At 36.5% G+C, this 109,815-nt stretch overlaps 11 protein-coding genes and 6 pseudogenes across 13 annotated transcripts; 7 read left to right on the forward strand and 10 right to left on the reverse strand.

Annotated features, from left to right (window-relative positions):
* Positions 1-1,091: 1,091 nt before the first annotated feature.
* LOC120157202 lies at positions 1,092-3,668 on the forward strand (annotated as a pseudogene).
* A 1,849-nt stretch (positions 3,669-5,517) lies between these two features.
* On the forward strand, positions 5,518-8,919 carry LOC120157012 (annotated as a pseudogene).
* Positions 8,920-9,635: 716 nt separating this feature from the next.
* On the forward strand, positions 9,636-12,449 carry LOC120156897 (protein PHOX1-like). Its single transcript, XM_039168163.1, is given in 5 exon segments — positions 9,636-10,273; positions 10,276-10,536; positions 10,539-11,762; positions 11,852-12,101; positions 12,271-12,449. Coding segments are annotated over 4 exon segments (2,142 nt in total). The 5' UTR covers positions 9,636-9,765; the 3' UTR covers positions 12,001-12,101; positions 12,271-12,449.
* A 903-nt stretch (positions 12,450-13,352) lies between these two features.
* Positions 13,353-16,913, forward strand: LOC120157008 (protein MEMO1-like). Of its 2 annotated transcripts, none has more exons than XM_039168273.1 (8): positions 13,353-13,637; positions 14,686-14,770; positions 14,873-14,941; positions 15,179-15,291; positions 15,531-15,642; positions 15,720-15,863; positions 16,255-16,429; positions 16,612-16,913. In XM_039168273.1, the coding sequence occupies exons 1-8, from the start codon at positions 13,586-13,588 to the stop codon at positions 16,735-16,737; spliced, it is 876 nt and encodes a 291-aa protein (XP_039024204.1). In that variant the 5' UTR covers positions 13,353-13,585; the 3' UTR covers positions 16,738-16,913. The 2 variants fall into 2 exon arrangements, with proteins under 2 accessions (XP_039024204.1, XP_039024203.1); XM_039168272.1 differs by lacking the exon at positions 13,353-13,637 and adding an exon at positions 14,012-14,154.
* A 3,656-nt stretch (positions 16,914-20,569) lies between these two features.
* LOC120156839 (glutamic acid-rich protein-like) lies at positions 20,570-22,165 on the forward strand. The gene is made up of 3 exons (XM_039168093.1): positions 20,570-20,818; positions 21,473-21,531; positions 21,624-22,165. The coding sequence occupies exons 1-3, from the start codon at positions 20,693-20,695 to the stop codon at positions 21,955-21,957; spliced, it is 519 nt and encodes a 172-aa protein (XP_039024024.1). The 5' UTR covers positions 20,570-20,692; the 3' UTR covers positions 21,958-22,165.
* Positions 22,166-35,605: 13,440 nt separating this feature from the next.
* LOC120157203 lies at positions 35,606-39,917 on the reverse strand (annotated as a pseudogene).
* A 381-nt stretch (positions 39,918-40,298) lies between these two features.
* Positions 40,299-42,733, forward strand: LOC120157205 (annotated as a pseudogene).
* Positions 42,734-43,736: 1,003 nt separating this feature from the next.
* On the reverse strand, positions 43,737-51,150 carry LOC120157030. The gene is given in 14 exon segments (XM_039168292.1): positions 43,737-44,372; positions 44,632-44,777; positions 44,780-44,891; positions 45,000-45,215; positions 45,318-46,214; positions 46,217-46,258; positions 46,349-46,474; positions 46,476-46,511; positions 46,710-46,988; positions 47,063-47,399; positions 47,401-47,780; positions 48,184-48,485; positions 48,572-49,039; positions 49,531-51,150. Coding segments are annotated over 14 exon segments (5,088 nt in total). The 5' UTR covers positions 50,930-51,150; the 3' UTR covers positions 43,737-44,024.
* Positions 51,151-56,544: 5,394 nt separating this feature from the next.
* LOC120157206 lies at positions 56,545-63,928 on the reverse strand (annotated as a pseudogene).
* Positions 63,929-64,723: 795 nt separating this feature from the next.
* Positions 64,724-66,144, reverse strand: LOC120157207. The gene is made up of 2 exons (XM_039168424.1): positions 65,957-66,144; positions 64,724-65,765 (listed from the first exon to the last, which is right to left on the reverse strand). The coding sequence occupies exons 1-2, from the start codon at positions 66,142-66,144 to the stop codon at positions 64,808-64,810; spliced, it is 1,146 nt and encodes a 381-aa protein (XP_039024355.1). The 3' UTR covers positions 64,724-64,807.
* Positions 66,145-66,583: 439 nt separating this feature from the next.
* Positions 66,584-68,168, reverse strand: LOC120157208. The gene is made up of 2 exons (XM_039168426.1): positions 68,011-68,168; positions 66,584-66,939 (listed from the first exon to the last, which is right to left on the reverse strand). Coding segments are annotated over exons 1-2 (357 nt in total). The 5' UTR covers positions 68,012-68,168.
* Positions 68,169-68,925: 757 nt separating this feature from the next.
* On the reverse strand, positions 68,926-70,242 carry LOC120157063 (60S ribosomal protein L31-like). Of its 2 annotated transcripts, none has more exons than XM_039168320.1 (3): positions 70,119-70,242; positions 69,855-69,965; positions 68,926-69,319 (listed from the first exon to the last, which is right to left on the reverse strand). In XM_039168320.1, the coding sequence occupies exons 2-3, from the start codon at positions 69,935-69,937 to the stop codon at positions 69,037-69,039; spliced, it is 366 nt and encodes a 121-aa protein (XP_039024251.1). In that variant the 5' UTR covers positions 69,938-69,965; positions 70,119-70,242; the 3' UTR covers positions 68,926-69,036. The 2 variants fall into 2 exon arrangements, with proteins under 2 accessions (XP_039024251.1, XP_039024252.1); XM_039168321.1 differs by lacking the exon at positions 70,119-70,242 and adding an exon at positions 70,071-70,088 and having other exon boundaries at positions 69,855-70,009.
* A 5,670-nt stretch (positions 70,243-75,912) lies between these two features.
* On the reverse strand, positions 75,913-80,428 carry LOC120157209 (annotated as a pseudogene).
* Positions 80,429-81,677: 1,249 nt separating this feature from the next.
* On the forward strand, positions 81,678-83,353 carry LOC120156890 (40S ribosomal protein S15a-2-like). The gene is made up of 3 exons (XM_039168157.1): positions 81,678-81,849; positions 82,273-82,433; positions 83,091-83,353. The coding sequence occupies exons 1-3, from the start codon at positions 81,720-81,722 to the stop codon at positions 83,187-83,189; spliced, it is 390 nt and encodes a 129-aa protein (XP_039024088.1). The 5' UTR covers positions 81,678-81,719; the 3' UTR covers positions 83,190-83,353.
* A 1,821-nt stretch (positions 83,354-85,174) lies between these two features.
* On the reverse strand, positions 85,175-87,702 carry LOC120157210. The gene is made up of 5 exons (XM_039168427.1): positions 87,644-87,702; positions 87,061-87,391; positions 86,875-86,914; positions 86,650-86,769; positions 85,175-86,531 (listed from the first exon to the last, which is right to left on the reverse strand). Exons 1-5 carry the CDS (start codon positions 87,700-87,702, stop codon positions 85,468-85,470), a joined length of 1,614 nt encoding a protein of 537 aa, XP_039024358.1. The 3' UTR covers positions 85,175-85,467.
* Positions 87,703-88,965: 1,263 nt separating this feature from the next.
* Positions 88,966-98,620, reverse strand: LOC120156829. The gene is made up of 3 exons (XM_039168087.1): positions 98,478-98,620; positions 98,009-98,195; positions 88,966-89,183 (listed from the first exon to the last, which is right to left on the reverse strand). The coding sequence occupies exons 2-3, from the start codon at positions 98,185-98,187 to the stop codon at positions 88,997-88,999; spliced, it is 366 nt and encodes a 121-aa protein (XP_039024018.1). The 5' UTR covers positions 98,188-98,195; positions 98,478-98,620; the 3' UTR covers positions 88,966-88,996.
* Positions 98,621-102,318: 3,698 nt separating this feature from the next.
* On the reverse strand, positions 102,319-103,854 carry LOC120156910 (1-aminocyclopropane-1-carboxylate synthase 7-like). Its single transcript, XM_039168180.1, has 3 exons — positions 103,645-103,854; positions 103,271-103,560; positions 102,319-103,174 (listed from the first exon to the last, which is right to left on the reverse strand). The coding sequence occupies exons 1-3, from the start codon at positions 103,813-103,815 to the stop codon at positions 102,319-102,321; spliced, it is 1,317 nt and encodes a 438-aa protein (XP_039024111.1). The 5' UTR covers positions 103,816-103,854.
* Positions 103,855-109,815: the final 5,961 nt, after the last annotated feature.

Consider the following 109,815-nt stretch of genomic DNA (forward strand, 5'->3'; position numbering starts at 1 on the left):
GTGTTTACGCGTGAACTTAGCGTAGGAGATAAAAGTCCAGAGTGGAATTATAGTTTGATTTAAGGGAACATTGCTAATATAAAATATTATTCGAAAATTTTAAGAGATCAGTTATCACTAAGGTAAGGCGCGCCGCAGGCCGCGCTATACTCACATGTATCCATGTCAGCATAAGACGCGTTTTAAGGGGTGCGTCTTATCTCACGTAGCGTCAAATCAACATATAACGCGGTATAAGGGGCGCGCTTTACTGCTAAGGGTGTTAGATCGGGAAATATAGTCTGACTGGTATTAGATCAGTAAATATACCGATCACCGGTAATTTTTCAGAAAAAACGCCGACTAAATCAATAAAAAAATTCAAACATAAGGTGTTTAATTTATTGAATTATCCCAAATAAAGACAAAATTATTAGTATATATAAAGTTTATAGTCTAAAACAATTATTATATCAGTCACATTAAAGGTTTGTTTTAATTTCAATCACGAAATTATCTATTGTAATATATTCTAATTAAGTAATTAATATAACTTTTAAAAGAAAAAAATTGACAATTATTTTTAAAAATGGTAGGGAGTTTTATAATATGTTTAAGAAATTAATGTAAATATAATTAAAAGACATAAGGAGCTATCAGGAAAAGATCGTTTTTGCATAGCAAAAGGTGGTGAATTAAACTGCTGCTATTTGGTGTTAACAATACCTGCATGTCAGACAATAATAAACCTCCTCCACCACCATATTCATAAAAAATAGCAGATATGTTCACCTGAAAATCACTCTCACTCGGTCTCCTCCTTCGCTATAGACATTAGTTCCTCTTCTATCGCTTTATGTCAAACCCTATCTTTACCACGTTTCTTACCAATTACCTCTCTCATTTGTCTTAACCCTTCTTAATATTACTTAAATCTCTCACCTAAGTTAATTTGCTCTCTCACACCCCTCTCCACCAACGCAAAAACTATATCTTTAACTCAACTAGTCCTTCAAAAGAAAAAGCCTGCCCGTTTCCCTTTTAACCGTGACCTCAGAATCATCATCGTCTTCATCCTAATGTTTTTTGTATTTTTTTTCAAATACGTTTTTATTGAAAAACAGATCGTAAAGAGGGTTACGTGGCGTTTCACCCCAACCATCTTTCTCAAGGCCTCCGTTCTCAATTACCGACCAACAACAACAAAAGATCAATTACCGGAAAACTCCGCTCCCAATTGGTTAAACACGGCTCTCCTCCGTTCTCAGCAGCCTCCGCAACACCATGCTCACTTCTCGGACCTTAACTCTGTCACAACCTGAAAAAAAAATAATAAATATAAGCAATTTGGTGAAACGTGAGGGTCAAATTAAAAGCTTCCAGAACTAGTAGGATAATTTTAAAGTTTAAGAAAATTCAGGGACATAACCATGAATTTTACCATTTTGCGTCGAATTATTAATAAATGCGTGAATTTGGTTTCTGTAAACCAGAAACAAATTCCAAAATATTTTCATTCCCCGCACCCCTCCTTCCAAGGCTGATTTCTCTTCGGTCCTACCAACGTTCATCGATCCGAAATTATCTTCGTATTCGTCGTCAACCGGTGAACAAAATCTTCTAAACCTCTCGTTGTGAAACGTTGTCTAAAGCCGTAGATTTAGATTCAAAGTTTTGAAGTTTTTTAACACCATCGCTGTGGAAATCATCGATTCATTGTCGATCGTTGCTCCGTTTTCGACATCTCCCGTACCATCGTGTTTCTTGTGTCGTTCCGAGTCTACCGGTGTCCTTCTTGTCTCCGTCGTCGCCGGCACGTGAGAGAGGTGAGGAAGTTAAAGTTTCCGACGTTTTAAAATCGAGCTCTCCGCCGTTCAAAATTTTGAACCGAGCTTGATAAATATCTCAAAATCCCATAAAAATTCAGAGCTAGGTCCCTGAATTTCTTTCAACTTCAAATATGTCCTACTAGTTCTGGAAACTTTTAATTTGACCCTCAAATTTCACTAAATTACTTATATTTTTTTTTCCAGGTTGGGACAAACTTCCTTAATCTTCATACTACTACAAATGCTTCCGAGTCAACCTCCGCTCCCCAAGCTCCCAACAAGTGGCTCTCCCATTCATCAGCTTCGCTTCTCCAACGTAACCACGGTGATTTCATGGACGACATGGCAGCGATGGCAGGAGGAGTTGGTAGTATCCGTGGAATCGGGAGAACCGAAAGATCAGAAGTAACAACGAGTTGAATAATAACAACAAGAGCGAAGGTGTTGCAGTGGAAAGCGGAGGGTGAGCAGGAGGAGATGGGGCTGTGAATTGGCAGAAATGCAAGGACAAGCGGAGATACTAGCCACCCTTGTACGAGCAGCTATGCCTACACACGTGGCGTGTTTTGAGGATCGCCACGCCGGTGGATCAGCTTCCGAGGATCGACGCTCAGCTGGCTTAGGCCAGGAAGTGGTGGCTAAGTACTCGGCTCAGGTGAAAAAGAGCTCAATAAGTTCATGGTATGCTCATTTAGTACCAGTACCACTGCAAACTGTTGTTTGTTGTTTCCTCTTTGGTTTCTATTTTCCTGAGAAAAATATCCATGGGCACGGTAATTCGGTAATTTACTCTATTGAACGTTTGTTTCTTTTCATTTGATGAATCGATTGGACATTTCCATAATCAATTGAAAATACTTGTGCATTCATATTTTTACATCTTTGAAGTTTGAAGTGTCATACTAAAGAATTGAACATTTTAATCTGTCTTGATAATGTAGAGGCATTATGTTCTGTGCAATGTGAATTTAAAGAACAATTGCAACAACATGTTCGGGTCCATGCCATGGAAGCAGCTATGGCTTGTTGGGAAATTGAGCAATCCTTACAGAGCTTAACAGCTACGGTCTGCATGCATATCTAGCAGATGAAGTTTGGCAAATTTCCCAAGTTGCTTGAATAATGAAGTGGGGGTTCCTTTTCTGATATAATTTGCATAATGATCTAATACTTACAAATAATGTTTTCGGCCGTGAACAGGAGTATCTCCCGGGGAAGGTACAGTTGCAACAATGTCGGAAGATGATGAAGACCAAGTAGACAGTGATGCCAATGTTTGATGCCAGTTTGGACGGTCCAGATTCAATGGGATTGGCCTTCTGGTCGCAACAGAGAGTGAAAGGTCTTTGATGGAGCTCGGAGACAGGAACTGAAACAGGTAATCAATCCATCCACGAAATATATTGATTTTGTAGTGATTTCCTTGTGAGAAATAAGGTTACAAAGGTGTAGGATCCTTAAAGGAGAAGGGCGGAAACTTTCTGGACACCAGTTCAGTTTTAAAAGCCTGGTGGCAGTCACACTCCAAGTGGCCATACCCGACTGTAAGTTGTAGGTGATCATCATGGTAAAGGCTGAACTCCAAGCTTGATTTATGTACCAATTATTCCTAAATATCTGCCTAACAAATTGCAGGAGGAAGATAAGGCAAGGTTGGTTCAGGAAACGGGTTTACAATTAAAACAGACAACAATTGGTTCATCAATCAGAGGAAGAGGAACTGGCACAGCAATCCATCGACTTCAACCGTCTCCAAGAGCAAATGGAGAAAGTAAGGCGAATCTTCTTGGTAATTTAGCATAGTTGACAACTTTTACAAGTAATGCAGCAGGAGAAAACATTGGTGATCGGTTCATGTAAAAGGAAGACAATCCAGATCAATCACAGCATCATATATCTTCAACGATAAACCCAACTTCATTGAAATTACAGCAAGGTAGGCTTTTAAATCGAACTGATGAGGGGTTCAACCTGAGAAATGGGCAAACACAGAGAAAGAGGTTAAACTCTTGAATAGCATCATAGTATTTGGTTAGAAGAATCTTGAATAGCATCAAAGTATTTGGTTTTCAAACATTGTTAGTGGGGACCAATGTAACATTTTTAACGATTTAATTAAAAAAAATCCATGCAATTAGAAGTCTGTGTCCACAAATAATTTGTAGTGCCCCTGACTATAAAATATGTTGAAGAATAAAAAGGCGGGAAGACGAAGATGCAGAAAAGCCGGTAGAAGCGGAAATTGTGGAGCCTTGGAATCCAAAAACTAAAACATGGGGGGAACAGTGGCTGGTCCTAGTCCCTTTTCCTCGGGCAACGAGCTCCTCATACGCGTTTATTGGGTCCATTCCATTTCCCCCTTTCCTTGACTTTTGTACCACATTTTCACATTCATGCAAACAAATCCCTCTCTTTGAAATGAAAAATCAATATGCAGCATTGTTACGTTAATGTTAAACTATTAATATATTTTCCTCTTATTTATGATATAATTTTATACATCAAATTTTAATTATCAAATAATGTAAATATTATCTTAATTTGTTTATATTTATCAAAACATTTTCGTTTATGATTTTATATGAAAATCATAAAACAAAAATTATAAACATGATTAATATATTGATAAATAAATCATTAGAGCATGTATAGGAAGATAAATTTATATTTTTTATAAACTTATTTTTTAGTTGAAAAAATAGAATTAATAATAATAATAATAATAATAATATTAATAATAAAATTGAATCAATTATAGATGAAATTATTTTGACGTTACACTTTACTTATAATATTCCCGAGCAAATAATTATGATTTTATATTATAATCTTTAATAACACCTATCAATTTATCCTAAATTTTTCTTAAATTTTATTTATGGTTTTTATAGGGTTTTGTTATAATTTTCTCTCTTTTATTTGATCATTGGTTTTTTTTTTCTTTTTTATCTTTGTGACTAATGACGACATTAATCTTAGTGTTGATCGCCGACCATCGATATTAATTATTTTTTATAATTTATATTTGTTTTTTTAATATATTTACCTTTATGACACATTTTCAATTGTTTGACCGTTATTTTAATTTATTTTTTTCTCAATGTTGGATTTGATATCACCACGACTGATCAAGATGACAAATATTTGTTATCATGTTGATATTCCCTACTTTATTCTATCGAATTAGATTTGATACGTGATTTGCGTTCGTGAATAGTTTTTTCACGTCGTTCAACTCTGATTTACGGTTTGTCGATTGTCTCTCAATAGTTTGATTTTCTTTTGTGGTTCGTTTATTGATGCAATCAGATATATTTGTATCTACATTTTATTCGAATTTATTTAGTTAGGTTTTTAATACTTTTCTTATATGATCCAATCTTAATTTACCGTTGTAATTATAAACTTTCATTGTAATTTAATTTAATTTTTAATAAAACTAGTTAGTCCTGTTTTGTAAAAAAAAAAGAGAATGAATCAGATTATTACGATGTTTTCCGAGATTGAATTATTAAAGTTATTATGGACAAGCAAAATTAAATATACAATTGGGACATATGAATACACGAGGGTATTTCTGTCTCGAGACCTTTTTTCAAATACAATGAAGGATGACAGTACAATTACAAAGTGGTAAATCTGTAAAAATTTCTGCCGTTGTTATTTGTAATTGTGAAGTATCTAATGTTTTTCATCTCGCTTTCAACACTTGTTTACTACTTCCTACACCACATTCCTTAATTCCCTCTTCATTTTTCAGTCGCTCTCCGTTAATAATTTCTCTCTGTTTTTGAGTAAGAACGGTGATGAATTTATCTTGGAATTCACTGCCATTTTCTCTTGTGATGATCTTTCTCTTCCTCTTAACTTCCTCAACATTCTCCCATGGAGTTTCTATTTCTGTTTCTTTCTCTCCCCCACCCCTCGTACAACTAGCTTCAGGTACTTCACTTGTTCTCTTCTCTATCTGCTGCCCTGTCTTGTTCTCCTGCATTCTTGTCTGGTTTCTAAGGGGGGAAAATTACTACAAATAACACATGCATGACGTTATTAAGCAATGGGGCTGAAAAGAGAATGGATGTGACTGCTATCTTGACGTTCATTTTCAGGGAAAGCAAATGGGACCGAGGCAAAGACTGCGGTGGAGTTTTCACGGGGGAAAACTCGGAGGTCAGCGGTGGAGGTACCGATTGGTGAACCACTGCCGCCATTGGAGGTTCCTACTTCTTCATCCCTTGTTTTGGCTGCTCAAAGGACTTACAGAAAAGATCCTCTTAACGGGTTCAAGAGATACGCGGGAGGATGGAGTATTAGGGAGCGCCATTACTGGGCTGTAAGTTCACCGAAACCCCAGAGTCAAGATGAATCATTTTGATGATTGGTTTTTTTTTAACTTTCATCTTTTCGGACATCATCATGCTTCATGCCAGTTACTCATGTCCAGTTATTTTCCACTTGCCTGCTTATGATTACTGTTGGACCCTTGATACTGGTTCAAAGTCTGGTGATTTTACATATAGGTCCTTTAGTATGTGTGATTTTGACACGTGGGGTATTCTTGCTTATCAAACATTCTGGTTAGTGTTTATAGCTAATAAATAGTCCAATTAGATTATTTGAGAATTGGAAAATTCACTATTTAGCAACACTGCGCAATGCATTTATAATTTCTATATATAGCAAGCAAGATTTATACCTGTAATTAGTGTTACCAAACACTTACGGCTAATAAATTTATTGGCATAAAATCACCCTAAGAAAGACAATTATCATGCATCTGGTTTCTGTTATCAGTTTAAGTGATTAGCTAGGATGCACGGGCAGGAAAGTCCCTCTTACCGGTGTCGAAACTGTGTCCAACATGGTCGCTTTGCGACACAGCAAAAATATCATCAACTGATCTGACATAGGCACGGACACGTAATCAGTTTGGTCCTTTAAAGATCCTTTTCTTTGTACTTGGTTTTAGCTCTTGTTTTGCGCTAAGGTTTTTTGAATACTTTTTTTATCCATTTTCACGTCATAGCAGTTGAATTATATGTAATTGACTATATTGCAGGCTTTAAGTATCAGTTTAAGATTTATGTCCTGGCTAATCATTTCCAATTTTGTTTAAGTGCAGTCCGTTGCTTATACTGCAGTTCCCCTATTTGCAATTGCTGCAATCTGGTTTGTTGGCTTTGGGCTCTGCTTATTGCTCATTTTAATCATTTATTTCTGGGGTAAAAGGCGGTCGTACGGATATTCCCGAATTGCTTATGCAACCTCTCTCATGTTCCTCGTGTTGTTTGCAGTTGCTGCAATGTAAATGCGTCTTTCTCTCCTCTCATCTTCATGTTGAATATTACTGGCATACTTGTTCACAGGTCTTAATGCTTTGTTCTTTGGTTTCAGGCTCGGTTGCATTGTCTTGTATGTTGGCCAGGAGAGGTTTCATAGTAGTACTAGTAAAACATTACAGTATGTTGTGAATCAAGCAGACATGACTGTAGGGAAACTAAAGGATGTGTCTGACTCTCTTGCAACAGCTAAGCAGGTTGGAGTCGATAAAGTTTTTATACCTTCTAATGTCCAAACCGATATCGACGAGATAGGAACAAAAATTAATTCTTCTGCAGGCGCTCTAGCCGACAAACGGTGGATAATTCGGATGATATTCGAGATCTTCTAGATTCTGTGTAAGTGAAGGATTTTGAAATTTACCTGTTTAAGAAAAGCTTTGTTCATTAAATCTGTATTTCAATGCTGTTACAGGAGAGTGGCTCTTATTGTAATAGCTGCTATCATGCTTCTATTGACATTTCTTGGATTCTGTAAGTTCCTATGGTTTGGAATTTCTTCTCCCCCACAAAATAATTAGAAAGCTTGTTAGTTAATTTATCTATGCAAATCTTCTTTTTGTTTCAGTATTTTCGATTTTCGGGATGCAGCTTCTTGTTTACATGTAAGTTAACGATGTGCGAAATGAAACTTTGTTCTCCAGTGTTTTCGAACGTGGATCTTTCTGAACAAAAGGGTTTTAATGCTATATTTGTTTCAGTCTGGTGATATTAGGATGGTTGCTTGTCACTGGAACATTCATTCTCTGCAGTACATTCCTTGTTCTCCATAAGTAAGTTCCATCATGTTTGATCTATGATTTCCGTGACTCGCTTCTTCCGATTTCAACACCCGAGTGATGTTTTGTTTGATGTGCTAGTGTGGCAGCAGATACTTGTGTTGCAATGCACGAATGGGTCCAAAACCCCACTGCTCATACAGCTTTAGACGACATACTGCCTTGTGTCGACAATGCTACAACCCACGAAACATTGATGAAAAGCAGGGAAGTTACTTCTCAGCTCGTTGAAGTGATTAACCAGGTCATAACCAATGTTTCCAACATTAATTTTTCACCCAACTTTCCAACCATGTACTTCAATCAATCCGGTCCTTTGGTACCAGTACTCTGCAATCCGTTTTTCGCTGACCTTACCGAGCGAATTTGCACTCCTGGTGAAGTGAATGCAGATAATGCAACCATGGTAATTTAATTCATCCAACCCTGCAACATCAGTGCATTATTCACCTAGGAAGTTTTTGTATTTTAATGGAAGATATTATGGTTCACTGCAGGTATGGAGGAACTATGTCTGTCAGGTTTCTGCAACCGGAATATGCACAACGACTGGACGAATAACGCCGGCCTTCTATGACCAAATGACAGCAGTCGTAAACGTGGGCTCGGCATTGTACAATTATGCTCCATTCCTGGTTCAGTTACAAGACTGCACATTTGTGAGGGAAACTTTTACAGGCGTTTATGTAGAACACTGCCCCAGTCTACGCCGATATAGCAGATTGGTTTATATAGGGCTGGTAATGGTCTCAACTGCAGTTATGCTTTCTTTAATCTTCTGGGTAATATACGGCCGAGAGAGACGCCATCGCCTTTACACAAAACAGATAACTGAGGGTCCTGAAGCAGACAAAGACTCTTGAAAAAAAAAGGTTTCCCTCGAATGTGTTCTAATACAATGGCAGATAGATTTCACGTGTGGAATTTGTATGTTGTAACGTTAAAGATTTGCATAATCAGATGAAAAGATTTGTATTGGGGGAAATTCTTTTTTGGTATATTTGCTTTGCCACGATGTTTGGCTTCGCGTTTTTTTCCCCCCAGAAAAAAAACGAGTCCACGTTAAATAATCCATTGAAGATAAATTATAGACAAAGCGAAAGGATGTTGAAAATTGGAGGGTTAGACATTGCAGAAGAGATGTTTGAACAATGAAGTAAAGCATTAATGCATGTTTTTGTAGCTATTAAATAAGAAATCAAGCTTAGCTAAATTTGAATCCAACTTCCTTGCTTCTTTATCAACGTAAGCTTGACGATGTCGAGCAGACAGAAATCAGCCAAAAAAACAAAAATCAGTCAACATTAATAACTAACATCATATTGAGTATAGCGTCAATTAGTTAGTCTGTTAGAACGAGACATTAGATCTTTTAAATAATGTCAGGAGTTGAAATTTTTATATTTACAAATAGAACAAATTAAATTAGGATGGTTACTTTCATCTTTGTACCCAATCAAAATTAATTAATTAATAAATTAAATATGTATTTTTATATTAAAAAAATCATATTTTGAACATGGAGTTAGATTTTCCAACATGAGTTGTGAGGACACCTATTGTTTTTGACCGATTTCTTTGATTTTTCATGATTTTTTCGTCTTCTTGAATAATATGGGCTTCGTAGACTGAAGGTTCAGTCCAAATTGAAAACAAAAAACAGATTAAAAATGAATAATAATAAGAATTTACTGTGATTTCAATTTCCCTTCAGCCATCCATAGAACACCCATCAGCGGAATATAGAATATTCGTCCCGAAAAATTACTGTTATTATTCTCATAGTCAGTTTGTTTTTCTTTGTTAATCTTGGTTTTGGGATCCCCTCAATCCTAGAAAATGGGGAAGCCGACGGGGAAGAAGAAGTTTCAAGAAACAAGCAAGAAAGTCATAGAATCCAACAAGCAAAACAAGGGCGCCGCCGCCGCCGATCGAGCTTCCAAAGCCTTCGACGAGGACACGGTGATCTTCATCAACATGTCTCAAGAGCTCAAAGAAGAAGGTAACAGGTTTTTCCAGAAACGCGACCACGAAGGCGCGATGTTAAAGTACGAAAAAGCCCTTAACCTTCTCCCTAAGAATCATATTGATGTCGCTTATTTGCGCAGTAACATGGCTGCCTGTTATATGCAATTGGGTATCGGGGAGTACCCTCGCGCCATCAATGAATGTAATTTGGCTTTAGAGGTTTCTCCAAAATACAGCAAAGCTTTGTTGAGAAGAGCTAGATGTTATGAAGCTTTGAATAGATTGGACTTGGCTTATAAGGATGTTTATAATGTTTTAACTATTGAACCCAATAACTCGTCTGCTTTGGAGGTTTTAGACAGCGTTAAAAAGGCTATGGATGAAAGGGTATTACTGTTAACGAAAATGAACTTGGTTTGTTTGATATTTTGCCTTCTGGGGCTACACGGTTGCGGAAAGTGGTGAAAGAGAAGTTGAAGAAGAAGAAGACAAATGAAGGAAAGAATGTTGAGATAAACAAAAAGACTGTCTATAAGGTTACAGAAGAGAAGGCGGTGGAGGATAAGGCCGTTGTGGAGGAGAAGGTTAGTCTTACCAATGAGGTCAAGGATGAAGAGGTTGTTGTGAAGGCTGTTGAGGAAGAAAGTCAATTACAAAGACGGTGAAGTTGGTGTTGGGGGAGGATATTAGGTGGGCGCAATTACCTTTGAATTGTACTATTAATTTGGTGAGGGATATCATTCGAGATAGGTTTCCGGGGCTGCAGGGTGTTCTTGTGAAATACATGGATCCAGAGGGTGATTTGATTACAATGACTTCAACAGATGATCTTAGGCTAGCTGAATCAGTTGGTGGTGTATCAGGAGGATCCCTTAGGTTCTATATTGTTGAAGTTAGTCCAGACCGGGAACCAGCTTATGAAGGAGTAAGTAAAGAGGACGTGGTCAAAAGTGAAGCGAAATTGAATGATGATGTTGAGAATGGTGAAGCTATAAAGGGAACATGCATGGAGGATTGGATTGTCCAGTTTGCACTACTTTTTAAGAACCACGTTGGGTTTGATTCTGATTCGTACTTGGATCTTCATGAACTTGGGATGAAATTATATTCGGAAGCAATGGCAGATTCTGTGACGAGTGAAGACGCACAGGAGCTGTTTGAAATCTCTGCAGATAAGTTCCAGGAGATGGCCGCTCTGGCATTGTTCAACTGGGGAAATGTTCACATGTCCAGGGCAAGGAAGCATGTCAGCATAACAGAAGATGGTTCAAGGGATTCTATGATAGGCCAAGTTAAGATTGCGTATGAGTGGGCACAAAAAGAATATGTATTGGCAGCAAAGAGTTATGAGGAAACATTGAAAATTAAACCAGATTTTCATGAAGGTCTTCTTGCATTGGGGCTGCAGCAGTTTGAGCAAGCAAAACTCTGTTGGTACCATGCAATTGCTTGCAAGATTGATTTAGAGAGTGGGCTTTCGGAGGACGTCTTGAAGCTTTATAACAAGGCAGAGGACAGTATGGAGAAGGGCATGCAGATTTGGGAGGAAACGGAGGAGCGACGGCTAAATGGACTCTCCAAATTTGATGAGTATAGGACCCAGTTTCAGAAAATGGGGCTAGATAGGCTGTTTAAAGATGTTTCCCCTGAAGATGCTGCTGAGCAGGCTGCAAACATGAGTTCACAGATATACCTGTTATGGGGCACCTTACTTTATGAGCGTTCTGTTGTGGAATACAAGATTGGATTGCCAACTTGGGAAGATTGTTTGGAGGTTGCAGTTGAGAAATTTGAACTTGCTGGAGCTTCTCCAACAGATCTAGCTGTTATGATTAAGAATCACTGTTCGAACCAGAACGCATCTGAAGGTATCTACAAAGAATCCTCGGTAAATTTCAATTGTCCCCTCTCTAGGAAAAATTGTTTATGAGGAAACTTTGTCCCAATTTTCTTGCAGGTTTAGGATTTAAAATTGACGAGATTATACAGGCATGGAATGAGATGTATGATGTAAAAAGGTGGCAGGTTGGTGTTCCATTGTTCCGACTAGAGCCATTGTTCCGTCGCAGGGCTCCAAAGCTTCTTTCTATCTTGGAGCATCTTTAAATTTTCTGTTGATTGGGCGTTCTTTTGGGGGGCATTAGGCAAGTGCACCAGTTCTGTTTAATTCATTTTCCAAGATCAATGTTTGTGTGCTACTAAGATAGGTAAAACTTATTACTCAGCTTCTTTTCTCAGCAATTTCCACGACTTATAACTGAAGTCATAATTTGGTTCTAAAGCTTGTGGCCATTTATCTTGCTTGCTTTATGATTTCTTTCAGTCCATGTTTGATGAAAGATGACTTATGGTGTTCGATGTTATGTGTCATTGCAGGTCTTACGTTTTGTCCATGGACTGTTTTTGTCTGGCTCGTTCTTTGGTATGGCTGCAAAGAACAAAAGCTCGTGAACTTTTTAGTTTGATACAGTTTGTGATTGGGCATGAAGCCTGGTTCAGTCATTCATTTTGTCAATTTTTGGGGGGATTATTATTTCTTCTTTCACGCTGCGATTTGCAAAGTGATATATGATTTGATTGGTTCATCATATAATAATTGTTGGTTGTGATCTGTAAAATCATATATGTTATCATTTGTTGTAAATTTATATTTGTTTGTAGCTTGTGGAACATTTTGGTATTCACATTATAATACCAATCTTACTACTTTGTTTTCGTGTCTCTTATATTTCGGATTTTATTTCATCCAGGTGTGGGATTTGATTCAGAGAATATTTTTGTACTTACATATTTATATAATTTTGAAAGTTGAAAAATATTATAATTAAATTAACAAAAATAAAATAGAGGAAAATGAAACAAAACAATGATGGGTTTTTCCAACAACTATAAAATTTTAATTTTTATGAATAATGCAACAAAACGTGTTAACCGTTGAATTATATGAACTAGACAATATTTATCGTTTTATTTTATTATTTATTTTGAAAATATTAAAAAATTGAAGAAAAAGAAAATCATTATATACCATCCAAGAAATTATATTATACTTTACTACATCTTAAAATGATAAATTATTAGTAATATGTTTTGAATAAACTTTATCCTTTAATAATTATCTCTCGTAAATTGAGATATAGTTTACATACGCAAAATGGAATTATATTAATGAAATTAAATTTATTTTAAATAATATATATTTTTATATGTGTCAGGGTTAATACTTAAACACACATAATAATATTATATTAACATGTAAACGCATGTCAATTAAAATTATCAATGACAAATATTAATTGTTAATTAGTTAACACTTTTTTATAGATAATTTTAATTAAAATTAAAACGTTAATATTAAAATGTTAAAAAATATAGGAATTAAAATGATAATTCTGTATATCATCAAATATTATATCCAAAAAGAAAAAACAAAAACAAGAGGACCATGAGGAGCAACGCGGCTGAAACATAGAGTAACAATTCCAGGAGCAGGTTAAGTTAACCTGTTGAAGTCTCTCCTTACACTTGGCATCGATTCCCAGAATCAGTAGAGTAAAGACCAGAGAGATTGCTTTTTGAACCAGAAATTTGTATCCTTGTTCGTCTTTCCTTTTACGATCGCTAAAGCGTTTCTGAGTCTGATCCCAAATTTCCACCGAAAGATTAGATTAGGGCTTTCACTCGATTCTCAATGGAAAGAATCAGAAGAGCTTCTCATGCAGGATCTTGGTACACTGATAACCGTAAGTCCTTTAATGCTGTTTTGCTTCCTCCAAACCCTTAACGATTCTAGTAACTAATTCCGATTCATGTTTTTTGCTTACCTTTGTGCGAATTACTACTCGAGGCAAAAAAATCGTTTATTTCGAGAAAATTAATCAATGTGGATTGAGGAGCTAAGCTAAGTAATTTCGAAGAGTCAATTAAGATAGTTTTGTTTCTGGAATGAATTAGTATTCTGTTAAGTAAAGCTGGAAGAAATTAAATTTGTTTAATTGTTTCAAGTGTTGAATTTGTAATTCCACTGAACTAATCTTCTGAAGTTGAAAACATTGATGGTTTTAACTTGTACTGGAAGGCTTTAGGTAATTCGTTATTCGTGCCTTAGGTGTAGCTAATTACATCTGTAATTCAAACTTCTAAGAATCAGAAGAGCTGATCCCAAATTTCCACCGAAAGATTAGATTAGGGCTTTCACTCGATTCTCGATGGAAAGAATCAGAAGAGCTTCTCATGCAGGATCTTGGTACACTGATAACCGTAAGTTCTTTAATGCTGTTTTGGTTCCTCCAAACCCTTAACGATTCTAGTAACTAATTCCGATTCATGCTTTTTGCTTACCTTTGTGCGAATTATCTACTCGAGGCAAAAAAAATCATTTATTTCGAGAAAATTAATCAATTAATCAATGTGGATTGAGGAGCTAAGCTAAGTAATTTCGAAGAGTCAATTAAGATAGTGTTGTTTCTGGAATGAATTAGTATTCTGTTAAGTAAAGCTGGAAGAAATTAAATTCGTTTAATTGTTTCAAGTGTTGAATTTGTAATTCCACTGAACTAATCTTCTGAAGTTGAAAACATTGATGGTTTTAACTTGTACTGGAAGGCTTAGGTAATTCATTATCCGTGCCTTAGGTGTAGCTAATTACATCTGTAATTCAAACTTCTAAGAAAACAACATAATGGTTGTTGTTTTTTTAATTTTGAGAAATTAATCAATAAAATAGCTTAGAAATGCCGTAACTTTTACATTATATACTCACACATTTATATTTATTTACAATTTTCTCAGCAAAAGAATTAGCGGAAGAGCTTGATGGATGGCTTATGGAGGCTGGCTTGCCTAAATCTTCTGATGTAAGAGGTGTAATTGCTCCGTAAGTTGATCTGTCACCTCGTTGTTTGTTTCTTTCATAGCATTACTTAAAGTTTTAATGCATTCTCTTATCTCTGGTTTGATTGTGGCTTGGGAAATTCAGGCATGCAGGCTATTCGTATTCAGGACGTGCTGCTGCTTATGCTTTTGGAAATATAGACCCAACAAACATGTGCCCTTTTATTATACTTCTCCTCTTTGATTGCTATAGTTTAATATCATATAATGTATCTCAATTCCCAGGAAGCATGCTTATTTTTTTAATCATTAATCATATTTTGAGCCAAATTTTGTTCAGATGTTTGCTCTGGCTATGTGAAGGTCATGATATTTGAACTAAAACTAATTACTTTATCTGCTTCATTTATTGCTAAAACTGACTGATATGTGAGAAAATTTATAAGTGCAGTTCTCGTGTATTCCTTCTCGGTCCATCTCACCATTATTACACTCCAAAATGTGCTCTGTCAACTGCTACGGTGTACAAAACACCAATAGGGGACTTACCTATTGATCTGGAAGGTGAAGTAATGTCCATTTACATTGAGATAAATATTGTTTTTCTTCTTGTCATATCAGAATAGCTTTGTTGACAAGTCCAGTAAAATGTCTTATATATTTTATTGAGATGATCAACTGGTGTTTCTGGTCTTGGTAATTCTTTTCCCTTGATGAATGTCTTGTGATTTTCTTTTCAAATCCCTAAGCCTCTCTCGTCCTCCATAAAAAACTTAAGTAGAGTCATCTGTTTCATCTTTCAGTCATCGAGGAGCTGACAGCTACCGGAAAATTTGAATCAATGAATCTTCGAGTTGATGAGGCTGAGCATAGTATGGAAATGCACTTGCCTTATCTTGCAAAAGTATTTGAGGGGTAATTTTTAAACACGTATTAAGTAATGCTCCACACTTGGTTCTAGTTGAAGCTGATTTTGGGTGATGGTGATATAGGCATCCAGTGAAAGTTGTACCGATTTTGGTTGGTGCTCTTAGTGCTGAAAATGAAGCGATGTATGGAAAATTGCTGGCCAAATATATAGATGATCCTCAAAATTTCTTCTCCGTGTCATCAGATTTTTGCCACTGGGGTTCTCGGTATATTGGATTCAGTCTCTGCTTCCTCTAAAATCTCACCTGTTTTGTTTGGTATAAATGTCATCTTTGTTGTGAATGATGCATAAGTTGTCTTTGTATGCATACTGTAATGTAGACTGTTATATTATCCCGGTCATAGGAAATTTTACGTTTACTTTCAAACACCACTCGTTCAGCTGGTTCATAGATGGTTTTATTTTCTCTATACCCATATAAGAACAAATACATTATTTTCCTTTAAAGAAATTTTGTTGTTCAATGGTTTTATCCTGATTCTATTATACAATGTGAACCCGCAAAGCTTATGCAATGTTCAGATGAATATCGACTGAAATTGATTATGGTTTTTACGTTGTGGCACAAATGTTTACCTTTTCTACATTGATGCCAGGTTTAATTACATGCACTATGACAAGAAGTACGGTGCCATACATAAATCAATTGAAGCCTTAGACAAGATGGGCATGGATATAATAGAAACAGGAGATGCAGATGCATTCAAGGAATATCTGTCGGAGTATGACAACACTATCTGTGGGCGTCATCCAATCAGTGTTTTCCTTCATGTAAGTGCCACAATAAGCTTTCTTCAAAGCTATGTTTCCCTTCTTCTTTTTTTAATAAAAAGGAAACATTCGTGATTCATCCCTTTAAAAAACTATCCATTAGCCTAATAGCAGAATGGTTATTTTAGTTTCCTGATTTTCATTTTTTTATGGCCATGCTTATCTTTGAATATATATTTCAGATGCTAAGGAACAGTACAACAAGAATAAAGATCAAATTCCTCCGATACGAGCAATCTAGTAAGTGCAAAACAACAAGAGACAGTAGTGTGAGTTATGCATCTGCAGCAGCAAAGGTGGATGATTGAATAAGTGAAAAAAATAAATAAAATACTCCCTCGGGTGAGAACTTCTGGCAATCCCAACTCATTTGATTTAATCTGTAATATATAACTTAATGTTTTACTTTTACTTGCCCATAGATTGAAACTAATAATGCTACTTTTGTGTCTACAAATGCCATGCTTTATGTTTTACTCTGCCATTCGAGCCTAATAACCATTGTTTGCTCTCAAATGGAGCCTCATAAAACTACCGGCATTTATGTTTTACTTTCCCGTTCAATATAGTGAAATCAAGATGTTTACAACACTAGGACAGATGACATATTGACATTCCTTCAAAGCTTCTTCGTCGCAGTTTGCAAATCTTAGCCACAACGTCGTGGTATATAGTTAATATGGACCCAACGTCATGGTATATAGTTAATATGGACCCAACGCCATGGTATATATATATATATATATGAGTATATATATTCACTTGATTTTGCAATCAACTTCGAGCAAGGTGCTTGCAGTCGCAGGTTCATTTTCAACTTTGAGTATATATATGGTAATTTTAAATTTTCACGGGTGATTGTCCTCACCTACCCCTTGGTCCATCCCTGACATTATCCCAATATCCCTATTCGAAAGGTACCAAGAAACGTGTTGAACTTTCATTAACCACTTTGGAATTTTAGTGAATAACTGCAGAAAAATTCATGTCTCCACCCACTGTGGCAACATATCTTGCTTTTCACCCTCAACACAATAATATAGTCGCTATTGGCATGGAGGATTCTACAGCTCATATATACAATGTTTGTCTAGACGAGGTTTATTTTATTTATTTGTTGAAGGACTAATGTCTTCATCTTGAAGAACTAAATAGAACTCATAGATGTTCATATTCTTTGCTATTGATGGTCAAGAGCAAGCTTAAGGGTCAGAGAATCAGTGGCCTTGCCTCTTCCCATCTCCTGAATATACTTGTTTCTTCTGGAGTTGATGTCTTACCAGGCTTGTTATAGCTTGATATGATAAAATTTTGTATCTTGTTGATATTACATATCATTGTGTGGGGCTTGAGTAATTGAGAAAGGAAGAATGGTTGTTTCTTGCAAACTCCAGCAGGAAGGACAACGACAGCAGGGTCAGACACCCAGTCCCAGATCCAGTTTCAGCAGATGGACTGAGAGGATAGGGGGCAATTATCCTATAAAAATTTTAAATTATTATATATTTTATTTTTTTATATTTTCTATTCATAATCATATGCGCTCTTAAAATTTTATAAGTAATCCTTTTAAAATTATTCGTCTCTTAAAATAAAATCATACGTAGTTTTCAGTAGGGGTGTGCAAATTTGGGTACCCGAATCTTTGGGTAATTGATTTCTCGGCCCGTGTCCCGACCCAGATATTGCGGGTACCCGAATACCTGGGTTGTTTTTCAAATTATTAATTAAAAACACACACAAAAATTAAAATGTTCAAAACTTCGAATTACATAGTCCAACAACCAAACATAATTAAAAAATGTTAGTCCAACATCCAAACATAATTAAAAAATGTCATGTTAGAATCATAGTTCATTTTTAAATATGGGTGACCATAATAGAATCAAAACGTAATGTTAGGTATAATTTTGAAAAAAAATAATAATCAAGTGACCAAAACATAAATTAGATAATATATTAGAAGGGTTTATATTTCTTTGATTCAGTGAGAGGAGGTATTTAGGGTCGGTTGATTATAAAATCAAATTGCAAAATGGTAGTGGAATGGGTTAAGAATGGAACTTTGTGTCGTGATCTCTATGCCTTTATTGTCAGGGATATAGCGGTTAAGCTTAAAGAATTGGAGGGTGTTATTAGATGGGTTGCTAGGACAACCAATATAGAGGCTGATGGGTTGGCTAAGTCCAGTATTGGCTAATTTCAATGTGTTTTAGGGGTATTTTATTTTGGGTTCTTAGGATTGTTTGTAAGGGTTTTATCTTGATGTTGTAAATCTTATGTATCTTTTATTAATGAAGTATAAGTCACTCTTTTCCTCCTTCCTCTGAGTTCCTTAATCATGAAGGAGATTTTTAATTAGGCCTTCAATTCCTATAAAAAAATAATATATAAGTGACCAAAGAGGTAGTTTACCCTAAATAATAATCGAGTGACCAAAACATAAATTAGATAATATATAAGTGACCAAATAGGCAGTTTGCTCTAAATAATAATCAAGTGACCAAAATATAAATTAGATAATATATAAATGACCAAATATATAATTTACCTTAAAAAAATCACTAACCGGGTACTCGGTTAACTAGGAAATGTTCCATTGGTAGCCATAAAATTGGAATCTCGTGTCTTTTCAGTTGGCCATAGGAGAACCATCGGCATCAATCTCTCATTCAATATTTTGATAGGCAGTTGGTATACATCAGTTTTATGGATGAAACGGCGGGCATATTCGGTGCCTCATCTCTTCAATTACAGCGCCAGATAAATCACACTGCTTACGTGCCGTCCGATGTCAGGTACTTAAAGTGACTGGTTTTGTCAATTCACTAGATGTGCATGTCCATGGTCTTGATTCACAGAAAACCTGATGCCCATTCGATCATAAAAAAACATATCTAAGCTGCAAATATCCTCGTTTCCCATGGCAATGATAAGCACGTCAACAAATTTTCAGTTACAATAGAACATTAAAAAAATTCGACATATATTACTAAAAAAATCTCTGACTGTACGAACAAAACTCTCAATAAATCGATATTATATTCTGGAGACGGTGCGATACCTGATCTACTTATGTTACAGTGAAGAAGAATTCCCTCCCAAACCACATTAGTGATGAACAAGTAATATTGTTTTTAATTTTATTATTTATTAAATTTAAAACCTTTTTAGGTCAAATTAACGTATCAGTAATAAATAAACTCATCTGCTGGGTAAATTTAGGCATTGGGCCTCAAACTAAACCAACAAAAGGAACATTTTTAGGGTGTGTTTGGTTGGGGGAATGTAAGATTCCCATGGGAATGAAATTCATATTCTCCCGTTTGGTTGGCCGGGAATGTTATTCACGGTAATCTTACATTATCAATAGTGGATTTTTTGGGGTATATTACAGGGAATGTCATTACCTCCATCTCCTTAGGTATTGTTGGATTACTGGCGTTTTGGACTAAAATGCCCTTAATTTTCTCTCTAAAAAATATCCTTATTTTGTCATTGAATAATAAAAATTCTACGAATGTTAAATTATAAATTTATCCTTAAACTATTTTAGATTTACAAAAAAAATCTATAATTAAAATTTTATATAAAGTTCATGAGTTAAAATAAAATTTTACCCTTTTATTAAACCTTTTTATATTTTTAATTTTGTAAAAAAATGTATATAAATTTTATGAATTTAATTTTTTTAAAGAAAATATATAAATATTTTCCAATTTGTTAAAAAAACAAATATATAATAAGGACAATTTGGTCAAATATACGTTACAATAATATTTTATTCCTTTAACCAAACACGCTAATCTTACCTTCCTGCTAAACCAACCAAACAAAAAATACAACATTCTCAGTAATCATATTCTCTGATAATCTTTTATTTCCACTGGTAATCTTACGTTCTGTTAACCAAACACATTCTTAAGAAAGAAAATGTAATAAATGTTCAAAATATTATGGTAAAAGGCATATCACCTTAACTAAGTCAACGGCAATAATCTCGTTTTATGATCAAAATCCACGGATAAAGATAGATCAAAGAAATCGGACGGCCTCAGTTTTAGCTGTCATGCTTAACTCCACGACCGACTAGTTTCTTTATCACTGGCATCAAGCACTCTTTCTCGACTCATGTGCTCGTGGATGCTAGTAATATATCTCCAAAGCCCTAACATAAAACCCCCAAATTCCAAAAACCTAGTTCAATCTTTAACTCTCTGTCTTCAATTGGGGTTCCTTTCTTTATAGGCTCAGTCACACGATATGTCGGAAGTCACTCAAATGGAAAGCTTGACCGGAAACGATGTGTTATTGGGCTTCGCACTACAAGCTATGGTTGTCGAGATTGCCATTGTTGTTACAAAGTCGATCGCTTGGTTGTTCACGATGGTATAATTTTCTTTTATCTTTGCTAGTTAATTTAACCCCACTTGGGAAGTTGCTATTTAATTTTTGCGGTTAATAGTTTTGAATGATGGTTGCTTTTATTCCCTTTAAGGACTTATTTATTATTCCTTGAATTTATTTGGAAATTGACAACTTTGATATGATAATTTGATTGCATTGTTCTAGAAATTAGAAGTGTTCAAGTTTCAGGTTCAATGCTGTTTTTGTTTCTTATCTGTTTGAAACTAGGGATTTTGTTACTTTGCCTAATAGGTTGTCTAAAAGTTTATAGTAGGATGTTAAGGAAGAATTTGTTTAGGATGTTTATAGAGAGTTTTTGGAAGCATTGGTTCATTTAATATGGAAGTTAATGCAATCAAGAGCGAACTGCTACATTTTAAGATTTTAGAACAATATCACTGTGTTGATTGTCATTTTTTGTGTGTGTGTGTGTTTTGGTGCAAGAATGTTCGTTTGTTTTTCATCTGGTCTAAACATTTATTATTTGTGAGTTGTATGGCAATGAGTAATTTCATTTTCCCGTTCTTAAAGTTGTCCCTTGATGTGATAATATGCGTGTTTATTACACATTGCTCACAAACTGCGCCTGGAAGAAATCTGGTTTTCTTCTCAGCAAGTGTTTGATGTTTTTTCCAGATGGGAACTCTGCCTAGTGGAATTGATATCCACTTGAAAGAGTCTGAAACAAATGGAGGGTTAGTTGGATTCTTTTTCATCTTTCCTAACTTGTGCTTGTTCTTTTTTTCTTGTTCGTGGGATGGGAAAATTGACTAATTTGCTTTTGCAGGTTTCCACTTGCTCAGCTTCTTTCAGTGAGAAAACCTAGTCCTGAGAACAAGGATGCCAGTGACACCGAGGATGATGATGAAGATGACGAGGAAGAAGCAGTGGATGATCAAGATGAAGATGCAAGCGAGGACGAGGAGAATGCTTCTGGTGAAGATGAAGGAGATCCCGAAGATGAACCCGAGGCCAATGGGGAAGGTGGCAGTGGAGATGAGGATGATGATGATGACGGTGGTGATGATGACGATGATGACGACAACGATGATGGCGAAGAAGAGGAGGAAGAAGAGGAAGAGGAGGAAGAGCTTCAGCCACCGGCTAAAAAGCAAAAGTGAACTTCAATCTCTTGTTCTAGTAATTTATTGTCTTGCTGAGGTTAGAGGTATGGTGTAGTTGGAAGTTAGAATGGGCCGATTCAAGTTACAGACTAAGGGTGTCTGTCTGCATTAGAGTAGAGAACATTGTGACATTTCTGGAAATCAGACTTGTTTGATATTTCTTAACATACAGTTCTAGCATCATTATATAATCTCTTTTGCGCCATTCTTCAGGATTACATTTATGCATCACCACCTTAAAAATGACACTCCTATCTGGTTGCTTCTAATCATGCTCCGATTCCAACGGAGGCTTGGTAATTTCGGATGACTACGTAACGTTTTTCAGGAAAAATAGGGTGGAGGGATGAAAGGAAGAAGACTCTGCCTGATCTTTGACCAACTAAATTCATTCGGGGAGGAAGTCCCTACTGATCTTTTTCTTCTGTCGGCAGCTGCTGCTTGTAGTCTTAATATTTTTTAGGGTAAAATACACATTGAGTACCTAAACTATTAGTTTTGATCAGTTTTAGTACTTAAACTTTCAATTTTTTCAAAACATACCTAAAGTTTTTTTGTTGCATTTTAATACCCCACCGTTAAGTTTTGAAAAAAATGAAAGTCTAGATACTAAAACACGTTTAGTTAAGTTCCAAAAAAAATTAAAAAATTAGTATTAAAATGGATCAAAACTAATAGTTTAGGTACTAAAAGCGTTAAGTTTTTAATAACGGGATATTAAAATGAAACAAAAAGTAAACTTTAGTTATGATTTGAAAAAAATAAAAGTTTAGATACTAAAACAGATTGAAATTGATAGTTTAAGTACTAAATGCGTACTTTATCCCATCTTTCATGCGGTTAGTAAAGTTGCTTATGCATCTAAAGTTTATGATACCCTTTTTAAGAGAATTATGCAAAGCTAGCAATAAAGAACAAAAGGAAAAGAAAAAGCCTTTATGCTTTTGGTTTGATTCCTTGATAACCGTGCATATTTGTACTTTGAATGTTTTTCTTGTATTAGTTGGCAGAATTTTCTCGATTTCGACTAGTGTTGCTCGGTGAAAATCAGCCATGTTGGGCTGAACCTGTAACACTTAATCGTATGATTTGGACATGACTGGTTTCCAACTAAAGAATCAGATATAAAATAGTGAGAGGTGAAGAAAACACTTTTCCTGTTACCAATGTTTCATTATATACTGAAATCTTCATTGCAACTAAAACAAATGTGTTCCAAATTCCTACAGCAGGAGCTCTAAGCCTCAAATCTAATTTCAAGGGGAGGAACCCCATAGTACCTCTGCAACAATGGAAGCTTTCTCTGCCTCAGAAACAGAGGCTTCTCTGATTCTCCTCAAAATCTCTAATTTAGATTCTATTTTCTCCTTTTTACTTAACACTTCTCCTGGTTCTAATTGCACTGCAAATCTTGCAACACAACCTTCAAATGGACAATTCCCCTCATAACCCTCTTCCTTGTCCCTTTTTGGATCTGATTTTGAATCGTCTTCGTTAGTAGTTCCATTTTCATCCACACTGGCTTGCTTTTCTAATCTCTGAAATATAACCAGTTTCTCAACCAACTCTGCTTCAAGCATTGCTTCAATGGCTTCTCTTCTACCATAATACGAGATTCCAAGTATGCAATCTATGGCTCCAGCTTGAATCGCCACATTTTCTGAGCTTAAAAGGCTTATAATTCTTGGGATTTCTTTGTGTGCTTCTAATTCATCAACCAAAGGGATTCTAATAAACTTGATCAGCATAGAAAGAACTCGAATTGAACAACAAGATGACATTGATATTAGAGCTCGAACAGTTGGACCCATTAGCACCAATCCCACAAAACATCTTTATTGAATCTAACCAATGAAGCTATCACTAGTGCTACCTGATCTCGAATTCTAATCGAGCATGAAGAGTCGCAAAGCAAAAGTTTGAGAATCGAGAATATTTTGGCTTTCGAAATTAAATCTTGGAAATGAATATCAAAACCTTGTGATAAACGCTTCTCAAACTCAAACTCAACCAAAACCTTCACTTTCTCATCCTCATCAGCTGAACCTTCAAGTGTTCCCACAAGGTTTTGAACGCTTTCTCGATCAAAATAAGCTCGGATTTCAGTCTCTATTGCATAAGCAACTTGGTAAATCTTGTAGTTGATGAATTGGTGTCTGAGGATGCAAGGGAGGCTATAACCCTGATATTTTTGGAGCTTTTCAAGGTGGGTTTTGAGGTTGCAAAGTAGATGTGAGAGCTTGAAAAGATTAGGGTGGTCATTAAAAACGATGCTTTCATCCTTTTCAAGGTCTAAGAAGCGTTCAATGGCGGATTGGGGTTCATGTGTTGAAAAAAGGGGGCTTTTCTGCAGATCTTTTGAAGTTTTTTTTGGAGGGATTTTAGAAACACTGCTTGGATTCGAAGTTTACTGCATGTGGTGTGAGGGGAGAAGGGAGAGAACCAAGCTAACCGAGGAAGGTCCCAACTACCAGTCCAAAGATATGATCAAACCTTCAATTACTTTGATAAAGGCAAAAACCTAATGTCGATGAACGTATGCCAGAATCTTCTTCTGTTTCTGCACACATTCCAGTTTCCATCCGATTTCTTACCCATCAATCCAATTTGTTGTTTGTTGAATTACTGGTTTAGCTGATGGTCGTGGGCCGTTCTGTAACCCCTAGACCCGGCCTATACGTTTTGACTAAGTCTAGTAGATTACATTATAATTATTAAAGACATTTTTCGCAACCGTTATTCCATCAATAAAAATCATATTATAAATAACATGAAATTATAAACAATTTATACTATCAAAATCCAACTCGTAAATATAGTACAAATAAATAATAATTTAATTTAAAACATGTCTTCAAATTCAAAATCACAATAAACCGAGCAGTAGTAGCAAAAGTGTTATCATTATAAAATCCGATATTTTAAAATAGGTTCATGTCACCAAAATAAAGTCAACTTGCCAGATAAAAACATTACAATCTGATTTACTTCAAGAGATATGTTGATCCTCCAAGTGCTCGAACCAAGGTATCTACCCAACAGTATCTGAAAGGGGGAAAACATTTTCAAAAGGTGAGCTAGGCTCAGTGTGTCCCAACATTTCCATAAAATCACAATAGGTACAAATTATAGTCTAGTAATCTCACAAATTCGTAAAAGAGTTTAACTTTTTGAAAATCATAGTTTAAACCCTTTTCTGGTACACCATCAGTAGTTCCCAAAATTATTTTCCATATAGCTTACTTTATGCACATAGCAAAAGAAAGCCGACTTAAGGATAGGCTCTGAAGCTTGTATCCTTAAGCCCAAGTCAATAAGTCCATATAGCTTACCCTAAGCACACAGCAAAGGAAAGCCGACCTAATGAAACATCTTAGGGCCCTCAAGAGTCACATTAGGCCCAGTTAGCTTGATCATAGCTATTCCATCGTATTTCAATTCCAAAATTCAATTGCACCGTGATATAAATTCCATAAATCCAAAAACATGGTAATCATATACCATTTCAAAAACAAAAATTAGATAGCAGCCTATTCCATAAATTGTCACATTAAATTGGTGCATCCATAAAACAATAGCCAATGAATTCGGTGTACCACGTATTAAAACCAATAAAACAGTTCAATAACAAGTAGGGAACACCCTCAACAATAGATTCAAATAACAAATCTACTGATTGCTGGTTTCACCACGCTCTGCTACAGTTTTCGAACGGGTGAATACTGACACCGTGGTTTAACTGATCTAGAAGAGCTGGGTCGAGCTGTCGAACGATCCGGAGAGTCTCTTGTACCTTCAAACAATAATATTTATCAGTCTCAAATCCTATTTAATTGTTCAAAGCTAAACTTCTTAAGTATATACGCATTTTTCGGGTTTGACTATCAATTTGAGGTATTTCGAGTCTGAATTTGGCCAAACGGATTGCGGAATCGGAATCAGGGCGTCGAAAAACATAAAGTATGACTTTTCGAAAATTCAAATTCTTGGTCAAAGTCAAAGTCAACCACTTTGACCGTAGATTTGGAGACCTTCGGATTCGAATTTGACAAAACGGACCACGGAAACGGATTCGGCACGTCGAAAACTATCAGGATAGGTATACTCGGAAAAGATTAACGGTCGTTTAATGCTCGGTCAAAGCCATTTTAAGTTTTGGTCAAAGAAAGTCAACGGTCAACGGTCAACGGTCGGGTCGGGTCGGGTCAACGGTCGGGTCGGGTAGGGTCAACGGTCGGGTCGGGTCAGACCGGTCAAACCGTTAAACCGGTCAAATCGGTTCGAACCGGTTGAAACCGGTCAAACCGGTCAGAACCGGTTGAAAACCGGTTAAACCGGTTTCCAGCAGCCACTCGCCCTGCGGCGGCACGTGTGGCGCGTGAGGCGTCCTCCGGGGCCCTAAAAATCCCGGAAAAATTTTAAAAATTATTTTGAGCGATTTCAAGATACTTACAACGATCGGTTCAAATTTTTGAACGGCGGAGAGCTCGATTTCAAATCAGCCGAATCTTTGACTGCACCACCTCCTCACGCGCCGCCGTATACGGCGGACAAGGTTGACACCGGTGAACTCGGAACGGCACAAGGAACACGATGGTGCGGGAGGTGTCGTAAACGGAGCAACGATCAGCGGTGAATTTAAGATTTCCTCGGCGATAGAGCTAACAAAACCGTCGCTACTTTGACTGGAAATTCCCGACGTTTGGCCGCGTTTCGCTTCAATTAATTTGAAGGGTTTGTTCATCGCTCGATGATGAACACAACGGTGGGTTTAAAACGATGATCGGAATTTGGACGGCGTCGGAATCGGAGTTGGAAACTGCGTATGGGAAAGGAAAATTGGGAGCATTTTGGTTCTGAAAATCAGAACCAAATGTACGCTTATAATCAAAGCTGCCGACAGTTTTAGGGTAAATTCAAGGCTTGGTCCTTGGATTTCCTTCACTTCTAAAATGGCCTATAAACTCTCATAAATTTTGATTTAGTCACCAACAATTTACCAATTTTCACAATTAACCTCTAAAATTTCAATTAAATATTATTTTGTAAATATTCGGGTTGTTACAATTCTCTCCCTCTACAAGAAATTTCGTCCTCGAAATTTACCTTATGAGAATAGTTGAGGAAACTGAGCCTCCATTGACTCCAATGTCTCCCAAGTAGCTTCTGAGGGGCCTCGATTACTCCACTGAACTTTGACCATTGGAATTCGTCTATTCCGAAGAACTCGTTCATCTCTCTCCAAGATCTGAATGGGTTCCTCTTCATATGACAAATCAGGTCTCAACTCTACTTCTTCAACCTGAATAATGTGACCTGGATCTGGACGGTATCTCCTCAACATTGATACATGAAAGACATCATGAATACGACTTAGCTCAGAAGGCAACTCAAGCTGATATGCAACAGGTTCTACCCTCTTCAAGATACGAAATGGTCCAATAAATCTTGGACTCAATTTACCCTTACGCCCGAATCTCAATACTTTCTTCCAGGGTGAAACTTTCAAAAAGACCTGATCTCCCACTTCAAACTGTATATCCTTCTTTCTTTGATCTGCATAAGATTTCTGCCTATCAAATGCCTCTTTCAGACGGTCACGGATTAATCTGACTGTGTCCTCCGTCTCTCACACTAACTCAGGTCCCAACGTTTTCCTATCACGCAACTCAGTCCAACAGATCGGAGTGCGACATTTATGCCCATAGAGCGCTTCATAGGGTGCCATACAAATGCTGGTCTGATAACTGTTATTGTAAGCAAATTCAGCCAACGGCAAAAAGTTCTCCCAACTACCATGAAAATCGATTACGCAACCCCGCAACATATCCTCCAGAATCTGAATTACTCTCTCAGATTGACCATCAGTTTGTGGATGAAAGGATGTACTATAATCCAATCTTGTTCCCAAAGCCGTATGTAACGCCTTCCAAAATCTCGAAGTAAATCTCGGATCTCGATCAGAAATAATAGACAATGGAACACCATGCAATCTGACAATCTCTGAAATACAATCTTGCCAGCTTATCCAAAGTATAATTTACTCGCACAGGAATGAAGTGAGCTGACTTTGTAAGTCTGTCAACAATCACCCAAACTGAATCTTTTTTCGAAGGAGTCATAGGCAAGCCAGTAACAAAATCCATAGTAATACGCTCCCATTTCCATTCAGGAATCTTGATAGGCTGTAACAAACCTGATGGATGTTGATGTTCTGCCTTAACTTGCTGACAAGTCAAACACCTAGCCACAAAGTCAGATATGTCTTTCTTCATACCAATCCAATAATACATCTCTCTCAAATTCCGGTACATCTTATCTCCTCCGGGGTGCATAGCATATGGACTACTATGAGCCTCAGTAAGGATAGTCTGCCTCAATTCAGCATCATCAGGCACACAATATCTACCTTTAAAGCATAAAACTTCATCCTGATCAATTGCGTAATCTGTGTTTGTCCCCTGCTCTACTGCTCAAAGATGGAAAACAAGGAGCTATCAAGGGGCTGCTTAACTTTGATCTTATCAACCAAGGTCGGCTTAACTTGCAATTCTGCTAACAAAGTGCCATCGTCATATAAATTCATCTTGGCCATTAAAGACCTCAACTCCGATACCGTCTTTCGACTCAAAGCATCTGCTATAATGTTAGCTTTACCAGGGTGGTAATCAATCACGCAATCATAATCCTTTAGAAGCTCTAACCAGCGACGCTGTCTCAAATTAAGTTCCTTCTGGGTCAGAAGATACTTTAAGCTCTTATGATCTGTGAAAATGTAACACTTCTCTCCATAAAGATAGTGTCTCCAAATCTTCAAGGCAAAAATTACTGCTGCCAACTCTAAATCGTGAGTAGGATAATTACTCTCATGCGGCCGCAGCTGACGGGATGCATAAGCCACCACCTTACTTTCCTGTATTAAAACACAACCAAGTCCTGAATGTGAAGCATCACTATACACTGTAAAATCCTTCCCGGACTCCGGTTGAATCAACACCGGTGCTTGAGTCAAAACCGCCTTTAATTTCTCAAAGCTCCTGTTGTGCCTCGCCCCAGTCAAACAACACATTCTTCCTTAACAACTTTGTCATAGGAGAAGCAATGATCGAGAAGCCCTCAACAAAACGTCGATAATAACCAGCCAAGCCCAAGAAACTGCGGATTTCAGATACGTTCTTAGGTCGTTTCCAATTCATAATAGCCTCTATCTTGCTGGGATCAACCTGAACACCTCACGCAGAAATAATATGCCCCAGAAATGACACTTCTTGAAGCCAAAACTCACACTTGCTTAGTTTGGCATATAGACGATGCTCTTTCAAAGTCCGCAGAACGATCTTCAAATGCTCGTCATGCTCTGCCTCAGTTCGAGAATAGATCAGAATATCGTCAATGAAGACCACCACAAATTGATCCAAATATGGTCGGAACACCCGATTCATCAAATCCATAAAAGCTGCAGGAGCGTTCGTCAAACCAAAAGGCATCACTAAAAATTCATAATGACCATATCTAGTGCGAATGGCCGTTTTTGCAACATCAGATCCTTTAACTTTCAATTGATAATACCCCGAACGAAGATCAATCTTAGAGAATACAGTAGCTCCTCGCAATTGATCAAATAAGTCATCAATCCTGGGTAATGGAATTTTATTCTTGACCGTCATCTTGTTCAATTTCCGATAGTCAATACATAATCTTAGCGACCCATCCTTCTTTTTCACGAATAGAACTGGAGCTCCCTATGGTGAAGTACTATGTCGGATAAATCCTCGATCGAATAATTCTTGCAATTGGACTTTCAACTCCTTAAGTTCCTTTGGAGCCATACGATAAGGTGCCATAGAAATAGGTGAAGATCCTGGATAAGTCTCAATCTCGAACTCTACCTCTCTATCAGGAGGTAACCCAGGCAACTCCTCCGGAAAAACATCAGGAAACTCGCTAACTGTACGAATCTCCTCGATCGTGGACAATGCACCTTTGGTGTTCAAAATACAAGCAATGAAGGTCTCATATCCCTTCCGGATCATATGATCAATTTCCATCGCTGAAACTATATTGGAGAGATAACCACGCCGTTCACCAATTAACACAGTCCAACTATCTGAAGTCTTCAGAGTAGCCCGCTTGTATTCGTAATCTAGCTTTACCTTGTGTTTTATTCAACCAATCCATTCCAAGAATTAGATCGAACTCCCCTAAAGGAAGTTCCATAAGATCAGCGAGAAAAATTTCTCCCTGAACCTCGAGAGGACAACGCCGAAATACTTTATTCACTAATACCGCTTGTCCTACTGGACTTGTAACTGTAACAGTATTTTCAGTGTTCTCGATCGGAATCTGAAGGTTTCGAGATACTGAGCTCGATACATAGAGTGAGTGGAGCCATTGTCCAATAATGCAAAGTATGGGGTAGAATAAATAGTAAATGTACCTGCAATAACCTCAGGCTCATCTCTGTCATCACGACATCTAGTTGCATAAACTAAAGCTGGCTGTCTAGCCTCAGAGCTGTTGGCCCTCTATTTTGCTGAGGTCGGGCTCTACTGTCTATCCTGGACGCTGATCCTCGCGTCTTTCCTTGACTACGATCTCTAATTGGGGTCTGTACTGTAGTCTGCGAACGCACAGGAGTTTGGGTAGTGGTCTGCTCAAACGAAACTAACTGAGGACAATCCCTCCGATAATGACCACTAGATCCACACTGATAGCAAACCCATCTTCTTACGACACTCTCCTGAGTGCTGTTTACCACAATACTCACAAGGGGCCCATTATAATACGACGAGGACCGCCTCGACTGACAGCTAAAGGTGAGGATGCTGCAGGCCTGAAACGTGTATTGCTTCTCTGAGGGGCTGAAGTACGAGTCCTCTTTTCGGACTGTGCTGATGACTCCATCGGGCCTGAAAATTTCTTATATCGATCTTGATCAAAACGCTCTCTACCAGAAGCTAAAACCTCCACCTCTTCCGCATCTTTGGCTCTGCTGCCCACCAGCACATCAAATATCTCATCCTGATGGGTTACAACTTGCCTACGCAGCTCGTATCTGAGTCCAAGGGCAAATTTACGACATCGATCTCTCTCCGTAGGTACTATATTGAATCCATACTTCAGCAACTTCAGGAACTCGATCTCATATTCAGAAACATTCATGTCTCCCTGAACCAGGTCTTGAAACTGTTGTCGTCTCTGAGCTAAGTAGCTCTCCCAGAAAACGGCTCCGAAAGCGATCCTTAAAGAAATTCCAGGTCAAACGATCGGTAGGAACACTACTGGTCACTGACTCCCACCAAGTGTAGGCAATGCCATCTAACATCGCCACAGCACCCTGATATCTCTTAGTTGAGTCCAAAACCAACTGATCCATGCGTCTCTCTGTATCCTGGAGCCAATCCTCAGCTTCAGTAGGAGCTCCACCTATCTGTCCCCCAAAAGTTCTAACTCCATTGGCAATCAAAGCCTGTGAAATAGGAACCTCAGATAACACCAGTAGCTCTGACTGCTCCCTGTATTAACTGCAGAAATTGTCTACCAAATTCTCATCCAAAGCAACTCCGGTAGACTCTGACTCAATATCGGTCGCTCCTATTATCGGTGTAGTCATACCAATACCAGCGGCAGGAGGCAGATCCGTTGGGGTCGTAGGAGCATGATCACCTATCGGAGGTGGGGGATCTACCCGTATCTCATCGATCGGATCTGCGAATCTAGCCACTCGACCTCGTCCACGGCTAGTTCGACGACTACGTCTAGCACTCATTTTGATGGATCTCAAGTTTACTACAGAAGATAAAACTTAGGGTTAGATAAGCACTTGGAGTCTCATACATAGTTAAAATTTAATAACTTTGTGACATGGCCTTAGTAACTCGTTTTGTAAAATATTTCAAAACCGTATTTCAATGTGGACTCATATACAGTCCGAGGGTTAAAAACCAAAAGCTCTGATACCAATAAATGTAACCCCCTAGACCCGGCCTATGCGTTTCGACTAAGTCTGGATCACATTATAATTATTAAAGACATTTTTCGCAAACCGTTATTCCATCAATATAAAATCACATTATAAATAACATGAAATTATAAACAATTTATACTATCAAAATCCAACTCGTAATATAGTACAAATAAATAATAATTTAATTTAAAACATGTCTTCAAATTCAAATCACAATAAACCGAGCAGTAGTAGCAAAAGTGTTATCATTATAACCGATATTTTAAAATAAGGTCCATGTCACCAAATAAAGTCAACTTGCCAGATAAAAACATTACAATCTGATTTACTTCAAGAGATATGTTGATCCTCCAAGTGCTCGAACCAAGGTATCTACCCAACAGTATCTGAAAGGGGGAAAACATTTTCAAAAGGTGAGCTAGGCTCAGTGTGTCCCAACATTTCCATAAAATCACAATAAGTACAAATCATAGTCTAGTAATCTCACAAATTCGTAAAAGAGTTTAACTTTTTGAAAATCATAGTTTAAACCCTTTTCTGGTACACCATCAGTAGTTCCCAAAATTATTTCCATATAGCTTACTTTATGCACATAGCAAAAAGAAGCCGACTTAAGGATAGGCTCTGAAGCTTGTATCCTTAAGCCCAAGTCAATAAGTCCATATAGCTTACCCTAAGCACACAGCAAAGGAAAGCCGACCTAATGAAACATCTTGGGGCCCTCAAGAGTCACATTAGGCCCAGTTAGCTTGATCAGAGCTATTCCATCGTATTTCAATTCCAAAATTCAATTGCACCGTGACATAAATTCCATAAATCCAAAAACATGGTAATCATATACCATTTCAAAACAAAAATTAGATAGCAGCCATTCCATAAATTGTCACATTAAATTGGTGCATCCATAAAACATAGCCAATGAATTCGTGTACCACGTATTAAAACCAATAAAACAGTTCAATAACAAGTAGGGAACACACCTCGACAATAGATTCAAATAACAAATCTACTGATTGCTGGTTTCACCATGCTCTGCTACAGTTTTCGAACGGTGAATACTGGCACACGTGGTTTAACTGATCTAGAAGAGCTGGGTCGAGTTGTCGAACGATCCGGAGAGTCTCTTGTACCTTCAAACAATAATATTTATCAGTCTCTCAACGCATTTTTCGTGTTTGACTATCAATTTGAGGTATTTCAAGTCTGAATTTGGCCAAACGAATTGCGGAATCGGAATCAGGGCGTCGAAAAACATAAAGTATGACTTTTCGAAAATTCAAATTCTTGGTCAAAGTCAAAGTCAACCACTTTGACCGTAGATTTGGAGACCTTCGGATTCGAATTTGACAAAACGGACCACGGAAACGGATTCGGAACGTCGAAAACTATCAGGATAGGTATACTCGGAAAAGATTAACGGTCGTTTAATGCTCGTCAAAGCCATTTTAAGTTTTGGTCAAAGAAAGTCAACGGTCAACGGTCGGGTCGGGTCGGGTCAACGGTCGGGTCGGGTCAGACCGGTCAAACCGGTTCGAACCGGTTGAAAACCGGTTAAACCGGTTTCCAGCAGCCACTCGCCCTGCGGCGGCGCGTGTGGCGCGTGAGGCGTCCTCCGGGGCCCTAAAAATCCCGGAAAAATTTCTAAAAATTATTTTGAGCGATTTCAAGATACTTACAACGATCAGTTCAAATTTTTGAACGGCGGAGAGCTCGATTTCAAATCGGCCGAATCTTTGACTGCACCACCTCCTCACGCGCCGCCGTATACGGCGGACAAGGTTGACACCGGTGAACTCGAACGGCACAAGGAACACGATGGTGCGGGAGGTGTCGTAAACGGAGCAACGATCAGCGGTGAATTTAAGATTTCCTCGGCGATAGAGCTAACAAAACCGTCGCTACTTTGACTGGAAATTCCCGCGTTTGGCCGCGTTTCGCTTCAATTAATTTGAAGGGTTTGTTCATCGCTCGATGATGAACACAACGGTGGGTTTAAAACGATGATCGGAATTTGGACGGCGTCGGAATCGGAGTTGGAAACTGCGTATGGGAAAGGAAAATTGAGAGCATTTTGGTTCTGAAAATCAAAACCAAATGTACGCTTATAATCAAAGCTGCCGACAGTTTTAGGGTAAATTCAAGGCTTGGTCCTTGGATTTCCTTCACTTCTAAAATGGCCTATAAACTCTCATAAATTTTGATTTAGTCACCAACAATTTACCAATTTTCACAATTAACTTCTAAAATTTCAATTAAATATTTTTGTAAATTCGGGTTGTTACACGTTCCTTAAAATTTGGTGTGCTATGCTTACCCATTACCTTACGCATTCTAATTGTTTCAACTTCAATGAAATGATTACTTCAAATTACTTGATCCAGTGTCTAAGAGCTACGAGTAAAATTTTGAAGGATAACTGAATGTATCACCCAATCATAAAAGGAAGTTATAAAATAATTACTCAATTAATTGAAAGTTATAAAATAAATTATTTTCATTAAACTGTAAATATTAAGAAAATAAATATATTTTAAAATTATATATTTTTAAAACAATTTTACTTAAAGGAGGGAAAAGAAAAATTTTATTTTTAATGAATATTAAGCCCATGAGATATGGAAAATGAGAGATATCAACGGAAAATTAAATTATGAACTTTAAATTCCTAAAATTTAACAATTTTTATCTACTTCAATTGTACAAAGCCATGTTTCTAATGAAGAAATTTCGCTTTGATGGACTTTCAGACTTCATTATCGACCGGTTTAGGTTATTGTTATGGCGATTATCAAGTTTTTTTATTATCAACTTTTATCCGTTAATTGGTAAATTCTTATATCAAAATGTTGGGAGGATTACAACAATATTGCAATGGCAGTAAATTATTGAAAAATAAAATAAAATCCTCAAATGAAATCGAATAACGATTTTTATTTTATTTTATTTCTGAAGATGAGTTCACAAGACAAACATTACGAAATATATATGTTTTGTTGTAGAATATTATTTTGTTAAGTCTATCGATTATTAAAAGTTGGAAAATGATCATCCAACTATTTATAAGTTCTGAAGTATCATTTTTCGTTAAAAAATTGATTGTCGTTTGTGTTGAATATTAACATGTTGATTGAGATATGATAAAATTTGATATCAGAATTGTTTGAGTTGTATAGTCGTTTGAGATTCTGAGATCAAATTTTATCATATTTCAGTCAATAGATTAATGCTCAACACAAACATCAATCAATTTTTTAACGAATGATGACAGGTTTGGAGCATGTGAATAACCCAATGATAATTTTATAACTTTTAATATTCGAGGGACTCAACAAAGCAATATCCTATAGTCAATGGAGCATTTTGAAACTTTCAAAGATCATTTAACAAAACAACATCCTATATTCGGACAATATTTGTGTACTTTACCCAAATAAATATGAAATAAAAAGAAAAGGAAAGTTTGGATTTTAATAAGGTTTCTTAGGAGAAGTGAGGATTTTTATTGAAATGCTTAGCATGGTCTTGAAATTCTCATCATTCCTTCCTTCTATGCAATATCAGCCTGCCTGTTTCATCAAAATTTGTTGCATCTTAAACCGAAAAGAAAATTTATGAAGATCTCTACAGAGAAGAAAAGAAGAGCAGACAGCCATGTTTGGATTTAGTTTACACATCAAGCATTTTATTCAGAGATGGGAGAAATATTCTTCATTGAGTATCACGGTCACGGAATACTAGCTGAGGGCTCCATTTTAGATGGAGATTAAGCTTTCCTGATTTAGCACCATCTATTGGAAAACTCTCTTGAAATTCCCCTTCCAATAACACCCTTGTCATTGTCATCGCGATTCTTCCGATTTTTCCCTGAAACATTTTTTTAGCAATGCGATTAAAGCAATGTCCCTCAGATTCCAGCAACCTTTGTAAAAGATCATGAAGCTATTCGTGGTGAGAGTTACCTTCCTAAAGTGTCATGGTCCAGGATATCCAAAATTAACATTTCATGCAATGCATCCTCCACAACAAAGTCGAATGTCTGGTTCCACACAGGATTCAAGGTCTCATTAGCAACCTGAGAAAATTAAGGGAAATTATTTATGCTGAATTTGCATGCCAACAAGGCACCACTAATAAAAATAACACAAGAGAACCCGAAACACGTCTCACCATTGTCTTGGATTTTGCCTCGGATTTCTTCATTGTGAAGACCACAAAAGGGTCTGTCTTTCCATTAAGATTAACCGGAGGCAAGTTTTCACCTGATATAACAATTACTGATAGTACTCCCTCTAGCAATCACCCTCTCTTTCTTTTGAGCCGCTTTTCCGGGATCAATACCCTCCATTTCGATCTTTGAAGGTTTAAGGGCCTTTTCCAATGATGTCAATGAGTAATCATGGTTAAATGGGTTCTTCAAGCTGCTGTCTGTGCCATAAGGGTTGTAAAGGAGCTCAAGCTGCACCTATTCGAAATAATCCATGAAATTTATCAGCAACTGCAACATTCAAGTTGTTTAGGTGTTGATATCATCAATGAGCAAATAGAAGGAAAATTTCAATTGGGATACCTACCTGACCCGTCTTTATTATCTTTGGACCACCAAATCCTTGACCAGTTTCAGCCGTTGCTTCACTTTACCAGGCTCAAGGTCCTTCAATGCAAATTGAGCACAGCCAAGGAGTTCAGAATCCTGAACCCCTTCATCATCAAAGACTTTCACAGTCACGTGTTGCGTGGACACATCTTCTACACTGAACTCAAAGTGCTCATTCCAAATTGGATTCAATTGGTTGCCCTGAATAACTAAAGAGTTAAAAAACATAAATCCTTGAAAAGGAGATCATATGCATAATAAGGCAAGTATCTTACAATGATTTTACTGGTTTTCGTTTTTTCCGGTAGTGGACGTATAAATAAGACAGCAAAAGGATCAGATTTCCCAATGATGTCCTTATTCGTTAGTTCCTTGGCTTGCACAAGCTTCACATCTAATATTCCAACTGGTTTCAGCTCCAGAAAACTGGTGAAAGGGTTAAGGGTATTAATCACAGAAAAGCAAGATCCAATTACTACGAAGATTAATGATTGCAGCTTTGTTATGGCAGCATAACACTAGGTTAATCACAGAACATTAATGATTGCAGGTTCTTAAACTCTTCAATAACATTGATCTAAAGACAAATCAACGGTGAATTGATTGTAGAAAGAACATGACAACCTTAGCATACCTGTAATCCCCATGTATTATTTGTACAATATTCCTAACAGGCCATGTTATAGAATCTTCAATAGCATTCCTAATTGTCTTGTGAGTACAAAACTGTAATCAGTTCATCAGAATCACATCTCATAATTCCAGAGGTTGATGAACCCATGAATAATTCAATGCAAATAATACTTCTTTATGCAAACTACTATATATATTTGTGAAATTCTGGCTCACAATGATTGCTATTAAACAGGGTTGTTCTCTTCTATCTGGAACATCTACCACATATTTTGCACTTGTTTAATTTGCCTCCGTAATTTAGAAACTAAAATGCATATTTTTCAAGTCAATATCATAGTAGAGAAATATAAAAAAAAAAGTAACGAGAAAAAGGTTTTCCAAACCTCAATGGCATCAGAAACTCCTGGTATTGATGATAGATCACCTCCAACAACTTTAAGTGTAAAATCAAGAGCTCTGTAGGAAGCTTTCCAGGAAATCATGATATCAATGTAAAAGTAAATGCATAGAGATATCTATCATTGATGAGTTATTTTTTATAGCATATAATGTTTTGAGTTTGTCTTTTTGCACAAGTCGTGAAGGAGAACAACTATCTAGTCAAATCATGTTCATCAAGCAGTGTAGTGGTAATGTTAACAAGAATATTGATAGTTACCTTTTCTTTCAAGGAATAGGCAACAGCTCCGAAACAAGGAAATTGATCAACAAGTGGTTTGAAGATTAACCTGAAAACCCCAGCGAACTAATATCTTTGACCTAAACGAACAAGTTAAACCATGAGATATCAATCAAGAAGAAGGGGTTTTTGTCAAATACATTTAACACTACAATCAAGAAAGGAAATTTGAGCATGAGCAAATATGTAAAGATTACCTGCACGGGCAGTGTAACACCGAGTTTGGTGTTATTATAAGGACGATATTTGGGTCACCATCCCACTGCATATCCATCTCCATTGTGATTCCATCAGCACCACTTTCACTCTCAATGATGGAAATACCTAATGAATATTGACAAATTGTCAATATTTCAAACTTTGGGAGATAAATCTAATTCGGTAGTACACTACAAGTGTATAAGCTATTCTCAATATATTTTCCTTAACATAAACCAAAGTTGTAATGAACAGAAATGTACCTGTAAATTGTGGTGCAACCGTACCAAGAGTCAGCTTGTCAAACTTCGTAGACGATAAGATAGCTGGTGTATATTGTTCCAGAATTGGCTCAACACTCGCTCTTATTAGCTCCGATGCTGCCTATATCATAGGGAAAAGGTATAAAATGCTTCTCGTTTGCCCTCATATATATTAAAAACAAAGCACCCAAAAGTAAGAAGAGTGAATTAAACAAATTACCTCGTCGACCGATGGGTAAATCTTTTCAAGTTGGACATTAAGCCAAATTAGCTGCATTAACGAAGAACCAGTATTAGTAGAGGCAACGATAACAACGGGAGATATTAAATTTGATAAATGATGGATCTAACTCAACTTCTGGCGCTGAGAGAAGGCAACCCAAGGTGATAGAACTGGCGCGGTAGGATTTTTCTTGAATCTTGCACTGTCATACTTGCAAATGCAGCAACCGTCCTTGCCTACATAATGCGTCACCAAAACACATTATGAAATGCACGTTAGGAAAACGAAAGAAAAAACCGGTAAAATGCTGTATTTTGATGAATATGAAATGGAAATACCAGAAAAGTACGACGAGTGGATCGGATTTTCGCATATTTAGCGAAACTAATGATCAACCCGATACCAATGGACAGACCAACGAACATACCGAAAAGAAACCCATGATTCTCTTTAGTTTTCGTTAGAACCCCAGATAATAAGATTATGAATCTTGGTGAAAATATCTTTGGGTTTTGCTTTTCCCCCTGAGATTTTCTTTTCGAGGCATTGTAAGAAAAAGAGCCTCCTTTTCCTAGTGAGGGAAAAAAACGAGAATTTTGAGATTTAGTCTCAAGTAACGATTAAGCAATATACTCACCTGATTTGGAAATGGTAACTATGCCTCAATTCACATGTTAGGATTGAATGAATTGACAGCAAATATCATAATATTAGTAATTAATCAGGGACAGATGAGACAGTGGTCCCTTAATATTTTAAAATCTCTTATATTTTAATTTTTTTATATTTTTTATGAATAATTTATTTTTATTTAATACCTCCTAACATAAAACGTCAATCTCTAAATATTTAAATTAGTAGTTGATGGATCGTATTTATCATTTTAATTTATTTTTTTTTTTTAAAAATTAAGTGAAATAAAATTGAACCGAATGAATAAATTTGTCAGAATTAAATTAGAAAAATAAAATTATCTTATCAAATGACTAAATTTTAAACTAGAACATATAACAGATTAATAATTTTCAAAATCTTATAACAAATTAATTAGTATTATGATTTAATCAATCTCATGGTCAAATAAGTATTTTTACCACTTCCTGGAACGTTTCAAGTGGATAAAGCGAAGGCAGCCAAACTAACCATTTCCTTCTTTCTTCCCCCGCGACGCCTTCTTTAATTTTACTTCGAAGAAATCGGCGTTTTCCCTCGCTTTGTCCTCATGATTTTCTCGAGAAAAATGATATCGGTATCCCTATATCCAAACACATTGTTTCTAATTGAAAGTCAGAAAAGCTTTCCTAACATGGCGCATCGTTGTAATATTCAGGGTCGGCTCTCACTTTGCTATGCCTGTGTGTTTCCGCAATCCTTATGGGTTTCTTAACATTGATCATTTCAGTTCTTTCATAAGCTTCTCTGCTCCACCTCTTGAATCACCAGAACCAAAGTTTGAGTTGCAGAGATAAATCGTTTCTACTTCTGATCAAATCAGAGCCGTTGGTTCCAGCGGATCAATTGAAGATCATCAGCACCTCAACCGAAACACCACCGTCATAGTATAACTCTCTATCTCGCTCTAATGGATTGAGAGAAAAAAAACAAAACAGTTACCTAATGCTTTGAATCTTCAAGATAAATGTTGGATCAATTTTTAAAATGAGATGCAATATTGATAATTTTTTCTTCTTTCCCTCACTTTAATGTTTTCGATTTTCTTTCTTGTTATAAAAAAGTTATTATATATGTTATCGTATATTACAGAGAGAAACGAAGAACGACGCCGAGAACATGTGATAGAACTAGGCCTAGCCCGAGCTCGAGCTTCGATTCGCTCGAATCGTCAGGACGGCTTCTTCAAGAACGACAATGACGTTCCCGTTGGAGATGTCTATCGTAATCCAAGCATTTTATCAGTAAGAATTATTTAACTTCTTTTATTTTAACCAAAAAAACGGAGCGATTGATTACCTTATGCTATGCTTTTTTAATAGAATTTATGCTACTTACTACTGAACAAAGTTGTTATTAAAGAGGCCTCGAGCTACATTGCTTCGAAGGTATAGTAAATTAGCTATATACATATCTTTATATTTTTTTTAATTGGAAGAGAATTGATGAATTGAGGAATTGCGCACTCGTCAGCGCACTCATTTCTTGCATTCCGCACTCGATAGTCGATATCGTATTATGATATCTAGCTACAGAAAAAGTGGCGATGCTACATGTGGATCGCTTATTTAAGTAACTGTTGTCCATAATTTGAAAATAAAAGTTTGCATATTAAATTCTGAAGTTATACATATAGTATATTTTTTAAATATTAAATAAAAGTTAAATTTTTCATTTGATCCATCTATATCTGTAGATATATTGTGTTGGTGGGTTATGTTGCATGCAAGATAATCATGAGGAATGTCTTTGGAGCTGGATGAAAGTGTAGTGGGTGGTCCAAGAACAAAAATTCAATTTGCCTGCATAAACTATCACTCCACATGTGGAGAATAGTTTTACTTATTGTAGTAGCAAAGTGTTCTGCTGTCGTTATCTTCACATGTGAAGATGACAAATTGACAATAGAAGAGGCCTCAAAGTCTTCTTAATCAATTCTACTGTCTTCAATTAGGTACTTCAGTGAGTGGAAGTTTCAACAAGAATATAGGGTTATCTACTTTGAGTTTTACCAGGAAAAAGGATGTCTCTTACACACTAATTTTCGAGCATGTATGAATGTACGCGTATATATATCATTAAGATTAAGATCTCAAATGACCTAGGCATTTCATCAAGCATGTCGATGCCATTAAACAAATGACATTGTTCCCATTCATATACCATTCATATAAATTATGAACTATTAATTCTAAGGATAGAGTGTTAAAATCATGACAATAATATTTTGGATTACAGTTGACACCGGTATTTATTATGCTAATCATGATTATAGGAGTTACGTAGAGATAGAGAGGAGATTAAAGTCTATGTGTACACAGAAGGAGAGCTTCCAATAGTCCACGACGGGCCATGCAAGGATATATACACGATAGAAGGCCGATTCATATACGAGATGGAGCATGGTGCTAAGAGGTTTAGGACAAATGACCCACAGCGTGCTCACGTTTACTTCATGCCCTTCAGTGTCCTGGATGGTCAAGTATATTTACACGCCTCTTAGTTTCAACGTTACTCCCTTAAGCAGTTTGTTCAGATTATGTCAATGTGGTATCCACAAAATACCCATTTTGGAATCGGACTCATGGCGCTGATCACTTCAGCTTGCTTGTCATGGTTGGGTCAGTTTCTCGTTCCCTCATTTGTTATGTTTATTGCTTCTTTTGCATTAATTATATTACAAGCATTTATACAACTGACCATCGAGATTATCACCAAATATGCCATAATTAAAACTAATATCATTCGTGCTTCTTTTGCAGGGGCCCCATGCATCACAAGGCAACTCACTGCTCTACAAAAATTCAATTCGGGTGTTGTGCATGCCAACACCTCCAAAGGATTCAATCCACGAAAGGACGTAAGCCTTCCCAAAAAACCTCATAGCCCCATGCATCACAAGGCAACTCACTGCTCTACAAAATTCATTCGGGTGTTGTGCAATGCCAACACTCCAAAGGATTCAATCCACGAAAGGACGTAAGCTTCCAAAATAAACCTCATAGGTGGCTATCTATCCCCTAAACTCATCCACCCACCACCGCGCAACGCTTTTCGACCCCATCTTTCTTTCTTTGCCGGGGACTTCACGACCCAATCCGCCCGTACCTCCTCCAACACTGGAAAGGTCGAGAGGATGACATGCAAGTTTATAAATACCTCCTGAAAAACAAAAACTATTACTCCTACATGCTGCAATCAAATTTTGTCTATGCCCAAGTGGGCATGAAGTTGCCAGTCCAAGGATTGTTGAGCCATATACTCTGAATGTGTGCCGGTTATTTTGTCAGATAATTATGTGTTGCCTTTCAGTGATGTGTTGCGGTGGGAGACTTTTTCAGTGCAAGTGGAAACAACGAGAATTTCTAATTGAAAGAGATTTTATTGGCAATTCCGGAAGAAAAATACAAGAAACTTCAAGAGGGTCTGAGTGTTGTGCGAAAACATTTTATGTTAAATCAACCCTCTTAAGAGATTTGACGTGTTCCACATGATATTACACTCGATATGGCTTAGGAGAATTAATGCAAGACCCCAATAGATCTTAATTCTTTTCAAATATGTGCAGTTAAATGATCATACTCATTCATTAATTTTCTTTTAATTTTAGTCTTTTAAAATATATATGTTCAAGGATAGACTTAGAGGGGACGGGTGAAGGTGGCCGCCCTACCTAAAAACTTTAAATTCTTTATGTTATAGATATTTTCTTTATATTTTGGGTTGAAAACCTATTTGGTCCGTAAAATTTATAAATTAATCTCCTCTAATATGAAATCCTACATCCATCCATGTATACCCTTTCTTAAAAATTACAATTAGTAAATAAAAATATATAATGATCCTACATGAACATCAATTATCTCAATCATATGGACTATTTCACTTTGTTTTGTCTTTAATCATAAAAGCATCATTGAGATTAGTAATATTTATATGACGACGAGAGAAATAAAAGTGCAAGGATTGAACCCGAAGCAAGTATATAATATGATCACTTGCTTCAAAAAGTTCAGAAATGTGCTTCCGAAAGTGGATAGTTCTACCAGGAAAATGCCAAATACAAAAAAAAAAATGGAGAGGTTGTGTTGATCGAAAAGCTATATTGGGCTTTGAAATATAGAATAAACATTCATAAAGTACGGTAAAATGGGGCATGCAGATTCGTTTCCATTAAAAACAAACCCAAAAAGAAAGTCAGATTCTATATTATAACTGTATATTGATTTAATCTTATACATTTGATTAATTCTAATACCATACTTTTTAAATATTAAAATGTTAGTCTTGACCCTGATGGTGTAAAATCAATTGCACGAAATTACAAAGGCAAAATTATGAAATCAGATAAAAAAAAAACCAACTCTACAAATTACGTATACTATAGGGACCAATGGAAGACTCATGTTATTATAAAATCTTCAATTAAAACTTACCTGAATTCCTGAACTGATATTTTCCCAAATATATAATAAGACGCCAGGATGAAAGAAACAATGAAGAAAGAGGGAGTGGCAATAGCCAAAAACTTTTCGAAGGCCTATGATTAACTTCTATAAGAAAATACAAAAAGAAGAAGCACAGAGGTAAAATGGCATTTCCCAACTGTTAACTGCAGACATTCAATCAACCCGTTACTTTGACCTGGGAATGGGGTGGTTGGCCCCCCTTATTATTTCTTTCTCCTCAGAGATGTGCTTCCAAAAGTTCTACCAGCAAAAATGCCAAATAAAAAGGATAAAAAAAATATAGTACATCTCGTCAAATTGAGAAATGAGAGATGTTATCCAGTATGGGGGCAAGTCTACCCGTTGGCATAAAAGAACTAGAAATCAAGCATGGTTGAACCAAGGCCCGACTGCCCCATTCACATGCCCATTGCCGTGGATCCCTACGCCATTAGGAACGAGGGATGGTGGCATTCCAACAGTCATAGGTGGTGGTGGGGTTGTAGGGAATAACCCATGATTATGTGGGATAGTATGCGGACTCATGAGAGGACTGCCGGCGGGACTGCCTTTACGCTGCTGCAGGGCATGGATTTGCCTCAGCCCTTCCTCATGAATCCTAGATAACGTTTCCAACTCTTTCATGGACAGTGCTTCCAGACCAGCACCATAGAGTGGGGCATGTCGTGACATTTCTTCTTGAAGTGAGGCCTCAAGTGTGTGAATGTATTGCTGCACAGACAACAAAATATATTTGATTAGACTTCCTCACCAGAGCTCACAACTTTCCATGACAGCCTGGAAAAGATGATTCAGATGCAAACTAGAAATCTAGAAGCAAAATAGATAGATAACGGCAAGCTCAATAGTATATCCAGTCCCCTTAACACCAGCCACTACGTCCACCCCACTAAAATGTTAAAACTTCCTAGAAACTCAAATTAAAAGATGAAAACGAAATAGAAAGGGTAATTATGATGAGGGAAAAAACCTGGCAGGCTTGCAACTTTGATTCCATGCCATCAATATATGCTTCACACCTAGCCACCTGCTCCTCTTTTTCCCGCTTTTCACCTTCAGTTTGACCAACTGTTTGTGTCAATCTACGAACTTTATCCTCAAGCGACTGACGAATTTTTCTCGTGTCACATTTTCTGTGGCATACCATTTCAATTCTTCATCAAACCTTTTCCTTTCAGCTTCAGCGCTCTTCAATCTTTCAGCAAGAGCATTCTTCTCCTTCACTACCCTCTGCCATGCGCATAGTTTCTTGTTAGATAAAGCAGTAAGATAGCCATCAACTGAAGCCAGAACAACAGCAAAAGAGTGAAGAGGCAACACATTAAACATCAAAATTACCTTTAACTCGTCACGTTTCCGAGACTTCAACTGGGAGAGCTGTGCCTCTGCATCATGAAGACGATCCTGAAGATCTTTCTTCTCATTAGTAACTTTTGCAATTTCATCATCTCTCTCTAAACGAAGCCACTCAAGTTGACTCTCAACCTCCTGTATTTGTTCAGAAAGTTCCTTCTTTTCCCGGGCAAAGCGATCCATCTCAGCCCTCATTTCAGACTGTGAATTTCTAAATGTGTTAATTTAAAGAACTTCCTGAAAAGACTAGATGTGGAAGGGCAATCCTTGAACTGAAAATGACCATTAGTTTAAGACACACACCTTTAGTCGATTATTTGCAGCCTCAGATTCACTTAATTTCTGGGACAAAGCAGCTTTTTCCTTGATCATATTTGAAATTTCGACTTTTCTCTCTTCACGCGTGCGGATAATCACATCTTCGCTGGTGCATAATTGGTGCCAAAGAGCTGCTCGATCAACATTTGCAAGTTCGGCAACCTCCCGCATCATGCTTAGAACAGGTCTAACATATTCTTGCTCCTCAGAAACCAAACTAACCAAAATATCCAAATCTAAGTCTACTTCACAACTACTTTCAGCAGCGTTGGTTGCACGATCAACAAGTCTCTTCAGCATCCTCATTCGGTAGGACTCATCTACATACCACTTAAATAATACTGTATAAAGCATTTTCACAAAGCCTCTGACACGTAGGTCTCTAGAAAGTGCCAATGCCTCAGCAAGACCCAGAACTGAAGTGAAATCATCTCGTTGAACCCTAAGCCGCTCATTGGGTTCTCCCTCTACTACAGCATCTGCATGCTGAAAGTTCTCAGCAAAATATCTGGAATTAAGATTCAATCTCTGAGATAGACGCCTTTTCAAGACCATGGCTACAGACTGAGCTACAACGGCTCCTCTAGCCACAGTTCTCTCAAACGTTTGAGAAGCTTCAACAGCAAGGCAAGGTATAGATAGCATCTCAATCAGGAGATAAATGTCAGAAAAATGACGAGTAGCACAAAAAGCCTGATCATCCACCCCATGCAATCTTTCAGAAGTGGTTCCATTTTCACCAAACAAGAAGAGCCCAGAAGCTACAGGCGCGCAATCTTCAACTAAATCATCATCACAATTAATATCTCTTAGTATGGCCTCAGCAACATCTCCCCAGTTATTTACGATTTTACTTAAAAAAACAAAAACACACACGGAGACACTTCTGGGCCCAAATTTTTTAGCCTAACACGAACAGATCTAACCTACAAACGAGAACAAAAATAGTTATACATGCTTCATGAAATAATATTGATCTGCAGAATAGAATAATGCAACAAGAAAGCAAATCATACAGCTTCTTGGAGATGTTGGCATTGGAATGCAGCTTTAAAGATGAAATCTATGGTTGCAACAAGAGGTTCGTCATTTGAATCTGCCAAAAGCTCACAAGATTGAAATAAGGCACGTTCCCACCCTTCAACTGCCGCATTCTAGTTGACTGAGAGCTCCAAATACCTGCAATAGAAGAATCATTATTAACAAAATGATTAGACAATGAATTTTGTAAACAAAAAACAAATTTAAAACAAAGTTACATTCAAATTTGAGACAAAAGTTCAGAAACTCTCTTGTTCTTCTAAAGCACATCCTAATCCCAGTCCACGTATACTATTTAGGAAAAATAAATTACGTCCATGACAATGAGTATGTTACAGGTATTCGCATTGCAGGCTCTGCATCTGGCTTTTGAAGTCGTTCAAGAAGTGCATAAGCAGCCAGTGGATGCTCTGAATGCTCTACTAATTTAGGCACCAATGCAACTAGATCAGGTTGCAGATGCTTCGGAGCTTTATCCAATACAAGAGTAATCTTTTGTGCAGACTGGGGCCTCCGCCTTGGCTCTGGACATCCTTGTGGAACAGCTCCATCTAAGGCTCTCAATGAGTTGATAATCAACCCTAAGAGCTCCTCAGATTGTTCTGGCCACTTGGTCTGGAAATTCAATTAGTACAAGCAGTTAATATAGATTATAACCAAGTCAGTCCAATGTTATTTGTGAATCATACCTTTGAGCAAAGCGACAAATTCTCCAAAGAACCCACAGCAGATGTTTCTGGTGGAGAAATAGACAGTCCAGGAATAGGTTTTTCAGAGATGTCAATCCCATTCATGTCAGAACTTTGCACAGCAGAGGCAGTGCTACCATCATCCACACATGAATCCAACCTTTCATGCATAGGAATTTGAGAAGATTCCACAGCTCCATTTTTCTGATCACAAACCTGTGGGCTAGCAGCTTTTGTACCATCAGAAGGTTTAGAGTTTGCATCTGAAGAATCACCATGTGCACCTCCATCAGAGGGTTGGCAACATTCCACCATTATATCCAAGAGTAGATCAATTTGCCTGCTGCAAAACTTTGACCCCCATTAGCAGATTCATCAAACTCGGTGAAGATTCATCAGTCTTCAAAGCCTTCTTTCCATTACTACCAGAGAGCTTTGTTGGAAGCAGCAAGCGCTTCACTTTGGCTGGGTCATCCAGGTAAACACGAAGTCCAGTCAGAAAGCCAGCAATTGCCCCAGCATCCATTAGAAGCTTCTCTCGTAAAGTGACCTGTGGCTGTGATGGATTATCTCCATATGTAAGGTGAAATCCAGCTTGAGAAAGAAGGTTTCTAAAGATATCTTCTTCATCTCCACTTATTCCTTCACTGTCTTCAGAATCAATGAGTTCATCAGGATCAGTTGTTAGAGCATCCTGATCATCCTCGGAAGCTAAAACCTGGAAAAGGTAGAGAAAACAAACATAAAAATGATGATATTAATTCATTTGAAATATATAAAGAAAACTAGGCCCACTCCATCCGAGAAAGAGAGATATTATGGGTAAACATATTGGATTGAGTTATATAAAAAACAGTGCGTGAAAGAGTGATTCAAAAGAATCTGGCCAAAATCAGGTAAGGATCAAATTAACACAAAATGCAAGGAAAATCATAAACACTTAAACAGGACATGCAGCAGAAAAACCTTCCTGTATCAAAGGTTGTCTGTAATAGAAAGCATGTTACACATAAATGGGAAGTCCAGAAGGACTAGCTCTAAATCAGAAAAGTCAAAATAAAAAAAACTGTCTTCAAGAATAGCAAACACCACATGAAAGGAAGAAATCCAAAAAGACTAACCTCAAGATCGGAGAACTCAAACCAGGGGCAGCAATCCAGTATTTCACAAACAAAAACAACAGTTTCTCGCACGAGAAACCCTGCATCTGCTTCTAACATATCCGATACCTTCATGAACTGCAAAACAGAATTATTCCATGTCTTTGTACAAATAGAAGATTCCTTCCAGACAGTCTTGGCTGGATTCTTTTGATTCACCACAGCCATTCTGTATTTAACCCAGAAGTTTTTGTCCGGGTCACTACAAACTGACTGGTCACTCTCCAAGTATATGCATATAGTGTCAAAGGACTCGTAAACACCTGCATCATGAGAAACAACTAATTAATCAAGAGAAACAACCATATGGACAATTTAACAGCAGAATTGAAAGGAGACAATCACCCACCAATCCGAAGCTCACATCCACCAGCTTGGAAAAATTTGCTAAATATCTTACGGGTTTCCATGATTTCCTTGAAAGATAAGAAGTTCTCCACTTTCCATGTGAATGCAGTTCTCTTGCCAACCTTTTCTATCTGGGGAACAGTATTTGCTAACTCAGGATCACTGAAATCCTGCATTATGGATGTCTCTTTTAGAATTAGAACCTCTGCAGAGAATACAACAGTATCCTGAACAAGAAACCCAGAATCCTGATCAAAAAGGCTGGTAAGCGTCACAAATTCACGCCAACCCCAATCTTTGGCAGCTTTAGAGTAGCGATTCTGAGATTCTTTTGTAACTGACTTTTCCTCCATCTTTTGGTTCACAACCGAGAGCCGATGACTCACAAAACAGCTCCAGTCAATGGAAGTATTTCGTGAATCAGTAACCTCAAGAAAAACAGACAGGTGGCACGGTGGCTGAGACTGCCCTGATACCATCAAGCCCGTAAAAAAATTCAATCAGTTCATTTTCCAAATAGATGCTTCCATGTCTTACATGCAAGGAAAATAGAACCTATTACAAATTTAAATATAGCCCTTGTTCCAGATGCACAACAAAAGAAGCAAATTTTATATTATGTAAAAAAAAGTGACAAATAGATGCATTGACAGCTAGAGAATCTGTCGCCACTTCCCTAAGAGAAACATAACCAAGGTACAAATTTTCAAGTCAGTAAGAAATGAATTATTTATTGGACTTGTAACCAATTACTGATTGAAAAAACAAAATTTTAGTAGTTGAAAACTAATATAAGAATGCAACCATCTCGTACCTCAATTCAAAAAGATTTTTAGAAAAAGGCAAAGTGCAAGACTAATCACTTCCTTAAACGTGAAGTACCGGACTAAATTTGTCTGTACAAAAAAGAGCACAATATACAATTCATTAATAAAGAATTTTTCAATAATTCTTGCATACCTCGAGGATAAACAATCAGACGACAATCTCGATTTCCAATCTGAAATTTCCTGCTCTTGATGCAAAGACCTGTTATCTTCCTCTTCTTCAAAAGATCCTTCAACCTTGTAAAATTTTCAATCTTCCAAGTGAATTTCCCCATATGCATGTCAGACTTCCTCGATCCACTCCCAGTCCTCCCTACTATCAACCCCACATTTTTAGAGAAACTACTGAACTCCTTGATCACATGAAATGAAGTGCTAAATACTGCAGTATCATCCTCCAAAAACCCAGCCTCCTGCCCAACAAAATCGGACAGCTTCATGTAGTCATTCCATCCCAAACTAGTATTATCCCCACTCTTATTATCTGCAGCAAACCTTCCATACGAATCTCTATGCATATGATTTGACCCTGGCTTCTGATTCAGCACTGACATTCTAAATAAACACCAACAACTCCTATCAGAAGCAACTGATTTATCAGTATCCTTACTCTCCAAACACATAGACAAGTACTCTTGCCCATTGACCGAGCTTTGGTACACACTAATCCTCAAATTGCACTCCCCCGCCGGGAAAACTGGGCTCATTACCTTCTGTGTCTTAATCATCTCCATAAACAAGCTAAAATTATGCACTTTCCAAGTGAATTTGCCACTCAAAACATCAGAAACGGGAATGGCAACAGAAGATGAAATCATAGAAGACAATGAGGGTTGAACATCATTATTATTATTATTATTATTATTATTATCACGCGAGAAATTAGCGGATTCATTCAAGATTAAGATATCAGCTGTGATTAAAACTGCGTCGTTATTGAAGAGATAACCTGATTTGGAATCGAAAACAGCAGAAGAAGGCGTGAAATCGCACCAACCGTGAGATTTTTTCTTGCTAGAGAAGCGATGCCATGAATCACGGTGAATGCTTTTGGAATCGTCGGTTAGATTGACGATGGTTAAACGGTAACTAGCGAAGCAGTCCCATTTGGACGATGCTGTACCCCGCGGGTCCATGATTTGGAGATATATAGATATATAACCCGGCAAAGCCTGGGAGTCCCCTTTCGGATATACCAACAAACGGCAATCATAACCGCCTACCACGAAGTACTTGCTCCACAGTGCCCTAGCCTTGATTCTCGAAAAGTTATGAATCGTCCATCTGCAAACCGCCGAGTATTCTCCTCGTCGATCGACTGTCACTGATTCCTGGGCCCCACCGGTGCCGTCTCGCGACCCTACACCAGCTAAGTCATCCGCCGCCGATATCGATGCCAAGGGTTTGCTATTGCTGTGGTTGTGGTGGTTTTCGGGTACTGATGCTGAGGTGGCGGGCTGTGATTGGTCAGGTCCGCTGGTCGTAGAGGAAGAAGACGATGAGGAGACTGCCTCAGATGAGCTCTGCTTCATTGCTCCTTCTCTCTTATTTTCCCCCCTTTTTTTCTCGTTTATGTTTATATTTTTATTTGGATTGTGTGTTCTATCTATCTCTCCCTCTCTAACTCTGGTTTTAATAATTATAAAAAAAATTACGTGTTCTTTTTGTTTTCCTTTTCTTATCTCTGTTTTTAGAGAGAGAAAGTAACAAAGAGGCTAGAAGGAGGAACAAAGAGGCTATAAGGAGGAACAAATCGGGTTGGGGGACAATGAGGGCGCACCGCAATTTTCACCTTACTCTGCACCTTCCTGCGTTTGATCTGTTCCTGATCTATGCCGTCCACTTAGTCGACTAATTAATTTGACGGGGCTTCGAATTTGTGCACGTGCTTTTTGGCCCATGATGAATCGGGCCTTAAGCCTTAGTCCAGATGCACGTGACCTGGGCAACGTTGCCTCATCAGTTGAAGAACTCTCGGGACCTAAAGCCTCAATATCCTCCGTTATAATTGTAATTTGGATAAACTAGAAATTTCATCACTCAATCTTATTCTTATTTTAAAATTATTTTAGTATTTTTTAAAAAATCTGATCGTTAAAATTTTAAATTATTCTTGTCTTTATTACTCTATTATTATATATTTAATCCAATATTTATTTTTAAAAATTGTAACATGATCTGAAAACTTTATTCATTATTTTTTCAAATTTCCTTTGATTTTCTTAGGATGGTATAATTCCTTTCAAACTTCAACAGTGGAGAGGTAGAGAAGAAAGATAAAAACCATATATCTTTATTAAACGGTAGATATTGTATATCGAAATGATTTTAGGTTTTGCGACTATTTGGATTGGATTTTATAAGTTTCAAAGAAATTTTTTGAAAAAGTTTAAATCGATAAAGTGATAGAAGACAATAAAATAAATTTATCAATGTATCTAATAGTTAAAGAAGATGAAATAGAACATTAATTATGGCGTCATTATGTCATAATATGAAAATATAAAAGTTTAATCTTTAGAAGAAGATAAAAAAAAATAAGATTCACTACACATAAAGGCCATAATAAAACAATCTCTATAAAAAAAATGACACATCGTTATATTTTATTCGGTTTAACGTCCAAATGATTTAAATATGAAAATAATTTAAAAATTTATATTAAAATTTGTTTTTCTATTTGCTTTATTTCAAAAAGTAAATATTGAAGAACTTATATCTAATGCAAATGCATTCAAGAAAGGCTACTTACATGATATGGGAAATTAAAATAGTAGCCATAGTTATAAGATAGTGTAGTTAAATTACTGTTTCAAAAAGGTTTGGGTAAACTACATAAGTGGTCACCGTACTTTTAGGGCACTTGTATTTTGGTTACTCAACCTTTAAAATTTGTAATATAATCATTAAACTTTAAGTTTGTTTTATATGATGTGACATGTTACCTCCGTATAGGGATGCAAACGGGCGGGTCGGGTGCGGATACCCCCTCCCTCATCCCTATACTCATCTAATATTTTTTTAATCCACCACCCGCCCACCACACATGATGAGTACAAATTTTCAAATCCACACCCGCCCACGCGGGTACATTTTCAAATCCATCCTCATACCCACTACCCAGTAGCGACATACCCATCTAGACCCGCCTGACAGCAAACTAATGGGATGTTGGAGTTGATTCCCAGACAATTCGTGATGGGGTAGCAACGCATGTTTCAATTTGTTAGAGAAGTGGCTCTACGAATGTTATGGAGACAGATTGTAGAGAGCATATAGTCACAGAGCTAGATTGTTGAGTTGCTTTCGATGTTAATACTCATAGTGCGCCTAATATGGGTTTTGAGAGGCTAAATAACATGAAAACTGCTGCTTTTGATGTTAATGCATATAGTACGGTTAATTTGTGTTTAGATGAGCAGCATAGACTAAAGAACATGGAAAGTGACGTGGTTAGTTGGAATTATAGGTTTAATCAAATAACCGAATATTTTCCTAATTAAAGACTAGATTAAAGACTAAATATCCTTAATATTTAATTAAAGAGAAAATCGCCTCAGTGACCAAAAATGCCTTATAATATACGATTTTAACCAACTTTTTTTGGATTTGCCAAAATGACCAACAAAATCGCAACGCGAAATAAAAATCGCAACGCGATCCCCAGAATCGCAAATCAGTTTCCAAAATCGCAACGCGATTCTTGAAAATCGCAATGCGATAGTACAAATTCGCATTGCGATTTTCCAAAATCGCAACGCGAATATGAAAATCGCAACGCGAACACATAAATCGCAACGCGTATCCGTAAATCGCAACGTGTATCCGTAAATCGCAACGCGTATGGGTAAATCGCAATGCGTATCCGTATATCGCAACGCGTATCCGTAAATCGCAACGATAATACATAAAATCGCAACGCGTATCCGTAAATCGCAACGCGATATTTAAAGCGCCATTATAATCGCTACGCGTATTTTATTTTCAAATTACAAAAACAAATATTAAGACAAAATCCCCGTAATCGCAACTCATAACCTAAAACCTAAAATCACAACTCAGTCCCATCTCCATCTCTCACTCTCTACGGCGAAGAAATCCGTCCCCATCTCCGAAGATTTCCGTCCCCATCTCCGGCGAAATCCCTCACAACCATTCACGGTCAGAAATCCCTCACAATATTCAGAAATGGAAAATCAACCTCCGAGGGTTAGTTTTTTTTAATTATTTTTATTTTGAAATGTTTGCATTATTGTAGGTTTTTCATATTGAAACTGATGATAAGTTTAATGGTCATTTCAATAATAGATTAACCATTTCACTTAGATTTCATTTCGCGTTACGATTCTGTCGTTGCGATTTCATTTCGCGTTGCTATTCTCTCGTTGCGATTTTCAAGTTAGTATTTGTCTTTGTCTTTGTTCTGTCTTTTGGTTGAAGTAATGCAATCCATTCAAGTTTTAATTTGCAGAAGAGTCGCAACGAGATAAATGAAAATCGCAACGAGAGAATGACTGTCGCAACGAGAGAAATGAAAATCGCAACGAGAGAATCGCAACGCGAAATGAAAATCGCAACGAGAGAATCGCAACGCGAAACCAAAATCACATTGCAATTTTCATTTCGCGTTGCGATTCTCTCGTTGCGATTTTCATTTCGCGTTGCGATTCTCTCGTTGCGATTTTCATTTCTCTCGTAGCGACAGTCATTCTCTCGTTGCGATTTTCATTTCAACCAAAAGACAAAACAGTGTTGCAAATTTTAGTTTCAAGAATAAACTACTACTTTTTATGTTTATTGTTTTTGGTATATCTTCACAGTGTAGTTTTTGGTATATCTAACTTGGTATGTTTATTGTTTTTGTAGAAATTTTTTTCGGCTTCATTGACATTAAGGAATAAAGTTAGCCTAGCCACTACAATTGCTTCGAAGCTTTCACCTGCTCAAAGACAATTGTTTGAGGAAACCTGCTTCGGGCCATGGCTGAGAGTACAACATCCGGGTGGAGATGCTAATTTGACCCATTTGTGGCTTCAGACCATGACATCAAATCTACCCGACAGTATACAACGTGGTGAGGAAGAGATATGGTTTCATTTTCCACCAGCGTATACTTGTTTTGGGCGGAAGGAGTTCTGCTTAATCACTGGTCTACGATTCGGACACGATGATGTAGGCCGGTACACTCGTCATATCGCCCGCCCATCATGGTTATCCCGGGTTTTTCCGAATGAGTCAATGGAGAAGCCGAACCTACACGTCGACGACCTGAAGAAATTGTTTAATAAGAAAGCTGGTTTCACTCGGATGGATGACGTCGATGTTGTCCGAGTATGCCTTCTACTACTTGTGTATGCCGGCTTTTTAGGCAAAGAGGCCAGACAACCTATTCCTCGGGAGCTAATAATATTGGTAGAGGACCTGAATGCATGGAATCTGTTTCCGTGGGGTTCGTATATATGGAAAGCTACCTGGACTAAGTTGTCTACTGCCTTTGATGACCGCAAAAGTTTGCGTGGCGATGGGTCGAAATACACTTTGCCAGGCTTTGTTTGGGCCTTTAAGGTAAGAATTTCTATATAATGTTTCTAAAATTATAATTAATTATTTAACAATTACTAATTTTGTTATTATATTGTTTGTAGATTTGGATATTCGAGGCTTTCCCCAGCATGCGTACATATGCAATAAAAACGTCAAATGATATTCCCAGGGCTATTTCCTGGAAGAGGAAAACTCTGTTGGATTGGGAAGACTTAATACCATATGCGACAATAAATAATGTAAGTTAACACAAATACTTTCATATAATATAAACAAGTTATTAATAGTAGACGTTTAACTTTGTTTGAGTTTTTATATTTTAGGAGGCCAACATTCCATTACAAAGACTGACACCCACGGAGGAAGAGCTTGCCACTGATTGGTGGCAAGCTAGTCAGAGTTTTTTTGATGGCACGGATGATGAGCAGCATCCACTTCCTCCAATTCGAGAGCCATCACCTCACCTAGAGCCATCACCCGATCGACCCGACTATACACCTCTAGAACGAGAGCCATCACCTATCCCGTCACATCATCGAGCCTCTTCTCCACCATCACCTCATGATAGGCGACCGGCAAAGATGCCACGACTCCTATCTCCCTGTTCTCCACCTCCACCTCCACGGGATGAGTCAAGGGAGTTACGTGATGAGGTCAATGCCTTGCGTGAGGAGATCGGCACTCTACGCGATAACGATGGTGCATGGCGTGTGGAGGTGTCAACTTTACCTGGTGAGGTTGCCGCTCTACGTGAGATGATAGTATCGTTGCAGAATGAGGTTCATACTCTACGCAACGAGGTAAGTTTAAGATTTTCCATATTTAACTTAATGATAAATTTACTCGTAATTTCACTTAGATTAGCCATTTCACTTAGATTGCTTAGTAAATTTATTCGGTTGCTGCCAATTCTGCTAAACTGTGTATTCTTTAACACTGTGAAATAGTATTTGTCTTTGTTTTGTCTTTTGGTTGAAAGTAAATTTGTTCGGTTGCTGCCAATTCTGCTAAACTGTGTATTCTTTAACACTGTGAAATAGTATTTGTCTTTGTTTTGTCTTTTGGTTGAAAGTAAATTTGTTCGGTTGCTGCCAATTCTGCTAAACTGTGTATTCTTTAACACTGTGAAATAGTATTTGTCTTTGTTTTGTCTTTTGGTTGAAAGTAAATTTGTTCGGTTGCTGCCAATTCTGCTAAACTGTGTATTCTTTAACACTGTGAAATAGTATTTGTCTTTGTTTTGTCTTTTGGTTGAAAGTAAATTTGTTCGGTTGCTGCCAATTCTGCTAAACTGTGTATTCTTTAACACTGTGAAATAGTATTTGCCTTTGTTTTGTCTTTTGGTTGAAGTAATGCAATCCATTCAAGTTTCAATTTGCAGAAGAAGAAATAGTTTACTTTCGCAACACGAAACTTAAAATCGCAACGCGAAACCAAAATCGCAACGCAAAATGAAAATCGCAACGACAGAATCGCAACGCGAAACCAAAATCGCAACGACAAGATCGCAACGCGAAACCAAAATCGCATTGCGATTTTCATTTCGCGTTGCGATTCTTTCGTTGCGATTTTCATTTCGCATTGCGATTCTGTCGTTGCGATTTTCATTTCGCGTTGCGATTTTGGTTTCGCGTTGCGATTTTGGTTTCTCGTTGCGATTATCATTTTGCGTTGCGATTTTAAGTTTCGTGTTGCGAAAGTAAACTATTTCTTCTTCTGCAAATTGAAACTTGAATGGATTGCATTACTTCAACCAATAGACAAAACAAAGACAAATACTAACTTCAGGGTATTAGTTTGAAACATATTTTTCTTTGTTATCTGATGCATTTTGTGAACTATGATAGAATAATGACTTGGGTGAATACAATGCAAGTTTGAAACATATTTGTCTTTGTTTTCACTGTTTAAATATCATGTCTGTTTATTTACTGATTTTTGTATTTAATTATTTAGCGGCCCGATAGAGTGGATGCTTTACGTCGGGTTATGCTTGCACGACGGAGTTCACGCATCAGACAGCGTGCACGTGCTATTAAGTCTCCGTACACCCCAATAGTGCGAAGACACCGCAAGAAGAAGCCCGACTCGCCTGTCATCCCTCAAGAGTCCACTCCTATCGTTGAAGAGGCCCCCCTATCATTCCTCGAGAGTCCCCTCCCACCGTTCAAGAGGCCACTGTCATCATTGAAGAGGTCCCTCCCACCATTCAAGAGCCCGATTCACATGGCGTCATATGTAGGCTTCTTGAGAAACCCTCTGACGTGCCGGACATGATGGATTCAAGTTGGCTCTCGTATGAGTTACCGCCCAGTACCATACCGGTATCTGAAGAGGAGAGGGAACAACTACCGGACACAATTCTGGATAACACCCTTTGGGCTAAGACCGCTGTTGATTTTTATCTACATGAGCGGAGCCAGGGGTGTTTCACTGACATATGCAAGCTCACTGATGATATCTATTTGTTGCTTGATCGGTCTTGGTGAGGCGTATTATTAGGGGTCGAAGACAATGGCTATTTCGATGGGGGGGTAAGTCTTATATTTTTCTTATATTTCAATTTGATTAATTTTTTTTTAAATTTATGTAAGTCACTAATATATGTCTTTTTTTGTAAAACAGCATATCGATGCGTGGGTGACACGTCTTCTAATAATAAGAAAACTTAAGAAAAATAAAAATATACGATATACAATTATGCCGACGTCTTTTAACGCCGTTCACTTGAAGAATGCACGAGATGAATCATTTGATTTGGGCAATGGACAAGCTAAACTTTATCCTGCATGGTGGGAGGTCGATAAGGTTAGTATTTATTTTAGATTGAGTTTAAAGGTTTTATGAAATAAGTGCGCAAATGAATGAATTATTACTTATGATTGCAGGTGTTTATCCCTGTTTTGGAACGTAAACATTGGATTCTCGTCGAGCTTCAGCTCCCATCCCTTAAGACAATAGTGTATGACAGCATGATAAATTACATATCATTGGCTGATTTAAGAGATGTTATTAAGGGATGGAGCTCTCATTTGGCTAAATTCTTGGATGCGATCAATTATTGGACTCGTTCTGGAAACAAGAAGCCAAAGAAGCTCAATATTACAGTTATTAGAGACGAGACCGCGCCACAACAAACGAGCGGAGCCAAAGGAGATTGTGGTCCACTCGTATGCTTGGCGTTGGAGTGTTTGACGACGGGAAGCATCAAGTATCTACCTCCCACCGATAGAGATAGAGCTGCAGTAGGCTTGTGGTTTCGGCATTATATGGCTAAATCGATATATACGAGACGCTGCCTACCTGCATCCGCGTTATAAAAATGTCCATAAACAATTGGTAAGTTTATATACTTTTGGTTTGAAAATGTTTGGTTAAGTACCTAGAATTCAATAATTTAGGGTTTGTAGGTTTTAGATGTGTAGAAAGTGTTGTTTGAGCAAATGTTTGGTTTCTGCAGGTTAATCTCAGAAGTGAACTGCGTGAAAATGATGTATGGCTGCAAAAGTTGATTCAATAGTTTAATTGATTGTTTTTTGATTGTTTAATTGATTTGTAAAAGTTGATTCAATAGTAGATGATCGGAAATAAGAATTATTGCTTATTTTTTGATTGTTTAATTGATTTGTAAAAGATGATTTGTAAAAGTTGATTTGTGTAATTGATGCGAACATAATTCTTATTTGTGCTTGTTTAATTGATTGAAATGTAATGGTTGATTTTGTTGATTTCAATCTGCATTATGTTGAAGGCAAAAATGACTATCGCAATGCGAAATGAAAATCGCAATGCGAAATGAAAATCGCAACGAGAGAATCGCAATGCGAAATGAAAATCGCAATGCGGAAATGAAAATCGCAACGAGAGAATCGCAATGCGATTTTAATTTCGCATTGCGATTCTCTCGTTGCGATTTTCATTTCGCATTGCGATTTTCATTTCGCATTGCGATTCTCTCGTTGCGATTTTCATTTCGCATTGCGATTTTCATTTCGCATTGCGATTCTCTCGTTGCGATTTTCATTTCCGCATTGCGATTTTCATGTTGGGATTTTCATTTCGCATTGCGATTCTCTCGTTGCTATTGTAATTTCCGTGTTGCGATAGTCAAATGCATGCCTAATAGTGATAACAACTGAATAACAAGAGTTGGTTAAGTCAAAATGGTTGGCCTGAGTCATTAATTCAACTGAAAATGTTAAAAGTTCACACATAAAATCCACATAATACAACGTTTGCATTTAAAAATCACCTAAGTTAACAGTCCCAAAAGGTGAAGCCAATTGTGATTGGGATTTTAAAGATGATTGCCTTTTGCTTGACACCATATGAGCTTTGGATTTTGATGAGGATCCATATTTTGGTAGAGGAAAAGATGATTTTGATGGCACTGGTGATCCACATGTCAACCTTGTATGACCACTTTCCTTGCACCGACTACATGTCGATCTCTTCTTCTCTTCACCCTTAGACGGTATACGATCGTGACTTTTTGGTCGGCCAGGTAGCCTTCTGTCCATGGCTGGTGGCAAAAATGTTTGTAAGTCATCTGGTATGTCCCACTCAGAAGGATGTGGAATAGGGTAGACAATCTCGGCATAAGTCTGTCGATAAACTTCTGTAGTGTAGCAATCCATAGCGTATGCGCTTGAATCATCTTGGTTTAAATGAAGAGCAACTTTTATAACATGGCCACACGGATAACCAGATGTTTGCCATTTCATACAACTACACGTCTTTGCATTTAGATCGACTAGCCCATTTAAGTTATTATCCAGTACTTGAAACAAAGTGTTTGAACATGGTTCAACTCTCCATGACGTTGACTTCACAACACGTTTCGTTATCTTTTTTTCAGTCCATGGTGTAACACGATGTTCCAATGTTCCTGTAAATTTAAATAAACAATACTTAGTAAAATATATAAATATGATAAGTTACGAATTCAAATAAATAATACCTGCATGGTTTCTTTTCTTGTAGTACCACTGTTGAATAGAGGCTCGAAAAAACTCCATTAACATAGTAATGGGTAATTTCCGGGAATGACGACTTAGAGCGTTGATTGATTCTGCACTATTAGACGTCATGAAACCATATCTTGCTCCAAGTTGATGTACTCTTGACCATCTTTCAAACCCGACATCTTCTACTGTTTGAGCACACTGAGGCAAAACACGTCTTAAACAATTTATATGCTTATTGAAATCCACTTCCCGATAAGCTTTTATAGCCTTCCAGTATGTCCATTTGTGCTTTTTTATACCAGCAGACCTTGATTTTAGATTTCTATACAAATGAACACCACAAAGTCCATGAAAAGCATCTGGGAAACACCTTCTAACAGCGTTGTCAATTGAGTTTGCCCTATCGGATATGATTGTCAGATTGCTAATAGGACCTATGCAATCCCTAAGATGCCCCATAAACCATGTCCATGAATCAGAGGTTTCAGATTTGCCAACCCCGTAAGCTATTGGCAATATCCCATTGTTAGCATCCATGGCTACTGCTAATAAGTTTACTCCAAGGTATCGACCTTTCAAATGTGCTCCGTCAACTATAATAACTGGGCGCATGCAAGTAATAAACGAACGAATCTACAAAATAATATACACAAGAAATATAATCATTTAAATGTGAAATGCATGTAACTAACAAAAATGAGTCAACAAAATTATATTGATTTACTAACCGTAGCACCAATGGCGATAAACAGCAACTCAAAGCGTCCATCTCTATCTGTTTTGATATGAGTTACCGACCCAGGATTTTTCAGCTTTAAATTGTGACAATAAGCCGGCAGTTGGGCAAACGATGCTTCTGGCGACCCCCTCAACAATTCCAAGGCATAACATTTGGCTCTCCAAGCTTGAGAATATGATATACTAATCTTGAACCGAGCATTCATGTCAGTCATAATTTCATGTCCCCGATATACCTTGCCATTCAAAAACATTAACTCAGCCAGAAAACCACCCAACACCTTTTTGTTTGCCTGTCTATGGTGAGGAAAAACTTGGGTTCTTGAACATGTATGTTTATCAATAAAAGTCCTAACTTGAAACATTTTGCAATCTTTTATTCTCTTTGCAATCATACGCCACGTACAGTTTTTGTCAATCATACACCTTGTTTCGAAACGATCTTTGCTTGATTTGTTAACTTTTAGTTGATAGCCATCTTCCACACATTTCGTATACAAAGCTATCTTCAAGTCTTCCTTTGTATCAAAACAATCATCTTTCTTGATACGAATAACTTTTGTGTAACAATCAATTGCTTTCTTTATCAACTCTTCTTCCGGTATCTGAAGTAATTCTGGCATATTCCAGTTATACGCCCGTGGCATTTTCTTTTCTTCGGGGACTTTTTCTTCTTCTTTTTCTTCTTCAGGATTATATGAATTACAGAATGGATGTTCAACATGTTCATTCACAGTCGTAACTTCCTCCTCATTATCATCAACAATACATTTTTCGGCAACGGCTGTTTCATCATCAAAATTCGGGTATTGACCAATATCAAAATCATTACACGCAGGGTCTGTTTCTTCTTCTGAAACATCATCAAAATCCGTGTATTGACCAATATCAAAGTCCGGATATTGACCAAGACCAAATTTCGAATGCTGACTAGTACTCACAATTTTTTCTGTTGGCTCATCATCGTCTAACTGGTCAATACGAAAACCGGAATTTGGTGCTGAAAGTTGATTGGGATTTGGATTAGAGAAAGGTTGTGGGTTTTGAGAAAAACTTAGTTGATTACTACCCGCTACTGACCCAACAATACTACTTCTAGGTTCAACAACATACAATGTAACATCATCTTGTGAAACACTAATGTAAGCAATGAATCGTTCAACATCTTCATTGCCGGTTAACAAATAAACTTTACCATTTCTCTGATAAGATAGCCTAAATCCACTTAGGGGCTCTAAATTCAATTTATTTGAAACACGTAGCATTAGAGTTTCATAAGTTAACTTTTGTAAAGACAATTTTAGTTGAAGATTCATGGGTAAAGGCATATATTGTAAAACACCATGAACATTATCCCATGACCCTCCAAAACACAAATCTATCCAAACATGATCAACATTAGATGATTTCATGGTTGTAAATTAATTTACTAAACAGACGAGCTGCGAAACTAAAACCTATTGCCGGATTGGGAAGGATGTCGTTGGATATAGGAACGGATGTCGCCGGAGAGAGTGATAGATGGAGATGGAATGAGTTGCGATTTAGGGATTTAGTTTATGATTTCAGTGTTATATACCCAAAATTTCAGTGTTGTGATTTACAGATTCTCGTTGCGATTTACGGATTATCGTTGCGATTTACAGATTCTCGTTGCGATTTACGGATTATCGTTGCGATTTACGGATACGCGTTGCGATATACAGATACGCATTGCGATTTACCCATACGCGTTGCGATTTACGGATACACGTTGCGATTTACGGATACGCGTTGCGATTTATGTGTTCGCGTTGCGATTTTCATATTCGCGTTGCGATTTTGGAAAATCGCAATGCGAATTTGTACTATCGCATTGCGATTTTTAAGAATCGCGTTGCGATTTTGGAAACTGATTTGCGATTCTGGGGATCGCGTTGCGATTTTTATTTCGCGTTGCGATTTTGTTGGTCATTTTGGCAAATCCAAAAAAAATTGGTTAAAATCGTATATTATAAGGCATTTTTGGTCACTGAGGCGATTTTCTCTTAATTAAATTATATGTTATATATTATATAATATTAAAATTTATAAATTAATCTCTAAAATTACACCTAAATTCATAATGGTCTAAAATTTAATAGATATTTAGCTGGACGGACGGATGCGGGGTGAGTAATGTCTCAAATCTATTACCTGCCTACCACCGACGACGGATACCACTTTATAAATCCACACTCGTCCACTACCCGCTAAAATTATACCTACCTCCGTATCCCCGTATCCCCTTCTTCTCTTCTCCTTTCTGCAAACGCTGACTCATCTCATCACTAATCATGTTATTCTAGTCCCAACAATCCCAGTCCTGAAATACGCACTATTTTGCATCCCCACCCAAGGAATGAAGATGTTATATGGCAATGCAGCTTGGAGAGGTTGAAAAAGTTGGAGGTGAACAAATATGGCGTGGATCCTTGGATGATGACCCCAGTTGCTTTCTCTTAGACCGAGCCCGTCTGTTTTGGAACCATTTATAGACATTTTTTTCAGAGGCTTTCTCTTAGACCCAGTTCCGAGGCTATCTCTTTGATCTTTTCCTTGCTCGGAGTTCCAGTCCCCTGATCAAAGATACGTTCCAGAATCTGAAGCTGCACAGGAGTCGGAGTCCACCGCTTCCTAGCAGTAATTTTGTACCCACCAGACGCCATTAAAGGGTCACAATAGAGGTTCCCCAGCCTACCACCTGCAAGAGGGACGATTGTTTCAGTCACCATAAACAACATCAAGCATCCGAGTTTAACAGCATCATCAAGTATCTTGCTTCAGTCACATACAACACAAACAAAGAATTAGCTAAGAATACAATACCTTAAGTACCAAAAAAGGGTTTGTGTTTGGCCTATATTATAATAACTGAAGAATCATTGTACTTCACAAACAAAGCATTACATGGGTATTTTTAACTCATTCAAATCAGAAACAAGACCCAAGTTGGTAAAAAAAAGACCTTTGAGCAATACCCTTTTAGATAATGACAAGAAGGAAGAGAAAAGGAGCATGATATGAAATGAGAGAAGCCATAAATGAAAGACACCATGAAAGCATATAAGGAGAGAAATAGAAAGAGAGAGTATGCATCTCATCGAGCTGCTCACAAATGGAGGCATAAACAACAATTTGATTCCTGAGAGTCTTCAACTGTTCATCGGTCATCACTTTTACATACATCAATCCACCATTGTTCACATTTACATTCACGACATCTCTCTGAGTTTGATTCTCTTGATGGCCTTCCCATTCCATTATCATGGTTCTTTTTTCTTTTAATTTTCACTCGTTTCATAAGAAGTGTATCTTGATTTCTCTGTTATGTCTTTGTTTGGAGGAAAGGAAAGTTAAGTGGTTGCTCGGTGCTCACCAAAGCAAAAGAATAGAAAAATAAAAAAAAAGAAAGGGTGCAGCTTGGAGAGCTTGAAGAACTTGGAGGTGAACAAAAATGGCGTGGATCCTTGGGTGGGGATGCAAAACAATGCGTATTTCAGGACTGGGGCTGTTGGGGACACCGGAAGAACGTGATGAGTGATGAGATGAGTCAGCGCTTGACGAAGAAGAAGGGTTAACGGGATGTGACATGTCACGTCAGATAAAATCAACAGGAGGTAATGTTAGGACTTTATTGAAAACAACTAAAAATTCAGTGATTGTATTGTAAGTTTTAAAAGTTTAGTGACCAAAATATAATTTCCTTAAAAGTTAAGTGACCATTTATGTATTTTACCCAGAAAGTTCAAATAGTGCAGTTGTGTATAGTACTATATAATAAATGAAGGTACGAAGATGGGACAGGGCAGAAGGGGACCACGAGAGTGATACGCCTTTATTTTAGAAGGAACGCAACTTGGCATTTTCTACCATCATTTAGAAAATTTTGGTATTCTATTTAATTTTGGAATAAAATACGTAAATGACGATAATATTTTAATGATACGACTATGAAAAATTATAAAATTATATCACTTTTATTAAAGTGATATGCTATTCGAATAACTGAAAATTACTGGCATAAAATGATTAAGGTATATATGATTACAATAAGATGTCGAGTTAAATCACCAAAAATTTAGTACAGTAAATGAACAAAGTTAAAAGAAGCTTCCTGGTTGTATGGACTGGACCAGGAAACTACCGAGTAGCACCTTCCCTGAAAATAATTTTTGCCACAGGTGGTGGAAGCCAAGTCGGGTTGCCGGTGCTAGTATGATCAATATGTTGGACATCGCTATGAATTACACCGCTATGTCGCTTCACTTTCGACCTCCCAATTCTCTTTCCGACAAAAGATCCCGCCTTGATTGCTGTAAATACACCCAATGCAACCAGAAGTGGCCTCACAGCCCAATGAATGTCCTCAAGATGTTGATATTTCTTCAACACTCCTGGATAATTCTTGAAGGAAACCACTTCCACTTCAGCTGGATCAGCCAAAATATCGCCGAGTTCATCTTCAAAAGTTAACCTAACAGGGAACTTGACAACTAGGCATCCATTTGGCAGGATCCAGCAAATTTTCCCAGTAGCCCATGTACCTCCTCTTTTTCGAGGCCATGCAAAGCGCGGACTAAGCACATTAGATTTCAGTGTAACAAACTGACCGACGCAGAAAGTTTCCGCCATCTGAAATTGAGAAGAACTTCCCTTCCAAAGAGTTTCTAACCCTATGAATCCAACAGCAACACTTCCTTCACGGTCGATGGAATGGAGAATACCTACTGATGAGTGCCGTCTGTCTTCTTCCTTCAAGCGTACCCAGTCCCCAGCTGCTAAGCCAAAAGTGACCCTCTCTAGTGTTGAAACCTTAACTCTTAATGGATCGTGAATGCCATGAACTCTCACCAAAACAAAACCATCTCGATCTGCGCTATGTTCTACTCCCACCACGGTTCCTCCCGGAACATCCATATTTTCAGGTTTGCAGGAGTTAGGTGGCTTTCTGGAACGCACTGTATCACCCACTAGCAAATAATCTTTTGAAAGAAACATCTCTGTATAGCCAGTGGTGCTACTTTTTCTTTCCGACACAGTTGTGCTCCCAAGTTCTGTCCAACGCCCATCACCTTCACCTCCAATCTCTGAGCTGAACATGTGGTCAATTAGTTACATATATTAAGCAAGTAGGCTACATGAAATAAATACGAAAATAATAGACATTGTCATTTACGATTCACAACAATATTATACATTGCAATACAGAGGAAATGGGAAGAATGGAGTTGATGGAGAACGGACCTTATTTCTATCTTAAACTGCCATATATGCATAAAAGACACCAACCTTTTAAACACATGCAATATGTCTTTCATCAAAGGACGGTTTCTGAAGTCATGCTCGAAGCAGCCAAGAAGAATTTTCTCAACCGGAGGAGGAAGACCACTTGGAATAAGTGGCTTCTCCTGTTTTCTGACAAGGTCATATATTTCATCAGCTGATTTCCCATGCCAAGGAACAGTTCCATTGAGCATCTCAACAATACTGCATGCAAATCCCCATGATTCAGTCTCGAATGATATCGGACCTCTAATTCCCAGTAGCAGATATGGAATACCAATATCCCCTAGAACAGCTTGATCAGTTTCATTAAGAAGAAAGTTATAAGGTTTAAGGTTAAGAACCAAAATCCCTTTGGAGTGCAATTCTAAAATCCCTCGAGCCAAATCGATCCCATACCTGCAAATGTTAGATGTAAGCATTGAATGCTAACAAGGAAAGTTAAAGACATAATCTCCATCTATTGAGTACATCACCTCAAAACGTAAGGCAATGGAACCCTCATAAAATTTCATTACAATACATATCTGCAGGCAAAATAAGAAAAATAGTTTCTCAGCAAGATAATCATGAACCAGCCTCCGTCGAGCGAATCAATATCATCCATATTAGCTGCAACACTAACCTTTCCACTTATAATAGAAATTCCCGTAAAGAACAAATATAATCCACACCATGGCTCTTGGAATATAAATCATCAAACTTATCCAACAATGTCCTGGTATCATCTTGCTTAACCGGATGCAACATCTTGATGGCAACTTCATGGTATTGATCATAATCGTTTGTCGAACTATGATAAGTTGCTAACCAAACATCGCCAAAAGGTCCCCTTCCAATTCTATGCCTAAGTTTCAATAGTGAAGGGTCAATCCTTGGAATTCTTTGATTTGAGGATGAAACCATGGTTCTATGCTGCCCATCATCACCTTCAAGAAAGTCATACTCAGAGAAACTGGCGGTCAGAGCGTCCACAACTTTCCCAGCCAGCCCTTAAATACCAAGAAATTAAAAAGATGAATCCTTAGAAAATACCCATTAAAAGAGAAACATAAAAAAGCTAACTGATATTAAAACAATGAATTGAAAAAGCATCAAATACTTCTTTTCCAATTATGAGTAAAAAATCTGTCTTTGCAATTAGAAAATGAATCGAAAAAATAAGAAGTTAACAAAAGATATTTACACAGGAATATTCCGATCAAACTTCTTTTAAAAAACATTGTTCTTTTTTTATATACATTCATTCGTCCTTGTTTTCCCTTGGCAAGTAGAAAAGTTGACTATCAGTTCCTAAGAGAACCCAAAAATGACTTATAAGGGGCCGTTTGGTTCACTGCATTCAATATTACGGGAGAATGGAATCTTCATTCTCTCGTTTGGTTGCCCGATAATCTTATTTCAGGTAATATTTTATTACCAATAATGTATTTTTTTGTATATTACCGGGAATGTGATTACTCATTCATTTAGATATTGTTGGATTACAAGCGTTTTGGACTAAAATACTCTTAAATTATTTTCCCCCCAAAATTATCCTTCTTATGTCGTTGAATAATAAAAATTCTACTAATGTTAAATTACAAATTTATCCTTAAATTATTTTAGATTTACAAAAAAATCCATAATTATAATTTTATTTGAAGTTCAGGGGTTAAAATAAAATTTTACCCTTTCATTAAACATATTTATCTTTTCAATTTTGTAAAAAAAAATTATATAAGTTTTATGAATTTAAAATTTTTAAAGAAAATATATAAATTAACTATAATAATATTATAGTAAAATTCAACTATAATAATATTATAGTAAAATTCAACTTGTTAAAAAATAAATATATAATAAGGATAATTTGGTAAAATACATATTTTAATAATATTTTATTCTTTTAACCAAACACGATAATCTTACATTACTACTAAACTAACCTAACACAAAATACAACATTCATAGTAATCCTATTCTCTGATAATATTTTATTCTCATTGGTGATCTTACATTCCGTAAATTAAACGCATCCTAAAAGATGAGATATCGGTGAGTTTCGGAGCGAGAGAACTTGCCTCAACTAATACCAAACTCGAACGATTCTAAAGAGTTGAAAGAGGATGGCTTTGAGATATCGGCGAATTCAGATGAAATAGAAAAAACGGGAGGATTTTTTAGAATTTTAAAGCTGATTAATTGACAAATAATTACTGGGAAAGATGAAGAGTGTGTGCAAGGAAGATTATTACGGCTTTGTTTAGTTTTTATTTATTTATTATGTTTTAACTTTTGGACTGCAATTTTGTCCTTATAGAATTGTTGCGAGGAAATGGTGTATTGGTGCTATAATCCAAATTATATGATGGAATCACAGATATCTTAGATCATTAAAACATTCAAGGAAAAAACTTGTGTATATTCATATTCAGAATTTCTCTTTGAATGTAATTATCCATTATGAAAAAAATACAGAATTCTTCATGAAACTGTTCTTCAAAAAGAAAGGGAATGTTAACTCAGCAAAAACTAATTCATGAAGAAAACCTATTAGAAGACACGATATGACATCTTCTGAAAGATGTTCTAATAGCCATTTATTTTTTCTTTTGTTTTTATTTGATAGAAAACACCAACTTTCATATTGATCATCGATTGTCTATAATTTTTTTTATTTTTATATCGTATATCTTTGACTTTTTTATTTTTAATAATTTACATATTTTCTCTATACTTATGACACATTTTCTTTTATCTTTCGACGTATTTTCAATTTTCTTTATCGTGATTTGATTGTTTTCTTATTTACCTCTTTCTCAGGGTTAAAATGGTTGGATTAAGATGGTCTGTTCCTTGCTCCCATAATAAACCATTCAATTTTGGTATTTACTTCGACAATTGTTGCAAGACCCTTTCTGCTGGGTGACATTTAGTTATTCTAGATAAACATATCAATTATGTTCACAAATCACATGGCACTAAAGAAAATCTAAACAAAAAAAAATCCAACGAAAATTAATATCACAAACTCACAATCGTAAGTCTAGCTCAAACACTTATTGCACAAAATGCAAGTTTAGTAAACAAGAGATTTTGATAAATTACTCATCATCATCATCGATGACTTTGGTGCCTAGACCCTTCGATCCTTCAGCAGGGATTTCAGCAACAGTTACTAGAGAGTAGAGCTCCTCTTTTGCATCTTCATCGTCATTTCTCTTGCGAGCGATTCGGACCCTGATTCTTCTTGGAACACTTCGGATCCCTCTGCTCCAGATGTGCTTGTTCAGCTTGACATCAACTCTCACATCCTTGGTCCCCATGGCCTTTTCTGCAAATTTCCTGATCTCCTTTATAGCCTTGGGTGCTTTCTTCTTGAATGTGCTGTATTTTTAAAATTTTAATTCCCCGATCATTACAGTAATGCTAAACGTTAGATTTTAATTCCACAATTATAAACACTTTACAGCAACCATGTGAAACTAGTCCTAATCATATTGCCAAACAAGCTACAGAAATAACGTTATATTATTCGAAGGCAGAATCATTCTTAACAATAATTCCACAAAGCTATTGCTGTTAAAGGGAACAATAATATCATATGCTATAAGATGTACTTTTTGTCAACATCACCACTTTGAGCCATCTGTTTTCTCTAATACCCATAAACGAACAAAGGGGGAAAAATCAACCATAGAATCATAAATCTCACAATCACTTAACACATCTAACTCTGAAGAATGTAATTGTCAAATAAATTAGCAATAAGATCGATCACATCTCCGAAACACTTAGATGGATAATAAATCAAGCAAGCAACTTTATAGAGCAAAGAGCTAATTTTACAACCAGGCTAAAATTAAATCCAACACAAACGAAAGCAAATTAATGAGGGTTTTAAAAGGAGAAGATGTGTTACCAGCCATGAAGGCGCTTGTGAAGGTTGATGGTGTACTCTCTGGTCACCACTTCTTCCTTTCTTCCCCTCGTTTTCTCAACCATTTTCACACTCTCTAGAGTTAGTCCTTACCTGCATTCGGTCACCCATTGTCAGTTCAAAAGCAAATCTTAAAAAAATAATAAAAAAAGAGAAAAATAATTAGTGTTTTCGTGTAAAGGTTTTCCAGTTTTTAGTTAGGTTTTCTTAGAAATCAAACGGAGGTTAAAGGTAAGAAAGACAGACCTGGTTGCACGTGCAGGAAAGCAGAAGCTACGAAAGAGAAGGGAGGCGAAAGAGAGGAAGGAAGTTCAGCTAAAAACGAAACACAAAAAACCCTAGTTTGCAGCGGTGTCGTTTAGGGATACTAATGGACCGAGGACCCAAACCTTGGTTGAGCTCATTAAAATAAAATAACCTTTAATTCTTGAACTTCATAGTTTTTATTAAATTTATTTTTAAAATTCAAATTATATTCGTCAACCGACTTCGCACTTGGTGGATGTTAGCTGGTCTAACAGTGAGAGAAGACGAAGCTTAATTCTTATGTTCTAGTGATCATTTCTTCTTCTTCTGCCAAGATTTTTTGGGGGTTTTACAGGGCTATGTCTGAAGATAGTGCTATAAACTGGCGTGAGCTTTTTGCGGCGGGGATTGATCAGGAATTAGAATTTTTTCCACCAGCGGTGATAGAGGGCTCATGTGTAGTCAAACCGTCGAAAGATGTGTTTGAGGAGGGAATTTCGAAGTGGAAATTTGCTCTTGTTGGACAATTCATAGGTTCAGCTCCAGCTTTTGGATCCATTCAGAGAGCTGTCTCGATGCTATGGGGGAAGGCTTCTCCGATTAAGGTGAGTCTTGCTAGGCAAAATTTATATGTTTTTTCATTTGCCAATTCGGTTGTTAGGGATTGGGTTTTAGACAATGGTTCATGGCATGTACAACATAAACCGGTATTTCTTAGGAAGTGAAAACCTAATTTGAAGGAGCTTCAATTTGACCTGAGTCGAATACTGATTTGAATTCATTTGTACAATGTTCCTCTGGAGCTTTTTTCAATGAGGCGACTTAGCTACATTGCAAGCGCCATTGGGAGGCCTCTCTATATGGACTTTGTTACAGCTGCTCGAGAGATGCTTTAATACGCTCGAGTATGCATTGAAATTACTGTTGGATCTCCAATTCAGGATCGCATTGATTTGTTTTGAATGATGAATCAGTAGCAAGCATAAGGGTCTCAATCCCTTGGATGCCTAGCTCTTGCACTAATTATGGGTGTTTTGGCCACTCTGTGAAGTTATGCCCTCGGGGTAAAAGAATTAAGCAAGTATGGAGGGCCAAGGGGCCTGTCAAGGATGCAAAACAGAATGTTCCTTCTGTTAGTGGTGGGACCTTAGGTGATGATATCACCACTAATACAACATCAGAGGGGAAAAGTTCTGGCAAGGGTAATGTTCCTGCAGTTAATAATGTTTTGCTAAGTAACCATGTTGGAATTAATGGGTCTCTTGTTGAGAGTATTGTTACTGCCAAATCAATGTTGGATGGAGGTTGCACTGCTACTCTATATCTGATTAAGCAGATTGAAAATGTTGTTGATGTCAGCACAGTATCTGAAGGGGGTATTGGTTGCACTGTCATAACCAAATAAGTTGATCACATGAATAATCCTCTTGTTAAAAGAGATAGGGGAAGACATGCCAAAGAGGGTAAGATTACTAGAGGGGCCTCAAAGAACAAATTTGATATCCTTAACTCTTCGGATCCTGACAGTGTTATGGAAATCCCTGCTGTTGATTCTTGTAAAAAGAAGAGATGAGCTTCTATTGGAGTAGCTAAACTTGATCAATAGCTGAAAATGAAAAAGAAAGAGCATGTGGATAAAGTCAAAAAACTTGAGGAAATAGGGGTGATTCTTCCTCCATATATGTTTCATGTTAATCTGTTTTTGGAATATTAGGGGTTTTAATAGCCCCCTAAAGCAAGGAAAGGTTCTGAGCTGGGCTGTCAAGAATCAGATTAGTATCATTTGCCTTCTGGAAACTAGAGTGAAGGAAAATAACTCCTTAGCTATTCTGTCAAGTAAGTTTGGTGACTGACAGTATTGCTGCAATTACGGATATACTGAAAATAGTCGAATTTGGGTTCTTTGGCAAATTAATGTAGTTTGCTCCATTAGCTCTTCTTTTTATCAAAGCATCGCCCTCAAAGGTTGTTTTAGGGGTATAGAATTCTTCATTATTGTTGTATATGTCTCGAACGATGGCTCCATTCGTAAATATCTTTGGACCCAACTTTGCTCTGTGGAAGCCTCTGTGGGAAATAGGGCTTGGCTAATTGGTGGTGATATTAATGTCATCCTGAATGCTGAGGAAAGTTTTGTTCATATCAACTCTGGTACCTTGACTGGCATGGTTGACTTTCAAAGCTGTGTGAAGGACTTAGGGCTAATTGATCACCCTTATACAGGTCCACTGTTTACTTGGACTAACAAGCAACAAGCCACTTACTTAGCGCGCAAGCTGGATCGAGTTCTTGTAAATCCGAATTGGTTTGAAGCTTTTGCTGCCTCTGATGTTGAGTTTCAGGCACCTGGTGATTCTGACCACTACCCATCACTTGTATGGTTGCACAAAGAGGTTCCTGTTGCCAAGCCCAAACCGTTCAAGTTTTTTAATTTCTGGGATATGCATCCTAATTTCATATCCTTAGTCAAGGATTCTTGGCAAGCCTCTATCAAAGCTAATCCTGCTCAGACTCTCTATCTAAAGTTCAAGAGGCTGAAAATGCGTCTTAAGGAGCTTAACAGGAATAATTACAATGACATATCTGGGCAAATAAAGGAGAAAAAGGAAAATTGAAGATCCTCTAACTTGCTAACCTTAATCCTGCTACTGCTGGAAGGAGTATCAATGATGAGCTGGAAATTGAGAATGAGTTAAGGACCCTTGAACAGGCTGAGTTGTTGTTTTACAAGCAAAAAGCAAAATTCGATTAAATTAGGGAGGGGATCAAGGTACTCAATTTTTCCACTCCATGGTTGCCACCAAAATGAAAAACAGTACATTTAGATTCCTTGACAACCAAAGTGGTGTCAGGCTTGACACTTTTGATGATATGTCAAATGAAGTGATTAGTTTTTTTAATCAACTTGGAGTGGTTGACCCTGAAGTTAAGGCCAGTTCTGCTATCATTATCAAGGATCTTCTTGGCTTTTCCTTGTCAAGTGAAGCAGCAGAAAGTTTATGCAGGGATATTTCTGAGGCTGAAATTAAAGAGGCCTTATGGGGACAATGGAATAATAAGTCTCCTGGCCCAGATGGATATAATGCCTTCTTCTTCAAAAGGACTTGGTCTATTGTTGGAGAGGATTTCCTAGCAGCAGTTAGGTACTGTTTCGATCACTTTTTCATGCTCCATTCATTTAATGCAACTGTTGTGGTACTTGTCCCTAAAATCTCTAATCCTAGCTTAGTGAAGGACTTTAGGCCCATATCCTGTTGCATGGTCGTTTACAAAACGATTACAAAAAATTTAGTGAATCGGATCTCTTCGGTCTTCCCTGATATGGTCTCTTTGAATCAAATTGCATTTGTGAAAGGGGGAAGCATAGTAGACAATACCCTTCTTGCACAGGAAATTGTTAGGGGTTACTCTAAAAGTAAGATATACCCTAGATGTACCCTTAAGATAGACCTGTAAAAGGCTTTTGATTCCTTAAGTTGGGGTTTTATTGATGTGATCTTGCATGACATAGGGCTGCCTGAGAAGTTCATAGGCTGGATATGGACCTTTTTTGCAAATCCTAGATACTACATTGTTTTCAATGGTAGTCTTGTTGGATATTTTAAAGGAGCTAGAGGAGTGAGACATGGTGATCCCCTATCACCCTACATATTTGTCCTAGCAATGAATGTCTTGTCTAATCTTCTAAATATGGCAGCTACAAAGGGTATCTTTAGCTATCATCCTAAGTGCAAGAGGATTGGGCTCACCCACCTCTGTTTTGCGTATGACATCCTCATTTTTTGCAAGGGTACCATTGATTCTGTCATGGGAGTGCATGATGTGCTGGAACACTTCTATTCCATATCAGGGCTGAAGCTAAATGCCAACAAGTGTGAGATGTATGCTACAGGCATTCTTGATGAGCAGATTAGTATCATCAAGGAGAGCACTGGTTTCAAGTTGGGTAGCCTCCCAGTGAGATATTTGGGAGTCCCGCTAGTTACCAGGAAATTGGCTGTGAAAGATTGCCAAGGTTTTATCGATAAAATTAGAACAAAGCTTAGATCGTGGGTCAACAAGCATCTCAACTTTGTTGGTCGATTACAACTTGTTCGTTTTGTTTTGCTCAGTATTTCAAGCTACTGGAGCAGGCATCTTATACTCCCTCAAGCAATTATCAAGATGGTTGAGTAGTTGTGCTCTCGTTTCCTCTGGAAAGGGTCTTATGCCCCTACCAAAGGTGTACAAGTGAGTTGGAAAACTATTTGTTTGCTGAAATCTAAAGGTGGATTGGGGATTCATGATGTAGGAGGTTAGAACAAATCTTGTTTTGTTCAGTTAATTAGAAAGCTTCTGGCTAATGATGGCTCTCTTTGGGTGGTGTGGATGCACTCTTACGTTATAAGAAATGATGACTTCTGGCAGATGGAAGTCCCTAAGAATGCTAGCTGGAGCTTCAAATACTTGCTGAAAATTAGGCCAAAAGTTGCTCTCATCTTTGTGGGTCAAGTCCAAGAGGTTAGCACGAGATATATTTGGGACAAACTGCGCTCCCCAGCACCCAAGGTTCCTTGGCACCATTTAGCCTGGTTCTCAAGACATATTCCCAAGCATAGTATTATTGCCTGGATGGCCATTCTGAACAGACTACCTACTCGGGTAAGGCTCCTGCGTATGGGCTTAGCCATAGAATCGGATAAATGTTTGCTGTGTGGTGAGGAGGCAGAGACAAGGGACCATATATTCTTTGAGTGCCAATTTGCTAAGGAGCTTTTGGGATCCATTCTCTAACTATGTTGCATTTCTCATGAAGCTTGTAACTGGGAGGGTGAACTGGCTTGGGCTTTCCTATTATTCAACAGTAAGTCCCTCATTATGGAAATCCTTAAGCTTGCTTGGTCTGGGCACATTTATGGTATATGAAAGGAAAGGAATGGCAGATTGTTTGGGAATAGAGCAAGGTCGAAGGAAGAAGTGCTAGGTGATATCAAAGAGACCATCCATATTCGGCTGGTGGGCAAAGCTTTCAACTGGTCGGACTTGTCTAATATTGCTCTGTGTGCTAACTGGGGCATTGCCTGAACAGAGCCTATCTTATTGTTCTATTCTAGTTGGTTGGTTTTCCTTTGTGGTTTTTCCTTGCTATGCTAATGTGTTGTTTATCGTCTTTGTATTCTGTAGCAAGATTTTATGCTTCTTAGGTAATGAAATTGAATTATCCAAAAAAAATAAAGAAAATACCAAATTCAAAAAACTACCGCGGATTTAAAAAATACCAAATTTGTGGAGTGATATTACTTACTATGAACTGAAGCGCGTGAAGAAAATATTTTTTTTGAGAAAGCGTGAAGAAATTTAGAGATTAGAAAATAGTGATTTTTTAAACTAATAATTTAGGTGTTTTTCAAATAGATATTAGATTAAATTAAGATTAATTAGTTCGATAATAAAAGAAATATTCTTGTATAAAACTACAAAATATTTCATTTTATGTGATACATGGTCAAGAACTTCGAGCCCCGCCAATCCGTCAACCAACTGTGATAACAGCCATGTCTGCATACATCTATCAAATCAGTTATGAACAGGTATCATTCTCTATCTTAGCCCTATGTGTTGCATTACAAGTATAGCCATACTAAAGTGTTTAACCATAGAAAACAAAAATAGAAAGATACAAATGAACAGAGGGAAAAAAATCAATGAAGTAGATCTGGCGGTTGCCGCATAGTTGAACAATGATCCAATCTTTTGTTCTTGCTTCAAGTTCCATGGTCGGCAAGCAATCGAAGTTTTTAAACATACAGGTGCGTTAAGACTTCCGTGAATATCTCCAAAAGCTGGCTACCATGGCTGTTATACGGGCATTTGTCGTTAAAATCTGTGTCCCATATAAAAGATAGTTTAGTTCTGAAATCAACAACCCGAAATCATCTACGTTATGAAAAAATGTATCAATAGACTGAAACGACCTTGTGCTACAGAAATCCAAACATCTGCATTGTATCTGAATATGTTCCAAAAACACAAGGAAAGGAGAAGGTAACTGACCTTTGCATCTCTACAATGCGCATTTTGTTGGAAAAGAGATCTCAGAAACTTAAACCGAGAAGCTTGTGGCATAAGAATCACGATAGTGTACTGGTTTTTGCAAGGATAAGGCAGTATCCTTTGCAGTGCTGACTGGGCAGTTGAAGGTGTCAGAGATTCTCTAAACTTGGACCGTCCTTCATCTTGAACCTGCAGAACGACATGCTTGAGTTTCAGCATTTACAAAGCCAAAGCTAACAGTCATCCACATAGAACATATAGGCGAACCACCTTGAAGGAAGTGCCAACATCACCAGAGTAGGCCCTTGATTGGTAGCTTCTTAAAATTCTCTCCAGCCAGAAATAATTTTCCTGAGAAAGAGAGAGAGTGGATGAAATTAAGCATTTAGAATACCAAGCAGTTAGGTCAAATACAGTGAGATAGAATTGCGTAATGGGCTACCATCCTTGAAACTGCGAAGACTACCTGGCACAAAAATTACAAAACACAACAAATAAAAAAATTTAACCTGAAGTCCATTTTCATGGGCTCTCTGGTCAATTTCTAGTATGGTTGCAATATCCTGATCTGTGGGCCCTTCTTCTTGAAGATGTACTACTTCATCCAAAGCAAGATCAGCCTGTTCAGCGGCAGAATTTGTGAGATCGCTGCCACTTAGTCACTACAACATGGAAAGATAGAAAGGGAGATACATACCAACTTTGAGGACATTTCTGGATCACAAGAAAAAGTTTATACTCATATCTCCACGAATATCGCCAGTTCTAGAAGGTTTATTGCCACCAAGGAATACAGAAACACGTACAGAGTAAATCTGGTACATAAAGAGAGATTATAAAACATTACCCGAAGAATAATTAAACAGATAAATACAAATCTCAGGAGAAGTGCATACCTGCCCATACTTAAAACGAAGAACCTGCAGTATTTTTGTTTCAATAAGTTTGCACAGGAAACCGACACATTGAATCTCTTCTACCTCTACCTGCCATATTAGTTTCCAACAGCAAGGTGCACAAAATAAAAGAAAATGTCAGTCAAGATTCTAATTTATTCCTTTGCCAGATTATATGGACCTGTAAGAGGAAAAAATAAATAGAAAAAAGCCTCACGCACCATTGTTCCATTCTTCAAAACCACAGGAAAGCATAGCTGGACTGAACATTGTGCTTCTACCAAGGGGCTGCGTACCACCTCTCTACAATTACAACTACGTGTTACAAAGATTTGACGAACGCCAATAGAAATTATATATTACCCTATACAAAAGGTAATTAGCCTGGTTCATTGTGATCGACTAGCTTACAATATGAATATATGTACTGTTGATCAAAGGACTTATAGCAAACCCGCATGCCATTTGATAGAGTTAATTCAGTGGCTCCAATATTTGAATACTCTTTCTGCTATACGATGTGCCTGAAGTGAATTATTAGATTGGACTTAGAATTTAGTAACTGAAGCAAATAGTCAATCTTTCATGAAAGAGAGCATTTAAAACAGTTTAATAAATCATCGAAAGAGGGAAAGTTGAGTTGCTGATAGGAACCAAAAGAACCAATCACGTTATGATTGAAAGAAAATAAAGTTCAAAGGAAAAATAAATAGCTATCGAGGTAAAACAGTTGCAAATATAGAATACAAGGACATTTAAAAGTAGAAAGGCCATCTTTACCCTGGAGCCGGTTTCACATTAACAATTTCTTCAGGAATGTACTCCTCATCCCATGGGATAATGCTCCCTTCCTTCTCAAGATTGTTGATCTTGGAAACAACAATTTTAAGGTCATCAATTGTAGCAGAAGCTTGAGGTTCAATTGTCTTTAGGACACAGCTGCATGATGTTTGTAATTTCTCTGCGTACTTGGACACCTCTGATGCAGATATATATATGCATAAAAATCATAATTAGTGCATATACATAACATTGAACCTTGTTCATTTCTATATAACTAAAGAAATTATTTACTCACAAGACAAAATAGATTTTTGGAGTTGAGCTTCATACTCGATACCAATAACAGGTTCATTGTGGATAAAGTGCTGCAAAATTAAAATAAAGAAGATAATGGGTCTATCTGGATTCACAAACCTCAAGTTAAATAAATGGAAAGGATTGTAGCCACTCTAATAATATACCTGAATATATTCATATTGTAAGCTAGTTGATTGCATTTGATGACGCTCCAAATAGGCAGATTCAATCTCCGACATCAATAAAGCTCGAACAACTAACACTTCACGCTCTGAAAACCGGTGAAGTCACACCCTTGCAACCTGAAGATAAGTGCATCAACAACATGATATTATTCAGAAACTGGAAGGAGAATATACAAGTCAAAAGATAAAAAAATGGATAGCAAACCTCAAATAGCATTGATTCTAGGGCCCGTAAAGTCCCCTTTTCTTTACAATCAGAGCTCATAATATAAGCTTTTAAGGGGCGAACAAGAGCATCAGAGGCAGCAGAGCATGAGAAATATGGTGGATCCTTTCCACGAGAGATTTTAAAGAACCTTTGATTCAGAGCATGTAGAAACATGGACTCTACAAGCATGTCCCTGTAGTCTTTTACTGTCTTCAGTTCATCCGCTGGCATCTTATAGCTAATCATCACTGCTGACTTTTACAAGGCAATGAGAAAAAAGCAGAATTATGGTTTGTCAATTTCCTCCAAAGTCATATGCTAAAATAAGTTCAAGACTTGAAGTGTACTTGCCCCAGCAGCTTCGGACTCCACAAAACACGAAAAACGTGGCTCCTCATGAGAAGGAACCGAAAATAATGGTATTATTGGAGGGTCAGGTGCAGAAATTTTCTCCTCAAAATGAGTCCTTATCAACTCAACAACACTCTAGAAGAGAGAGAGAGAGAGAGAGAGGGAGATAAACATAGAGAGATTGTTAAGCAATATTGACTGATAAACAGAATTATGCTGTAACTCAGAATAGAGCTGTCGTGTTAACAAATAAATACTAACCTGTGTATAATGAAAATCTCCAACAGCTATCACTGCCATATTGTGTAGATGGTATCATTTTTTATAAAACTGTTTCACAGTTTCACAAGACACTGTTCGAATTACCTTTTCCAATCCAATTGGTAGGCGCCCAGCATATTGTAATCAACCGAGGTTTAGATGTAAAATACCCCAACATAAAATTAGAACCCACAATTTAGAATGCCAACCAAAATATATTGATGATGTTACTCCTAAATCTTTAAACTCCAGCTTAATCTCAAATCTGACCAATAAGCGAAATGGAAGGACTTCACTGAAGACAATGAATGGAACAATATCCGTATCCCCATCACTTGCTGATACAACATTTGCTGAGCTCCATTATAAAAATTAATACAGAAGTAGTGCTAAAGGTTTGATAAATAAATAGATCCGACCACTGCAATGAGTAGGGTAAAGATCTCCACTCTAAAGACCTTACAGATCAATTAATGCAACAACTGATGTGTACAAAGTACATAAGTGAACATACCTTGGAACCTTCCATCATCAGAGTCCAGTGTGCGTCTTGCATCCTTCCACTAGCATTTCTGTTTCCTCTATATTCCTCAATAACAGGCCCTCTTTCTTTTTCCATATCATCTTTGGAGACTCGAATCTGAACAAGAAATTGAAGATAAACCAAATGACCAAAATTGAAAAAACAGGAAAACACTAGAAGATAGTATCCGAATGAAGGAAAAAATGAGATAGTTGTATACCTCTGAACTAAATTCTGCCAAGACCGAGATTGCCTGAGACAACAGCTCAGGTTTATCAATAGGAACAAACAACTCATACACCGTCTCATCAGCAGAAGTGAACGCAGTCTGACAAGCACCAAACTCGGCTCCTATACTCTCAAGAAACTTCACAATATCATGATTTGTGTATCTTTTAGTAGCACTAAAAGCAAGATGCTCAACTATGTGAGCAACTCCGCGCTCATTTTCATCTTCCAAAACTGAGCTGCCAAGAACGCCATTAAAATCAGCATACTTGACTATTCTCTATAAAGATTTACTATAAAACTTGAAAGCTAGTTATTGTTAGGTGTTTGATTAAGTCAATCAATTTTTGTTTCAAATTCAAGAACAGAGAAGGAAAGCAAAGGCGGAAGAGAGACTAACCCAACTTTAAGGCCAGAGCGAGAGCGGCACTCAAACGGGGTTTAGGATTAGAACGAACATAGTAAGTGAGTCCATTGTTGAGTGTGCCGTAGTCCGCACCAAAGGGTTGGTGTTCGAACTCTTGATCTAAGTCCATATTCACCATCTTCAAGCCATTGGCGGGTTCTTCATTGGGAGCAAATCCATCTCTCTCGATGGGGGAATTGGAGAAGGAAATGTTTGATGTTCCGTTTTCTGTAACTTTGTTTTATTTCATTCATATTTATAATAGACTTTGCTAACGGTAATCAGTTTTAGTAGTTGCAAAAATTGAAATCTTGATCGGTAAAATTTGTTCATTTTCAAGATTGGATTGGACCTGTCCAATTGTACTTTCTTTCCTTTTTATTTACTTTGGCTTAATGCACCATTTGCCCCTTCACGTTTTCTTGTTTTATCACTTTGGTACTTTAAATTTTTTTATCAGTAGTACCCCTAACGTTTGCATTTTTTCTCACTTTGGTACTTCATGTATTTTTTTTATCAATATACAAAATTAGGGGTGTGGCTCTCTTCTTCTTTCTAATGACTTTTGTTTCTCAATCTCGATCTTTTAGACAATATTGTGGATTTTTATGACGGATCTGACCACTCTAACAAGAATATGACTGATATCCTCAAACGATATTTGTGGCCAAACTCGTTATTGCTTAATTTCATCATCGACTCCTCACTGCATTGGATTCCTGAATTTTATGGACTATCCATTGTAGATCTTTTACATTATCAGACTAACAACTACTCCTACTGCTTTTTACTTTGTATTTTTGTTTCATATTGCTTAGGGTTTTTTAGGAATTAAGTTGATTTTAATCTAAATTTTCTAATAAGGCTTGATAACTGTTGACATTTTGTCAGAAAATATTTTCTTGTAGGGAAAGTTTTTTAAAAATGCGACAAATGCTGGTTAAAATTTTTAAAGGTAGGACTAAAAATAAAAGAAAAATTAAAAAATACATAAAAATCATATGATTTTTTTATAAAAAAAAAAGTAAATACACGTGATGTATGTTGAAAATATATATTTACATTAGCACGAGCCGGACCAAAATGTATATTGATTAGATGGAGATAGAGTTAACAGATTATTATAGTATCAAATACAATATTTTATTGGGACTTCAACAAAGGGTGTTTGGTCTAGTGGTATGAATCTCACTTTGGGTGTGTGAGATCCCCAGTTCTATTCTGGAACGCCCCTACAATAAATGTGTTTTCTCATTTTTACAGTTTTTTATTTAATTATTTATTTTTATCTGCGGATTCGAGTAAATATAATATAAGGATTAATATTGAAACTACAGCTTTTTCGTTAACTCGAACTAAGGTTTTGGCCGTCAAATAGGGGTTTAGCCGTTCAGCTTCAGCTCTGGAACTGGTTGGAGGGAGGGATAGAGATGGGAAGGAGGATACTGAACGATGCGCTTAGGGAAATAGTGAATGCGGAGAAGAGAGGCAAAGCGACGGTGGAACTTAAACCAGTCTCCACCGTCATATCTTCCTTTCTTAATATCATGAAGTATCGAGGTGAACACTTTTATCCTTCTTTTTCTGTTTTTAAATCTTTTATGCATCGTTTTTTATTATGGCTTTTGATCATTTAGGTTAATAAGCATGGGCGTATGCTTTAATTTAATTTCTCGTTGATTGATCTCAGTAATTGGTCAGGTTTAAGTGAACCTAGCTAACAGTTCTGAAAGTTGCTTGATGTTTCTTGAAATTTAGATAGATAGATAGATAGATTAGGTTTTGTTGTGTTGATGAATGCTATGCGAATGAATCTAATGCATCTAGTCGTCTTTGATCATATAGATAGATAGATGCTTTTGATGCCTAATGGTTTTAAGTGAATCTAGTCGTCTTGTTTATTTAGACTTGTGGCAACTGCCACTTTTGAATCTATTGCTTCTTGCTGTGTCTTTGACTTATTTGTAATTTTCGTTTTGAAAGGATACATTAAGAATTTTGAGGTTCACGATCCACATAGAGTGGGAAGGATAACAGTTGAATTGCAAGGTAGGGTAAATGATTGTCGTGCGCTCACTTACAGGCAGGACATCAAAGCAAAGGATATCGAAAAATACAAAACACTTAAACTTCCAACACGTCAGGTTAGTTAAAAATCTGTCTGGTGTTTAAATTATTTATTGCCATTTTAATGTAGCATAAACTGCTTGGTATAGAGAATGCAAACATACCAGCTATGTCAGTAGAAGCTTCATGTCATGGAACTAGGGGTGTAAACGAGCCGAGAGCTCGACTCGACTCGAAAACTCTGAAATGGAGCTCGATTTGACTCGAAAACTCGCGAGCTTAAATTTTCTAGCTTGACTCGAACTCGAAATCCTGAACTGAAGCTCATGAGCAGCTCGAAAAGGCTCGAAATGAAAAAAAAAATCTTACACTTAACTCGATTGAAGCCTCAAACTCCAACATGAACCTTAAATACATGAAATCTTACTGTATTTTTTTAAAAAAAAAAGCAATACATAAATATTAATATTATTATTAATTTATTTTTTTAAATAAAATCTTAATATATTATATTTTCAAGCTGCTCACGAGTTTTTTCGAGTCGAATATCGAGTAGCTCGTTTCAGCTCGTTAAGAACTCGAGTCGAGTCCATTCGATCCGAGTATTTATCGAGCCTTGATCGAGTCGATCTCGAATAGCTCGCGATCTGACTCGTCTCATTTACAGCCCTACATGGAACGATGACCTGTTCTAATTTGATACTCACCTTGTTTGTTGTCCTTATGACATGCAGTGGGGTTATGTCTTGATTTCTACTTCAGATGGTGTTTTGGATAATGAAGAAGCCATTAGAAGGAATGTAGGTGGGCAGGTTCTGGGTTATTTTCATTAGACTTGTTTATCTTTCTGAACTTTCAATCAATATCTATCTAAATTTGGTATGATTTAAAGACCGAATAATACAATGTAACATTTTTGGGTTTAATGACCTAATATGTTTTGATTTTCGTAGTAATTGAACTACAAATTCAAACTATAAATTTCCTTGCTTTCCCAGTGTTCGTATTTGAGTTTTAGAATTTAACATTGTTTGCACCTGTGGTAATCTGCTAACTATGGCGTTTTACTCGAACTTTGCCATACACTCGGTATTACCGATAATTCAATCATGTCACCAAATCCTTCCTCTTAAAATTAATATTCAGGCTTCAGCTGCCAACTGAATGGCTGATATGTCTCCCCACATTCACATCCACAAGAAATGAAGATATTGCACGCTACTATATGCCAAAAGAATACCGAATTACACGACTCAGCCTGCGAAACTTATTGCGCTCTTAATTCTCTAGAGTCCCAAAGGAACTGCTTTATTGCATTACAGCAAGTTCCAAATCAAAGAAGATTATGAAAGCAAATCAAACGATAAACAAATAATATTTCAACTCTAGTTGGTATAACATCCCTATAAAGTTTAAAGAAGAATCTGTATAACATGCAAATCAAAAGAAGTCACTAATAACATAACACAGCATATCAGAATGTAGGAAGTATCGCGATTCTGTCTGAGAGAATTCAAGTGTGCGGTCAAGGTGTCATAATCGGGAAGGTTTGGATGAACATGAGTAGGATGATCCCTCCCCAACTAAAGTTCTAACCTTAGAACTTTTGGCACCGCCTGATGTCGTACTCTTCCAGACAGGAGCAGACAGTTCCTTTTCTGATGACTTCAAAGTTCCACCAACTGAAGAGCCTTTGGCCTCTGAAAATGGTTTTGAAGGTGGTTGAGGCGCCAACTGAGAATGTTGGGAACTTTCCTGGTGATCTAAGTCCTCAGAAACTGAAGTTTTAGCCTTCAAACTTTTGGCACCACTTGATGTTGTACTCTTCCAGACAGAAGCAGACTTGTTCCTTTTCTAATGACTTCAAAGTTCCACCGACTGAAGAGCCTTTGGCCTCTGGAAATGGCCTTGAAGGTGGTTGAGGTGCCAACCAAGAATGTTGGGAACTTCCTGGTGATATAAGTCCTCAGAAATTGAAATTCTAGCCTCTGAACTTTTGGCACCACCTGATGTTGTACTCTTCCAGACAGGAGCAGACTGTTGTCCCTTTTCTAATGACTTCAAAGTTCCACCAACTGAAGAGCCTTTGGCATCTGAAAATGGCCTAGAAGGTGGTTGGGGTGCCAACACCGAATGTTGGGAACTTTTGGCACCACCTGATGTTACTCCTCCAGACAGAAGCAGACTGCCGTTCCTTTTCTGATGGCACCACCTGATGTTGAGATGCCAACCGAGAATGCTGAGAACTTTCCTGGTGATCTGAGTTCTTTTTCTGAGGCTCTCTTCAGAATAGTTTCATCAGCATCAGTACTCCTTGAGGTAAAATTCTTCTCCTTACCGTGGTCAGACGCTATTGCTGGCTCAGAGGAAACTGTAGTTCTGTGATTGGAACTTCTCTGAATTTGAAGGGAAGGCCTTTGTCCTTCGAGATAAACTTGTATATGAATGAGCCTTTAAAATTGTTTTATGAAGATCTTCGTCAGAATCACTATTTCCAGAATCAAAATATGGGGCAGGGGCCCATAAGCTTGACTTTTTATTTTCTTCAAAACTTGGAATTTTGTTGGATTGGCCTTCAATGCTACTAAAAGTCTCTTTTGGTTGTTCATTATCAGAACCATCATCAGTAGAGTCAACCTGATTAACCGATGGTCTCATCCAGAGTTTTCTTCTCTCTTCATCATTCCCTTTCCTACTGTGCGCTCTTGATTGTAAGACCCGGAATTAACCAATGCTTCCACTGCTGTGGAAGAGGATGATTGCTTAATCCTAGTTGATGTATCACTGGCTGCTTCTCCAGAGTAAAACAGATTGTCTTGTGGAATTTTTGAATATGGTGGATACCTATAACCCTTATTTCGAAGCCCACCTGTCAAGTTTCCAAATTTCAATTCCTTACTTTCTTCCAGACTAGACTCATTAGAATGTTCAGTATCTTCAATGCCTTCAGCCAACCGTGGATTGAAACTACTGCTTTCAGCATTGTAGGAATCCATGTTCTGTTTACCACTATCAGTACTAGGATTGCTACTCTTGACATGCTTAGATTGTCTACATCTTCTTCACTTTCCGAACTAGGGCCATAATCATCAAAAGTTGCAGGCAAGTCATTCACATTAGAAAGAATTGCAGAGCTAGTTGAACTTTCAAAGAAAGCAGTTGTAGGCCTATCCTCTGAGAAAATATGTAATTTTGAAATAGACTTTTCAGGTGAACTGATCTTCTGCTCAATGACCCAAGAATTTGTAGTTGTAACTGGATGAGTAGATGATCTTTTGGACCTGAAGAAGGAAAGTTCATGTTGTATTCATGTACTTTATGTTCTTCCTCCAAACTAAAATTATCTTCATAATTATCAGATCCATAATCATCAAAAACTGCCGGGGCATTGTCAAAAGAATCTGTTGTTTCTTTTGTGCTTCTTGGATGGCTTCCTTCATCATTGAGAATAAATAAATCCTCACCAGAACCATTTCCAGACTTCTGATGGTTTAAATTTGATATAACATCATGATCATCATAAGAATTCTTTGTATCACTGAGTTCATTCTCAAATTGCATCCTCCTTTCACCTGACTCTCTCTTATCATTTTCTGATTTCTGCCAATTCAAATTAGAGACAACATTATGATCATCAGTAAAAGTGTTTGATTGACAATGAGAAGGGGAATAACTTGATTGTTCTCTGACCCTGATTTCATGATGATCAAGATTCTGAGGATTCTTAATATCATGCAATTCATTCACAAATTGCATCCTATTTTTGCCTGAGTTTCTATTCATACTTGGTACAGCAAAATGCTCCATCTGCCTGCCATCGGACATGTTTATTTGAGAACAAGCATCTGCAATTTCATTATTCACTGATGCTTCTTCATTGAAGGAAGCTGCAGTTGACTTAAAGGAACTATGAGAGTATTTATCACCGCTCCTTGCAGTGTTACTATAAACATTTTCAGCCTCTCCTTCCTGGTTTTTCTGTTCATGCCTGTCAGTTTGTTCATCATACCGGGCGCTGCCTAATCGGCTAAATAGGATGACCATATCCATACCTTGCATCATGGTAGGCACAGCCATCTGAATGGGACAATTCCAAGAAAATCCAACCTTGCCAGATTTTTGCACTTTCTTTATGCAACTCTTGAACTTCTCGTGGCAATTTATGTTAATCATACCTGTAAAAACAAGGGTTTTTTGTTGTTGTTGTTGTTGTGATTCCGTATTGCAAAACAATGAAAAAGTACTGAATCAATTACACGTACTAAAGCTAGGAATTTTTCTTTTAATTTGAACCTTTTTTCTCGAAGCACTCGTCGTGGATCTTGCAACAAGCATCCAGATAGTCGCACGGTTTTTCTCCTGAACAACCAGACCATCCCACCCAACAATATTTCCCGTATCGGATCCCAACGGCTTCATTCCAGATTTGAAACTAATTTCATCAATTAATTCAGAAAATGGAACAAGTTGGATTATAAAAAATTATTTAATTACAGAGATGAAGAAGATGGGGCTCACAATCACAGTTTTCGGCTACGCAGGTTCTGTTACATTTTACCAATGGAATCATACAACTTTACTGTTAGAACAATTTGTTTTTTTATGGAGAGAACCAAATTTATGAAAATGGATGCAATCGTTCAAATTCTCAGACTTAATCCGGGGGTTTAGGGTTTTGAGTCTTGACATTTGAAAGTACTAAACCTGGGAATCATTGGTAGTGGAGTTGACGAAGACGATGAAGAAGAAGATGGAAAAAGTTGCTACCAAACGTGTCCGAGCCGGAAAAAGGGCACAGGGCAGCATTTCAATTACCGATTCGTTATCCGATATTCGCCTGGTTACCTTATCTTCCTGGAGAGTTTCTTCTGGATCGAGTTGCCCAACAGTTTTTTTCACTTTTTCTACTGAACCTGGCGAACCCGCGGAAGGAAATGTTGAAATTACAGGAGCACCCCTCCCAAATTTTGTTCCCACGGACAGGGTAACGGAGACGGCACTCGTGGAGATATCTAATTCCTTAATTGGACTGGGCCTGCGGATCCCACTTATGTGGATTCAATTAGCGATCCACATTGAGGTATAAATTACATACATATGTAATTTATAGTTTTAGGTGGAGATATCTTCCAAAGTTTATATTTATATATATAAGGGAAGGGAGCTGCACGAACCAACTTACCTCAATAGTTAAAGGAATTGTTGTTGTCCCTAGAAGATAATGAATTCGAGCAGCAATGACTCCAAGGGTGATTAAGCGTTCATTGTCAAATGGTTGATTTTTCACAAAATTTTAGCTAATTCATTCCAGTTTTCGGCTAAAACCAAAAGCTTTTGATTCTTCATATGTGCAAGCATTAAACGGAGGGCAATTGGGGCACTACTACGAGCTATCGCCGTACTTTAGGCAGCATATTGCAGCAGAAAAATTAAGAGCAGCTTCATCCACAAATGGATCGAAGTAGTTTTTACATTGGAGTCGACCACAATATCAATCAACTCTGATATTAGATACAATTCGAAGTACGCAGCATTTAATTTAACACATCTATACGTGTAACAAACAAACAATGTAAAACTTGTCAGGGTCACTTCTGGCAAACCATGAAGCAATGCAGATCAACTAGTTAAAAGCTACGACAAGAAAGGAAATGTGAACCATTGAAACTAGTTAGATCTAGGGACTCAAGGCTAGTTTGGCTAATTAATAATAGGGAATGAAACAGAATAGAAGATTAATGGAGAGAAGTTTGAAAGTAATTTGCACAATTATCATCAATCTTGGGTACAGTTAATTCTGTGATGAAAACAAGAGAAAAACATGGCTTCTATCAACTTAAGCCATCCAAACTAAAAAAAAATTATTAGGCTATCAGCTATCTTATTTCTCGGCTTCAAAAATTTCATGAAAACAACAAAATATATGCAACAAAGGTTGGCCAAAATCCAGTTCTGTAAACAGTGATAAGGGCATTCACATCCAACTTCCTGAAATACCTTCAGCTGGAAAATATCACCCTTAGGTGCGTTTGGTTCACGGAATATAAGATTACCAGTGGGAATTAGATTACCGGCAGGAATAAAATTACCGGGAATGTTGTATTTTGTGTTTGGTTCGTTTAGCAAGAATGTAAGATTACAGTGTTTGGTTAAAGGAATAAAATATTATTGAAATGTATATTTTACCAAATTGTCCTCATTATATATTTGTTTTTTTAACAATTTGAATTCTACTATAATTTTACTATAATTAATTTATATATTTTCTTTAAAAAATTTAAATTCATAAAATTCATATAATTTTTTTTAAAATTGAAAAGATAAATAGGTTTAATGAAAGTGTAAAATTTTATTTTAACTCCTGAACTTCATATAAAATTCGAATTATAGACTTTTTTGTAAATCTAAAATAGTTTAAAGATAAATTTGTAATTTATTCATAGAATTTTTTATTCAATGACAGAAAAAATATATTTTTTTTAAAAAAATTAATGGTATTTTAGTCCAAAATGCCGGTAATATACCCCAAAATACCACTATTGGTAATAAAAGATTACCAGGCTGGGAATGTTGGCCAACCAAACGGGGGAATGACATTTCATTCCCCCGTAATCCCAAATCCCCTTAACCAAACAGCCCCTTAGACATAGTAGCCAGTGAAGGCAAAACCCATTCCCACTATCTCGCCCGCACAGAACCATGCAAAGCACTCCATTCCAAACAAAGCTGCAATACCAACATCTTCAACCTTCAGTTCTTTCCTGTTCTTCCACAGATTCTTCACATAATCAAGCTCCTTCCAGAATGACTTAGTACGACCTGGGATACTGCACAAATTGCATAACAAAGTTATTTTGATATGCCATTGTGATTCTGATTTTAGCAAGAGTTACCGCATCCATGGAGTAAACTAATATTTATTTCTAATGGCACAGCATAGAACAAGGAAGTTACAAATAAATAAGTAGCATAATCATTTATTCTTTGTATCACGCAAAATCATAAGCAACGCAACCACATTGCTATTTTGTTAGAAGTTCATGTTGCGGAAGACGGCTATCGGATAAAGCAAAATCGCAACTGATAATTTGAGAAAATAAAAATGAAGTTAAAATATACACAAAATTTACGTGGAAAACCTCTAAAATTTTAGGGTAAAAACCACGGGCAACGGTAGAAGAATTTCACTATGAGAAAATAGGAATTACAACCTCTCTCGATCTACCAAGGAGAAAACAATGATAATTCTCTCTAGATAAAAAGGAGAAAACAACTCTCAAGAAACTCTCTAAAATCTCTCTAGTATTGGAAGAAAGCTAGAATGCTTTTGGGATGATTTTGAAGCTAAATGAGCTAGGGCATTTATAGTTGAAACTTAAGGACTAATCTTATAAATACCCTAAAGTTTAGTGACTAAATTTTATAATTTACCCATTTAATTTTCAAGCATTATTGCACCTAATTTTGACATTGTTGCACCTAATTTTGACATTGCAATATTAGGTGCCTAACTTGAACCAATTTTCCAAACTTTGACATTTCAACAATCTCCCACTTGAAGATTTGATTGGAACAATCATATCTTCACACCATTCTTTCTACCTTGTACCATCATGTTGCTTACATCTCTGACAGGCCACAAGAGGATCGGCACCAGGTAAATTTATCAGCATTGATTGCCTTCGTCATGAAATCTGCTATGTTGTCTTTGGTATGGATCTTCTATATATCTATCGTTCATTCTTCCACCTTTTCACGAATGAAATGGTACTGAACTCGTATGTGCTTAGTCCTTGAATGAAATGATGGATTCCTTGCTAGATGCAAGGCGCTTTGACTGTCACAAAACAGAGAGACATACTCTTGATTGTGCCCAAGCTCCTCCAATAGCATCTTCAACCAAATTGCTTCTTTACTGGCTTGTGTAGCTGCTACATATTCTGCCTCTGTTGTGGACGTAGCCACAACTGACTACAATTTTGAAACCCAGCTTACAGCTCCACCAGCAACTTTGAACACATAACCTGTAGTAGATTTGTAGATTTGCTTTTATCCAAATCCCCTGCATTGTAACACCCCCAACCCGTATCCGACCCGGGTACGAGTCCGAAGTGTCACATTGACTTTTCAAACCTTGACTCTTAAGAAAAATCCCGGGAAATTTAAAACTTTATTTAAAAAAATTACAGACTTTATCAGAGTGCTCGTACTTAATGACTTATTACATGCCAACCCTTTATACATAAACAAATACATACTTTGTCAAATATTTCTGATCTGATCTTTTGGTAAGGAAAACTGACCTGTCTTGCACCGCATCAATCCTTACTCTTCTCGAAACCTACGTGTGAAACAATCACACGCTAAGTCGAAGACTTAGTGAGGCATAACAACTTATAATGTACTTCATAACATATATCAATACATGCATGTCCTGTTCTATCATGTTATACCAATTCCATGCATTTTTCATATCGTATAAAATCATATCATATTAATTACAGTAAATACATACCTACACATAATTCATCATATGGTTCACGTAACACATTTCAAACCACTTATAAACCCATCGTATACATATCACATTCAGTATGCTTGTTTAATCACTTTATTAGCTCATGTACACTAGTGAGAACTTAAGGTATGTGAGTACATTGAGGTTGTGCACACATATGCTGTCACCACAGCTCGATCAATGTCCCGAAGGACCAGTCCATAGATTCCGAAGAACCTAGGTAATCAGTCCATATGTCCCGAAGGACATAGGTAAACAGTCCGTATGTTCCGAAGAACATAGGTAATCAGTCCATATGTCCCGAAGAACATAGGTAAACAGTCCATATGTCCCGAAGAACATAGGTAAACCCTCGACCCTTGGCATGCCAACTATACCCCTAGCTCTCATATCACATAACATGGGCATTATCATTTATAACAGTTCACATTACTTATTCATATTCTTTCTCTTATAACCACTTATCCTTTCTTTTCAGTCACGTATCACATGTACGTGTAATCATTGATCTCATAACATATACTTGTTTTCACATATATATTTCATATCATTTCACATATACACTTTCATATCACATGCCATATAAGCTCATAGCTTCTTTCACATTCTCATAGGATCACATAGTTCATATCTTATACTTTGTTTTCTCATGTTCACATATATCATGTCATATGGCTCATATCTTTCTCATGCAGTCACATAGTTCAGTTTCACATATGTTCATATATATACATTACATAGCACATACTTCTCATAACATTACATTCAAAAGCATATTAACACATATAATCATGCATACATACAATTCATGTCATTCATATACGTATAATCATATATTCATGCATTCTAACAGAGGAAAAAGACTTGTCGCAAGTCTTGTTTCCATTTAGCACCATAAACTAATTAATATGCACTCACCAGGCCTCACTAGTCAATTCCAATCTCTTATCTTTCCCCTTGATCGATCTTACTTGCCAAACGTTCCGGAATTCTTTATGCGTAGAATCTACATAAATGTACATTTCGAGACAATCATTAGATACCTACACCTTGTAATTGGATACTAGCAACTTAAACGAACTTATTAAACCCATATTCCCAATTTTCCTTTAGGGGAAATCGGTTCCCCCTATGGGGGTATCGGTTCCCCCATGACATACTGGAAATTCTTGTTCGTTTGAAGGGGTATCGGTTCCCCTTGAATGGGTACCGATTCCCCTTGCCCAGAAATCATATTTTGAGCTCGAAAATCCTTCATTTTCAGCTCAACACATCATACTTCATTCCCTTTAATATTCCTAACTTTCATACACATACTTAAACTCATTTCTACTCCATAATCACTTCTTTAAACTCAAAATTCTATCTTCCATATAAGATTCAAAAATCATACCAAATTTTCAATGTGTTCTAATTCCAATTCTAACACTTCCTACTTCTTAATTAGATTGATGACAAGTCAAATTCATCCTTAGAATTTCAAAAACCTTTCTATATCAAAACTTCATTTCTAATCTCTTAATAGAAATTCCTTTCTAATTCTCCCTTCTTGATGTTTTAAGTTTATACAAGCTTTCCTTAAGCTTATATAACCCCCAAAGATTCAAAACCAACTTATAAATTCCAGAAATTAACAGTTAAAAATCAAACTTACCTTTAAGCTGGGCTACGAGAAGAAGAAGAGAGCAAGAAGAAGGCTTCCAGAACTCTCCCAAAACCCACGTATATCACCTGTATTTAAAGGAAATACAAAATATCCTTTAATCTGAAAAGACTAAATTACCCCTTTAATTATCCATCTATGCTATTCAATCCATCATCAAAATTCTTTACTTAAATCCCAACACTTTTAACTTATTTCAAATTTGAGCACACAGTTTCCAAAATTTACATTTTAGTCACTGATCCGGCTTTTGGGGATGTTACATGCATAGTCAGAATCTACATACCCATTGATTAGTAAGTTTGATCCTCCGTAACATAATGCAACATTTGAAGTCCCTTTGATGTATCTTAGGATCCTCTTTACAATATTTCAATGCTCTTTGCCTGGATTCGCCATGTACCGACTAACCACTCCCACTGCTTGTGCAATGTCTGGTCTTGTGCATATCATAGCGAACATTAAACTACCCACTGTTGATGCATACGGTACTCGAGACATCTCCATCCTCTCTTCTTCACTGCTAGGACTCATACTGGAGGATAATTTGAAGTTAATAGTAAGAGGGGTAGAAATTGGCTTACAATCTTGCATGCTAAATCGTGACAAGATTTTTTTTCAAGTAATTCTTTTGTGAAAGCCAAATCTTCCTATTACTTATGTCTCGGTGAATTTGCATCCCTAGAATCTTGTTTGCTGATCCCAAGTCCTTCATTTCAAATTCCCTAACCAGTTGTGCCTTCAATTCTTCAATATGATCTTTGTTGGGTCCTGCAACCAACATGTCATCCACATACAACATTAATATAACAAAATCGTTATCACCAGACCTCTTGAAATAATCACAAGGGTTTGCATTAAGTCTGTTATATCCAAGACACATAATGAAGGAATCAAATCTCTTATACCAACACCTCGGCGCCTGCTTTAGACCGTACAGAGATTTGTTTAACCTGCAAACCAAGTTCTTCTTTTCGTCTTCTTCAAAACCTTCAGGCTGGAGCATATAAATATCTTCTTCAAGATTTCCATGAAGAAAAGATGTTTTAACATCTAGCTGTTCAAATGTAAATTCAATGTAGCACACATTGCCAAGACTACTCGAACTGTTGTTAGTCGAACCACAGGAGAAAAAATTTCATTGAAATCAATATCTTCTTTCTGAGCATATCCTTTGACCACCAGTCTTGCACGATACCTCTCCACTTGATCGTCACCATTTCGCTTGATTTTGAAAACCCATTTGTTACCAATTGGCTTCCTTCCTTGTGGTAGTGGCACAAGGTCCCATGTATTATTTTTATGAAGGGCTTCGATTTCTTCTTGCATCGCCATCATCCATAGTGAAGCATCTGAGCTGTTTATTGCCTCCTGGTATGTTGATGGCTCACCGTCCTCTGTTAAAAGGCAGTATACAATATTACCTTCTATACCATAATCTGAGTGCCAATTGGGACGTCTTCTCACACAATCTGATTGACGAGTTGTTGGAGCTTCAGAACTCTCTGGTTCTTGTTCATCATGTGCTTGTTCTGCTTCAGAAAAATCTCTTTCTTCAAACTCTTTTTCCACATGTATCTGAGTAGTCTCTGACTTTTCAGCGCTATCATCGTCTTCTTTTCTTTGTAGTTTATCTTCTACAAAGATAGCATCCCTGCTATTGATCACTTTGCGGGCAGTGGGATCCCACAAGCGATACCCCTTTACTCCATCAGCATACCCCAAGAATTTGCATTTCCTGGATTTTGGATCCAGCTTTGAAATTTCTTGGGCGTTGTACATCACGTACACAATACTTCCAAATACATGGAGGTTTTAATAATCAACTGGTTTACCAGTCCACATCTCCATTGATGTCTTCAGCTCTATTGCAGTTGATGGAGCTCGATTCACCAAATAACAGGAGGTATTGACTGCTTCTGCCCAGAATGATTTTTCTAGGTCTGCATCCCTCAACATTGCTATTGTTCTTTTTAACAAGGTTCTGTTCATCCGCTCTGCCACTCCATTTTGTTGAGGAATGTTCGCCATTGTGAACTGTCTTTTGATGCCTTCTTTCCTGCAAAAGTCATCAAATTCTTCGCTTGTGTATTCTCCTCCATTATCTGTTCTGAAACACTTGATCTTATTTCCAGAATCAAGTTCCACCCGCGCTTTGAAGTTTTTGAAAGTTGAAAACACGTCTGACTTCTTCTTAATAGGGTGCACCCAACATCTCCTGGAGTAGTCATCAATAAATGAGACAAAGTATTTTGCTCCACCTAGGGACGTTACTGGTGCTTGCCATACGTCAGAGTGAACCAATTCTAGAACACTTTTGCCTCTAGAATTTGATGTGTTGAATTTCAACCGGTGCTGCTTACTTGTTATGCAATTCTCACACAAAGGAAGTGATACCTTTGTTAAGCCTGGAAGTAGCTTTTGCTCCACAAGGACTTTCATTCCTTGTTCTGACATGTGTCCAAGTTTCTGATACCATAGCATTGCCGAATCTGAACTACATGAGGCAACAGAGGCTTCTGCTTCTAGCAAAGTCTCTCCCTTCAGCATGTACAAGTTTGCTGCTATCTTTTCGCCTTTTAGCACCACAAGCGCTCTACGGAACACCTTCATGATTCCTTTCTGTGTCTCAATCTTGCTTGCATTAATATCCAACAATCCGTAGGATAATAAATTTTTCTTCAGGCTTTTCACGTGTCGTACATCTCGAACAACTTTAATTGTTCTATCATACATCTTCAATTTGATGGTTCCCACACCAACGATCTCTAAGGCATGATCATTGCAACTATACACATATCCTCCTAAGACATGTTCATAATGATGGAACCATTCTCTTCTTGAGGTCATGTGATATGTCGCTCCCGAATCAATGAGCCATATATCTGCAAATTTTTTTCTGCCTTCCACGGTGGTTGACGCTTCACAGCATAGAGCATCTTCATCATCTGAAGTGTTTGCGGTATTGCCTTGTGGATTGGAGTTTTTATTTAGACTCCAACAATCCTTCTTCAAGTGACCCTTCTTTCTACAGTTGTAACACTTTAAATTCTTCTTGCTTCTCGACTTCGATCTACCATGTTTGTGACTGCTGCTTTCGCCACGTTCTGTTGATCTCCCTCTCATCGTTGTCATCGTTGTCAACGCTTCTGCTTGTTGCAGATTTACTTGTCTGTCTTCCTTGTTCTTGCGCCTATTTTCTTCTTGTAGAACAGCAGCTGCAATGTCATCGAAGACTAGACTGGTGACATTACTGTTTGTCAAGTTGATGATGAGTTGATCATATGAATCCGGTAGACTTTGAAGTAGAAGTTCAGCACGTTCTTGTTCTCCTATTTTACAGCTTAAGGATGTAAGCTGATAAAATAAAGTGTTCAGTGTATTTAAGTGCTCCGTCACTAAAGTAGATTCTGGCATACGGAGAGTGTACAATTTTCTCTTAAGGAAAATTTTATTGTGCAGTGATGTGGCCTCGTACAATTTGATGAGATGATCTCATATCTCCTTAGTTGTCTTCTTCTCCTCGATGCTTGACAATACTTCATCTGCTAATGCTAGATGAAAGATTGCCATAGCATTCCCGTCCATCTCGTTCTATTTGATGTCATCTGCGAAATCCACCGATCTTTCATTGATAGCCACTAGACACCCGTCTTTCCTTAGGATGGCCTTCATCTTCAATTTCCACAATGAAAAATTTCTCCCATTGAATTTTTCAATATCAAATTTCGTTGCCATAGCTTCTTCTACGGATAGCTCCCACTATTTCACTATCGTGAATAGTTCTCTGGAACCTTCAAAGAATGGGTAATAACTTCTTATTTTCTTATGTTTGAGGATCCAGCTTTTGGTGGCAACCACAAAGACAATAAGCATATATTACACACTCTAATCTAGCTCGGATACCAATTGTTGCGGAAGACGGCTATCGGATAGAGCAAAATCGCAACTGATAATTTGAGAAAATAAAAATGAAGTTAAAATATACACAAAATTTACGTGAAAAACCCCTAAAAATTTATGGTAAAAACCACGGGCAACGGTAGAAGAATTTCACTATGAGAAAATAGGAATTACAACCTCTCTCGATCTACCAAGCAGAAAAAAATGATAATTCTCTCTAGATAAAAAGGAGAAAACAACTCTCAAAAAACTCTCTAAAATCTCTCTAGTATTGGAAGAAAGCTAGAATGCTTTTGGGATGATTTTGAAACTAAATGAGCTAGGGTATTTATAGTTGAAACTTAAGGACTAATCTTATAAATGCCCTAAAGTTTAGTGACTAAAGTTTATAATTTACCCATTTAATTTTCAAACATTATTGCACCTAATTTTGACATTGTTGCATCTAATTTTGACATTGCAATATTAGGTGCCTAACTTGAACCAATTTTCCAAGCTTTGCCATTTCAACAGTTCATAGCACATCACAAACAGTCATATAAATTACAAGAATACTAGAGAAAATGCAGTCTTATTATTTTGTTCTAGTGAACCCAATAGTTTCCTAGTAAGTTGTAAGGCAGCTTGCATTCGGTCCTGCCCTGCAGATGAATCTAGAGAACTCCCAAACATGAGCCACACACTGAAATAGAGTAACAAAATTATATATTTTTCCAAGGAATTATCCAGAAAATGGTTTCTCCATTCTCCATGGAGTAAAAATGAATTCTACCCCTATTTTAATAACAATAAACCACCCAAAGGTCATCCAAGGTCTTTCAACTTCAACGGCAAGAATTGTGCTTCCTTTCATTATATATAAGTTGTCATATTGACACATTTTCTCTCAAAAAGACCATCCAAAACAATAATTTTTGCAGCCAGAGAAACAACAACATCAATGCACAACGAATTAATAATGCCATGCATAGTATCTAACATGCCAATAAACATTATTGATATATCTAAATATCTACTAATAACCACAATATTTTCATTTCATATGGACAACTTAAAATCGCATGACCAAAGACGTCACAGCCGCAAGCTTTCGCTTTCAAAACTGAAATTACATATAAAATTTCATATGTTGCCACATATAACAGAACCAAATACTCACTCACTCAATCAGTTAAAAACAGGAAACTTAAGACATAAGTTTTGACATCTGAAGTCTGAACACATGATATAAGTCAGCATCTCGCCGTCTTTTTCTACCTTGCTCAAAACCTTTGATAGGTGGAATAGAATACTATAAACTTGCAATCAATTTTGCTGACAAATATCAAGTTTTTTTTTTATGATTAACGTAGGCACAACGAATACATAAACATGTTAAGATACATTTCAGAATCCAATTCTGATGCAGGCAAGTTGACTAACTTGCAAAGGTAACCAAAATACAACGATACATTGTGGCAAGGAAGGAAAAAGAAAATCCATGTACTGAAAAAACATTGTAATCGATTATAGAAACTTAAATGCCTTCAAGGAAGTATGCGCCAATATCAAAAGGCAAGTAAAAATACCTAGCAAGGCGGGTGTAAAAGAGATGCTTAGACAACTCGCTGCACTTTTCAACTGTTGGTGGCTCCTGAATGTATTGCTTGTTCTGCTCCAACAACTGCTTGTAGTAAGAAGTTCCATGCTTGGCTACAAGCTTAGACGCTTCAGAGGCCTTAGGAAACTGAAGCAGCTTTGACGCCATCAAAATCTGCACCATGTATAAATATAAAACCAATTCTAATAAAAATGTTGTTTTCCCCGAAAAATGGCTTATATACAAGTCGCAAGTAGAAAGAACATAAAATCAGCTAACCAAACCCTAAAAAATAACATTACAAGCAATCAACGGCGGAAATAAAAGAATACAATCGACAGCATAACGATAAATAGCGACGAGCTTTAGAATCAATAGATATGAGGATATAAAGAGAATTGTAAAAGATTTAGAAACCAAATACACTGTATATCTACTCAGAAGAAGGGAATCTTACGTTGTTTTGAGCAAAGAAAGATATGGGTTGACGGCTAAGACGTGAGGGTACTCGTCTTGCTTCTCCCGCTGCTTATCTTAGAAAGAAGAGCGATAGACTGATAAAGCGTTTTGCGGGATCAGAGCATCGATGATCCTTTGGGATTTATATGAGGTTAGATTTTAATTTAAGAAAATTCAAAGGGTCGTTTTGCAATTTCAAATAATTGTTTTATTTTTAGAGGCGGTACGAATTTTAATTTATGTAATTTACAAGGTCCGTCTTACAATTTCCATAAAATTGTTTATTTCAATCTTTAATGTTTAAATTTTTAGTCAAAATAATTCGAATAGGATACAAATTTTTAATTGACTACTAATCAACACATATTGCTCCTATAGTAATTTCACATGTTTAATTGATGACGTGATAAGTGTTACGTCACTTAAAATTTTGACATAAAATATATCATATCATTTAAAATATTGACGTAAATTATGTAACATATGTCATGTCACTTCAAATAATAATGTGATATGTATCATGTCACAAAAAAATATTATATAATGTGTGTTATATTATTAAATAAATATATAAAAATATCACGTTAATAATATGTGTCGATAGTTAATCAAGTAACGGTTTTAATTTAGTATTGATTATTTTGATTAAAAGTTGAAACGTTAAGGCTTAAAATGTTTCAAAATAAAGAATATAGGATAAATTGATCATTTGTGTACATATTGAGGACTAAAATCTTTAAAAAAATAAAAGAAGAAGAAAATGACCATTTGTTGAGCGCTAGAATTAATTTTATCATTATATTTTTTAATTCAATTTGAAATTCCAAATATCATTATATTACTCATTTTAATCTATTTAAAAACATTGAGGTCGACTCTAATTATTAGATTAATAAAACACCAAATAAATAATTTTATTAGCATTTAAATATTTAAGGAATTAAAATTAAATTAAACTAAAAAATTGAGAGGGGATGGACTTCTTTCATGATTCATTTAACTCTGTAATTTTATTAGTAGATTAAATGATGTCATTTAACTTGTAATAATATATTATTAATACTAAAATATATAAAAATGTTATTGGAAGATAATGGCATTCATATTGATCGTTCAATAAAATTAAATGTTGTGCTTATACGACATTTTATTGACTTGTGTGCCACGTGGGCTGTTCTCAACCGACTCTGGTCCAATCGCTGTTGGTGATTGATTGATTTTTGACTTTGGATATTATTCAAATTGTCACCAACAATGTTTCACACGTGAGGCAACGTATGTATGCAAACCCATTTTTAAAATTAAATTATTGTATTTTCTTAAATTCGAATAATAATATTCTTTATTTATATGATCTTAATCGGTGTAAAATTAATATAATTAATGACAGTTGAAGTTCATAAAATCCCTTAATTCATGCAAAAAGGGCACACAAAATATTATTTTTGGGATGAGATGGTTTGATTAACACGTAGAGATAATAAACAAAATAATTAGAGTCTAATCTCCGAAAACGATAAGATGCAATCAATCCCAAAAATCTTGGTTGATTATTCTAATTTACACACTAAACAGTATGATTCTTAATACCGACGGTCCATTAATATGAAAAATGATGCGGACATTTCATAATTCAGAGGTTTTTTACGGAAACTGCTCTCAACCTGGTGTTGGGGGTAGCCTACTATCTTACCTTATTACATATGGGAATAAGGGACAACCTTTTTTTTTCTTCGATTGTGACAAATAATGCAAGTATTTTGATCTTCCAAACCACAACTAACTTAATCATTTCGAATAGAATGTGGTGAATGATAAAGGCAACTAATGCACTTTCATAATATTAAATATTTTTGGTTTTTACTTAGCTGATTTAGAAGTTGATTAGTTTTATATTTCTTAAAATTTCATTTGCTTATAGGGGAGGAAGGCTTATGACTGGTTTTCTTCGTAGGCGAAGAATCAACGCTTATCAATAAGTATGAAATTGAAGGTGTCACGTCTTATGCATAATATGAATGTTCTTTTTTGCATGGTTTGCTTGCCCTAATAGAGAACGATTCTATTAATACTACTTGGAGCTTTTGACGCTTACTTAAAATGAGACTCCAAACTTTCCATGTGCTAACATCTGGTGTGCAGAAAATTAAGGATATTTGGCTATTGATTCGAAACAAAGGGGCAAAAGTGGTGTGGCACAAACTGATTTGGTTCCCTCTCCATATTCCTAAGTTTAGTATTATTGCATGGATGGCCTTATTAGACAGACTCCCAACTAAAGACAGACTGAAACGTTTTGGGTTTGATATCGATGACAAATGTGTGCTTTGTAATGACTCGATTGAAACTAGAGATCATTTATTCATTCAATGTCCTCTGGCTATTTCTCTATGGGATGCGGTTATCATCCTCAATGGCATGCGAAGGACATCACGTACATGGGGAAATCACTTAGCTTGGGCTTGTGATGCTTGGAAAGGTAGATCCTTGCTCACTACAATTTTGAAATTAGCTTGGACAACATTTATTTACACTGTTTGGGAGGAGAGGAACAAGAGGCTATTCCAGGGATGCTCACGAAATTTTGAAGCATTACTCCATGCTGTAAAACACACTGTTGCTATCCAACTAAGGGGTAGAAGAATTAATAGGAATGATAGTGTTAATATTATGCTTTGTAATCATTGGGGTATTGAATAGCTGATATTCTGTTCTGATGTAAGTAGATACTGTTTGTATTCTTGAACAATCTGTTTTTATACAGATCTTTGGGTAATAAAATCGAATTATCCAAAAAAAAATAGAGAACGATGTAGCATTAGCTTAGCATAAAAATGGTATTAATATGTTTGATAACATAACGATGTTGTTGTTGTTTTTTAAAATCAACTTTAAAATTTTATTTATTTTGACATTTTTTTATCATTTAAAATAAATAAATAATTTTTAATGACAAGTTCTGGGTACATATTTATCGATAAATACTGGAGAAATTAATGATATAGTAGTATTAAAATAGAATTGCTCCAGTTTCAAGATGGAGTGTAGAACTTTTTTGTTATCATTTTATACTTGAATAGTGTGAACTATAAGTAAAGTATTTGACCTTTCCATCTTTTTATTCATTTTTGCTTTTATTGGATCTGATTTTAGTATCCATAACTCATTTCTTCACAACGCTGTCCAGCCAAACTTCTACAAGTCAAAATAATTATAATGAATTTAAATATTATTTTTATTAGATTAAATAATAATAGAATTAAATTAATTCAAAATTTAAATAGTTTTGTCCAAGATCTAATGCAATTTAAATTAATCTTATTCGATTATGAATAATTCATTTGTCAAACCTATTTAATATAACTTTTTGTCTGAATTTACTTTCATTATTTGGTTGGTAGTTGGTATCCAATTTGGTTAAGTAATTTTTCAGTTATTGAAACAGAAAACCTTGATTGTGTCTTAATTAGATGTGATTTAAGAAAGCAACTCCATCATATTTCCTGCTTGAATTAAATAATGACCAAAGTCAAATGCAATATAAAAGTTGTAATAATCAAACATATAATACAAATATCACAAAGTGCTTCCAAATTATACAAATGGAAGAATGTCGAGGGAACTTGCTTCACCATAAGCAAGAAAACAAAGTGGGATATGATCATATAACATCACCTTCCACCTAAACAAGAACATATCAAAACCGGTTTTAATTTGCTTTTATACAAGACATAAAACCCAGGCTATCGTGTCGTCCAAAGAATCTAAATGGGTATTACAAGTTGAAAACCCCACCAAAAAACTGGTTATTTACGGATATTATAGACACATATACTAAGTCTAGTTTCTTCTTCTTTGTTCCATGAATTTATGTATTCTTTCAAGTGCAACTTTAAGTGTCTCCTCGCTCATGTTTGCAAAACAGACCCGGAACCAACCTGGTTCAGAGCAATGGCACGAAGATCCGGGCGATATATTTAGTCTAACTTCGTTCAATATGATATTCCAAAGAGCCAATTCGCTTTCTCTCGTGGGTTGTTCTAACAATGGGCTCAGATTCATCCAGCAAAACAACCCGGCATTGCCTTTCAAGCACTCGATACCGGCATTTTTCAACCCTTTGATGATCATATCGTATCTCATGGTTAACCTCTCTCGGTTCGTCTTTAAGTAGTTCTCGGTGAATTCCTTGTTGGACAACATGCAAGCCAATAGATGCTGTGTTTGAGATGAAATCAAAGTGAAGCTCGACATCCTCCTGGCCGTGGTGACAACCTTGTCGTTGTAAGAATATATTGTCCCGACTCGAAAACCGGGGAGGCCGAGATCTTTAGAGAGGCTGTAAACGATGTGGACTCTCTCGGAGTCTTTGTAGCCACGAGTTTCGAGGACTTCAGCAATGCTGATGAACTCGGATGATGAGAATGTTGACCCAGAGTAGATTTCGTCCGAGACAAGGTGTATGTTTTTGTTTGTTGCGAAATCCAGAATCTGTTCCAGGACTGCTCTTTGGATTGTTGCACCTAAAGGGTTCGATGGGTTTGTTATCAGTATTCCTCGAACGTTCAAGCTCATGGATTCTGCGCATCGATATGCAGCTTCCATGGCTTCCGGTGTAACTTGAAAATTGTTTGAGCTATTGCAATGGATTGGAACAATTTTCACACCGGTTCTCCACCTCAGATCTCTGTCGAATCTGAACGGGAAAAAAAGGGTTCCAAATCAGCACTGGTATTTTACACATAAATGGAGCTTGGAACATGGAATTGCTATAATCTGAACTCCTTCCTACCCTGGATAGTATGGAGTTGGAACCAGCAAAGCATCGCCAGGATCTGCTAAAATGAAAGTTAAAAGCTCATTAGCTGCGGTTGCACCGGCAGTTAAAACGATTCTATCAGGGTCGAATTTTGCTCTCCATCCTCTAATTTGCTCCATGAAATTCGCCATAGCCTGCCGGAAAGATTTTAATCCATGGTAGTCTTGGAACAAAGCATTTTCTCTGAAACCAGGAGCTCCTTTTCCCCAGCTTGATGCTTCAGAATGCTCTTCCAAGTATTTCTCCAATAAATCAAATGAAACCTGTACGAAGAGCAAGAACATCATTACATGCAAATTATAAATATCGCTTCAACTCGTTTTGCTCAGCCGTGTGGCGACACTTACTTGATTTTCTGCCAGTCCCATCTGTATAACTCCCGATGGGTTGTTTGATTCATTGTAAGGGTTTGCATCATAAGCTTTCCAGCCAGCAAAATATGGAGAGTCTTCCCCATGAGTTTCAGAAACAGCAACTTTTGACAGTCCAACACTGGGTTTCTCAATCTCAATAGCCATTTTCTAAACCTTGTTTTTGTACAAAAGAAGGAAAGGATAGAAGAGGCCGATGAATGAAACCTTTGTCAATGGCTTGCATTTATATATAGGATCCAATAACAACTTGCTTGGTTCCATTCATTATGTACAAAGAAAAAAAAATCAATGATTGATTGAATAGTGTAAGCAATATCAAAGGTCACCTTTTGCAGATAGTTTTATTTAACTCATATGACAACTGTTAAGCTTCTGTCAACATGTCAAATCTTTCTTTTATCTCAATCTCAATCAGATCCATACCAAATATGGTGGTTGATATAGGAAGGTAGTGCCTATTTTTGCTTCTAATTCCCAAATGATTGTATTTTTACTAATTAATTACTCTCTTCATTTAAGTATATGTGATTTGAGTTTCTGTTAAATTAATTATATAATGTTTCATTTTATTTTTTATTTTGAAATTAATGTTTTTCAAGCATCATATTTAGTTTTATTCGGTTTGTTATTATAAATGAAATTTAAATATTTCGGGATTAATTTTTAAAAGTTGGGATTTTGATTTCATTTTTGGAACTTAATTTTTTAAATAAAAAAAATATAAATCGAATTTGATGAAAAAAAGACAATATAATTTGGATAGCTTATTTTATAATAAAACCTCTAAAAAATAAATAATATAAATGGAACGTCATCAATTAAAACCAAATCAGTATTAACATGAAGAATGTACATATTTTTATTATAAAACATAATTATGTTGAGAGATATCTAAGAGTAGTTAAGTTCTGATGACCTGACAAATATCCCAATTTACTCAAAGATTAAGATTCTGATTTGCAAACAAGGTTTGGACAAAATAGAAGCTTTGAAAAGATCTGAAACATGGTCCCTCCACAACTGGTGCATTAGTTCCAAGCAAAAACATAATTAATTTCTTCTTCCTAATCGTTCAGTTAATGATAGACTGATTGATCATTAGTCAATGCATATAAATAACGATGCTTTACATTATCCGTTGAAAGTTAATCAACTTCGTAAATGGCTAATTAGAGACATTAATCACATGTGTGTTTTGTTTTTGTTATGAACGTGTAGGTATACTCCAATATGTAAGAAATAAGATTTTGTGTCAAGATCATGTTTTGATCAAAGAATTCAACTGGAGAATAATAAACATCTTCGTGAAGAAAACCAAACACGAATAATATACTTTCCTTGGAGCACGATCATGGGTAGAGATCATGTGCATGAATTCAACTGCAAAAGATTCGCAATTAGATTGCATATTTATACCACCATATATAGCAATGCAAATATAGAGAACATAAGATGGAGTAGTGGCTGATGACAACTGTTTTGCGACTCTGGTCTCTGGGGGAGAGACAAGTATCAAGCAATGATTGTGGAAAAATTCAAAACCCAATCTTTAATTGTTTCTTTTGAATCTTTATCATTGTAATACTACATTGTTCTGTTATATCGGTTTCGATTTAAAGATGTGATAATCTTAATTAGAGAGATGATTTAGTGGGGTGAAGTGTTAAAGTTTAGTAAGATAAAGTATCAAATAATAAAATTTTAAATCAATCATAAAATAATTTTGTGGGAATAGAATCAATCATAAGTTGACCTAATGAGATAAAGTAACAAGTTTCGATTAATTTCTAGCATTATTATAAGAAGGTTAAACAATAATTAAATAACAAAGTCTATATTCTACTATCATGGATGGATGCATGATTATGTGTTAGGGGGCGAGCTTATAAAATTTCAAGAGGCGAAAATAAATTATCAATATAAAATATAAATAAAATATTTAAAATATACGAGAATTTAAAATTTTCAGGATGATGATTGCCCTACCTCTTCAATCCATCCCTGTCTACCATCAAATGATCTAGTAGGATGATACTTCATATCCTTTTAAGTAATTTTAGATGTTTGTAATGTCTATCCCATAATAAATTATCAATTAAAATATAAATGAAGTATTTAAGATATACAAGAATTTAAAATTTTCATGAGGACGATTGCTCTCATCTCTTCGGTCTATCTTTGTCTATCATCACATGATCTAATAGGATGATACCTCATATCATTTAAGTAGGGTTAGATGTTCGCGATGTCTATCTCATAATAGACATCTACAATAATTAATATAGATTAATCGATCAGTAAATTAAATGTTAATGATTATAAATATTTTTAAATAAACTAAGTTTTGAATCCGTGGGAATCGCCGAAACAAGTTTCTAAAATATCAAAATTTATATTAAAATATTCCATTTACCTTTAAAAGGCGACTTCATAACTGAACTATTTTAAATTTGAAGTTGTAATTTATAAAATTTGGTGTGTTTAGTGGAATCCAACTGAGGGATAAGGAAGCACCCCAGAAGTTTGAATGATTATGTTTAATGAAGGAAGATGACAGTCCAATTGGCTTTATAGGGAACTCACAACTGGACGTACCACAATGACAAAAGGACAATTAATTTAGTGAACCATAAAAAGGGTAGTGCTAATAATAAACTTGTTAAGATCATGCAGAAGTAGGGTTCCGAGTCGTAGCACTCAATCAACTGAGTCAACATCATAGAGTTAAGTAAGGGCCGTGTTTTGTCACATCTCGTGCTTTGAATTTAGACTAGAAAGTTTAAAAATGAAACAAAAGTAGGTTCTTCAAATATATATTACGATGTTGCTGCTTCACCAGAAGCTTTCTAACCTTGGACAGATAGGGGCTTCAATTGCTACCGCCGACACGCAGTTAGAATGTGTGAAAATCACTTTCTCGATCTCAAGGAAAAGTCTTTCGGTCTATGAATAATTATGCGGAGTTATGTTTCTTTATCTCCATGAGGCAAATCTATATATATTACAAAAAAATATTAAAGAAGGTATTTTATTTTTAAACCCTAAGTTCGGATATTATATTATAAAAAACGTGTGCGCGTTGTTAATAATTATAATTATTATAAAATAAATATTAAAAATAATTATTAATTGAAAAAAATAAGATTCTTAGCGTGTTTGTACGAACACGTTTTGTGAACCCCCCATAAAAACATGCAATGGTCATCGAAACATGCTCATCGTTGTCCTTGTATCGGAAATTTCCGGTTGATTGATTCGTACAAAATTATAGCCCCACATTTGGTACTACGCGAAAGATGTTCTTTGACTTTTTTATTTTGTTGCTAAATATTTTTATATATGTTGCTATAGTCATAAAATATAACTTTATTTGTAACCAAATATATATATATATATATAACTTTATTAAAAACGATCCACCGGCATCACTGAGCTTTTTCCCATATCTATTTTATAATATTGAAAAAATATTATAGATATTATATGAATTAATTACAATTTTACCCAATTTATTTTATTTTATTTCTGTTCGTGATGCCGTCACTTTTGCCTTGGACACAACATTTTAAAATGTAAGATGTCTCTAATTTTTTGGCTTAAACTCGTATACGTACTAAACACATATTTAAATCTCCCACTTGCTTATAATAAACTATTGACGGTGGACAATTTCGTTTCCCCGTAATTTTCATGAAACTTTCAACTGACAAAGGTCTTGTAATTTTCGGAAATTACATATAAAGATATAACATATTGATAAATTTTAATATTCTTCTAGGCTTAATGTTATCATACAGTCGTTTGCCAACCAGGTAAACCGCTGGAGATGGAGAAGCATATATCATATCACAATCATTCGTTGCAACATTAAGTGACATTGGAACTCTTGAAAAAGGGTTTATGTTATTTAAAGATTTATATAATATTGAATGATCTTACCTCGTAACTTGATAAAGCTTACGCATGCTTCGCCAACTTGATAATTAGCAGTAAACTTACTGAACACCCAATAATTGACTTGAGATATTACTGAGAAAATGCTGCACGTAAATCGCGTTATCAGTTCCCTTCATATGTGGAACCTAATAAGACAATATCTATGAAGGAACCTAATAAGCTTCTGTTTTACGGATCCGTTCTTGCCTACAGTCGGATCTTGATGCAAGTCTTGATCAGAGTTTTGAACTCTTCCATTTAGGGGTCTAACAGAGTCTTGCCTAAGTATATTTGATAGAATGGAAATAATCGACAAAGAATATTAACCAAATCGCGTAGGGAAGCATGCATGTTCGGACAAATTTCAGAAATAAATATATAATATTCATAAAAGTCAGGAAATTTATTATTCGTATAATAAATATCTTAATTCACATGAAAACGAGATTGATTAAGTCAATCATTTTATAAAATAAATTTTAAATTGTTGAATTTTGAAAAAGTGTAAGAGATGCCGACCAAGTCACTCTGTCGTATTAAAATTTTAAAATTAAACTTTTTAAAAAATATGTTTAATTAATCACGTATTTAACGTAAATCACATATTTATCGATTGAATTATCACAAAGGACAAAGATAAATTCAATAAAAATATATGTTTTAAAAGATGTACCAAACAAAACGCACATTTATCCGATATAATAAAATGAATGTCATTTTAGTAAATAAACTTTAAGACTATTATATTTAGGGAAAACTACTTAAAATCATTGAATTTTGTTCGCCAACATGTTTATGCTATTGAATTTTTTCATTTTGTCAATTATAACATTAAATTTTTGTTTTACATTCAATTATACAACACCGTCGTTAGGTCAGTAACGGGAATATGACATGGCTAATGGTTACTAACATGGCCTGTCATACCAAAACAACATCATTTTGATATGATTGTTCATCGAATTTTAGCAGTTTATCGATTTTGTCATTGAACTTTTAAACAATTTTCTTTTTTAGCACTGTACATTTCGACTATCGCCGGCAGCCAAGTATTGTTTGTTATCGATCATATTTTGCAATAAGATCGGTACAAGAATGTTCCTATTTCACACATCATTCTTCTCATATAACTGATTTTTTCACGAAACCCACTCAAAATCTACGAAAATCCATTTGGAAGTTTGACGTATTAATATTCCAATATCTTTCAATGATTATCCAATGAGATTAGTTTTGAGGTATGTTGTTCGTTTTCTTGAAATAATATTTTTCATTGTTCAGGTTCTAGAATAAACACTCAAAATCCCATAAATCTAAAAAAGTCTTCAAATATCTAAAAATAATAATTTTTTTTTGTTTATTTTCGTCGATTTTGGGTGAGTTCGATACACTTCTAAAATTCAGTGACTAAAATGACATAATTTTGATGTAACATGTCACATCAATAATTTTTAGTCATATCATACTCTCGTTAGTGATTTAACGATAAAATAACATAATTGAATGTAAAATTAAAATTCAATATTATAATGGACCAAAATAAAAGTTTAATGATATAAACGAATTAAGAACAAAGTTCAATAGTACCTAAATTAGTTTTCTCTTATATTCATAAATGATAAAAAAAACTAATAATTTTAAATAATAAATCCGAAATAATATGAAAATGATAGAAAAGCTCAGGAATCCAGCCTCTATTGGTGTAAAATTCCCTTAATCCTGCCCAATGAAAAACTAAACTCGTGTCCTACTTCTCCACCATGTAATTACTAATTAGATACACCTACCAATATCGCCATCGCATCTCATGTCAACAAAATCCAAAGACATTTCAGATTTTAGACAGCTCAGTGAAGCCGCTTTGGTTGGTCCCTTTTAGTCTATCCTAATTTCTATGCGATTTAATGGATACTATGCAAGATAAGAACCATCAATTAATTGCCCACCGACTCAGACTGATTGATTGTTCAGTGCCATGAGGCAGCACGCTGAAATTATGTAAAGAAATTAATTTAAACAATTATACTTAATTGATTCATATAATATTTTTTTTTTATAAATAAGGCCACGTTTCGAAAGTTTAAAGTATGGCTTCATATGGTTGCAGCACTTTCTCTGTTCCTAGACAACATTCTCTCTTAAATAATAATAATAATAATAATATAATAATAATAAATCCCTTTTACTTATATCTTATCTCAGATTAAA

The sequence above is a fragment of the Hibiscus syriacus genome, unplaced genomic scaffold, assembly GCF_006381635.1.
Source record: "Hibiscus syriacus cultivar Baekdansim isolate YM2019G1 unplaced genomic scaffold, ASM638163v2 tig00111238_pilon, whole genome shotgun sequence".
Lineage (NCBI taxonomy): Eukaryota > Viridiplantae > Streptophyta > Magnoliopsida > Malvales > Malvaceae > Hibiscus > Hibiscus syriacus.

What these genes read in the sequence shown, in the direction of transcription:
- LOC120157210 (XM_039168427.1), bottom strand. Translation starts at nt 87,702, where the DNA reads ATGAAGAATCAAAAGCTTTTGGTTTTAGCCGAAAACTGGAATGAATTA. An exon ending in AATGAATTAGCTAAAATTTT is followed by an intron (nt 87,392 to 87,643) that starts GTGAAAAATCAA and finishes TGGGATCCGCAG; the next exon opens with GCCCAGTCCAATTAAGGAAT. An exon ending in CGAGTGCTTCGAGAAAAAAG is followed by an intron (nt 86,532 to 86,649) that starts GTTCAAATTAAA and finishes TTGTTTTTACAG; the next exon opens with GTATGATTAACATAAATTGC.
- LOC120156839 (XM_039168093.1), top strand. Translation starts at nt 20,693, where the DNA reads ATGTCGGAAGTCACTCAAATGGAAAGCTTGACCGGAAACGATGTGTTA. An exon ending in TCGCTTGGTTGTTCACGATG is followed by an intron (nt 20,819 to 21,472) that starts GTATAATTTTCT and finishes TGTTTTTTCCAG; the next exon opens with ATGGGAACTCTGCCTAGTGG. An exon ending in GAGTCTGAAACAAATGGAGG is followed by an intron (nt 21,532 to 21,623) that starts GTTAGTTGGATT and finishes TTGCTTTTGCAG; the next exon opens with GTTTCCACTTGCTCAGCTTC.
- LOC120157063 (XM_039168320.1), bottom strand. Translation starts at nt 69,937, where the DNA reads ATGGTTGAGAAAACGAGGGGAAGAAAGGAAGAAGTGGTGACCAGAGAG. An exon ending in CACAAGCGCCTTCATGGCTG is followed by an intron (nt 69,320 to 69,854) that starts GTAACACATCTT and finishes TTAAAAATACAG; the next exon opens with CACATTCAAGAAGAAAGCAC.
- LOC120157207 (XM_039168424.1), bottom strand. Translation starts at nt 66,144, where the DNA reads ATGCTCAATGGAACTGTTCCTTGGCATGGGAAATCAGCTGATGAAATA. An exon ending in ATATTGCATGTGTTTAAAAG is followed by an intron (nt 65,766 to 65,956) that starts GTTGGTGTCTTT and finishes AATTGACCACAT; the next exon opens with GTTCAGCTCAGAGATTGGAG.
- LOC120157008 (XM_039168273.1), top strand. Translation starts at nt 13,586, where the DNA reads ATGGAAAGAATCAGAAGAGCTTCTCATGCAGGATCTTGGTACACTGAT. An exon ending in ATCTTGGTACACTGATAACC is followed by an intron (nt 13,638 to 14,685) that starts GTAAGTCCTTTA and finishes CAATTTTCTCAG; the next exon opens with CAAAAGAATTAGCGGAAGAG. An exon ending in AATATAGACCCAACAAACAT is followed by an intron (nt 14,942 to 15,178) that starts GTGCCCTTTTAT and finishes TTATAAGTGCAG; the next exon opens with TTCTCGTGTATTCCTTCTCG.
- LOC120156829 (XM_039168087.1), bottom strand. Translation starts at nt 98,187, where the DNA reads ATGGCGTCAAAGCTGCTTCAGTTTCCTAAGGCCTCTGAAGCGTCTAAG. An exon ending in TTTTACACCCGCCTTGCTAG is followed by an intron (nt 89,184 to 98,008) that starts GTATTTTTACTT and finishes CAATTTGTGCAG; the next exon opens with TATCCCAGGTCGTACTAAGT.
- LOC120156910 (XM_039168180.1), bottom strand. Translation starts at nt 103,815, where the DNA reads ATGGCTATTGAGATTGAGAAACCCAGTGTTGGACTGTCAAAAGTTGCT. An exon ending in TGGGACTGGCAGAAAATCAA is followed by an intron (nt 103,561 to 103,644) that starts GTAAGTGTCGCC and finishes CTCTTCGTACAG; the next exon opens with GTTTCATTTGATTTATTGGA. An exon ending in CCAACTCCATACTATCCAGG is followed by an intron (nt 103,175 to 103,270) that starts GTAGGAAGGAGT and finishes TTTCCCGTTCAG; the next exon opens with ATTCGACAGAGATCTGAGGT.
- LOC120156890 (XM_039168157.1), top strand. Translation starts at nt 81,720, where the DNA reads ATGGGAAGGAGGATACTGAACGATGCGCTTAGGGAAATAGTGAATGCG. An exon ending in TAATATCATGAAGTATCGAG is followed by an intron (nt 81,850 to 82,272) that starts GTGAACACTTTT and finishes TCGTTTTGAAAG; the next exon opens with GATACATTAAGAATTTTGAG. An exon ending in TTAAACTTCCAACACGTCAG is followed by an intron (nt 82,434 to 83,090) that starts GTTAGTTAAAAA and finishes TATGACATGCAG; the next exon opens with TGGGGTTATGTCTTGATTTC.